General features: G+C 29.4%; 5 protein-coding genes across 11 annotated transcripts; 3 read left to right on the forward strand and 2 right to left on the reverse strand.

Moving 5' to 3' along the window:
- Nucleotides 1-4359: 4359 nt before the first annotated feature.
- LOC136977045 (uncharacterized) lies at nt 4360-15512 on the forward strand. Its single transcript, XM_067272479.1, has 8 exons — nt 4360-4511; nt 6202-6334; nt 11982-12113; nt 12186-12269; nt 13876-14021; nt 14086-14143; nt 14942-15219; nt 15293-15512. Exons 2-8 carry the CDS (start codon nt 6203-6205, stop codon nt 15471-15473), a joined length of 1011 nt encoding a protein of 336 aa, XP_067128580.1. The 5' UTR covers nt 4360-4511; nt 6202; the 3' UTR covers nt 15474-15512.
- Nucleotides 15513-18856: 3344 nt separating this feature from the next.
- Scox (Synthesis of cytochrome c oxidase) lies at nt 18857-41192 on the forward strand. The gene is made up of 7 exons (XM_067272541.1): nt 18857-19036; nt 19593-19694; nt 21846-21936; nt 24552-24749; nt 28418-28510; nt 35406-35521; nt 40929-41192. Exons 1-7 carry the CDS (start codon nt 18923-18925, stop codon nt 41073-41075), a joined length of 861 nt encoding a protein of 286 aa, XP_067128642.1. The 5' UTR covers nt 18857-18922; the 3' UTR covers nt 41076-41192.
- A 7838-nt stretch (nt 41193-49030) lies between these two features.
- Nucleotides 49031-64752, reverse strand: LOC136977028 (solute carrier family 2, facilitated glucose transporter member 1-like). Of its 5 annotated transcripts, none has more exons than XM_067272444.1 (10): nt 64495-64752; nt 52917-53015; nt 52562-52847; nt 52317-52487; nt 51673-51780; nt 51412-51599; nt 51121-51333; nt 50968-51043; nt 50702-50829; nt 49031-50622 (listed from the first exon to the last, which is right to left on the reverse strand). In XM_067272444.1, the coding sequence occupies exons 1-10, from the start codon at nt 64648-64650 to the stop codon at nt 50479-50481; spliced, it is 1569 nt and encodes a 522-aa protein (XP_067128545.1). In that variant the 5' UTR covers nt 64651-64752; the 3' UTR covers nt 49031-50478. The 5 variants fall into 5 exon arrangements, with proteins under 5 accessions (XP_067128545.1, XP_067128548.1, XP_067128546.1 ...); XM_067272447.1 differs by lacking the exon at nt 64495-64752 and adding an exon at nt 61798-61946; XM_067272445.1 differs by lacking the exon at nt 64495-64752 and adding an exon at nt 57054-57200.
- A 9340-nt stretch (nt 64753-74092) lies between these two features.
- LOC136977103 (RNA-binding protein 48) lies at nt 74093-75298 on the forward strand. The gene is made up of 2 exons (XM_067272542.1): nt 74093-74471; nt 74576-75298. Exons 1-2 carry the CDS (start codon nt 74173-74175, stop codon nt 75237-75239), a joined length of 963 nt encoding a protein of 320 aa, XP_067128643.1. The 5' UTR covers nt 74093-74172; the 3' UTR covers nt 75240-75298.
- A 7198-nt stretch (nt 75299-82496) lies between these two features.
- Nucleotides 82497-105139, reverse strand: rngo (DNA damage inducible 1 homolog rngo). 3 transcript variants are annotated; one of them, XM_067272451.1, is made up of 9 exons: nt 104711-105139; nt 92061-92105; nt 91809-91931; nt 91573-91699; nt 91289-91416; nt 91072-91200; nt 90519-90622; nt 84649-84856; nt 82497-82896 (listed from the first exon to the last, which is right to left on the reverse strand). In XM_067272451.1, the coding sequence occupies exons 1-9, from the start codon at nt 104970-104972 to the stop codon at nt 82664-82666; spliced, it is 1359 nt and encodes a 452-aa protein (XP_067128552.1). In that variant the 5' UTR covers nt 104973-105139; the 3' UTR covers nt 82497-82663. The 3 variants fall into 3 exon arrangements, with proteins under 3 accessions (XP_067128552.1, XP_067128551.1, XP_067128553.1); XM_067272450.1 differs by having other exon boundaries at nt 84643-84856; XM_067272452.1 differs by lacking the exon at nt 82497-82896 and adding an exon at nt 84381-84570.
- Nucleotides 105140-106630: the final 1491 nt, after the last annotated feature.

The following is a 106630-nucleotide window of genomic DNA, read 5'->3' on the forward strand; positions in this document are numbered from 1 at the left end:
CGCTTTGGGGAACCCTGGATCGAATCCGAACGGGTCGAAAATCCCCAAGAATTTTTGGGGGTGGTCCGTCCGGATATGTCGGGCCCCGTCCCTTACCACCTGGCTGCTCCTTTGTGACCCTGGCCGAACCCATAACGGGCTTGCTTAATAAGCCCCCTCTTAGTGCTCGCAGGGCGGAAAGAGTTTAAAAAAAAAAAACACATTTCGGGAAAGGTCGTATTGACTTCAAGAGTATTTTTCGTGTGATTATTAGTTCATCTGCTGAAAGTTTAGCCTTTATTCAGTCTGTATTGTTACTTTTTTTTTTTTGTAACTCTTTCCGCCCAGTGGGCACTAAGAGGGCCTCTTATAGCAAGTCCATTATGGGTTCGGCCAGGCCCACAATGGGGCGGCCGGGTGGTGAGGAACGGGGACCGACATATCCGGACGGACCACACCCCGAAAAATTCCTGGGGATTTCTCGACCCGTCCGGATTCGATCCCGGGTCCCCAAGGCGGTAGGCTGCTAACCTTGACCGCTCGGCCATCCGGCCTCCTGTATTGTTACTTGTACGGTAATACTAAATTAATCTCAACAGTACACATTATTGGCAAGCGCCAAATCCGACAGAGGGTGATCAAGATGGCTGCCGAAACAGGTAAGGAACCGATCATGTGTTTGTTCAATGCCTGAGCCGATTCAGTTTCCATCGGTGACGACTACTGCGATAACCAAATGGAGAACAAATCATTGAATTTATAAAGTAAATAATTAATAAAAAGTACATGGCCGGCGTTATTTACATTTAATAAATATATAAAAATATAAATAGACTATACATAGATAAAACTTTGCTTCTGTCTTTCAGAAGCAAGTTTTATCTTTGTATAGTCGTATTTATATTTTTATATATTTATTAAATACATTGAATTTATGTCAAATTCTAGACTGTATCGGCGACAGGAAACGTTGTCTTGTAGAAGGTGAAGCCGTTTTGGATGCTGGACACATCGTATTTTGTGGATTAAACTCTAACAACAACACTGAAAGTTCATGTTGTTGCTTTAGTGTTGCAATCTCAGATATTGTCGTTTTAATACATCTCAATTACGGGGAGAGTGCACGTGCAAAGCGGGGCTGTCTGGTTTTCGTAAACATGTGATAGCCGAGTATAATACTAAAATGAAAACAAAAAACGTAAATTAACTTATATTTTCAATTAAGAATATTTTTAAAAATTTGACTGGAAAGTTATCTCGACATATGTATATGAAGATAGAAAATTTACCTATTTTCTTTCCGATCTGCGTACAAAAACAATTTTTCGACAGGCATGTCCATTTACAAAAAAAAATTAGACATTTTTTTCTTTTTATGTGGACGGCTTCAGATTTTCAAAAGAATAATTTTCAAACTTGAATGGGAATATTACCGCTACGTCATGACTACATAAGAATTATTATTTAAAAATAAAATAAAAGACTATCGCGTGTAGAATTAAAACACTTCTCACCTGTTAACGTGTAACAGGTGAGAAGTGTTTAAATATTTTAAGCAGTATACACCATGTTCTAATATAAAAACATAACTATTATGATAAATAAAACTATGTTCAGTGTTGTTGTTAGAGTTTAATCCACAAAATACGATGTGTCCAGCATCCAAAACGGTTTCACCTTCTACAAGACGTTTCCTGTCGGTAAAGTGGCTAGAAAATATAGTGTCGAAAGCGCTATATCCTTCTATTATAACCGTTCGGTCCTGCGTCGAGGTTAGTGACGTCACAGAAAAGGTGGCGCTGATGTCAATCGTAGCGCTACTTTCGCTTTGTTTACATAGCATCCTTTCATACAACAACATTGAAAGCGATTAAATTTGTGTTTTTAAAGTAAATATATTCATAGGAAATGTTAATCAAATAATGGCTGAACAAGAACCAAACACCCGAAAATCAAAATCAGGTACGTGTTTTGTTCCATTGTGTAAAACAGGGTACCGATCCTGCAAAGAGAAAAAATCTCTTTTCTTGGCACCAAAAGACGACAATCGTCGAAAAGATTGGGAAAAATTAATCAGACGCAGTGACTTAACTTTGGAGCCCTGGCATAGGGTTTGTGAATTACACTTTGAGGAACATTTTATAATCAGAAATTGGAAACATATTGTGAATGGTGAAGAAGTTATTATCCCCCGTGATGTTCCAATACTGTCTGTTGATGCAGTTCCTACTAAGTTTGAAGGTTACCCAAAGTACTATAGTAATGTTTCACTGCCAAGGAAAAGATCAAACAGAAATTTAAGTAATAATACAAACAAGAAGAAGAAGGTCAACCCTCCTCTTCTCTCTTCAGAGGAACTAGATATCCAGCCAGAATTATCCTCAGCATCTTCCTCATTTTCATCCCTTCAGCTTAAAGATTTTGAAAAATTAAAAGTGCCAGATTTCTGGATAAGGTGCCCTTTAAAAAATGAATCTAATTTAATTGTGTATGCAGAAAACAAGCTAAAGTTAGAGGATAATCATGCTAGTCTAAATGCACTAAAGTTAATAACTTTTGCCCAGTATGAAGATGTATTTTCATACAAAGTATATATCAAGGGTGTTCAATTTGAAAATATTTCACCAATTTCTTCTTTGCAGCAAGCTGAGGATATTATTGAAAATACAGATAAGTTGAAAATATGCAATGGTGCTGCAACAGAGACAGAATTAGAATCAAACATTTTGTTTGGCTTTAAAAATATGAAAAATTTATTTGGCTGTATCCACAGTTCAAAATGTTTGGTTATCCACAGTTCAAAATGTATTTCAACAGTTTGTTCAAGTTGTGAAAATTGTTTTAACATATTGCTTGAGTCTGATGTTCCTAACTCTGAAAATGCACTAGCAGAATTTACAAGGAAATTTGATAAAGGTGGTCTATCATATCCCACCAAAGAACTGCAGGTCTTAATGATGAAACTAGAAGATAATTATACTTTTTCATTTAGTGTAAGAGAACTGCACAAGAATTTTGTACAAGATGTTTTGAATGATTTAATTTCAATGAAACGTATCAATTTAGTTGGCTGCAGTGAACACAGAGAAATTGTCACTAAATATATTGTAAAATTTTACTTACTTACTAGATTACATTTTCTCATAAAGGGTCTAAATAAATCTAAAGAATACAATAGAAAACAAAAATTCTACCTAAAACAGAGACAAATCACATAGCCTAATTCTGCAGTTGCAGTATGATAGCTAACAATAAATGATTTCATCCAAGTTTCTGACCTAATTTTAATTTCACTGACTTGTGTGTATTTTTAATTTATAGATTTTACTCCACTGTAATTTTTAATTCCTTTCTTTTTCTTGAAAAGGGTGAGAAATCTACATGCCTATTAATCTGTAAATTTTTTAAGAGAAATTTTTCAAGTTTTTATTCAATGTATGAGTAGTAACATGAATTTTGTACCATTTTGAGAAACAGCTGCACATTAATAAGTTTAGTTTATATGTGTGGATACTTGGCAGTAGGCTAATAATTGTTTATTTGTTACATACATAATTTTGTAATTTTATATTGGAACAATAAAGTAACATTCTGCCTTTATATTTTATATACTGTGTAGAATTTAATTGTAATTTTAATATTGCTTTATACTGTCACATAATACTGTATGAACAGTATACAGTATTATGTAACTGATAGAATAGAACTTATTAGGCAAATGCTAAGCCCTCACAGTGGAACACGTTCACAAAGCCATATAAAAGTTACATTTTATTATTAAAAGTAGGATAAATTCTATATTTTTTAGTAAATATAAATAAACCTTGTTGGTAATAACAAGAGTAGAATACTCTTGTACTCTAAATAATACTTGTTTGTACAGTACTCAACAGTTGTAATGTAAAAATAGACAATTCAGTATAGGCTATTTGATTTAAAAAAATCTTAATTAGCATTAATAAAATCTAATTCCTTTATGTATAAATGTTAATAAAATGATACTATATAATAATTGATTGCTCGTGATATGATTTATTATCGATCTAAATTCTTTTACTACTAAAAATCCAACTTAAAACCAATATAAACATAGGATGATACAGCCAACGTAGCACAACGATTGACAGCAGCGCCTCTAGCGGCAACCTCCAATAGAGGGATAGAAAATAAGCTCGATTCTGACACTATATTTTCTAGCCACTTTACTGTCGGCTCCTTACCTGTTTCGGCAGCCATTTTGAGCGCCCTCTGTCGGATTTGGCGCTTGCCAATAGAAATATATCTCAACACAGTTAATTTTTCACGTATCAAATTAAAATTGCCAATTTTTTCATAACATAATTCAATTAATCGTCAGTTTCGTGGGTCGACGAGTAGTAAATTATCTTCCCATTGTTGCTAGTAGTGTTATCTAACAGCTGGCAACAGTTTCAGAAAAACGAAGCGGTTAATTTGATAATAGATAACTTTTGTAGTTTTTAAATTATAAAATCACGCAACTATCAGTTATGTTATTTAAGAAAAAGATTTAAGTAAGGATTATTCTGTAGTTTGTATATTGAATTTCAATTGTTTTTTAATTTAGTTGCTGCCAGTTCGTTGGTGAGACGCAAATACATCTCACCAACGAACTGGCCACGTGGAGTTTTCTGTGTTCTTTTCACGTTAGTAACACCTAAATAGGTGCTAGTTTCCCGTGAAAGATCTGGGAGGCATTTCCATTGGCAAATCACTTATCTGTTGCATTGCCTTATACTGATAAATCAATCCAATATGGCATGCCTTTTGAAATTCAGAGTTAACATGTGACAATTTACTTTGATCTGTTATGAAGCAGAAAGTTTCTCGATCGTGTCTCACAATAATCAGGGCCGTGGAGAATGATCACCGACTGCGGAGCTTCGACCCCTACTAGGTTTTTGTGCTTCTCTGAGCTTCCCTTCTGCTTGGGCTGAAAAACAACAATCAGAGACTGCTTTAATGATTGCTAACTGCCAACATAACTGTCTAAGTGTTTTTCAATGGGGTTATATTGTTCCAAAGTGCAAAACTTTGTTTTAGATTAAAAAAACAGGAATGTAACACTGTCAGGCAAAAGACAATGGATCTACAGTACATGTTAGGTATGTGGCTGTCACGTGCCAAAAGTTTATCTCCTGATCTGAAAGATAGAATGTGATGTATGATGACACTGTTTATTTTTTCTCGTTGCCTATGACCCTCTGAATTATTGCTATTTTTTTAATGTCTAGTGTGTCTGTAGCTCTTCGTAGAATAAAGACATATAGAAGTTTTGTCCGTCTCCCGTTTACATCCTTGCTAACTCAGTTTATCCAACTTCACCAACAAAAACTACTAACAGTACATGTAGCAAATAACTAAATGAATACTTAATTTTAACTATGAATAATAATAAGTATAAGGTATTAAACTTTGTTACAGGATGATTTCTATAAAAAGACTGAGAAATACTAGTCTGAAAAAATTTGGGGAAAACACTTTGAGAATTGAGGAGAACGTGCAGATAACTTGTAACTAGAATGCATAGACTTTGTGGCCACTTTACAGATGTATTGAATGTAAGTTATAAATTAAGGAATTTGTATTATTTGAATATGGAAATATTTATGTTTGCTTTAAAAACTATTTCTGATTCATTTTTCAATTATATAAGACACAACGTATAAGCAGACTAGTCATATATTTTTAATCGATCATTTCGTTTAAATGTTTTGCAAAAAATTAGAGAAATGTTTTAAGACATTAAAAACATACAGAACTTTAATGGAGTGGGGAGAATTTGGATAATTTTAAGTAAGTTTCTAATTTTGTGCTTGAAATTCATTTTGGGAATTGTGGATTTGTAATTTCTATTTATCTTCCTCTCTTATTTTTTAATTTTAAATGTAACAATAATTTCTAGATAAATAAATTTTAAAGTAGTCATTCTTTTCTTTATATAATATGTTTTATTATGAAAGTTTTAGTGTTTCAAAATTGAAATATTTTTGAAAATATATGTACTGTAATTGCTTTCAAGCAACATGGACATTATTGTTTTAAACCAAGGAATCAAATTAATTGCCATTACATAAATAAATTTTAAGTTTATAAGTTATAGATATTGGTTTATATGTAAGAAATAGTCTGTTGTTTATTTTTATATATTTGTTGCTTGTATATAGCTAATTTTTATTAAATAATTTTATTTTTTAAAATTAGAATGGCAACTGAAGTAATATTTGAAAATGTTAGATATTTTTTTGAAAAAATTTTACGGAATGCTACCTTTGATAATGATTGGGATAAAGAATCCATAAAGAATGCCATACACTGGGCACAATACTGTGAAAAAGTAAGTCATTTTGAAATTAGTTTTCTAATAAATTAAAATTTCACAAACCAAATTGAAAATTCTCAAATTCTGAATAACATTTAGTATCTTGATTTTTGTATAGTTTTGACAGCAAGTATGTAAACAATTTGTTTTCTTGAGAAATTATCAGCTTGCTCTTCTGACAAGAGGTTTTGAACTTCTTAAATCCATGCATGGAAAGCTAGAGCTTCTTTAAATAAGTTTCACAAAAACCTTCTCTAGCAGTTTCTTAAGTCCATTAGATAGGAGAACAAATATTTTTGGCCATTTTAAATGGTCTCCTTCAGGTACTATAGCATTGGAACGTCAGTTAACAGATATTCGAATGACGTCATTGTTTACGAAAGGTTTCTTTCTTATGACAGAATATGTCTTTGACTTCATTTTTTATATTAATAACCATTGTTTTGTTCTGACTGAATTTTTAAATAAGTCTAAGTAGTAGTTTTATTTTTAAAATTTATCAGTTATATTATTGTGCATTATATATGTTTAAAACAAATGAACACATGACATTGTTGACATCATGTGCAAGTTTGTATTTAAATTAATATTTGCATTAAATATAATTTAATACAAATAATTTCACTAAAAATATGATCATAAGAATTTGTGTCATCAAAGCATTGTTACAAATTATAGTAAAATGAACTTTTGCTTCAATAAAAATTGTGACAAGAGGATACAGACTATTTGTTATAGCAACAAGCACTTTTTTCTTTGCATGTATAACCAGGTTTTATGCATAATTGATGTTGTAGTTTCTGCAAATAATGTAAGATCAAGATTGTTGATATTTGAATCATACTGTGCCCAAAATGCAAACTAGATTGCAATATTTGTTCGTGGTCTTAATGAATTTAGCTTTCTTTTAATCATCATAGGACAGGAAGAGCTGCATCAAGAAATCTTTCATTAATAAGTAATGAATTGTGTTAATACTGTAATATATTGATAGCTGTCCAAGCATCTGATTTATAGAACATTCCAATAAATGACAGTATCCATTATGTTGAAAAACTAAATCTCATTAAGAATTTGTAGAATTGTTTTGAACAATGTCATCAATAATATGAATCTATAAGAACTGAGTTGAGTCTAAATAAGGAATAAAATCAAGTCAGGGTATGTAATAAATGTTAATGGAAGCTATACCAAAAAGATTACTGCTGTGTTATAACTATGTCGTCATAAGAAAGAAGAAACCTTTTGTAAACAATGATGTCATTTGAATATCTGTTAACCGACATTCCAATGTTATAGTACCTGAAGGCCATTCAAAATGGCCGAAAACATTTGTTCTCCTAAGTCTAATGGACTTAAGAAACTGCTAGGGAAAAAGCGGAAGGTTTTTGTGAAACTTCATGATGGGTGTAGATAATAAGGTTGGCAGTACTGAATTGAATGTCTTTTATTCAAGTAGTCTTCCCTTCACTCATTTCAGTACAGTTTAATATTTTCTAATAAGTTATCAAATAAGCAAGGAGATCCTGATTTCTTTTTACACTCAGACCCAAATACCTTTTCATAATACTGATATTTATCATTATGAGTTTTATGTGAAAAAGTTTTTTTTTTGTCAAAAATATATTGGGAAATTTTATCTACAGAGTCCCAGACTGGCACCTCGTGATTATATTTAAGTACAGTCCTGACTAATTTCCACAACATAGATAAGTCCTGATTATTTTTGACTCCTAGATAGACTTAATTTTCCTGATTCTGTTCTAAATAGCCAAAACACTAAATACAAAATAGCCAAAGATAAATTACAGAAATATCCAATACAGCCTCTTCAACCTTTAAATTTCCAGTACACAAGATGAAAGTTAACAAACTAACGTTTTCGATTCTCCACCGAGATCTTCGAAATTTAAAGGTTGAAGAGGCTGTATTGGATTTTATATGTACCGGTAGTCACGGGTGAAGATTGTTTTCTATTACAGAAATAATTTCATATCATTTTGCTATATAGATGTTAATAAATGGATTGTATATAAATGTAACAAAATACTGTATATATATTATTTATGCATTTACAGTGTCTTTAGAAAAATTTTTAAGTGTGTCCTTTATAAATATTTTGTTTACTACTGCTAAATTAAAAATATGTAAAAATGCTTTCATTCAATTCACTTTTATTTTGTCTTCTAAACTACTATAAAAAATTCAGAATGGTTTATTAGCATCTAATATTTTCTTGATGATACTGTATATATTTTACATAAATTCAATAATTAATCTAATAATTTCTTTTCATTTCTTTTCTTAATTAATTAATCTAATAATTTCTTTTCATTTCTTTTCTTAATTAATTAATCTAATAATTTCTTTTCATTTCTTTTCTTAATTAATTAATTTAATAATTTCTTTTTATCATGTGTTAACTCTTCAATACAATATGTTTATTTGATTTCATATAATTAAATAACAATAAAAATATTCAGTATTAAAAATATATTGATGTTACAAAACTTGTCTTCACAAATTTGTCATTCACAATCACTAGTGGCAAACCAAAACCAGCAAGCAGTTATTTATTGTGCCATTGTTGCAATGTTGGGCTGCAATTTTTAATCAAATATTTAATTTAAAATATATGTTCTCCACCTCAAATTAGTACTGTAGTACTGTACATCATACTTTTCCATTAGCAATGGAATCATGCTGCGTCATCTATCTACTCCTTTCAGAGGAAATTTTTGAATTGAAATAACATGATTCGTTTGCATTGGAAGTTTGTATATAGTTAGTCGGAGCTTCCTTCCCCAAAGCTTTTTGTATCTGGTCTTTAATTTCATTTATATGACACTGTTTTTGAGATTAAGGAAAGACAGATGGATGGATGACAGTGAGTGGGAATTTATAGGTCTACAGTTTTTTCAAATTGCAGCCTGAAAACAATTTTTACTCACAGAGATAACCTGTTATTTGAGCTATGCTTCTGTAAAAAGATGCAAATGGTTAAAATATCCTCTAGTAATGATAAAAATTCTGATTTGTTGTTTCTCATTCACTATAGAATATCAAAATTTGATATTTACGTCTGCCATGTCATTAAATAGATATATTTTTAGAAATTTATGTATGAATCCTGCACACTTAAAAATATGTAGGTACAAATTTGGAAAATATTTTTTCTGATTTATGAGTTTTTCATATGAAAATATAGAGATAAAATAAAAACACTTAAGGCCGCGACTCCACTAGCCGTAAAAGGGCCGTAAAACCCCTCACCGTAAAAGCTTTTAATCACGTGACCATGATATTTTACGCCTGAGCAGGTCGTAAAACCAACGTAAAAGCGAGTTGAACACTGCTCAACTCGCTTTTATGTTGGTTTTACGACCTGCTCGGGCGTAAAAGCTTTTACGGTGAGGGGTTTTACGGCCCTTTTACGGCTAGTGGAGTCGCGGCCTAAGAGTAATCAAATTTAGATCAATAACTAGACCAATTACACAACTCCAGCCTCCAGCTCTCTGGCATTCCACAGTCTAGCTTCTCAATTATCTGGCATATTCATAGTGTAGCCTATATTCATAGCCTATGCACTATCATTTCCATGAAAACGTTATGTTACACATTGTGTTTACTCAGTTTTATTTCCATGTACCAGTACAGTATTGCATGTCAGTGTGCTGTATTATTTCCACCCTGTCTCCAAAAAGAGTCAATGCTGAAGGGCAACAAGTCACATCATTCATTCATTGCCCTTAAGCATACTTTAGACCTGTACACGCTCACTAATTCAACATTTTTGCTAATCTAGAATCTGTACAAAGAATGGCCAGATTAGCAACTAAAGCATACATATTCATACTATTGTTACTTAAATATACTACTTTTACAACAATTAATATACTATGCTTTTTACCTAAATTTTTATCTTTGCGGCAATCCAACTAACAAGGATGCAAATCCACTTGAGACTCTTGTAAGTTTTTCATGAACACTTTGGATTAGGAAAATATTCCCCATTAATTATCTACTTTGCAAATCACACCCATCATAAAGAGCAAAATTCAGCCACATACACAAACTGTATCATTGGATTATCTTATAGAATAAAAATAAAATAAAGGAAGTAATAAAAGCAGCCACTTCCTTGTCACAATAAAAGCAATTACTTCCTTGTTCTTAAAAATGGTGCACACTTTAGCATCTTAAACATGGCTGCCGGATCTGCCACATGTATATTGCTTTTGTGTTTTGTGATAAGTTCCATTTTCACCTCATTTGTTGATACTACAGTTTTCTCTTAATCTTTATTGCACTGTACTCTTCTTGGATGTCATAGTTAATAGGTAAGGATTATATATAACCAAACACACCAAAAATAAAGTGAAAAAAGCACTGAAGCACATTTTCACTGTGTGTCAAACATACAAGTGTTGTTTGAACTCCAAGTCAAATTTCTCTCATATTTAGCATTTAAATTCTGCAATGTTCAAAGTAAAAGTTGCCCAAAGTATGCAGTACCACTGTAATGGTTCACTTTTTGCTAAATTTGATTGGTTGCTTGATTACATTTGGTATTTGACTGTGAATGGTACATTAACATTACATTAGAATTAATTAGAATGAGTTAACATTAGAAAAATTTAGATATTTTGAATTATCTTTTCATGCAGAAGTTAATGACCATTTTTTGTTTAAGAACATCAGTTCCTGTTTACCTGATCAATGAAATTCTGCCTTTTGTACCATCAGATCTCATATTCTTAGCAAGCAGAAAACATACATACTGAGGATTTTCAGGTGTTGATTGTGAATCTTTGGTCCATTTACCGTGAAATGTGATTGTTCATTTATTTTTATCTTTGTTAAATGAATTTGACAAATAAGATCAGTGTGTTTCTTCTCTTTCTTCTTTAATTAAAGTAGATTTTGTCATTTTTATTCTATTTTGTTACATTTTTTTTTTCTTATTATAAGCTATTTAACATTTCATGATAAATGTGGCAGTGGTATACAAAAATAACTAAACTCTTAAAATGGTTTTAGTTTTAATGCTTGTTGTTCTTACTTTTTTCCAGACAGTGCCAGGCATATCTGCTAGTACAGGGATGGCAAACCTTTTTGAGTCTGCGTGCCATATTGTAAGCATACTTAGCTTTAAAGATGTTAATGCGTGCCAATGTCTTAGACTTCGAATAATGATATTTAAAGAAATTAAACGAATACGCTTTAATTCGAATAAATGTAAAAAATCTGATTGAAAAAAAAGATGATCAGGTAACGAACAGAAAGGACAATTGAAAAAGACAGAAATCATATGATACATTACGTGCCAGATGATTTCTCTTACGTGCCACTTTGGGCACGCGTGCCATAGGTTTGCCATCCCTGTGCTAGTACATTATAAATGTTGATTAATATTGAGTTATAAAATCAATGATTATTCCATTATTTACTGGTATTTGAAAATATTGAATATTTAATGATAAGAATGAAGATTGAATAGTTCAACAAGAGATAAAGATGGGTGGGAACAGTTTACAAGATAAATCTTATATAACATTAAAAGAGATGTTTATGTTTATTAACAAAGATTTTCATGTATAGTTCTTAATATATTTTCATCTTCTTGATAATCATTCTCAAATAAATGTCTTTAATATTTTAGCTGTATCACCAAACACAAGCAAAATCGTTTAGTAAAAAACTAAATACTTTTATGGTGAAACTCAACTCAAAAACAATTCTTTTGGCTTTAAATTTCAAAAGTCTGAGAGATGCAACTCGTATTCTCTACATGGTAAGTAAGAGCATACTGGTATTTTTGAATAGGGAATCAAAAATTTAATTGATTAATGACATACTTTTTCAGGCATTATTGCAGAATCCTTTTTTAAGTAGAGAATTAGTAAATTTCTTATTACAAGAGAATCAAATGGATGAAACTTTTGCAAAAGTAAGTAATAAACTTATTTTGTTTTATTTAGTAATTATAATAATATTTTGAATATCTACTTTTTTTATTTAATGAGATTTTATGATTACTTCTGCATACATTATAGCAATTTGACACATTTAAAATACAAGATGGAAAAACCACTATATATAATAATTGATTGTAATATAAAATAAATTTTTATATGACTATCAGTTAGAAGCAAGAAAAGGACATTAGAGAGCCCCCATTTGACTCAATAATGTCCTTATCTTTAATCATTGAATTGACACAGATATAAATATCAATAAAATAATTGTCTGATCTCATACCTTGCAGTTTCTAAATTTGGGAATGTCAAATTGAAGGTGTCTCTCAAAAATCTGCTGCTTACTTTGAAGTATTGTTAAAAATACAAAATATATTTACAACACAGTGGTTTATTTATTTATTGAATTGCACATTGGCTATGAATAAGAAAATTCCTCGTCAAATTCTTTATCTGTAATTAATTTTTCAATAATTGTGTATGCCAGAGTGACATTATTCGGCAGTCCAATGTAAAATAAAAGTTGTGCACCACATAGTTGTTTAATATTATGAATTTAGCCTCTTCATTTTTCTATTGTATATGCCAAATAATTAGATAATTTTTAACTCATTTTGTTTTTAAAGGATGATTAATAAAATTATAAAAATATTTTATATTAGTAAAACTAAAGATGGAAAATAAAAATTATAAAAAAATTTTTACTCTAAAATTGATACAAATCAACTCTGATGCTTCAACACTTGAATATTTAATTTAAGATTTATTATCAAAATATCAAAGATGCCTTTGTAATAAATAATATTATGAGAAATACCAATATAATTACCAAATGTAACTAATATTGTTTGAATATTTTTTCCTAGAATATAAATTGTTTCGACCATTGTCGTACATAATATAGATTCTATAATTTCTTGGAAAAATGTATAAAACTAATGTCAGTGTGAAGAGAAATATTTATTCTTGTGTTTATTACAGAAACCTCTACTCTCACAAGGTGAAAGTGAATGTTTGAAGCACAATATTTTAAATTGTATTTTTGGAATGTGAATCTCATTAAAATTATCAAGACTAAAGGATATATAAATAAAGAATTGCTATTAGAGATGCCTTCTTTTCAAACACAGTTTAACTTGTATTTCTGTTTGTCTGCATTCTATTTTTTCACATGTCATTCTATGGAAACTGTTTATCTGTAGATATTTTATTTAAACAAATTTGACAGTTAAAATTTTCTTATTGACAGTGATAAGCTAGAAAAATGTGCTAAGACATTCATTTGCATATCCTAGTAGGATTTTTAATTTTAATAATTTGCTCACTTAGTAAATAATATTACGGAAAGTTTTTTTACATTTGATGAGATTTGCATTTGTACTTATTTAATCTAAATTTTTTTAGTTGAAATTTTCTTATAATAATTTAGTTCTTGCACATTGAAGAATAGTTTCTTTGAGACCCAAAAATGTAGTATTTATGTTAACTGACACATTCATAATATATGTTAATTGACTTAAGAATAGAAAGGAAAATTAAATTTTGCAAAATAATAAGTTTTATTTATTTTCATTTTAGGATTTGTGTCACATAGTGCAGTTAAAATCTGAATTTCTAGCACTGGAGGAATGGGTGAAACTGAAACCAAATTTGAATGGAACAGTTGCGGAATTATATCTTGAATGTCTACGCAATAAATTTTTGGCAACTGAAGATAAATTCGAGTAAGAATATTATAAAGCAACTCTTTCTAAAACAATAATGATGATATAAGAATATTTATTACAGAAAGGAAAAATTAACACATAGTTTTTTCAATTTTTTGATGACTTCTGAAAATGAATTGGTAAGTTTACATACCATCATCTCTTGTTCCATTTAAATGGGATCAAGTTTTATTATTATAACTTTCAGTTAGAATAATACTAACAACTAGCTCCTAACATTTCTTTAGCCTATCTTTGTCTGTCTCATTTCTCCTTAAAATATGATCTAACCATCTAAATCATGCAATTTATCACCTACCACTATACCATCTCTAATTAAACTGTTCTCCATTCTCAATATTATCCATTCATGTCAGTACTGTCTTCTTATTCTACAAGATTCCGATCTATGGTATATTATGGTTAACCTAACTATCACTTTATAAAATTTCTCTTAAAAGCTAGTTAGTACAAAAACATGACAGCCAATGAGTTTCTATCATATTTGTTACTCTTAATTCTACTTCCACCTGTAAATACAAGCCTAAATATTTAGAAAATTATTTTATTCTAAATAAATCTTAAAGCCTAATCTTCTATTTTGAATCCAAACCAAAATTCAACTTCCATATTACACAGTTAGCATAATTAATTAAAAATTTTTAGCTAACATCCTACTGTGTTATAAGATTATTTATAGAGGTGTTAGAAGGAAAAAAAGGCTTTTAAGCTTTATTTAATTTTTCCTTCTAACATCTCTATTTAAAAAAAAAAAGTATAGTGTTAGTGTTTTCACAGTTACCATAGATAAATCTTTTCTTGCAATATTGGTCCATAGTTGATCTTTCTGACCAAACTATTCCTATTTTTTCTCAGAATTTTATACCTCTGTACTGCAGAAAGTATATTTATTTTCTATAAATCAATTTTCTTTACAGTTACATCTGGTAGAGATGTGGATGCTGCCGCCTTCCAATTGTGAAATGGAAGAAATCCGGAAACTATTTTTAAAAATCTTATTAAAAAAGATAAGTCCAAAAGAGCCCACATATGATGCCAATGCAACTGTAAAAGTTTGGAACTTAAGTCCGGCAATTCTCTCTGGACTTTCCTCCTCTTGTATTCCATTTCTTGAAATATATTGTGATCATCTTGTTTTCTGTGCACAAAAATTAGAATTACAATATATTGAGAATGACTTTCAATGGCTATCCAGGTAAAATTTCATACTTTATAGATTATTAAAAGATTATTTTAAAATATCATTTAATGGAACTTTAAAATTTTAGAGAGGGAGGAAGAGGATGTCTTAACTACAGTGACATTGTCACCCATTTTAAAACTCTGTGGAATAGCCAAGGTGAAGTGCGTGAATATGTTTCAAGACTTTTATTACAGCTTTCTGCTGGATCAGTCTGTTCCATTTGGGAAGATATAACAAATGAAATAAAACAATTTGTGAAGATTTAATTATTGTTATTTTTAATAATATCTTTATAAAAAATATTGAAAGACAATGCGAATACTAAGAGCTAACTCGCTCCCAAATCATCCAAAGTGTAAAAAGAATTTTTATATTATACCAAAAAAAAAAAATTCCCTAAAATTGAAGATTTTATATCCTGAGATTGCTGTTTTGCTTTGAGATTTCGGACCAATTTTATTTCAGAATCATAAATTTCTACGAATAGTAAAAACACTGAAAAATAAATTTAAAATTATATGTTAAGGGTTAATGTTACGTTAGGTAGCCAAGATGGCGGCTCGTCTCTAATTCCAGCAACGAAACAGTGGGACGCACGTTCTAACCTCACCTAACCTAACCTAACCTATTTAATAATTTGGTTGCTAATAATTATGGTAATTTATTAGAATAGGTTAGCTTAGGTTAGAACGTGCGTCCCACTGTTTCCTTGCTGGAATCAGAGACGAGCCGCCATCTTGGCTACCTAAGGTAACATTAACCGTTTTTTCTCCGTGTTTAGCCTCAGAAACTTGAAATTGTATTTACATTTTTGAAAGAAATTAAGTACGTTCGTATCCTGTTAACAAATGCACACTTAACGAATACAATTTCAATACAAAATGGCGAAATATTCTCGAAAGTTTATGAATTGTACCTAAATTCACTACACCCGTTGAAAATTTTTCCAGAAGAGAATTCGAACATCCCGCAACAATAATCTAATTATTGTTAATGAAACTACAAGAACTTTATTTTTAAAAATGTCTTAAACCTGAATAAGAATTTATTGTGATTAAACGAAATAAAATTAGAATTGTATTAATAAATCTAATTTTCTTTATTTTGATCTTTAAAAGTCATACTTCGTCCTATATGCGAGATCGTCTTATACGCGAGTAAATACGGTAAATAAAAATTTCATTTTTTTAAACCCATAAGTTTAATACTGTTAGATATTAGAGAAAATGTAAAAATAGAAGATACAATCGTAATCAAGCATATATATCGGTAAAAATATAATAATTGCATTAATTTGCTCTATGTATCCAGTGCCAAGTGACGTCATGAAACTTGATGCGCCTGGATAACAGTTAAATATGAATTATACAGTGGGTGATCGGATAACGAATACTTTCGCAAAAGATTTTTATGTTCGGATAACGCACCTCACAGAACAAACAAAAAGAAGCGACGTAAAATAATAGCGAGGTTGAGGCGAAGTTTCAAACGCGAAAACGTGTACGTCGGACGTTCAGCGCTGCTTTCCTGTGAGCCTAGAAGTTTGACGATGGCGTTTGGAACGTCAAGCGCGTTTAAAACTTCGGTCTCAACCTCACTAATGAATACCGATCGGTCTTACCTTGTCTTCAGGCAACAATTCGAAACTTTTCGGAGCGCGGAAGACTTCGACATCGACGGTCAACCCGGTATATACCGATCGGATAGTATTCCTCCGAACTTTGAAACTCTCCCTTGTAATTCCAGCCTTTTATTTTTCTGACAGAAACAATTCTTTTATAGTATTCGCGAGACTGTCGGGTGGGCACTCGTTAAGTTTTGCGTGGGTTTTTATTTTCGAAAGGTGAAAGTATAACAGCAAAGATAGAGAGTGCGAAGAAGATGTCTGATGTTACTGGGCAGTATGGCTTGAACGTGTCTACAGTAGGCCGCAGTTCACTCTTATCTAAGAAAGATACTGTATAATCAAGAAGGCTCAAGCAGATTAAGGAGTAACAAAAATCACATCTGAGAAATAAAGAACATAATGGAACCTGAAACGGATCTGGCGACAGAAGAACGCCAAGAAACTCGGCGAGATATGTTTTCTGAAAAATAGGATTAATGCCGATATCTGCTATTAAAGGTCTTTTGAAGAAGTGGATGTCAGAACAGTCTTAGAATGGCATCCAAACCAGGGTGAGGTTAATAGGCTTGGGGAGCTCTACAATTACAATGCTATTACTTCTGAAAATCCTGAAGAGAGAAAGTAATCGACATTAAACAGATTCTTTAACCCTCACAAACAAAAAAAAACATGACTAATAAAAATGCAAGACTGTGTATATATGTATTTTTATTATTACATATAAATAAACGTAGTAAGAAGTATATAGGCCTATGTTTTTTATATTTTGGAGTTTCCAGAACGAATTAATCAAATTCCCATAAAAACCAATGGTAAATCGATAATCGGTTAACGAACAATTCGGATAGCGAACAAAGTCTTGGAACGGATTATATTTGTTAACCGATCACCCACTGTATTCCCGCTTTAACGGCGAAAGACGATGTTATCCAGTTTGTTGTATAATCGATGGTAGTGATGGGTTTCCGTTTAAATTTAAAGGGAATTTATGGAAGAAACAGTTTGGTGGAAAGTGTAGTCTGCTATATAGGTTAGTGAAGTTTTTAAAAGTTATAAACTATACGCGAGAGTATGGCAGCGAGATCCGGAGCGGGTTGCTTCATTACACGTTTAATTTGCTCAACTGTGCCCAGACTGCCAGCGCCCTAAAGTAAAAATTTGTGTTTCTCTCTTTTTAAAAAGTATCGTACCCGAAGCAAAATTATTTAGCGGAACTCTATTAGTTTTAAGGTAATTTCAAGTCTGTTTAGTGGGTTTTCACGACAAAATGTTGAAAACTTTTTTCAGGGATTTAGACTGCGGAATAAGAAGTACAGTTCTTCAATATTTTGATTCTCTTCGCCATTTTTTCAGACTCAGAACGGGAGCCGGTTAGATGGCGAAGGAGGTATGGTGTTGGCCTACAGCCATGGAGACAGCGGCGTACCCAAGATCTGAACAACAGGGGAGCGACTCATATTAGTTTCGAAGAATTGGGGAGGGAGAGTGAGATTTCACGACAGATAGCTCTAGTCTAGTCACAATATTCATTATTCAAACTGATACTAAATTGATACGTCTATGCTGTATGTCTGTGTCAATTACTACACTAATTTTTCTTCTAGGGAGGGGCAGCTACCTCTCCCTGCCCCACGCTGGGTACGCCGTTGCATGGAGACCCCGAAACCTGTAGCTCTGGCGGGTGGAAAAATCCCGGGAATTTTTCGGAGGTAGTCTATTCCGGATATGTTGAGCCATTTCTTATCACCCGCCCACCTCATTGTGGGATCGGCCAGGCCCCGACATATCCAGGACAGATCGTCCATAAAAATACGCGGGATTGTCTGCCTGGGTTTTCCAGAGCGGCATGCTAATGTCTTACCGTTTTAAAGGACTGAAATTAGTAAAAAATACAAAGAGAGAATTTATAATTTTTTTTAATCTTACCCGGCAAAATAGAAAATTTTAAAATTATTATTATTATTATTATTTTGATTGACCAATTTAATACACCAGGTGGAGTTTTGTCTCGGAAGCATGTGCAAGTTTACGAAATGAAATTGATATAATATTTCATACATTGTGAATTTTTTATACTTTTTAGTAAAAATGGAAGTAACAACACGGTTATGTTTTCGCCAATTAAAGCATTTTAAACTGTTAAAATTTCAGCAGTTTACGTACAGACCAATGTTTCCTTTAGCAACGCCAATTTATTTCCAGGTAAGAGCAAAGTGTCAGTCAAGCTAAACTTTTACTTGATTTTCAAATATGATAATTTCCATTCGCAACGTATTAATTTAATCAAGTTTTAATTTTTAGTATTTCGTGAACATTATTCTCAGCTTCAAAACCTTTTATAGAATATAATTGTTCACTTTTCTTCTCTCTTGTGTACTTGTTTTGCCAGTTATACTAATTAATAAATACAAAGAAGTGCTATGAAAGTGAAGATCAGTCGGTGGCCAGGTAAAGTAATCAGAAATGCAACTGCATGGTAAGTAGGAGTTACAGATTCAAGTTCCATTCCAGACTGATTCTTTTCTTCCAGAGTACTCTAAATTAAAACTAAATTAAGCTGTTTGTTTTGGATTATTAATTAGTCTTAATACAGTCTGATAAAAATGTGGCAGATTGTTTGGTATTTCTAGCATGTATGTCTCTATTGTAAATATAATTAAGAGGGAAAAAAAGGTGTCTATTTTATAAACTTATACTGTTATTTCTAATGTATTGGGCTATTGTATGTTTTTATATGGAAAATTTTTTCCTTTGATAGAAACCAAGTATTCTGGGACCAATTAGATATGTATCAATGGAAATTCCGAAGAAGCAAATAGAAAGAGGAATGAAAAAAAATGCCGATAAAGAAAGAAAAGGAGTAATGTATAACTTTATAGCTAAACAAACTGATTTTTTAAAAATAAAAATAAATGATTTTAATTATATGTATGACATTTAACTTACTTTCTCATCAGAATATGACAATTTTATAAGCTCACGATGTAATTAAAAAGGGGTGTACTATAGATTACTCTCTATGGAATTTCAGGACTTTGATTATATATTTGAACTCAGGGAACCGAGACGAGTTCAACGGTACCCTATTTTTGGACCGGAGACGAAAAATAAAAAAGTTATCACACTTTTTAAGTTACCATACTTTTTTAATGCTCTCATGCAGACGGCACTGTAGTTGCTAGTATTGCCATCTTGCGGTAAAGTCTGCAAACCGTGACATCGGACTACGGTCATCTCCCGGAGGATACGAGAGCGGAGAGAGCGACGCGACTTCTGATCATCGCGCGATCGCCATTTTGGTTAATGTTACTTATGGCAGCGAACATGGCGGCCCGACTGACCTCTCGTACGGGCGCCACCACACGCCGCCATGTGCTAAACTAGTGATCGATTCACGGTAGTTCTTGAACAAAGTAAAAAAGGGGGGGAAATGTCTACTAAAGGCAATTTTAATGGCAAGCAACGGGACTCCCGATCGCGATAGCGAGGCCGACTTAGCGGAGAGCGACGCGACTCCCTATCATTGTGCGATCGCCGGAAAAAAGTATGATAACTTTTTTATTTTTCATCTCCGGTCCAAAAGTAGAGTATCGTTGAACTCGTCTCGGTCCACTGAGTTCAGATATATACCCAAACACACGAAATTCCATAGGGAGTAATCTATAGTGTACCCTTAAAAAGTTAGGGTTGGAACAGATGGATACATTCTGTTCCAAAATAATTCTGTGTAGAATGTGACAGTACATGGGTTGAAATGAAAGTGAACATGTGGCTTCTGCATGGAGAAATTTTAGCACTGAATCAATTTCCAAGTGAAGCACATGAACTGGCCTAATGCTGAGAGTTTCAGGCAATAAATTATCCATTTGTATGTAATGGTGCAGAATTCTGTGCTTAATTTTATACATAAAAGTGTCCATCTGTGTATTCTGGCTCTTATAATGCTTTTAAATATTCATCTTAACATCACTTTTGATTCACTTAATATAATCACAGAGATGTATAAAAAGAAGTAATGAGTTAAATAAAGTTTATCCATTAAAAAAAATGCTTGTAAGTAAATAAAATATGTCGAAATATAACAAAATTCAAGAAATTAAAAAATTAAATATCCAAACCAAAATTAAAACAAAATAATCAGTTCATAAAATAAAAGTTTTGTACTCTAAGTTTGTCTCTTAGCAAATTGCTTTTTTTGAAGAAAAGCAATTTGCTCAAAGAATTATGAAAAATAATAGACTGATATATTTAAATATACACTAAAAAAGGAGTATATGTGTATTTAAATATAAACAATATTACTATTTATTTAAACTACAATATTTAACTTATATGTGAAAACAGTTGGAAACAGTGATTACATGACAGCCATAGTTATTTTACAGTATACTCTTGATAGCTAAAAGTATTGATCAACAAGAAATGATATCATAGATCAAATATATTTTTTATTAAGATTTTGAAGAATTTAGTAAAGGAAGCATATTACTGTAACTGATAAAAATACATCAGAAATAAATACTGTATTCATGTTTTGATAATTTGGTTACTATAACTCAATTGAATAAAATTGCAGATTGATGAACTGTAGATATTTTGAAAAATTATGGAAATGTGAACATAAGGTTAAGATATTTGACATAAACTACCATCAAAATAAGATTACAATGCTATTACTTTTATTTTTTTAATTAGTATTATTATATATCGGTTAAGCATAACAAAAAATAAAAGTATTGCTTTGTTTTCTTATTTTATTATAAATATTTTAAATAAATAAATACTTTATAAGTTTGTAAAAAAGTAATTTGGATGTGATGTGATAACTTTTTTAAGTTGAAAATTTGATTTTTTAAATGTTTTAACTTTAATTTTCTAAAATTAATTTTTAGTTTCTTAGATTTTATTACTTTTTGATTTATTTTTTATTTTATTTTGTTTTGCTTTTTGGCTACTTGGAAATACTTTTAAATATTTGATATTTTTAAATTTTTGTTGTATGTTTTTTTAGCCCGTTACATGGAAAACTCTTGCCATTACACTTGGTCTTGGAACTGTTTTATTAATTGGAATGTTATATGTTAAGAAAGAAAAAGAAATAGGTAAGAATGTATATTATGTTTTAAATATTTTGAATGATGATTACATTTATTTTTTTTTAAATGATGTAATTATTAAATTATTTTAATAAGTAAATATAAAATAAAAATTTTTAAGTGCTTAAAACTAAATAACCATATAAAATGATCTTAATAAATAACACTTGATTAGAAAATATTAAAAAAATTATTGATTTATTGGGGACAGTCATAAATTATGTTTGTTTAATGTAATAGAAATGAAAAAATTACTTAATTTTTGTCATTATATTCTGAAACATGACTCTTTATATCTTTTATATTACAATAAAATTAGTTTTTCTAGTTGTAAAATTATTTCTGATTATCTTTCCAATGCAAAAATAAAAACAGTTTCATTCAAAATTGTATCATAACCGAATAACAGATTCTAGAACATAGCACATTAAGAAAATTTCAGATCTCACTTTGCTCTCCTTTATTGTTAACAAGGAGTATCCTGTGGGAGAGTGCTGCAACATAATTAAGTTCAAGTCCTTTCAAGGCACACTTCACACTCAAGATGGTTATTAAAACTTAGTTTTATTTTTCAATCAAGCACTAGGAAAAGAACTTTTTCATATACATTTTATGAAAACATCCAAAATCAACTCTCCTCCAACATGAATTATGGAGTGTCCAGAAATTGATCACCCATTGTTGGGGGTGCTTTACACTATACTTGCTTGTTTATTTAATATGCAAAACATCTAGTGTCCATAGTTATCCCATATGATGATGACACTATTAATTCTTCAGTCGTTGTTCATTTCCACATCATTTTTAAGAAGATTTTTCTAATCATTACTAAATTAATTATACATTAATTAATGTGTAAAGTATTACATTAGTATAGCAAACATAAGCAAACAATAATTAATAGCAAATTTGAGATGCTTATTAATTAATGTGACCAGGGGATCCTTACATTAAATTTTGAAGTAATTTTTCTAGAAAGATATTTAATATTCATCAAAACAGGTATGAGACCAAGAGTATTGAAGTTTGAAAGTAACATAGTTATGAAGCAATTTTTAATGTAAAATTATTGATTTTGCATTGAAGAATTGATTAATGCTATAATTGAAAAACCAGTTTGACCATACAAATTTAAAATGTAGGGATTTAATATCATAATCATTATATTTAGCTTGTTTTTTGCCAAAAACTTCAATTGATAAATATTCTTTTGAAAAGCTACCCTATATGTGACAGTTCATCACTTCTTGGTGCCACCACTTCTAATGGAAAAGAGGCATCCTTTAGAAGTGATGAACTGTCACAAAATTTTTGAATAAGTGTGTGAATTAAGGGTTTGACTATGCAGATGCATGAGCGTGAGAAAAGATGATGATGTTTCACACTCTTATCTGTGTGATCAAAATAAACAAGAGCGAGAAACAGAGAGCCTAAAATGTCATCACCTCTTCTAGCCACATATTCTTGCTCGCTCACGTCTGCATAGTTGCACTCTAAGTGAGGATAAAAAGGTTGGGCTGCCACTCCATGGGGGGGTTGAGCAAAGTGAGTGAGGTTAGGCAGAAGAGGGTTAGCTCTCACAGGGGTTGAATCATCACAATTTTTGTTACAAATAGTGTATATTGGAGTACAAGTTAAGTTGGCCAAACCCAAGAGGTGAGCAAGTGAAATAAATTATGTAACCACAAAATTCAGTGGCGTAGTGAGGGAGGTGCAAGTGTATCATGCACCAGGTGCCCCTCTGCGAGTGGCGCCCAAATGTTCTCCAAGACAAACTATATGTGTTTCTGGAGGGGGGAGGGGGCGCCAATAAAGTGTCGTGCCCCGGGCGCCAGTTATGTTCGCTACGCCCTGACAGAATTGGAACATTTTTCTGTGGTATGTTTAAAAAAACTTATGACATTTGAGTGATTTAAAAAAGTAATGTTGATTTTGTTCTGGAATCTGAAGACTTTTATGTTCAGTTTAGATGGAGAAAACCTAAACATTTTTATGTGATTTGGATAAAAACTGTTTTTCCAATTAATTTGAGTATGGCAGTGCATTTTAAAATGAATCTAAACTTAGTTTACATTATGGAATCTTCACGTAAAATTAGACAGATGAAGATGTACATATTAATGAAATTTTTGTTCTGGATAGTCTATATTTCAAACAAGTGGCTGAAGCCCATAGGATGAGTGAGCGAAATGAGCAGGGAATTAGGCTACCTATGGCAGGCTGGGGACAGGGTCTTCTAATATATAAATTTCATTTATAAATTGAAAAATTATGTATTAATATCATAATAATAAATTTATTATATAATATTAGATTAATTTTAAGCTGGCAGATTAATAATTTAGTTTGTAGTTTCTTAAAGAACATTTATTTTCAGCTTTACTCAGTTTAATCATTATCTTACTTTGATAGAATAATTTATGTTATAAATATTATTTAAAATAGTTTATAAAAATAAAATTTAATAGACGTTATTAGAATTTATTAAAATCACTAATTATGAAATAAAATTTTTATAGTTTATTTTAATATTAAATTTTATGAAATTTTTCAAATGTTTGTAGAAATTTAAAACTTTTTTCTCTTAAGACATTAATAAGTATTTAATAATGAATTTTCAGCATTGGATCGTGAAAGGAAAAGAGCTCTTGGAAAAGCTTCTATTGGAGGTTCATTTAATTTAATAGATCAGAATGGAAATCCACGTTCAAGTCGTGATTTTTTAGGACAATGGCTACTGATTTATTTTGGTTTCACACATTGTCCGGATGTCTGTCCTGATGAAATAGAAAAAATGGTGAAAACTGTTGAAATATTAGGTATGTTTATGTTATTCTAAATAACTCAATTTTAGAACTTAGTAAGCTCATTTCTTCAATGGAAATTTAAATTAAGAACTTCTTTCTTATTTTATATTTGTAGTTAAATATTAAATTAAATTTATATTTTTTAACCATAACTTTAATTTTAAAATTTAAATTAAAAAATACACAGTTATTAAAATTACTGTGTATTTTAGATAATAAAAATGTTAAGTATAAATCAATTTTTCATAATACTCTTTTTCTTAATGTAAATCTAAAGTCTATCAATTTATTCTTTAAATTGCCAGAAATAAATAATAAATCAATACAAATTTCTTTCTTTAAATATAGTTACGAATAAATAGAAATATTTAGCATTTAAAATTGTTGCAGAGTTCATTCATTTGACAACCCAAAAATAATTTCTTCTTTCATGAACACAATGTAGTGCATTTTAAGAAATATTTTAGAACAGTCTTATTTTTTCATAGGAATATGCATTACATTAGTCAATAGTCGAGAACAACTAACAGTTTAGTACAGAAGACACAGAACCGAGTGAATTGGGAAGTGGCATTGGCCAATATAGTTTGTTACCAAGGAATATAAATACTATAAAGTCAAATGTTTGTTGAATGGACTATGTTGTGTGTATGTAAGAAAAAAATTGTATAGAAACTTGGTTTCAGAAGTAGAATAACCAAAAATAATTATTAAATTTATATTTATTAATGATGACAGTGTTTGGTGAATATGTTTGTTGCACTTGAATATGTTAGAAACTCAAGTAAAGTACATTTATTTCACTTAATTATGTTGGTTACACATGAATATAAAAACAGAGAAATGAATTAAATAGAATGATGTAAAGTGATTTGTGACACTGACCTCCATTTCTAATCTCTCTTCTCAGCAGGTTACAATTAAGTATCAAAGGTCACAGTAGGGATGGTGGAATTTCAAGCCAGTAAAGTAAAATGACAATCATATATACAGTTTCAACTGCAATAGAACAAATAACAAACTGTTTGCATAAAACTTTGACATCTTAACACACAAAATTCTAATTTCTTAAAAGATAGTTTTTAGAATAAAGACATTAATTTATATTATTGAAAAATAATTTATACAAAAATCAAACTAAAAGATTTTTAAGAAAAAAACTGTATTTTCTTTACTTGAATTTTAACATTTTGTGGTTTATTATAATTCTATTTTGGATTAAAATTGCTATTATTAGATGTAATTAAGTTATATTTTAAATTAATCTGGTTGGTTTTAGTTGGTCATAAATAAATATGCGAAGTCATGATTTATTTACTTTATTTTTGATTTAGAATGTCTTATATTAAAAATACATTAATTTATTTTTGGATTTCTCATTTTTCTTAGAAAACAAAATTAACAAGAATTAAATTAATAAAATAGTTATTCAAATGATAAGTAAAATTTTTATTAAGATATTAATCAAATCAAATTTATTAACATAATATGGTTTACACCTGTTACAAGGGGGAGACATCATACAAACAACTGTTAGTCTCAATGATAATAAATTATAATTAAATTTTAATCACAAAATAATTGTTACACTTAACCAAGGGCTAATTACACTTTAATTTTATAATATTTCACAAAAGACCTGTATAAACTTAATATAAATGTGGAGCTGTCCTGAAAAATTATTTGATATAGTTCTTCCATTGATTAACATTCCTCCAGCATTGATAAATTGTATTTCTTTCTCACCTTCTCTAAATCTTTACAGTCACAAAGTAAATGGTAAATGGTGACTGATTCATTACAGCATCTGCATTTTTCATTTGCAATTTTCAAGAAATTTGATTCTACCAACACACAAAAACTATTCAGCCTCAATTGCATGTAGAAACATTTCATACTAAATGGCAAACAAGAAAATATATATACATTTGAAGGTGGAAAAGTCAAGTTATTTATGTATCAGCGATGGAATTAATATATACAACAACATTATAGACTATGAAAATTAATGAATGCAAAAAGCATTCATTAATTTTCATAGTCTATAATGTTGTTGTATATATTAGACATGAGAATGGATGTCCCAAATTTCTAATCTTGATCAGTAGAATTAAATAAAATATGGGATACCCCATACTTAGATAACCTGTAACCAAATTTAGCATACCAATTATTTGCATAAAAGCTTATCTGTGTAAATAATCGTTTAAGCTCTTCTATTCTTACCATTACTGTAGTAATTTATTTTCTTTTTCCCTCATTCTTTTATAGAATTTCAAGATTCTCAGTATTAAAAAAGGAAAAAATTGTAATCAGTTCATATCACGGCATAGCCAGGAACAGATTTATCCGAACAAAATAATTTTCTTATAAGTTTTATCTGTATAATTTCAAGATGAATAATCCAGTCAAAACCCCAAATTGGGAACGCATAGCAAGCTGAGCTCATAATAACTGAGGGAAATAATTTGAAATGGTTCTGAATTACTGTATTTACTCGCATATAGAATGAGGTGTCACTTTAAAGATCAAAATAAAGAAAATTAGATTTATTAATACAATTCTAATTTTATTTCGTTTAATTGCAAGTAAAATATCAAATGAATGTAAATGTACACATTGTCCTGTAAAAATTACTGGCATTTTAAACTTTAAGGAAAAATCTTGTAAAATCGACAACATAATTTGTTCATTGGCATCAGGAACCCTTTTATGCCAATTTTTAACAGTCGAATCTACTCTCCGTCGATTGCACTTATGTGTTTCTCCGAATTCTGATATCATATGGGAATGGATTAAAACTTATATTGGGCTGCCATGTGATTTTGGAATTTCAATCTGGAATTCAGTTCAAAAGCTTTGTTTTTTCCCTATTGCTATTCATCTTTACTCCTGACAATATACAAGAACGATTCAAACAACCCAGATAAAATACTTATATTTTTAAATACAAGAGGGTAAGCATCTGGTAAAAAATGCGAATACACGGTTCACAAAATTATTTGCAAAAACACAAAGAATCTTTCACTCATGCATATAGGACAACTTAGGAATTTGAAGCTGTGATAAATGAATAAAAACCTCGTCTTATATGTGAGTAAATACTGTAAATTAATTTTCATTTTACTCATTAAAAACGTTAGGTTATGAATTAATTTCTTGACTTTATTTTTTATGAAGCAAAAATCATCCTTAAATGATAAGTTGGGTGTGATGGTAACACTCAAACAATTTTATCAAGCAATTTTTAACTTATTATTATCTAAATAGAAATTAAAATCCTTCCTAGACATCCTACCTCCTTTTTGAAAAATCATAATATGAGTTTTATTCAGATTAACTTTCATTTCCAATTGGCTGGTAATAATAATCGTGAGTCTGGTTGATTTTCCTTTGAAGACCAATTATTTAAGATATTAAGAATAATAATAATTTTAATATTTTAAAAAACTAAAACTAAACAATAAATAAAATAAATTTTATGAATTTTTAACGATATTTAACTAATCAAAAATATGAAATTGAGAATATATTCACTAACATTAAAGAATAGCATAAAATTAATAATCTTTGAAGTTCTTTTTGATTAAATAAATGTTGATAAAAAGTATAATTAACAAATTAAGTTAAATTTTAATCATTTAATAAATATTTTATATAAATAATTTAATATTTTTCAGATGCAAATAAAGACGTACCTAATGTACAGCCAGTTTTCATTACTGTTGATCCAGAAAGAGATAATAGACATATTGTAGGAGCTTACCTTAAAGGTGATACAAATTAATATAAGTTTATAGAATAATTCAGTAATTTAATAATAGAAAATAAATTACTCTGTCATATTTACATAGTGTTGATAAATAACAATATTTTTGTCTTTTTTTTTTTATTGAATTTATTCAATACGAGCAATTATTTATTGTGACGTCGTCACAATGCCAGGCTGCAATTTTTAATTTATTTAATTTAAAATATATGCTCTCCACCTCAAATTAGTAGTGGTTTGCCCTTGTACATCATACTTTTCCTTTAACAATAGAGTCATCCCAGTCACCTATCTAACATCTTTCTGGGGAAACTTTTTGAATTGAAATAATACAACTTGTGGTTTGAATCAGAAGTTTGCATATAGTTAATCGGGGCCCATGTCTGGTCTTGTCTTTCATCTATCTAACTGTTTTCAAGATTAAGGAAAGACAGACAGATGACAACGGAATTTATAGTTTTACAATTTTTTCAAATTGCAGCCCAATAAGGCATTTTAGAAAGTTACTAAATTAGGAAATGATTTATGTGAGTTAGCAATTTCTAAATGAAAAATATAAATTTTAAAATTCCAGGGAAAACTGCAATAAATCTTGCTTTCTCATTTTACATTTGTCTTGCATTTACATTTATCAATGATTTATCATTAATAAATTAAATAAGTCTTATAATATTCAAAAGTCTACCTAATAGATCATTGCGTTATAGTAAATTCTAGTTCTTTTGAATTTCTTTATAGATAAGTCTTTGTTGAACTAATTCTCATTTCCTATTGCATTTAATAATTATTTAGTAGGTTTAATTCTTTTTAAGTCTATACTTTGTACTTTATATACCTGCATCTTCAAAACAGAACAAAAAAATCATAAAAGTTTTTGATGAATTTGTTTCTCATATTCAAACAACCCATATTTCTCATTTTATATCACTATGTATGCATTACAAAATAGCTAACATTCTAAATAATTTATCTTTATATATTTAATTTTACGTAAAAAGTTTCTTATCTAATTCATAAATAAATAAATATCTGAAATTTTAAATCATTGTCGTTATAATTTACAGCATAAGTGTTTAAAATACAATTTCTAAAAATTATTTTTTTCTTTTGAAATAGTATTAAATTTCATTGATAAAACAATTTTATTAATGATCTCGATTGTCGACCTTCTGCTCTTCTCTTAATATTGTTTCTCCAAAGTGTTAAATTAATCAAATTATTAAGGTTTTTAGGAATTTAATGAAATTAATTAAATTAAATTAAATTAAATTCTGATTATATTGATTAAAAACTTGTATATGTTGATAACATAAATCAGATAGAAAAATGAATATGAAAAACATTAAAACTCCCAGCAAAACTTTTCTACATTAGAAGTTAATCACATGGGATTTCAGTTTGCTTTCACATTTTTTGTGATATGTGAAAAAATAAACGTAATCATTGTAAATTAAATTTTTAATACTGAAAATCATTAATCATTAAAATTATTTTTAAAATTAGATTAAGATTAATTTAGATTAATTTTAAAATTATTTTTAAAATAGAACCATTATTAGGATCCAACATTTCAAATTTAAAAAACATTGAGTTTTTTTTAATGTACTGCACAAAACAGAAAATTTTGTTTAGAACAACTTCATGACACGATTGGAGAAAATTGGAATAGAATCTCAAGCAGTGGCTTGAAAAAAGATTTCAGATTGAGAAGCTTAAAAAGGGTTTTGAAGGGAAAGAAGTTTGACATTTAGATTTTAGGGTTATTTTTTTGGAAGAACAAATGTCAAAACGTCTTCAAGAGTTTTCATTTGCTTGGTTGCATGGAACAATATGGACTATGAACACATCAGTTGTACAGAATACTGAAAAATAAACTATTATTCTGTTGTCCTTTTATACAATTAATGTGTATACGTCAAAGAACAATCTGCTAATATTCATTGGAAACAGAGCATAAAGAAAGTGGTCCAGAGAAAACATTTGAAATTAAGTGCTGTAAAAATTTATAAAAGTAATAAACATTTTATATGTTTTTATCAAATTCTCATAGAACTAGAATTGTTATTTATCCAGTGATGAAAACTAAACTTCATCAGAGATTGTCAAAAAATTATTGATGAACAACATATAGAATGCAAGCAAATTTAAATTGCAATGTCTGCCACTATTACTTTTTTTAATAAACAATAAATTATACAATACAGTTATACCTCGAGTTACGTTGCTCTCGAGTTACGTCGTTTGTCAAAAAAGTATATGGAAAAATAAAAATCAAGTTTAAATCAGTTTATTCGACTTTAAATCCGTTCGCCACAAACATTGAAGTCGTAATATCACTAGAAAAGCATTGAAAGCACATAAAATCATATTAAAATATGTACATTTACAGTAAATGTTAATATAATCATCATAAATCCTAGAGAACAAAACATGAAAACATCTGTGTTTCTGTGTTGTCGTCTTATTTAGCAGTCTTTAAGTGCTCATTATTGGTGTTTCCTCCATTATTGGTGTTTAGTTACGACGTAAGTCGAAACTACGACTTACGTCGTAACTACACAAGTAAATTCGACTTACGTTGTTTTTCGACTTACGTCACCTCTCCTGGAACCAATTACCGACGTAAGACGAGGTATACCTGTAGTATGATTTACTATTTATTTATAAAAATATAAAATTATATAAAATATAATTTTGTATATTGTTTATTGAGAATGCTTGACAGAATGCTAGATAACCTCTTAATATGTATTAATTCAGTTCTTTCCAAAAAATTAAATATATTTTAACATTTTTCATATTTTTATCATTTATCATTGTTGGGCTGCAATTTTCAAAAATTGTAGACTTATAAATTTCCACTGGCATCCATCTGTCTATCCTTCCTTAATCTCAAGATAGATGAAAGTCAACACCAGGTACAGAAAGCTTAAGTGCAAGAGGCCCTAATTAACTATATAGAAACTTCTGTTTTGGACCGGAAGTAATTTTATTTTAATTCGAAAATTTTCTCCTGAATGGAGTTAGATAGATGACTGGCATGATTCCATTGTTAACAGGTAAAGTATGATGTACAGGGGCAAGGCACTGGTAAAATTAAGAGCATTGTAGTAAAAAGTTGCAACCTGGCATTGTGACAATGTCACAATAAATAATTGCTTGTTCATTATTAGTTTTCTCATTTAATTTATTAAGCTTGTTATATAATGATTTCTGTGATTAATTTTGAATTCATTATAAAGTAAGTTCTAAGAATAAAAATTAATATTTTTCATTCACATGTCATATATACTGTATATATGTATAAACAATACACTAATAACATCATTAGGAATGATACTAATTTCTATTACAATCTGGAAAACATTTATAAATTTTGAGTGCTGCAATACTCTTTCATTTTATAAAAACATTGTCTTTTTATTAAGAATTATAGCTAGATTATTTAATAACTTTTAATATAATATTGACTGTGCCATGACGGGAAGAAACTTAACATTATATACTAAAATAAATTGAATTGTTCATCTTGAAATTAATACATTCAGATTTTGGATGCCAGAAGGCTGAGAAGATTAAGGCATCAGCCTATTGTTTTGGAGGCCCAGAATCAAATATGGGCAAGTAACACTAGGAATTTTTTATTGGGTAATCTGTCCCAGATATGTCAAGCCTCATCGCTTAAAAACCTGACTGAACCCATGATGGGTATAAGTAGAAAGGTCCATTTAGTGTCCACAGAGGGGAAAGAGACAAAATTGAAAAAATAAGCATTTGGGCATTTATAAATTTAGAATTTTTATTTTAAAATATTTTTAATCTTCAGGTTTTCGCCTTTCTTTCTCTTTGGGACATTATGATCATTATTTCTCTTTAGTTATAACATATTTTTGTAGAATGGCTGGCATGCTGGTCTGTCTGGGAAGACCAGGAAATCAGATATTTCCATGTAAAAGCCAGTATGTTGGCTTATCCTGAGAAATGCTGGCATGCTGGTTTAAGTGAGGTTATACATTCCTCTCTAGAGGGCAAATTAAAAAAAAATGAAGGAGTTTTTATTCTAAAACTGTAAAACTGTCAGCATTATATCAAAAACTATGATTATATGTTTAATTTCTTCATTTTGTCTTCTTTCTAACAACACAAAATACTTGTGAAAGTCTGAAAGTACTTTTTAATGTGTATTTTACTGTTATTTGATTCAAAAATCCAAAAATAAACATATTAAATTTAAGAAACTTGCTGTAAATTATCTCAGCTTACACTGATTAACATGAAATTTGAGAGGAAGGGTGTTATTTTTAAGGTCAGGGTGTATGGTCAGTGTTACTCACACTAACTACTACTACTATTAATGTCAATAAGTTGTTAATTGTTTTATTGTCTTGTAAACAGGTCAAATTACAGTGTTATTATTTTATTGTACTGGGAAGAATGTCTTTTTTAACATTTAATTAACAACTAGTTTTGTTAGATCTGATTAATTTTATATTTTAGTTGCAGTTTAACCGGCATGCCTGTAACCCTGGGGTTTCCAGCATGCTGGTCATTCTGCAAAAATATGGTATGTATTTTAACTTTTTTAATTTAATACTTTCAAACTGTATCATATTCATTTCATAAAACTATAAAATAAAGTGATGCTGTTCAAAGCTGTTAAATTTTAAAAAATATAAATTTTTTTTAAGGTAAAACAGCCATATAGAAACCTTTGTCAATACTGACTTTAATGGAACAGACATAACTCAGAAGACAAGTTACTGTTGTTATTTATGTTACAATTATGCATTTCAGCCAGTTGACCTAGCTGGCTCTTCTTCAGACTATTTAAAAGTAAGACATTATTATTATATAACAAAAATATAAAAATTTTTTCAATGTCACTTACTCAATATACAGCATTACTGTATCCCGATATTTAAGCCACAATGTGTATTTTTTCTATTCATATAATTCTTTAAGCAAAACAAAAATTCTTTGAATTATTTCATAATATAATTATATTTTTTACGGATAATAAATAACTTACATTAGTCATACCAGTTTGTTTCTTATAACACTGCAGATTACAATGGTTAACATACTTAAATAATTTTCCTTCTAATATGACATCAAACCATCCTAGATCAATTTTCATACAATTATTTAAATTAATTAAATTTTTATTATTTATTATAAACATATATTCTTTAAATCATCTTTTAAAAAAACCTTATTTTCTTCACTTAGTATTTTTAAATTATTTCTATTTTTTGAACAATTATTTTCATTACAATGCTTAAAACACTTTCTTACTGTTGCTTTGCATTCTTTAATTCTTTGATTAAATTTTCTTCCTGTCTCTCTAATATATTTTCTCTTTCTATATTTATATTTTTTAATTCTGTGGTTCCTTCATTAATTCCTTTAACATTAATGGATACATTACATCAATGTATCCATTAACGTTAAAGGAATTTTTTAATTTTAATTCTTCACATTTTAAATACATTTTAATTCTATATGCATTTTTTTCTATTTGTATAGAAAAAAAATGTGTGTAGAATTAAAATGCGGCTTAAATTTCGGGATACAGCAGTACATATAATGACTAAGTGATATTTATTGGAATAGAAAAAAATTTTATATTTTTGTTATGTAATAATAATATCTTATTTTTTAAATAGTCTAAAAAGGGCTATTAGCCCGAAATGCATAATTTTAACATAAATGAATAAATGAAACTTGTTTGTCTTCTGAGTTATGTCTGTCCTATTAAAATCAATATTGATAAGGTTCCTACATGGTGGTTTTATCTTAAAAAAATTTTATGTTTTACATTACTGATTTAGCAACTTAAATCTTTTTTATGAAAGTTTTAGAAATATAATATTTTAGGATACTTCATTTAAATTGAAGTTGAATTGAAGAAGGTAAAGCTTGTAGTCTGCTAAGAGCTATAGAAGGCTGTGTACACGAAGATATTTCTAATCAGCACAGCAGCAATATGGTAACATGTACAATTTTAATACTTCTGTAAGTGAAGATCAGACAGACATTTGAGTAATGTACTGTAACTGCTAATACATCTTCACAGTAAGCAGTTGTAGGTCCCATTAGGAGTAGATTTTTTAATTTTTTAGAATCATCTAAATTATTTAATTAAATTTCAAAATAAATCATAAGAAAATGTAATTCTGAATAGAACAGAATATCAGAGTAATTACATTGTTATAACTACAGTGGACCCTCGATATAATGCGCATGTTGGGTGGGAAACAACACCCGCATTATACCAAGCGGCGCAGTGTAACGCAGTTCACCTCTTTACTTTAGCAATAATGTCAAGCTTTTCTTTCACACTGTAAGCTTTTCTTTTACTCATCATGCATACAATAATTAAACACTATTCAAAATACATGCAGAAATTCAATACATACACAATTACTCAATACGCAGTAACAATAAAATGCGCTACTCACTAACGCTGCACGGACCGGTATAAACGTGTTTGAGCTTATCGCATCGCAAACATTGCCTGCACTATAACCGAGTGCGCAGTATAGTGAGCAGTGCAATAACGAAGATCCATTGTATATTTTGATTATTATTAGAATAAAAACAGAATATAGTCAAATTAGTATTATTTAATCTGATTATATATATATTTTTTTTTTTCTTGTGAAGACACAATGCAGTGACAGTAGATTTAAAACACTGGGCAAATTTTCATCCTTTATTCGGTTGGGAACCGAATAAAGGATGAAAATTTGCACAGTGTTTTAAATCTACTGTCACTGCATTATGTCTTTGCAAGAAAGAAAACATAAAACACAGTTTCCTCAAGATAAAACTGATTATATATATAAATGTTATTATTCTGTGTATTGTTTAAAAACAATTATATTATGTAATTTCAGAATTTTCAGATAAGATAATTGGTTTAACTGGAACTAATGAGCAAATAAAAGAAGCTTGTAAAGCATATAGAGTGTATTACAGTGCAGGACCAACTGATACCGATAATGATTATATTGTAAGTAAATTTTAAATGAAATTAATTTTTTATAAATTATTAATTAAACAGATATAGATCATTGATTTAATTATATAGAAATTTAATTTATGAAAATATGTTATTACATTTGTCTGCATTATGTTGAAATATAATATATATTTATATATATTAAAATTAATCAAAACTGATATTCCAATATTACTTCTCTTCAAAAATTGTCTTTTTTATATTGGAACTTGGGCATAATGTGATTTATCTGGCCCAAACATGGTGTATCTTTATCAAAGTTGCAGCAACATACACTGTGTGCAGTCATTTGAGGTATTGTACTGTACATTGTAATTTTTGATGCAATCTTGATTTAGAGACATTTTCTTTTAGTTTTTATTGTGAGATTTGCATATAAGTGGTTGCATGTAGCCTCAATAAAGCAGCCAATGATAATCTTGTATTGACTGACATCATATGTGACATCATTCTTGGTTGAAGACAAAGTGAAAATAAACATGGCTGCACCCAAAGAAAAAACAATGTGACTCCCAAAAGCTAGAACAGTTTGACAAACACACCCAAATACTTTTACATTTTTGTTTATCTAACATTTACTAGGACATTGCATGACTTTGTTGTATTGCTATAGAATTGAGGCAGAGCCAGAAAGAAAGAAGTGTTCCCTGCACCCATTAAGCATAGAAGAGATGATCCTTGTATCTACTGACCGTGGAAGACATCTTTACACTTGTCGACACGGAGAGGTGATCCAAGAACAAAGCAATCGCCATCAATCGCTTTTTTCTTATATTTTGTTCATTTTCGCATCTATGTTTTGTTAGGTGCACACAATGCTGTTTTCAATTTTGACCCCTAGGCCTAAATTCCATTAGGCATGATCAATCATTTCAGGAAGCACTGATATTGCGACTTTGACTCTACTGTATATCGAAAATAAAATCTTATTTTTATATTTTAATAAACTCTCATTCCATTTTTGGATTTTCCATCACAATGCAAAATGGCAAAGTTTCATCAAAATCGTTCATCAGATTTTGAGAACGAACTCAATTCTATAAGCCTGTGGAAGACATACGACCTTTGAGCATACCTGACAAAATTGAATGATTTGATCAATATTGTTTTGTTGCACACTCATGTTATGACCTTACCTCTCAAAAACAAAGTCATGGACCCCCATTTTTTATTACGTTTTTGTATTCCCCATTGCAATTAATGGAAAATGGCAAAGTTTAATCAAAATCAATCAAGCAGATTTTGAGAACAAACACAATTTTGTGCAAGCCAAATAGAAGAGGCTTTGCTAACATGCTGCCTCAATTAAACATTGGTGCTGAAAAGGAGTACATAAGTGTCTGAATGTGTTTGAAAAAAATGATTGTTAATGAAAAAAAATGGAAACGTCTGAACATTTCAGAAAGAGACAATTTTGATGGATGTAAGTGAAGCATGAGAGCTGATGAAAAATATTTGGGACAGAATTTATTGTAAGAAAACAAAACAAATTACTGTACACTGGAAGTTATCTCCTTCAAAGTATGGCCCTTCAGGTTGTATGCAGTGATTCCAGCAATCCTTCCATTATTCCATGCATGTCTGATAGACTTGTTTGGGAATGGGCTACCACTGTCTTGTTGCATTCAGTTGTATTTTTTCCCCTTCATGATGCTTTTGAGCTTATGAATTAGGAAGAAACCATAAAGGATCAAATCTGGTGACTAAAGTAGATGGGAAACTACAAGGATGCTGTGCTTGGCCAAAAATTCTGTGACACTCAGGGTATGTGGCCCTACTATATGCCATATCATGCATCCCTGAGTTTCACAGAATTTTTGTCCATAAAGTGCCTTATATCTGGTAACTGGTTTCTGTATTGTCATGATATAGAAAACAGTTACCAAAAAACCATTTGTAAGGGCTTTTTCAACAATCTGTATCTCTAAGGTACTGCAGAATTCTGTAGACAGTATGACAATCAATAGTTTCATTATTTCATGCCATTGATCATCCTACGTATGGGTCATCATCAGTTGAACTGTGACCATTTTTGATAAGTGAGTCCTACACAAATGTTTTTGACCAACTAAGTGCTGTTTCTAAATGCTTCTTGAAACATTTCATATGTTTTGATGAGAATCTTACCAAGTTTCCAGCAAAACTTGATGCAAACACTTTGCTCATTCAACTCACCCATTTTATAGCACAACAAAGGAAAGCACAAGCCTGCATTATAGCTCATCCCATTGACAATTGAGTCATGCTGCCCCACACACTCTTCTTGCATATGACATCAAGATACTGTATATAGTCAAATATCGTCCATGTTTTCCATATTGTGCTTTTAGTAGTTTTTCTAGCTCTTATATGTTATAGGTAGTACCCAGATGTAAACAACAGGTTGTTACTGAAATGAGCAAACTAAGTCATTCTATCCTATAGTTTTTTTGTGTGATGACAAATTACGTATGTAACTTTTATCAATTTTTCATTCCAAAAATGTTCCAGCACGTTCAGGGCCTATTAAGAAACAAAAATAAAACTTTTGTATAAAATATTTTACTTGCATTGCTATGATTTATTTAAAAACATTATTTAATTTAAAGAATATTATTATTGTGAGATCCGTCGGGGATACGGAGTTTGAATTGTACTCGTTGTATCTCTTAATCAGCTAACTAATCGTTTTGATTAGCCTCTATGTCAAAGGATGGCGTAATAGAGTTTTATTATTAAAATGGGGTAATGACAATCTTGAAATTGTCTTCTTCGTTTGTCAGGCTCCCAACACCAGATAGGGATGAGAGCTCGCACCCTATCATGTGTAATTTAAAGATTGTTTCTAGGAGGGCTATTTAACAATAAATGCCTTAAAGATAAAGAATGAGTGTAACTCAAATATAATATATATAAATATTATTTATTATACTATAACAATAAAATATATACAATAGTCTACAAGTATTATGAACAGGCAAGAGTATTCTATCAAAAGGATCTAAAACTAACTTATTCTTTAAATCTAACATAGATGCTACACAAGAGAGAGAGCTTACAAAACGTTCTAAATATTATACTACCTTCACTTGAGATTTAATCTTGTTTTCGATTGTCATTACGTTTTTTATATTGAGAGAAGATCTGGAGAAGAAAGTGAATCTTGTAGCATAACTTCTATGTGCACATTATAATGTATAGTTGACCTTTGTGTCTCTTCTGGAAAACTATTATGGCCAGTTTGAGTTCCGTTGACCTCTGATGAACTGCGCTAGTTATTATGGCAAATTCTATCTTCCAAGAACTGTGAAAAAGCTGGAAATTTACCCCTTTTTATAGGGATAGGGAAAAATACAAAATTTACAATGGATGGGGCTAGAAAAATCCTTTATTCTTAGTTACACATCTGCTAAAAGGAGGTAAAATTACGTTGATTTGGGGGGGCCTGGAAAAAATCGGTTATTCCGAGAAATTCGTTGTTCTGCAATCTGTTAAAACAAGATTCTACTGTATGTTAATTAAAATTTCAGTCAGATGATTAAATGACATTACAAGATTGGAACAATGTATGTAGTTATATATCCTATATACAGTATATATATTTACTATAGCTATATATATATATAGATATATCATACATATATCCAATCCTCTTGAATCAAAAAAATATTAATATAAATTTGTTGAACAATGCATTTATTCTCATTGTCTGATCAAATGCTGAATTTCGTAGGAAGTGAAGATAAATACATAGTAATGTTTTGCTTTTGTAACATTAACACATTGATCCTTGCAAACATCTTAATTTTTTAATTATTTATCAGCTTCTTTTCTTTTGTATTCTTTAGTCGGATCTTTCAAAATAATTAACAGTTATATTTCTATGAATGACACAATATTACATTGATTCACTTCATAAATGACTTCATTGTATCATTCCATAAATGATTCGTTTCCTTTTTAAAATATTTATTATGATAAAGAATTCATATGCTGATAATTTTGAAATTGAAAATCTTATAATCTGTATCCCGTTTCTTTTTTTAGTAGAGTATTCTCTCTACTGAAAAAAGAAACAGTAGAAACATGTTTATTCATTCATTTATTCTAATGAATGAATAAACATTTACAAATATTTGAATGGTTCTACAATTGATATTACCAAAAAAAAATGTAAACATTATACATTCAAATCTTTTTAGTCATTTTATAAAATTTACTAGTATTTTATTACTTAAAAAATTCTTTGATTACTTATTATATTTATAATTTATTATACTGAATTAATTTATATTATTAGTAGACAATTATCAAAAAATTTAATGATGTGTTTACTTTTTGTTAAGAACTAATAATGTTTATAAATAATTTTATAAAATATTACTATTTATCAATATTAAATATACAATGCTGTAGAATAGATTTTTAATTTATTGATACAGATTGTATTGAGTTTAGTAGCATTATTCTATTTTTTAATCGAATGGAAGAAACAGTTAAAGAAAAACTAGTAGATATCATTGAAATCAAAATTTTTAGGGTACAGTTACATTTGAGCTTAACTATTAACTCGGATAAATTATTTTTTATTTCTTGTAGAAGTCATATGAACTCAAAAAGAATGATAAATGTATCATAATAAACTTTGTAAAAAGCAGACACAAATAAATCATGCGTAGAACACTATTTAACTTTAATCTAATAATGATAAAGATTACTTTGTTAAAATAGGTTTTCACTAGCATACTATACCATAAAATTCCAGCATAAAAACATTTAATTGCAAATGTTTTCAACCTAATTTAAAGACTGTTATTATGTTCTAATGAAAGCTGTTAACCAGTTTGATAATTCGAATCTATGTAACCCGAAGATGTGCTTTTAAAGGTCAAAAACGTGATTAAAATTTTCTTATGCTGGAATTTTATGGTGTGCTAGTGAATTTACAATGTTCTGGTTTATGACGACACTTGATTTTACTGATACATTATTAATCACACCAGTCATCAGACATCAGGAAGAATGTGTCATTCTTCCTCATGTCTGATAGATAAATATTAAAGTTATTACACTTTTAAATTCATACTTCTAAGTTAAAGTTTTATTATCAAATGCGTCTAATTATTAAATAAAATTTTGTAAACATTTATAATATTCAGTAATTTTAATAAATTAAATTATGAAATTTGGCCTAAACGTAGGTTATTCCATCGCCTTGTAGTTAAGATTAATGATTGAAAATTAATTTTGAATTTAATTAAACAATTTAGAAAATTCTAAAAGAAAAGATTGACCCCCTTTTTAGGCCAAATTCCAGAATTTGATTAATAAAACTTTAAAGTAAATGTATTCCAGAATCCAGCTGTTCAGCTCTGTGATAATTATAATATCAATAATTAAATGTATTCTATATTTTCAGGTTGATCACACCATAATAATTTATTTAGTGAATCCTGATGGAGAATTTGTTGATTATTATGGACAAACAAAGGATGCTGAACAAATTGCAAGGAGCATCATTGTTAATATGACAAAATTCAATCAAATGAAAAGTAAATTCTGGTAAAAGTAGAGTTAAATATAAATAAAAAATAGTTATTATTTGCTTCAAACTATTATTTGCTACGAATTTGTAAATTATTTTAATTACAAAAGTTATTAAAAAATAATTATTATATTTAAACGATGGCTTTTTTAATTTTAAAATAAATTTTAAAACTCGTAATATAATTTGTTCCAAATTGTTTATAATCAGAAAATTCTTTTAATAAATTTAAATATAAAATTTTATTAACTTCATATTCGATTAACAAGAGTTTTATTTTTATTAATTACCTGGGTCGAAAATAATGTAATTAAATAACTCAAATTTGTAATCCGAGTACTTTGGCATCTTAAGTGTTCTAATTCCAATATTCAAACAGGTGAAGACTTAAGACTGCAATTAATCCAGATGCTTTTATTTACTATTTAAGTATTATATTGGATACGAAACGTTAATATGCTCACATTAATAGTTAAATATACTTCATCTATATCCTTTAATATTCAGTTAAATTACACAAAGATAGGGATCAGATCTGTTCACTCCTTTCCACTGTGATTGTCTCATACTCACTTTTCTTGTTTATCTTTAAAAACAAATAATATATATTTTTATTCTACCAATATAAGTACCAAAAAAGTAATTCTATTAAATTGCTCTCAAACAATTTAATAACAGATTTTAGATGTAAACAAGCTATTTTACATACTTATTTTGGAAAAGACTTGAATGATCAGAATATAATAAAAAACAATCTTTATAATTAATTACTAGATTAAAGGTTGTTGTTGGGCTGCAATTTGAAAAAATTGTATACTTATAAATTCTCACTGTTGTTTGCTTGTCCTTTATTTACCTTGAGAACACAGTTAGATAGATGAAAGTCAAGACCAAGTATGGAAAGCTTAGGGGGCAAGAGACTCTGATTAACTATATGCTAACTTCAGAAGTCACATTATTTCAATTCAAAAATTTTTCCCAAAAGGAGTTAGATAGATGGCTGGCACAACTCTGTTGCTAACAGGAAAAGTATGATGTACAGGGGAAAGACACTACTAATTTGAGGTGGAGAGCATATATTTTTAAATAAATTTAAAAAATGATTAAAAATTGCAGCCTGGCATTGTCACAATAAATAATTGCTTGTTTACTCTACATTTGTTTTTAAAAACATAATTCCAAATGATGGCTGGATGTCCAAGGAGGTTGAAGATATCAGCCTGCTACTTTGGAGACCTGGATTCATGTCTAGGTCAGAATTCTTAGGAATTTTTCATGGGCAGTCCGTTCATATATATTGGGTCCTGTCTATCATCAAGCTGTTCCATTATGGGCCTAGCTGAATTCATGACTGTCATGGAAAAATAGAGGCCATTTACATGCTTAGAGAGCAGAAAAAGTTTAAAACTGTGTGGGACCTAAAATAAGTTTTTAATTTCTGTATCATTATCTAAATAATTATTTTGACAGTTAAATAATTTTAAATTTATAAAATTTTGCAGTTAAAAAAGTTTTTTTCTGACAAGGAACAAATATTTTAAATAGTTGTATTCATTTTGTAAAATTCAACTAACTTATTATAAAAATTGAAAATTTAGTCATCAGTGATCATATTCGAGTGTTAAAAAGTTTGTACATATCTTATTTATTTTAATTAGTAAATTAATTTATTTTAAATCTTGCATAATATTATGTATACGACCTAGTTTTACAGTGCTACAATTGACATATGACAGTAATTTCCAGTTACATCGAGTGTTTGGTCTCTGTGAAACTATATATATATATACTGTGGTATGTAGTACAATGCTATACATTCTAGTTTTTTTTATTTTCTTACTAAATAAATATGTACAGTAATTTTATATATATAATTACAAAATATACTGAAATATTTGAAATATTAGTACTCTATACTAGTCTAATTGACAAATATTGTTTTCAATTAATATTAATTTTTGGCTTATTTGTCATAAATATAAATGCAATACTGCATACAGTTTTAATTGCTTAAAATTTGAAGTTCCGAATTGTATTATTTCTAGGAGTAATTGTGGAATCAATGTAACAAAGATTATCGTTACTCTTACTTGCTATAGTGAGTAATGGTAATCCATGAGTAAAGTGTATGCTTTATCATGTAAATCATATTAATCATTAATTAATTGACTCGAAGTATTTATATATTAAAATATCCGAGTGCAAAATCTGCATTAGAATTGGATTTTATTTTATATTGACATTAATATTAAGATTACTTAGGATTAGTTTAGCAGTATTTATTATACCTGGTCCAGTAATTAATATTGAATACATAATTTATTGAAATTCTTTTAAAATAATGAGAATTCGTAAGTGAATTAGCAATTTTTAGATAAGCCATGTTTCAAAACTATAAAAATTTTTCATACATCTACATCCTTGTCATTAGTAAGAATAGATTGAATATCAACTAATTTCAGTATATTTTTAAAGGCTATAAATTTGTGACTGCTAATTGTCACAGCCAGATGGCCAAGGCAGTTAAGGCTTCAATCTATCACACTAGGAACCTGGGGCAGTCAAAAAATCCCAGGAATTTTATTATGGTAGTCTGATCTGGATGTGTCGGGTCCTGCCATAGTCACCCAGCTGCCTCTTTTGTAGGCATGGTCAAACTAATATTGGATACGAGTAAAAAACAACAAAAAAGACCGTTGATTGATGATTTTTAATAAGTGTTTATTGTAATAAATATATACGGTAAAACTTGTCCAAAACAGAACTTTAATAGGATGGAAATATGCCTAAATGGGAAAAATTCCTCGGAATGCACAGATTTTCACTGTTAAAAGAGCCTGTTTAAAATGGAAACCTGCCAAACCAGAAAAAATATTAAGTACCGTGCAAGTTCAGTTTACGCAGATATCATTGTATGTAACATATATTTTCATTTAATATGATTTTAATAACTTAGATGTTGTAATGTTTAAATAATTTATACCATTCTTATTAAATCATTCTGAATTTATAGCAAAATTATTATAATTATTATTATTTATTTTTTAAATAATGTTTTTGCATTTACATTATGACCAATTACATAAAGGATAAAACTGCTTATATATTTGATAGATAATTAATTGACATAATTATATAATGCAATAATATTCAAATGAATGAATAAGCTAAATTATAATTATTAACATTTTTGTGATAACATATGTTGTTACTATAATAACGTCATAAACATTTATCAAATGATTGCTATAAAGATTAGAAAGTGAGAACAGAAATTTTCAATCATTTCTTACTGTTATAAAAAAAAAATTTCTTGTAACCTTTTAAATTTACAGATTAAAGACTTAAAAAAACATGAATTGAGATTTTGCATTTGATAAAATAAAAAATTAACAATAATAAATTCAAAATATACAGAAAATAGTATTAAAACAATAGAATTAACATTGAATCGTATTAATAAAATTACACATGTAATGTAACACTTTTCTTACTTTTCTTTTGTGTATTGAATTATAAATATCCTTGACTGTGAATGAGTTTGGTCAGGGAAATTCAAACAATAAAACTTCCTACTTAAGTTTAATGTGTTATCTAAAGATTTGTTGAATTGTGACAATATATTCATTATATATATAAATTTTAGATGAAGTGTTTATTTTAAAATTTTTTTTTATGTTAAATATTTCATCGTTTTCTTAATCATTCATTTAGCAATCATAGATTTAAAGACCTTACAGTTTTTTCGTGTTACAGTAAATTTTTGTTTAACGGAAGTGACTTCTGTTAGTATTTTTGTGTTTTCATTTTCCAATTTCATAATCTTAATAGAAATAACATGTATTATTTAGTATCTTGATCAAAGAAATGAATAGGTTGTTGTTCGGTCTGCTAGTAGATAAACAAACAAAATACATAAGTCGACACCCGGATAACTCAACACTCGGTTACATAGTCAGTTTTCTGTGGTCCCGGCCGACTTATATAGGCAATAATGCTATTAACCTTAAAAAACTTGGTTTACTTGACATCGTTTAACTCGTCACCACTGGATAAATCAACATACTTTTTAGAATTATGATAAGTCGATTCCCCCTGAAAAATGAGTTCACACCAAACAGCTTATTGTACAGTGTGAACTCATTTTTTCAGGAGGGGAGTTGACTTATCAGATGTCTAAAAAGTGTGAAACAGAAAAAGTATGTTGATTTATCCAGTGGTGACGAGTTAAACGATGTTGAGTATACCGAGTTTTTTAACATTAATAACATTATTGCCTATATAAGTTGGCCGGGACCACAGAAAGCCGACTAATTAACCTACGGTGTCGAGTTTTCCGGGTGTCGCTGTATTCTTTGCAAAATATCGTAAACAAGAAGCAGCAGTGTAAGGCAACTAAGCAACTAGTATGTAGTTGGCTACATAAAAATGCTCATTATTTTTGATATTATAATTAAAAGCAAATTAATTTAATTATTTCTGACATTTCCATGTTTTGATTGACTTTCTTAATTTTTAATGGCTAGCAAAAGCATATTAAATTTGTTTAAATCTGTACAAGTTACATATCATTTTATGCATGATGATATGTATCATCATTGGCTCAATGTGAAGATGACACAAAAATCAAAAAATGTGGGAAAAGTTACTTCTGATAGAATGTAAAAAAGTCACAGATTTTTCCATAGACTTTTAATAGTTTTTTGGTTGGATATTTCAAAAGCAGACAGCAGTTGTAGAAACTTAGAAGCTAAGGCAAGGTCACACCTGTTTGAATCATAAACTCTTTTTGCTTTTTTTCTTGATTTTAATGCATTTGACACAATTTTCAATACAAATTTTAAACTGATGACACTACCGATCTGAGTAATCCTTTTGCCCAATAAAACTTTGCAAACTGAACATCACTTTACTTAGTTAAACATTGTGTATTGTTTTCAATGTTGACAATTAAAAATATGTAATTAGTATAATTTAATTAATAAATTTTATTTAAATGGGTTTTTACATAATCGTTGGATTTTTTAAAAAATAAATTTCATACAAATTGTTGCATTAAATACTTGACATTTCAAAAATAAAAACAATTGCACTGAATTATCTATTACTGATTTATAAGTTTTATTAACTATTTTTTCTTAATTATTTTTTAGATCCATTATCTATTTTATAAGAAAATTTTAATTATAATAAATTAGCAGGTAGTAGGCCTGGCGTTGCTCGGGCAAAAGTAACGATAACGAAGATTAAGATTATTACGTTATAGTCAATCTTACCCATTTTCACAGAATGAAAGAATTGGATCCCCCCGTTTCCAGACTAATTAGAGAATTTTTAGATGGGTCGAAAAAATATGTTCAATTTTCCGCAAAAACTGCATCTGCGTCTTGCACATCCCTTTCTCTTAACACTTCCATTGTTGATGGAAGTGTTAAGCCTTAATCCTGTCCCTCTTCTCCGTGGGGAGGAATTTCAAAAAATCCCTTCTTAGGGTACATCACGAGAATGCACACTAACTGTGTACCAAATTTCAACTTTCGACTCCTAACCATTTGGGCTCGGCGCTGATTATTATTATTATTATCAACTCGTTTCGATTATATATATATATATATATAGATTACATAGAAGCAAACTTATATATTATTAATAAAATTCAGTTAATGTTTTTACAATTTTCAAAATATGGAAATTTATTCACTTTTCAAAAGTTTACAAGGTAATCCTGCTTCAATAAAATGCTGTTGGAATTTTTTAATTCTGTTTTTGGGCTGGTGACAGAAAAGGATGAGCAAAAGAAAGATATCAAGTATCATTTGCAAGCAAAGTGTATAGGCATCAATCTGTATAGGATAGACTGGACATATCTCCCCAATATTTTTGTACCAGCAAATTTTCCCCCTCCCAACATTATTTTATACCATACTACAAAAGTTAAAAACAAATGAGTGCTGTACATGACACTCTTTTGTATATTCACCCAATATTTTATACAGATTGCCAAGCATACACCTAGACAATGGGTCAAAGAGATACTAGTTTAATAATAATTAATAATCAGAGCATCTTTCCAGCAGATATATTTTCCTTTGAATTGCTACCATCATTAATATGCTACTCAATAATCAAGATTTTTTTGACAAATACAAATGCAGAACACTTGCAAAATACACAAATTGAAGTTTATAACTCAAAAGTGGCGATAAAACCATTAGAACATACGTAAATAAAAGTTTACTACTACAGAAACAGATTTTTTGTGTATGCATAACGAATAATGTAGTGTGTTAAATTAAAACATTTTGCAAGATCGAGGTCACTCTAGGATTAGCAATTAAGATTACCAAATGATATACAAAAACAATTTCACTTAAAGAATGATCATGTTTAATAAAAGGTTTCTGAATGTAAATAAATTTATAATAAATCTAATTGAATTTCAAGGAATAAGTAATTCTATTGTTGTAATTTAATTGCTGTTAATTTCTGAATTCAGAAACTGGAACTTATTGCAATACTGTGCTAATTTCATATGATGAAATTAATTTAGATATTATTTTATATCAGATTTTTTTCTCGTTTGATAAAATTACCAATCATCAAAAGGTGTGTTTAAAACAAATTTTGATCCAAAAAAAAGTACAGAACTAAATCAGTTAAAGACATTAGAAAAATAAATTTGGTTGATAAAATTACTGTAAAAATTGCAATATTGTCCATAAAATATTTACAATAAGTCTCTCTCACTTGCAATTTATAGAATTATATAACAAGAAACAGGTGCAGGTCAAAAATACTCCTCTTCCATATATCAGTAGGGTGATATCTCCCTCAATATATAAATCTGACCAAGAAAAAATGTTTTCTTGACAAAAGATTGTTTAATTCGTTTAATCAAAATTTATCTTTTATTTACAAGGTACTTGGTTAATGATTGAATACTTTGTTTCAAGTACCACGAATATATAGTATCAATTCTTGAATACTGCACATTCAAACTAAAGCCAATCAAAAGATGTTTCTAAAAAATGCACATCTTTTTAATACTTTGTATTATAGGTATTTTTGTCAAAACAAAATGTATATCAATTGGCAAATTTTTACATTCTTAAATTTGAAGTAATTATAACTATTATTAAAAGCTATGCAAGGGGAGAAATCTAGAATACAGGAAATTAAATTAAAAAAACAACACTATCTACGTGATACAGCAAATATTAGGGGGGGGAGTGTGATCGTGCTCTCTACATTTAAAATAGAAAACTGCTATGGCAATAAATCACAATATTTAATTGGAACAACAAAATTACAGAACATGAACAACACATTTGATTTCAGTTCTAAAAATTACCGTATTTTACGGACTATAAGATGCACCCGAATTTTGGAGGCAATTTTTTGAAGAAAAAAGTGCGTCTTATAGTCCGTAAAATACGGTATGTGTTACAACAGTTAATTTGGTATTAAAGTCGGGTTAAAATGTATCTAAAAAAAAAAATTTGCTTTGGTAAGTTGGAGACAAATTTATTGCAACTATAATAATTGTTTAGATAGCCCTTGCAGCAATGACGAATTATATTATATATTTTAAGCAGGTTTAAAATTTCAAGACAAAATGCTAAATGGCAAAGTTTATACTACTACTGTTTTCAAATACACAGTGAAGATTAAGTGTTAAAATAATAATCTAGCACATTTACAAGATGTAGTGCTCCAAATTTTGGTTGTATTTTCAATGAAATAGGTGTTCAAATTTACATAATCAAGGAAAAAAAACTTGAATTACATTATTATAAATTTAGATATTCTATATCAGAATGACAGTGTCTTGATGACTAAGTATTTAGTGATCTGGGCTCAGAGCTAGTTTAAATTTAGCTAGATTTTAATGTTGCAAGAGTCATTAAAATTAGAAGGATGATCCGAATATGTTCAAGATTTACTTACCTGCTATACAAATTTATTAAATACACAGATTACTATCACCGAATATGTTCACTTTATTCTTTCAGTTTACATTATTTTTACATTCATTCTCAATTGTACGAACAGTTTCCAACAGTTTATAAAGGAAGGTAAAATTTTGGCTATTCTTATTTCTGATATTATTGAAGATAAACTAAAACAGCAAACTCCACAAGATGAAAAGAGCACTCCATATTACTATCAATGATATTTATGTTACACTATTTACAATGATGAATTACAACAGATCTAGTTGATATGAAATGGTAGCTTATTTGGCAAACACCCTTTTAGGCTTTAAAATTATAGTCTCAAATTACATTGTTTAACCAGGAAGAAAATATTGTTCATGCAGAGATTCACTAATAATTAACAAAGTTTTCTTTTTCTAATATACAATTTATGGAATGGCTAAAATGAACATATCCACAATTAACACATAATTCTAATAAGTAGTGGAATTTTTATCCCAGAATTCTCTGATTATTATTGTTCAAAGCACCAATTAAAATTCTAAATTCTATGTCATTATTAACATATTACGGATTGGACAGCGGTATATGGATCCGGACGTTCGTCCGGAATTTTGATTTTAATATAGTTATCAACAAATACTTAAATAAAAAACAGTTTACTAAACAAATATTAAACAATTTTGAAGTGATCAAATTTTCAATAAATATAAATTATAAACAATTGCATGACTAAAGCTCAAGTATAATAAACTACAAAAAATTTTAAATGATAAAAATAAATTGTATAATTCTAAATTTCAGCTGCCTAAAAATTATTATTACCAGGAATACATCAATACGCAGCAGGTATGACTTTGTATATATGTTTACACATATATATAGATTAATTTAAATATCTTATTTACAGAAATCTGCAATTTCTAAAATATAAATAGGTTTTTAAATTTAATTGTTACCCTTGTGCTTGGATTACAAAATCTCTCTAAAATTTTCTTGATATAATTTTTCTATTTTTGCAGGGTATATGCCTTTAGAAACTTTGTATAATATATACTTTTCCACTTATTTACATATTCTATATTCACACAGTGACAAGCACCCTAAACAACGTGAATGTATAAACATACAAGTCACGGGCGAGGCACAGTTTCCATTAGCGTGTCCAATACAGGACGGTATGCGCAAAGCTAATGTCACTTAAGATATGGCATATACGTATCTGGTCATACCCACAGACAGTCCTGTACCCTGTGGTATATTATGCAGCCGTTGTATGTAAAACTTGCCGATATTTGTCTTGTGGCTGCATCAAATGGAACTTATTGCATCACATTAAAAGGTAATTTGTTGAAATAATTCAAAGTCCATGGTCCATCTTAAACGATTCCCAGTTTCCCCTCCCACTATAATGTGCATTTATATATATGTTTTTTTCTATCACTATTGCTTGTTTATACACACATCACAATATTAGTTTTTATAACTCATTGATAGGCCTTTTGACGGAATAATGCAGCAATCTCTTCAGCAGTCTTATTCTTTGTTTCAGGAACTTTCTTATATGTGAAGATCAAAAACAGCACCAGAAGCGCCGAGAAGACGAGGAAGATATATTCTCCTATCAAATTCTAATAATGAAAGGAACGAATTATATCTTTAAAGTGGAATAATTATTCAAAAAATATTTTATTTTATAAAGAATAATACCTTTAATGGTAGAAAGCAAAGACCAACAATAAAATTAGCACTCCAGTTAACTGCAACAGCGATACTAGTTGCAATTGGTCTAGCTCCATGACCAAACAATTCAGTTACAAGAAACCAAGGAATCGAACCTGCAAAAATTTATATTTATTAGTTTATATACAATGCAGACTACTATTAATAGATCTTACATATATTGTGAAATAGTTTTTTAAATTTATTCCCCTCTAGATATTAAAATTTGAAATTAGATGGCAAACATTACTTACCAGGTCCAGTAGCAAACATAACCACAAATAAAATAACCAATACTATGCTGAAATATGATAACCAGTGTGCTTCATCCTAAATTTAAAAAAGTTGTATATAATGAAAAAACTTAGAAATGTATTCAGGTTAACAAAATGCAACCAGTCAGTTACCTTTAGTTTCAGGCAGAGCGTTAATAAAATAGATGACATACACATTCCTGCTAAGCCAATGAGTTGAAGTGTACGTCTTCCAGACTTTTCCACGAGAATTAACGAAACTACTGTCATCACTACATTGATACTACCCATACCTAAAGTAGCATAGAGCGCTTCATCTGCTTCCAATCCAGCATCACCAAATATTCCAGTAGAAAAGAAAATAATCTGCAAGTTTTACAGTTTTATTAGATATGAATTTAAAAACAAATTTATATTTAACTTTTACGAAATGTTTATACTTACGGCATTAATACCAGATAATTGTTGCGATAACATCACAGTAACCGATATAAAGAGTGGTGTACGAAGACTCGGGTTATGCCACATCTCGTACAGTGTTACCTTTGGAACTAATTTCATAGATTCGTATTCTGCTCTCATTTCATCCATCTCATCGTGTACTTCAATTGTACCTCTTAGCCACGTTAAAGCTAAAAGATAATTCAAAATAAATTTTATAGCAATTCTTTCAATAATTCAAAGTTTATATTACTCAATAATTACATTTTTGTGCAGCAACATCTCTTCCTTGCGTGATGAGTATATATTTTGGGGATTCGGGACAAAGTGGCATTGTGACAAGCATGAAGATTGCTGGTACTATTGTCATAGCTAGAAGGAAAAATATCCCTATTAATTCCTTAGTTAAGAAGATAATTCTCTATCTAAAGAACTGATTTAACTGATGAACATTATTGTTCAGTTAAAATTTAAATATTTAACATTTGATATGATATATAGCATGGGTATCCACAGAAGGGGGCATATGGGGTGCTTGCCCCTACCATAATTGATTAAAAAATTTCACAAATTATGGTCAAAAGTGATTGAGATGTAACCTTCTACCTTCAACCGTGCTGGGATGCAAAGTGGTATTCTATAACCTACTTAAATAATTGGTTTTTTCCCATGTTTCCGAGCTTCACATGGAAAATTTTCTGTGATGCCCACAATATATAGCATAAGATTTGTTTCATATTTTAGAATTTTTAGGTATTCTAAAATACGAGACAATATTTTAGAAATTCTAATTTTTTTATTTTAAAATATCTAAAAATATAATTGAACTAGTCATTGTAGAACATTCAAAAATAATTAGTTACAGCAGAATAACTAATCAAAATAAATAATATTTTAAAAAATGTTACCAAATAAAAATGGCCATCTATCTGCTGTTCCAAGAATCTCGGGTAATCCAAGAACCTGCGATACAAGAATTGAAATGGTAACCACTAGCTGATAAATTGTACCAACCGCACCTCTCAGATGCAAAGGAGCTATTTCTGTTAAATACATTGGAGCAAGACCGGCATTCAAACCTACGTGCAAAAATTTACATTCAAAAATTCTGTTATCTCCACTCTGAGTAAATTTTGAATTTTGAATATCATACCAGAATTAAGACCAATAAAAAAACGACCGAAAATGAGCATTTCATACGATCTGCACAACTTGGAAAATCCCATAAAAGCAGCAGCAATAAAAACAAACACATTATTTAGCAGCAAGCCCTTCTTTCTTCCAAATTTCTCTGCTATATACGCAGTCATTAGAGCACCCGCCATTCCACCCACGCAGAAAATGGAGACCACAATAGAATAAATTATTGTTATAGTTTGTTTATCTGCTATCTCTCCAAATCTTGCCGAATATGTTTCATTGATGAAGTCTTGAACCAACTAAATTATATAGAAGACTTGTTAGAAAAATTCACTAAAAACACAATATCAGATTAAAATATAACTTACTTTTTCTGGAGCATTGACAACACCTGTATTATAACCATGCTGGAATGAAGAACCCAATGCAGCAGCTGCAATGGCAAAAACTAAGTGGCTAGTCAAACCCTGAAATAGAATTTAAAAAAGTGTTAAACATCAAATATTACATGAAACTTTAAATCTAGAATATATGAAGTCAAAGTTTGATTTGAAACAATTAAACACTTTATTGACAATTTTAATCTTTTATATGCATAGGATAAATACGAAAAACACTCAAATCTAAGTTTTAAAATAATGAAAATAAGTTTTATTCCATTATCCACACTTCCACAAATGTTCCATATTTATGACAAGATAAAATACTGCCAAGTGGTACATCAAGGGACCTGTTTACTTCTAGGAAACAGTTACTTTGGCAAGATGCTTCCCTGCAATACTCTGAAGTAATGCAACATTACCATCCAAGAAGAATAAAATTATCAAATGAAAACTAGGTTAGGAAATAATGACTATAATTTCATAAAATACTTTATTATAACCGGTTTATATAACTATTGCAAACCTGAAACACATTTATCAAAATATAAAAACTATTGAAAAATTTGTAAAAGAAATTATTTAAAAGGAAAACTTTACACAAGAATTGTAAAAAAAATCTTATGGTAATGCAGATGTCATCGAGTGATAAAGCAACTTCCGACGTCCAAAAATATTCGTACAGTCGAGATCTAAATTAAGATCATATTTTTCTTTTAATCTCAATAAATCAAGTACATGTCCCGTGGTCAGAAATATATTGAGATTCTTGTAAATTCTGACATTTTATTTGGAACCACAGAAATGAATTTTAACAAGAATTAATTATTTTTAAGTATGTGAAATTTAATAAGCATTTCATTTGCTAAATAAAAGTTATTCTTTAGACAAATAAAGATGACAATAAAAATAGATTCAGTTTAATAATGTAAATAAATGTCAGATAGTTCAAATATTAAAACACTCCCATTAATTTAATGTTCTTAAGTTTAACGATCTAAAAATAAGCATTTAATTATTTAAAATTTAATGAATTCATTTCAAAGTAAGGCATTTGTATTTAAATTTTTATTACTCAACGAGACATTTAAACTGCGTTATTTAATTTATAAAAAAAAAAAATTTCCGGTTCTCCGAAGTTTCAAACTTGTTATTTTCCTTTCTCGTAGTATTTTCTGATATTCTGATACGTGGCCACGTTGGCCTATTTTTCAAGCAGAGAATTAAGTTTCAATAGTTGAAGTGGGACAGAATGCTGCTGGGCACTTCTCGGAATACTAAAATTATACCAAGAAATGTATCAACCCTGCATCTATTTACAGCGAGTGAGGAGAAGAATGCATACATTTACTACAAAGTTTTCATTTTTATTTAATTCTAGAACTTGGCATTCATTTATAAATAAAAACATTCCTATTTAGGAATATCTAGAATCAACCAGGAAGGAAGAAAATAATTAAGATTTTCATTTAGAATTTAATTATTAAAATTTCAGGTTTAGTAGGAATGGAATTACTGTTGCATTCTCTATTTAACTGATAACCTTGAGAAACTGAAAAATCATCTCTAACAATGTCTGTTATACTTGACGACGTTCGGAATGTCGTTAAAATAAGAAAAAATAACGAAGAAAATATTAAAATTTATTAAAAACACGCTTATAAAATTTCAATTTTTTATAAATAATGCTTGAAATTTGAAGTGTTTAATAGAAAATTTTGAAATAAATAAACAATGTAAATTAAACGGTTTATATATATATATATATATATATATATATTTATAAATTTAAATGTCGATAATTTAAAATAAATAAATAATTGAGACTTTTTAGAAAATTTTCGTCTACATAGAAACCATTCCGACAGCAGTTAATGTTTCACGAGCGACACACCCTAATCGATGAACCAATAGAAACGGAGGTGTGTTCGCGACATCCAATGGGATGGCTCCAACAGAGAGGCACGACCGACGGCATGGCCGTGTTAAATTAGGACGCCATTGAACCCGGTTATAATTAAACACCGCAATGAAAAGGAACTGGAGAAAAAACAATCGGAACTGGTAAAACGGGTTTCTCTCTTAAGATAATCTACTTATATATATATTTTTTTTACTTAAACTCACAGAATTACCATTAAAAACTTACAGATCTCCGTATGTAAGGCATTTTAACATATCACAGATTTATTCAGTAAGCGGTCGACTTCGAGAGCTCTCGACTCTAGACCTCACCCCCGAGGAAGCAGAAGAGTAAAACGTCGAGACGTAGCCGCACGGAAGGAATATACGTCGCTTACGTCACTAATGCCGCGTCACCGTGTCGGCTAAACTACGCATGCGTCGTAGACGATCGTTTGCTTTACTGGTTCGAGCCTCCTACGTCACTTTACTTACCTTTAACAGGTAAAAGGCGCGTAAAGGTCATAAACGTCTTAGAAAAATTATCGCAGATGACGGCAGATAAATAATACAAAACGGAAAATAAGACGACGCCGAATTAAGGAAATGGCACCCAAAAATACGTGACGCAATTTACGCCGAGGGGGGTTTAAAAAATTAATGGTCTCGAGATCTTTACTGGGAAGTAAGACGATGACGAAATCGCTTGCAACATTTTAATTCATTTTTTAAATATTTCTTTCGAGAATTATCGTATATTTTATTACATTTACGTCATCCGGCGCATTTTAACGCTCGACTTAATAAATGATAAATAAGATTTCTAACACGATTAAGTCATTTAAAATTCAAATTTCTTTATTAGATCCTATTTAATTGGTTTTTACTAAGTGATACAGCCAATAATAGGGCAATAACAATCTGAAAATTTCTCAGCTGTGACTAATGAGAAAGTAATTGCATCTACTTTCTACCAAATCTGATTTGTAAAATCAATATTTTAAGCTCTAATTTTAAATTAAAACATCCTCTAATACTAATTACAATGATTTTTAAACCCAAATCTTGCTCTATCAATCAGAATTTTCATCATAATTCAGCATTTTAATTCAAATTTTTACTATATTTCGACATCTCCAGGTTAAAAAAAAATTATCTAAATTCTTAATTATTAATCTCTTGGATTAATCAAGATTACGGATTAACATAACCCACGCTCCGAAACTCGTCTCCGGATAAAGAGAGAGAGGGAAAGAGGAAGATGTTGCATCATTCCTCTTTCTCCATCTCTATCATTAACTTACCTATAAAATTATTAAAATCGTTTATTAATTACTAAATTAATTATAATAATTATAATCGTAACAGATGTTTTCGTATATAAAACGCATTTCATTGGCATACGTTTAATTATAAACGTGTCAATTAAGTATATTAAAGTAAATATATATTATTTCTAGAACAAAAATTTATTTTTAAACTTTAAAAGGTTTCTTCTTAACAGACGTACAAAGTTTAATATCCAATTACGTTCATTGTATAGAATTAAATAGGTAACCTACTAAAAAATGAATATATATATAAATTATATAAAAATAAAATCAGTATATAGAAGAAGATTATAAACAAAAACCGGTAGCGCAATTTTATATATTTAGGGTCGAATTTTTTACATCCGAAAACAGTAGAAAGAAGAAAAAGTAGACGACACAATCGCTTCTAGTGTATGGCAACGTGCCAAGGTACATTCCTCGTCAAGGTGACCTTCAAACCACACACACCTCCAACGACGAACACACCCACGGTGTACTTGCACGCAACCCTCTTTGATCAATAGAGTCTGACTGGTGCGTCATTTTTGGCTACTGTCCGACAAACCTCCGAGATGTGTCTGAGGTCACGTAGTTTCTGCTCTGGTTTGTTTATCCATCCAAATTATATATATATATATACATACATATAACCTCGTGTTAAAAAACAGCTCGGAATCGATTAAGAAAACAATCATCTTTAATATTTTATCGTATAAATTTGTCCGTTTTAGAAAAGAAAGAGGACTTAAAACGTCAATTTATATTTTCCTATAACATATTTCCATCACCTGCTGCTTCCAGATGGGAAAATCGACCCCTTTGACATTTGCTGGAGGTAGCCATGTTTTATGTATATTAAAACCCATTATTATAGGTTTATATTCATACATTTGATACTTATTTGGCTTACTTGAGGTGGATTTTTGATTTTTCTACTCGTTTTTCCAGCATCCTCCCTTTCTTCGTCCATATCTCGATTCATTTATACGTTTATTTATTTATTTAAAAATAAGAATAATGATTTTTTTTTTTAATTTTCGAATGCTCTGACGTGGTTTTAGAACTATTTTAAAAAGATAGAATTTAAAAAAATAACAATAATAAACACAGAAACTAGACAGAAATATATCAAAGAAGCGACGATTAGGCGCTTTTACAACACAACGAATCACGTCCAAAATGCTAAATATAACCAGAAATAGGAGTAAATATAGGACTGCCTTGTCTGCCATGTTAGATTGATTCCTTCCAACTCCAGAAGAGTTTCTGTTAATAAAAAAATTAAAACAAACTCGGCCACAACGGTTTAATGCGAAAAATTCGTCTTACTCCTTCTTAGAAAACTGGTTATAATCTAGTTTACCAAGCTATCGATTATAACGTTAAACGAAGTAAAACTGTACTCATTTTAGTTTAATATTACATATTAATTAAATTGTTCTATAAATATATTGGAAGGAAACGATATTTCACATCGTATTTCTTGTTAGAATTAATATACTTAAATTAATTTCATTTTCGAGCGAGTTTTTAGAATAGACACCATTGATATGCGCGTATAATTGTATATATAAGTAAGACGATTGGTTTAACTCGGTTTCGGCTGTTTTCGCAAAAACAGTCGGTGGGTTTTGTAACAAAATAGCAATTGTAGAAAGTTAATTTTAGTTTTCGTAGAAATATACGTAATCGTATTTATTTGACGAAATAAATATTTTCGAAAGAGTTAAAACAATTTTTCCATTAGTAAATAACATTTTATCGGTATTAAAAATGACTTACCATTTCTTAAAAATTAATTAAACTTTGGCATTTAAAAATATCAAACGATATTTTTTATTAATACAAATATTTATATCTTAAATTGAAATTAAATAATTAATATAAATAAAAAAAATTCACATTAAAATTTATTCAAACATACGTAATTACGTACATGCAATTTTTCTTTACTCTGATTGGTTATAATTGCAATTTTTTTTTTTAAATTTATCTTTTAAGTGTGTTGAATATTTTTAAAAAATAAATAATTAAATTTTAATCCTTAATTTTATTTGTCGTTACGTAAAATAAATTTCGTAATTATTCTACTTGTTGACGTTACCGGATTTAGACCAATCGCGCGCGCGACAAAAGTAAAAACGTAAATCGTCATTTTAATCAACAACGCATATTAATTTAAATTTTAAATAAATTTCATTAAATAAATACAATTAATTTTAGGTTTGTAAACACGCTTAATGCCATCTGGAAGCATTTCTGTTCACGTGATCCCCTCTAGACTTCATCTCATTGACCTCTGACGTCATTAGGTTTTTATGATGTCAACAACATTTTCCCTCTTTCTTCATAACGCGATTTTTTTCCCTACAAATTGTTATTGTTATGAAATTATTTTTATAAATATTTAAAAAATTAATTATCATTTTAAAAAAAGTAGACGTATAGGCTAATTATTTCTTTAATTTATTTTCGTAATTGATTAAAATGTAGTTTTTAAGACGTAGGTTTTTCCCTAAAGACCTTAACATTGATCTTTATGTCCTTGAAAAATGTTCGAATTCATCCTTTGCGCATGTCTTTCTGCGCATTTCATCAACTGAATCGATTTGACTTCATAATGGCCTCAGTAATACGTCACAATTTTTGAATTTTAAATGACACAAGGAAAATAAATAAAAACGCCATTTATTTATTCTAATTTACACAAGACAAGTGTTTGTATACGAAAGATAGACTTTAAATTGTTAACAAAAGGGCAATTTCCTGGTTTATTGTAGAAAATTATTCTTAATTTTTTAAAAATTTTTTCCTTCTACACAGGAAATCTTTTTGTTATTTTATTTCAAAGTAAATAAAATCAATACAATAATAGTTTTAAAGTCTGTTTCTTGTATAATTTCAATAATAAACCCGAAAACTAGGCCGGGATTTAAACTTGTTGCACCCAAGCTAAAATGTATAATAGGCTTTCTCTCTTCGAAATAAATCAATTTTAAAGAGTAAAATTCTAAACCGTTGCTTCGTAATGGAGGCCCTAAGCTGTATCCTTATACCGTGAAGCTCTAAGCTTTCATTTCGTGTAATGAGGCCTTGTAGAGTGAGGCTCTAAACTTTAGTCTTGTACAGGAGGGCCCTAACTACAGTCTTATAGAGTGAGAACTAAACTAAGAATAAGGCTCTAAGTTAAGGCCTTAAATGCATCTGTTTAGCTTACGTGTAAATCAGATTCCGTGTAATTTAAATGATAATTTTAGCAAATTATTTAGCGTATTAAACGAGGAATTTAAAGAGAATTTTACTATAATACAGGAGGCAGAGAAGCAGTAAATTTAACAAGGACAGGTACACACAGTCACTCTTGTGAAATTTATACTGTGTTGTAACCTAATTTAGTAATTATTTCAAAAAAAAAAAAAAAAAAAAAAAAGGAAAAACGCAATTTTTGAGATTTTAATCGTTGAAATTACTAAAATAAAACCGAAAAAATACCATTTATTGAGTCAGACTCGTTCCATTGATTAGGAGGTAATATTATCGCATCCCGGATGAAGGATGTTGAGGTTCTTTATAAAAAAATTTAAATATTTTTTTTGGTAGGAGAGAGAAATTAAGCAAGGAATTTATTATTTAGCATAAAATAATTATTTCAAATATGTATATAATATTTAAAACGGGCCAAGGACGGGCAGGTTCGAGCATATATGGACAAGCACACGAACCAGTTCTTAAAACCCGAAGGACATATTTTTTAATTTATTTTATTATTATTTTTTTAAAAGTCGGGAATACAACTATTGAATTGTAGAAATCTCGTTACTATTTTTGCAAATTCATCCACTAACTGAAACTTTCCTGTTTCTATACATCTACACTTATATAAATTATTTTATCGACGTAACAACTAAGGATTTCTACATAAATCTGGCAAAAAATTATCGACTTTATCAACTGTAAAACTCTCTTTATTCTATCTAAACGTCAGAAATATTCAATCTTGCTTATCTTCAATGGAATTTAATTCATATATATATACATTTTAAAGGATAATTTGATGAAAATTAGATGGAACATTATAAAATTTTGCTTACACTGTAAGAAAATTAAGAATTGTGGACGTCTGCCAAAATCACCCCCCACCTAACTCCATGTATTGATGCAAACATTTATATATATAATTATTAAATTATCACACATGATAATCTATAAGAAAAACATGTTTTTCTTATATTTAACACTGTTAAAACTGAGGAGAGATTGGAAACATTAACTTTCCCACAACATTAGTTTATATATAAGGAAAATTTGTATATATAAGGCAAGATAAGATATAAATGGAATTTATTCTAAGTAAGAACTGTATAAACATGACTAAGCAACAGTTTTGTAATATATTATAACATTTACACACGTAAAGAAACGAGATATTTATTGATTTTAAACAAGTTTACCTTAAAAATAAGAATTATTAGGGTGTAAAACTTGTACTTTTTAGGCTGGAAAACACACGTTTATTCATTTTACACAACAGAAATCATGTGAAAAGGGGTCTTAGACAGTAAAAGAAATCAATTTTTTTAAATGTATTTACTGTCTTTTATTGCCATTTAAGTAAATGAAACGGCGGTACGATTGCTATTTTCGTGGCATTTTTCACTTTCGAACGACTTTTATCGATTAAAAAAATAAATACTTTACTCTTATTTTCTTAAACTTAGAAGCAGAATTGTGTGATTTAACATTACATCATCTTTAAAAAATGCATTAAAAATAAATTTCTAATAATATTTAGGTCAGAATATAACTCGCAACACGTTATTTCCGACGTTAAAAGGTCAGCAAAATATCAAAAACAGTGGAAGAAAAAATCGTAATAAACGTAGTAAACATTTTAATTAAACAAAAAATTCAAATTCCCTGACGTCACACAGGATTCAAGTAGTCGATCGCTGACGTCATCAAAGATCAAAAATTTTTGTCAAGGATAAGCATTGGAATAGAATTACAGGATATAGGACGTATTAAATGGTTAACATCCTGCAAAATGAGGCCACAAATGTTAGGGAATATTTCGAATTAATTGTGTTTTAACATATTTTTTACAGACAATAGATCATTGTCAATAAATAGATAAATGAAATAATGGCATTTTTCTATTATTCTTATTAATTGAAATGGTTTTCCTAAGTGATTTATGTGACGAAATCGCTTCGAATTACATAATACATTAATTCTGAGGTTTGGCCTTCGTCCATTTTATATAATTTCTTATTAAGTTCGGAAATTTCGATATAAACAAAGCGTTAAAATCGTCTTAAAATACGTAAAACACGATTGAAAAGTTGGATAAAGAGGTGCTATTTCCTACAAAATGGCTTCCTGTTCTGTTTAAAGGAGTGTTTTTTAAATAAAGGAAGCTTTATGAGATGTTTGCACTCTTTCAGGATATTGAAAAACAGTCAGGAAATAGGTGAAATGTAGATAAACAGTACACAAACGTACACATAAAAACTTGTATAATAAACAGCTGCCATTGTAGTAAATTGATACTCTAACAACTACGATCTGATACCATTATGAAAAATATAAATAAAAGTTTTAAAAAGTAATAATAATTAAAGTTTTAATGCAATTTAAACCTTAATTGAACTCACCTTCTTAAACTTTTTAAATAAGCTCTCGTCGGTGGCCATTTCGATATTTCGGTAGCAGGTCTTATCGCGACGGTTTTTAAACAGCAAATAACGACTTTCATTCACATAATTTGACCCTCAACCTAACATTTGACCTCCCACACGAGATTATTCTTCCTGATTTCGTAAGAAAATTCTACCAATCAACATCAACTTTGTTACTTATTATCCTCAGCTAATCTGTTACGCTGACGTATATGAGGGTATAGATGCTCTATTTGTTAAGGAATTACCCAATAGGAAAGCTAATTTGTTTTATTTTACAATCTAGTACAAGTCTTTAATTGTTATTATTATGTTTTTTTCTTATTAAATCCATTAAAAAAACTAAAAAGAAATGAGTCAAGTTTCCTGATTTTTTCAAAGGTTGATGCTTGCCTTTTATATTTAAATAATTAAAAAACTGTGATGTATCTTGTTTTAAATAGAAGAAAAATAATAATAGTAACAATTATTCTATTTATTTACATCATATCTTTCCTCCCTAATTAGAAATGAGACTATTCCTATATATATATTAAGCAGTCGATTTTTATTCAGCACACGCTTTGAACTGTTTCCTGACTCAAATGGATTATTATAACTCAGCTAGTCTAATAAAATCTTTAAAAAATCTATAAATGTCCTTATTCCTTTAATTAAAATTAAATTCTAATAATTATTCTTACTTTTAACACTATTTAAACTGTTAAAAAGTTCATTCTTGCTTAGCTTTATCAATTGATTCCATATATCATAAGCTCCATTTGAATACGTTAAAACACTAATATATGTTCTATAATAATTATTTAATTCCTTTATATATCCTCTAACAGTCCTATTATCTTGTTAAGTTCTTGTTTAAAAATCTAGCAAATAAATTGTTGTAACTAAGAGTGAAGAACATTGAGGTTTATTATGATGAACTTAAGGATATAAACTGGTTTTGCCTCATTTAATTACATTAAATATAACTTTATATTAATTCTAACATCATTAATATATAAAGTACATTCAACTCTCCTTCCTAAACTCTCAACAAACAATAAGAAAATTGTTCTCTTTAAGTTAATTAACATTAAAACTAATATCTACATTATAATATGATTATATTTCTGTTACTTTTCATTCTAATTTATAAAAAATTTAATGTTAAAGTGTTGTTTATACGTTTATTATAGACTATAATTAAATGATTATGTGTAAATTTGATATAATATTAATTATGTAAGATAAAACAACACATAATGTTTGATATTAAGCTAAAAAAATTCATATTTATCACTCTCAATATTGATTATTTGATTCATGATATCTGGTGCATTATAGGGGAATATGATCAATAAATTGTTAAATTGAACATATTTTAATGTCATTTTTTGATAAATTGTAATTAAAATATCAAATAAATGCTTAAAAATTATCCAAAAATATAAAATTAAGCATGATATCAAGCTTAATTTTATAAATTCTCAAATATATCTATGTATTTATACATACAGAAATGGAGTATCAAGAGACAGAAGGCAGCTTAATAATCATATTAAACTGGTATAAAATATAAATTATTTATTTAATTTATAGAATAACTTTTATAAATTTAAAATAATTCTATAATTTATAATAAATTCAAATAAATTGTTGGGAGATTTAAGTTGAAAGTGGTTAATTTAATGTCGGATCTATAAAAAGAACTTGATATCTATTGATGAATCGATTTAAAAATGAATAAATATTTTTAAAAAATGAAGTGTTTTTTTTTAATGGGTTTACAAGTGTACAAAGATATTTTTGTACTAACCAAAATAGCTAAGAGGGATCCATGAAAATATTTATTCTGTACAGAGAATTGTTTAAGTGTGAGTCCATTCACAGTTACTAAATATACAAATCACCTGTTTAAGCGTTGACAGATTTAATTGTCACCTTCAACTTAGAAAGATGACGTCACACGAGAGCATTTAAAATGTCAAACTGCTATATTGAAACATTGTATAATTGTCCCAAAAATGGCTGGCGTGAGACCTTTTAATATCTCCATTGCTTCGACATAAGAGAAATTCCATCAACTAAATCCTAAAAATCGAGACTTTCGGTAGTGACGTCGATAGCACACCTTCCAGTGTCACAGTCACGTGAGACAACCCCATATCGTTATTGGGTGTGACGCAATTGATGTGAATGGCTGTATGTTGGCATTGAAAAAAAAAAGGCGAAATCGACGTTTTTAAATTATAAATATATTAAAATTATTACCATTTTCGTAAATAATTAAATAGTAATTAATATTTAATTAATTCTTGTTAAATCGTTTTAAATTAATTACGATATTCGGAACGTTAAAACTTCTAATGGCAGCTTAACCTTTAGGCATTACTGTCATGAGGAGAAGACGCATTTGAAGGGGAAATCACAAAAAAATCCATAAATCACCGAAATCGGAGCGAAAACGATTTAAAAAATGGATTAAAAAACGTGTAGGAGATTGTAATCTTTTGAATTACTTAAATAAAACACGATTAAAACAAATTAACGCGTTTAAATGGAGTAAAAACTTAAATAAAATTAAATACGCATTAAAATAAGCTGGTTCCTTTCGTTATCCAGTAAAACGTAAGAACGGGGTGAAGATTTAAAGAAGGTAAAAGTCGAATGAAAAAATATCAATTTGCCACTTACATATTCGTCCTTTCTATGTCCTCTACCAGTTATAGGTAGCATGGATATGTCGGTAGCAGAGGATGCTAGAGAATCCGCAGGTGAGGGACTCTTCGAACGATCCCTGTCTGGTACATTAAGATGAGCTACCTCGCTCAGTTTTAATCGGTCATCCATAGTGTTTACTGTACAAGTGTACCCAGCCTCCGAAAAATCACTGTTGTAGTGTTATTTGTATATAGGCTGGCTCGCTACTGCGAATTCAACTCATACGATCGATTATTTTACTGCGCATGAATGCTGTGACGTCAGAAAAGAATGCACATCTTCTCCTTTCCGATCTAGAAATATCTTATTTTGGAGGTGGGCCAAAATCAAAAAATTCGACTTCTCTTAAATAACGTTATAGTGCAAAGGTTATTTTTGTTACCGTCTGTTACGTTGACTTTAACTAAGTTCGTCTTACAGATAATTAATTATTTATATTTACAATTTAATTTTTTTTAAATGTTTTGTTTATTGTTCACGTTTTACACACAAAAAAGGGGGGAAATTATTTAGTGTTTTCGGCAAGAAACGTCTTTCAAAGTTCGTTAGTCTCTATGCTCCTCCCATGCTTAATCTATGTTAAGAAGCTAGAAATGTGCTGTAATTCGTAATTATAATTCCCTTAATTAATTTAATTTCGTTTTCTAAATAATTATGATTTTTTTAAAAGCTATTTAAAGATTGTTTAAACTATACTTTCGCGTGTGTATCTGTCAAAGGAGTTAAGCTTTGGTTAATTGTAATTTACTTGTAAAAATCGATGAGTGGATTTGTGTACGGTTTTAAGATTCAATTATTAAATTTAATTACACGTTAAATACAGAAAAAGTTTCATTTATGAGTCTAAATTCGTGTTTAGAAGTTCGAGTAATGAGTTGTTCCCACTGACAAAACACTATAAGGATGCTTTATAGCATTCTTATAAAAGTAGTGAATTAAATATAAATTTCTAGAGTTTTTTTTTATTATTTTTTAAAAAATAAAAGTGTAAATTATGATTCTTCTACGGAATTTTATAGAAAATTCACGTGAAATTCTCTTGTAATCATTCATCATTACGAGCATCTCCATCTTCATCTCCGTCTTATCACTAAAGGCATCTTCATCTTTCTCTTTATCCCCTACTTCATCGCTAAGAGCATTTTTAATCTTCATCTTCATCACGAAGAGCTTTTATTATTAAGGGCGTCTTTAGTTTTCTGGATAATTTCTGGTTCAAAGACCAAAAAATTTATGAGCACACGTGCGAAACATATTTAACAGTCCGGTTGCGTGATGGATTGTAAATCGTTGGCTACCGAATCGAGAGTTTAGAATGTAGAATTCTGGTGTTATTGAATCGTTTTTGAGGTAGATACATTGTCCGAAGCGCTACTACAGTAATCAATGTTGGTCATACATCTTTCCACAACAACGATGATTCCTGCAAGCGACAATCTCTACACAAGATAACATTCCTCGTAGGTTATAAAAGTTTTGGCCTTCAGTAAAACTTCTTTAAAATCGATATTTTTTATTATTTTTCCGTAAATCTCGGATCTAGTTTCGGAATTAATTCAATTTTGAGAGCAATTTTGCTTAGTTTTGAGTGGGTCTTCTCCATCCAAAACTATGCAAAATTGCTCTTAAGAGACAGGCCAATTCCGCTAGCATTTAATAGTGTTCCTACGAAGACTTCAAATTACTTGTGTGTTTGCCTTTATAACTTGTAAACAAATGAATTAACGACATTGTAAGTATCAATTGAATTAACATAAAAAAAACAATAATCGGTACGCATTATTTAACTTAATTAATTATAATTCTAATTGTTTTTAGACAATATTTTCTATACGGTAGCATTTTACAATTATAAAGTGTCGAGTATAATATCACTAACGACTACAATTTCGAGAAGATAATCACAGGAAATAAAATAAAGAGGTACTCGTGGAGATAATTGCCTTTTTGATATAGGTTAACATCACAAGATTTTAATTAAGTTAGATAATAGCAGAATAAACAAACAAGACGATTCTTATCTTCGATTTCCATTGTGTACACAGAAAATATTGCTGATTAGACAGTAGTTTTACAGTTTATGAGGCCTCATTTTCGAGGCCTTTCTCTTTTAGAAGCATTTAAAATCGTTCTAAATTTTGGTTTTTGTTTATTCCCTGCGCTCTGGGCTTGCAGACTAGACCCAGGACCTCGAAGACCCTAGGCATTTCGCCTAACTTTAGAGCCACTACCGAGTTTTAAAGGAGCTAAATAAATTTTATATTCGATAAAGATATTAAAAATTTATATATTAAAATTCGGTGGTTAACCTTACGAAACGTATATCGTGCTCGATAAATTTGAGAGCGTCTGTCTGTCTACACGTTTCTGTATAAAACGTATTCTTATTAATTCATCATCATTTTATTTTCGATAGAGAAATTGGCAGATGCTTCTACTTCTAAGAGATTATGATCAATAAACTATTCTGTAACGTCAAAAAACAATATTATTATCTGCATTTAGCATTTATAACGACCGTATTAAAGTTATCTTTATATATATACACACACATATATATACGGTATATGTATAAGAATTCACGATGATGTTTAGAATACACATCTGTGTAGAAGTCCTATGTAAAAACATACTACCATAACATACAATGTGATCTTAGTAGGGAATTTTCAGTCGAATTTGGACTTGAAGGTTGGAATCTTTGGAAATATTCTTGTTCTTTGGCTAGAATACGGATTTGTGAGCGTGTTTTCACTCACACGTCACAGACAAGCATACACATTTCTATTGCCTATCTTAATCTGGTTTTATGGTATAATTTCATTTTATAGTTTCGTACTGTAGCTTTATGCTGTAGTTTCATGATATAGTTTCATGCTGCTAATTTTTAGTATGCCAAAATTGTAGTTTTACACGTTTTTTTCAACTGTATAGTTTGCTTAAATCATCCGAAGAAGAACAACGATGCTCTTTTCAACATTTCCAAAGATGTTTCTTCTCATACGGATGCTCTCGAGCATCTTTCCACTTTCTTCTTTTCTCAAAGAAGGAATTGAAAATTTCAACTATCTAATTAAATTTTTTTAGAAATTTTCTCATAAAATATAATATATATATTTATAAAGACTTGTATGAAAATTTCAAAATTTATTTTAAAATTACAGTTCCTATGTTTAAACGAAGGATTGTAGAAAATGACGAAAATATTAGTTAAACAGCATACAAATTGCAAATTTAGTAAATATATTTTAAAAATTGTATTTAAGAAAATATAAATATAATATATTAATCTATAAATATGCATAAATATAACTAAAAATATATAAATAAGTAATTTACTGTACCGTAAATGCAGCAAATTTCTTGTAGCGAGCGAGGAATTTGTACTAGATCAGTGGATAAAACTTAAAAATTTCGTTATATTCAGCTAAAATTTATATAAAACAGTGGTTATAAATATATATATAGATGATAAGTAAACAGAAGTCAGATTCATGAATTAAATATGTAGCAAATTGAATTTCTTTCTATCAACAGGTGTAATCAAAACAAGGGTGTAACCAGATTCTCTTTAATGGAGATTTATATGACACAGATTTAAAGAGAAAGAGCGAGAAGTGTGAAATATTAATCTCAGCTTGATATTTATCTTTGATATTTATTAAATTAATGCAATATTTTGCAAGAAATGCTTCAAATTCCCAGACAATTTCTCAGATTTTTGAACATCAAACTCCTTCGGCACGATACTTTTGTACCATTTTAACAATATTTTTTTGGTATATTAAGTGGATATTATTTATTAATCTTCTCGTTGATCGAATTTTAAAAATCATCGGCATTTTCTTGGCCCCTATCCAAAATTATCCTTGATAAGACAATAGATCGAGACCTCCGCTTCTTCTCCTTCTTCCTTCTCCGTCTTTCTTTTTTCGAAGCCTTTATTTTTAAGAAATTTATATTAAAACAAATATATAATACACATTTTTATGAATATTTTAAATTAATTAACTAATTAATTAATGTATAAATCTTGTTTCCCGAAATAACGGCAACCTGTACACAGCGGCCATTTCTTCGGGAACTTTTTTAAGTTAAAAAATGCATACGAAATAACCTCCAAACGGTGACCACCTCCGAACAACGGCCATTTTTTTTTAATGTTTCCATCAATGGCCGCTGAACAGAGGTCTGTATAACAGAAATTTGATACAGAAAACTGATCTGCAATAGACTCAATTCTTGAATAGCCTCACCTCCGGTGTTTACCAATTGTGCAACGTAAAACAGCATAAAAAATATTATAAAAATAAACTATTTTGCGGGGTTTTCGCTAGAATATTTTCTTATTTTTGTCTACAAATTAATATATTAATAAATATTTAAATATTTTACTTATACATTTTTAAACTAAATTAAATTCGGTTGTATTACCGTTATGTAATGGTTGAATTTTCCTTTTGTTACGGCTTATTTATGTAATTATGTTACTTAATCAATTATAAATTATGTTATTACATTACTTAATTGACTATATTTGTGTCAGAAGAGAAATTATTTAAACAAATTTTAATTAAAATCTTAAAGCACAAATCTAGATCCAAGCATTTTTTTAATAGGATACAAATAGGCAAATAATGAATTAAAATTAAAGAAATTATCTTAAAAAATAAGGTTTTTCTTGATTAAATTAATACATTTATTCGTTTATAACATTGTAAAAATATTTGCGAAATTTTCTAGAGATTAATTAAGTGATAAAGGGGACATTTATTATGTAAAGCGGGAGGCTCGCTTTACGACGTAATTAGTTCCGGAAAACCGTCGTTAAGCAAGCCTCCTATTTTATATAAGTTCACTGTCTTAAACTGAAGTTATGCCCCACTTTATCACCTAATTAGTTGCCGAAAAATCGTCGTTAAACGAGCCTCCCTTTTTCAGTAAAATCAGTGTTTTAAATTAAGATTATACCCCGCTTTAAGACCTAATTAGTTCCGGAAAACCGTCGTAGAAAACAATTTTAACTATATAATACCAGAAAACAGATGGTCAACCAAAAATACTAATGGTATATTCTTTTCTAGTTATTATATTGTAAATTTTTCAAGAACGTAATCTCAACTTAAAACACAGAACTTATGGGAAGTAGAAGGTTCGCTTTACGACGGTTTTCTATAAATGTAAAGCTGGTTTCCATTATAAATATGGGGTGAAAATTTAAAAGATAAATAAATAATCGATCCACCAGGAAGTTGACTTTAATTATTAATAAAATAAAATTATTTGAAGAATATCTAATTCCTTCATCAACAAATCATTCGATACAGGATATGTTGTGTGTGTAAATGACATAATACTGTAACTATCAATTCGCTGCATAAATAGACGCCATTTTGTTACCGCTTTTCTTTTAATTCTCTTTTAAAATATCTCAGGAATAGTAATATATTTATAATTTTAAATATTCTATTATGCCCTCTTCGAAAAAAACGGATGCATCGTGCAAACAGGAGCTAGATTAGGGCCTCCAGAAGGAACTGTACTCTCGTAGCCCCAAGCTAGGAGAGTACAGTTCTTACATAATATACAGCAAAAGCCATCTATCAATATCAAATTACAACAAATTTAGAGGCCCTAAACTTAACTTAATGCTGCAGCCAAGTGTTTGGATATAATATTTTCTTATAAGAGTGGTTTGAGGGCAATTTGTTAGTAGGGCCCTAAGCAATTTCCCTTTTTGCCCATAGGATAACACGCATTAAGCCGAAGTCAGGCCTTGACCATATTTGCGTACAAGTAAACAAGCTGTACCTTAGGCCCTCGAGTTATGACTCGAGGGCCTTAGGTACAGCTTGTAAGATACATGTAAACATGCGATGGCCTTAAGACCTCGCATGTTTACATGTATCGTTATTTGGGAGGGGCCCGTTATATGTTATAGCTTAGGGCCCTACTGGAGATATGTTTATCGAAATCCATTCTTTGTTAAAGGTGATGCAAATTATTCTCATTTTTAAACTACATTAACAATTTTAATTACAGCAATTAAAAATAATTAATAAAGATAATCTTAATTATAATGAGAAATAAAAGTAATTATTATCATATATTAAAAGAAGAAGCAAAACTGTAAATCTTGATAAATTGTAAAGAACACCTGTAAAGAGGTGTTCTCTACATCACACACCTGTTTGGATGAGAATCAAAGTTCTTTTTATTTATTTATTTATTATATTTAGAAGATGTATACAGAAAAATAAACAGGATCTAATTAAAATTTATACTAGAACAACCGAAGAAATAATTGACTTAATTGTGGCAAAGTGGGCTAACCATTCAGAAATTAAGCTAGTAATTAGACAGAAAGAGAGAACTATTACGTTTTATCAAGGTCAAAGGTTAAGAAAGTGATAATTTTGGTTCTTACTTCCTTCCGGCATAGATGTGGTAAATAATTCCTAGAATTTCTTCGCTTCAAAGGAAAGAACATACCCCTCGAGGTGAAGAAATTCTAGAGACATCTTAGATGTGGACTGAAATACCACTCCATATTTGGGCTGTCCGTAAATTACGTAACGCAGATAACGGGGGTGGGTACGCGGGTAATCGTTACGATGCGTTACAAGCGGGTGGGGATATATACAGATGCGTAATCTCGCGGCTCTTGGGTAAGAAAATGATTCATTTTTCCCATGGAATGTTGCATACTGTTTATGTCTCCTTCAAGATTTTTATATTTTTGAACTCGGGAACCTTGAAACGTCGAGAAATACGAGAAATTCGGGTGTATTTTCTGTAAGTGTGTGGGGGGGACATGAATTTGTTCACCCTGTTTGGTGCTTAATAACTCCTGTGCTTTTTGTCGAAATTTTCTGAAATTTTGTAGGGAAGTTTGCGTATTAGGGGATTGATGCTATTAAATTTTGGTGGAATCTTTTAATTCTGTAGGTTCTACAATGATGATTCCATATACTGTATTTCTAATGCTTTTCTTGATTGTTTCTTGCAAGATGAAATTACTGTTAACTAGGAATAACGAGTCATACGGTATAAACTTTAGTTTTTAATTCTTTAAAATATTTACCAACATTTCTCACTGATTATTTGTGTTTTAGAGACAATTTGAAAGTGGTTGCATGCAATTTTTGCGGATTATACTCCGGTTGCCGTATATATGAAAGAAATTACAATATTTTAATCAATACAGTGATGGCTGGATAGTCGAGGTGGCAGCTTACCACTTTTGGGAACCGGATTCGAATCCGCATAAGCAGTCTCCAGTAACGTTTTGTCCCCAATGTGTCGGGCCCCGTCTCTCACTACTAAATCTTCAGCATTGTAGACCCGGCCAAACCCCACAATGTGTGGGAAAAAACTCTCTTAGCAGGGTCGTCGAGAACTTATATGGGACCCGGGATAAAACGTATCTCTTTTGTTCCTTAGCGGACCTTTTTTGTCTTTTTTTTTAACTTATAAAAATTATTTTTGTTAGTAAAAAAAAGCATTCATTTACAGGGATAAAAAGCACTATGGGCTCATAAGTTTTCTCCTGGCTAGGGAAAAATCCCAGCTCTCCATTTCGACGACTCTACCACTCAATACTGTACCTGTAGGGAGGAAGAAGTTTAAAAAATTACGTTTATACGAATTTTGTAAATAAGTGCACCCAACAACGCGTTTCACAAATTATAGAAATCTTTGCCTAACACTGTAGTTATACAACACGACTTAGATACAAGAATTCATATGAAATCATCTGTTTATCTTATTCTAATAAATGCTCTTTCAGTTAAGTTACTACAACATTCTTCGCTAATGTAGATTGTGCAATTTTCCGTTATATGACGAAAGCTTTTCTCTGTAATGACGAAAGTTCTTTTTATATTTTCAATGGCAATCTTGTTAGAAAAATGTAAAATATTCTTCTATGCTAACAAGTATGTAATTTTATATACCAGGCCCTCCAGTAGTCGAGTGTATAAAACCATTGAACGTGGTTTCCGTCAAGTCACGTAGAGTTTTCTGAGTTTTCTTCACGTTACTAACACCAAAATAAGGGTCATTTTCCCATAGAAAGTCCTCTTGAATATTTTCGGTAGGGAAAAATATTGCCACCAATCAGAAACGCGGATTTCTTGACGTAAGAGAGAAGGAATTTCAAGATGGCAGCGATAAAGTTTGGACGTTCAATCCACGACGTTGAAACATTTTTTAAGAGAATGAATGTAAATTCTTAAATAAATGAAAGAAATTAACATTTCTATCTAACCAGCGGAATAGTGGCGTTCGAATAAGAAAATTACTAAATACAAAGTTACCGCCGAGCTAAAGGTATGTTTTCGGGAGTTTTTGAGGGCGCGGAGCTCAAATATTCGGTCTTAAATTTCATTAGTTGGCCGATTACCATTTCGTATTCGTCTGTGAATGGTACGTTAGAGTTGTAACACCAGAAGAATTTGCGCCATTTCGTATCGCATTCTTACAAGCACAAAACAGAGAGGCCTACTCGAGAGTTTTTCGGGGTGCAGAGCGTGAATCTTTGGTCCGTTTGCCCCAAAATCTAATTGTTCATTGGCCTGCAATTTAAAAAAATTGCACACCTGTAAATTTCCACTGTCGTTTGTCCGTCTGTCTTCTCTTAATCTCGAGAACGGAGTTATATAGATAAAATATGAGACCAGATATGAAAACCATAGGGGCAGGAGGTCCCAATTAACTATATACGAGCTTCCGAGACAAACCGGAAGTAAGAATTTAGATAGAATAATGATAGATGACCGGCACGACTCCATTGCTAACGGGAAAGAATGATGTACAGTACAAGCGCAAAACACTGCTAATTTGAGCTGGAGAGCATATATTTTAAATTAAATAAATTAAAAATGTGATTAAAAATTGTAACAATGTCACAACATATAATTGCTCGTTTAAATATTAATTAATATAAAAAATTTCCCGGAAGATGTCAGGTAACTTTGCTAGCAAAATAAAAACACGAAAACGACCCGAATCAAAACCGAATAAATTCTGAATTTTGTAATTCAGAGCAAGCGTGAACTAAAGACTGTTACTAACTTTTTATTTTTATATGTACAAAATACGAATAAAAATAAAATTAAGGCAATAATCTGTTGTTTCCAATTTTTAAACTTTCTATTGTTTCTAATTTTGTGTAATTTTAATGAGAAATGATTCATCCGATTGGTTCACCGACGTCTTTAATTAACAGCGGGCTACAAGATCGGGTTCGAAGATCGCTTCTTTACAAAAGAAATGTAAACCCATCGTAATAGGCCCGTGGCTACACGCCGGTTCTACTAGTCTCTACAATAAGTTTCGTTCCCTCCTTTTAAGAAATTTTAATTCCGTGCCAGAATTTCTGTAAAACCAATCGATGATTTGATGGCAGCGGCGACTTAAAATATTTAAAAAATTTTATTTTTAACATAATATAATTTAATTAAATTATAAATTTTTAAAATATATTTATAAAAATATATAAACAAATAAAATATTAAAAATAGCATTTAAAATATTTAACGAATTTTTGGCTATTTTTTGATCATAAAAAAACCCAATTTGTTTACAATCCGACATTTAAACATGGCCGCCTCCTTGAAGTAAGTATTACAGTCTAAAAGTACATAAAAAATGTCGATTTCAACTAAAAACGTGAATAAATTATCTCATCACGAGAAAAAGGAAATATGTTCTACAAGGGCAAAGTATAGAGAAGGAAGAAGAGATACTTCCGTACGAGTTTATACGGTTAATCAAGAGTCGTGTTACCTTCTTATACAAAATGTCCCTTCTGTGGGAAATAGAGAAGAATTAAAAGAATTCTGCGAACAATATGGCTTCATTGACGATATTTATCCGTTGGATGATTATCCTAGCGAGGAATTTACCGACGTTTACCTTGTTAAATACTCAAATTTTTCAGCATCCAGGTTAGTTACTTGTATTCATTTAAAAGTATGGCATTTATGCAATTTTACATAGAATAATGCTCTTATATGTATGTATGTATATATATATATATTTTTTTTTTCAGGGCAGCAAAGAAGCAACTGGACAATCGTTCTTTTTTCGGTGGGGTATTGCATGTATGCTATGCACCAGAATTTGAAACAGTAGAAGAAACCAGAAGCAAATTAGCAGACAGAAGAAGATATATTGTTTCCAGGACCAAATCGAATTTCCGGCAGAATGAGGGGAATTTTTCTGAAGGAAATAAGAGGAAGTCGGCTGGTAAATCTTTTGCAGGTGAATCGAAGACACCCAAAGTCGAACCGGTCCAATATATGACTTATGTTTGGGCCGGAAAAGAATATACCGTTCCCATGTCGTCATCGTCGTCGTCTAAGGAGGAAGCAATTAATTATGATGTCCAGCAAGCTTCCAAAAATAAGGAATTGACAAATGTACCGTTGTCGTCGAATCGAGATTCCGGATGCGATGTCGAAGTTTCTGAAAAACGTGAAAAACCGAATAAGAATAATTCTCAATTTTTTGTTCCTCGACAACTTAAGGCGAAGGGCGAAAGTTCGTCTTTAAGCATTGATGTTTCTAATTCGGAAGTTAAAAAAGATGATTCGAATTCGGTCCGTACGGATGCCGGATATTCGTACGATCGGACCACGGAAAAGATTCGTCAGAAGTTATCTTCGTTTTCGTCTGCAAATTTAGCTGTTAATCTGAAAGGAAAAAAGTCATAAAGTTTTACTTTATGTTTCATTATGTAAAATATGTTTTTAATAAAGATATATATTCCACATCCAAGAATGTTTTAATTAATAATCAAATATTTTCATAACATCATTTTGCTCAAAGTTTTGATTTAAACTAAATATTAACAGAAAGTAGTTTTATACATATATAACACAGTTAAAATTACTAAATGAATTTTAATAAATGTTAAATCCATTGTTATTTGAATGATGAATGTGATATTACAATGCATATTAATTTTTATTCATATGTAGAGTATATATACATGGTATATTTTTTTGGTTTTAATTTTGAAAAATCTTATATAAAATATAATAGAATCATTTTGATTATAGAAAATATATTGTGAAATATGTTTATGAACTATTGAATTAGATTTGTAAGGAATATTTCAAAATTAATTTAGAAATTCCAAAACTTAAATAATTGACATTTCTAAATTACCAATATCCTACGTAGGATGTAACTCCATTCTATTAATAATGTCATTTCCTATTTACATTTTTTTGAAGGACATTATACAACAGATTAAGACTTTACTATCACAAATTTCAATTATTTTCAACCTAACTTTTGTTGAAAAGTACTTCAGGATAGTGTTTTAAAATACCATTTTAACAAATTTGGTCTGTCTGAAATAAGTATTCAGTGAAATTCGAAATGTAAAAAATTCACTTAGTTTTTATTGGAAACAATTTCATAAAAACATAATTTTTAAAAATTCATTTTCATTAGATATAAAATTAAGGCTTTTATAAGTATTGGTTTATAAAGATAAAACATGAATATATAAATAATGTGTACAATGCATTAAGACATTATACAAGGTGATTAAATGAAAACTTGAAAAAAGTAGTACAAGGAGTTGTGACACTGACAGTCAAGACTTGGCAATGCTATGCAATAAGCACAGCCAGCTCACTGGGTCATGAAATCTGACTTCATGACCCAGTGAGCTGGTCCCTATGCCATTTCTTGTGTGTATTCATTTGATCACTTGCTATAATACACATGCAGCAGATTCAAATGTGTAAAATAATAGTTATATGGAAAAAACCATCAGAATCTTAACTTGTTTTCTAATTCTGGATTCATTAATTCAGAAAAATGCATTACATAAATACTTTTATGAATTTGAAAATGGTTAAAGAAATTTTGTATTTTATTAGTTTCTTTATTGAAGTGCAAACAATCCAAAATATTTAAATGTTTCAGTTAATTTAATGCAAAATAAGTCATTTATTTATATATAAAAAACATTTATAAATTAGAAGAGGGAACATATGTTCCTCTTTCTTATAATATTGTTTAATTTTAAATTAAACTAAAATTCTCCGTAAATTAAAAATTGGAGATTTACAATCATCATCATATTAAAATTTATATAATGAATTTCTAACGTAGCTAATTGTTGATTTATTGCATATTTTATGCATACTTTATATTACCAATACTGAATTGTATCAGACTTTATATCTGGATGATATATATGTTGTTCTTTTCAACTGGAGAATGAGATTAAATAATTTGGCTGTCATATTAACTATTAAAGAACAAGAAGACCCTTATGGAAAATATCTGAATTTTCTCAATTTAAGTATATAAGAAGAGCAAACTTATAATGCTGCAAATATATTGAAAATTAATTTATCATTTCTGCAACATATGCACAAAGTTTACTGGTTAACTGTTAATTAATGCATATGTATATGAAATTCCTTATTTCCTTTAATATAAAGCTTCATTGTCTTAACATAACTAAGTAAAAGAATATATTTATAAAATCATTTAGTTGTAATTTAGTATGTTAATATATATTTGCATTATTAGATATTCAAAAAGTCTCTCTGAATTGCAACACTTTTTGAATAAACTCAGATGGTAACTGTTTGCCATGAAGAATTCTTAAAGACAATTATTGCTTAAATGTTTTAACCATTAGAAAGAAAAATTCAGATTACAAAATGACAGTTGAATTAATTATAAATGAAGAAACAACAAAGTTTTTTTTTATTTTCTGTGTTAAGAACAAAATTGATAGTTAGCTGACTTTGTGAACTATTTCTAAGTATCTAGCCTAAACACCATGACAATGGCATTGTAGCTTGCTTTCAGTCCAAATTTTGAAATTATCAAAAAGTCAGTCATAATTTAGTCCAAATTATAACCAAAGATAAGCATTAATTTAAGATTTAGGCTTAAGACTTTGATTTGTATTTGTATTAACGTGTGTGTACTTAGGACGACAATTCAATCTTCGAATAATATCTATTCTTGAATAGCAACTGCATCTCACCCTTAAAGCTTGAAATAATAGTCATGGATACTGTTAGAGGATTTCTGAAGATTTAGGAAGGCAACTAAAATTAATAATTTCTGTGAATTATGGTAGGTAGGTAGATACCATACTTATTTAAAGAACAAACTATAATGGAAAATGAAATGGGTAAAATCCACAATATACAGTAGGTGTATTTTCTAACTTTTTCAGAAGTATTATCATTACAAAGATATCAATTGCCATTTCAAGTATAATTTATTATGAAAGTTTGATTTCCAAAACAAATACTTGATGTCTGTTATTAATAAAGTATTTAAATGTGTGTGCAGAGAAAATATGTAGCTTAAAATAATAGCCATGATTATTATTTGAATAAAACAGATCATAATGTAAATTAATTATTTGGTAAGTTTGTTTTAGATTTGATATGTTGAGGAATATATAAAAACTTTTCTTTATACAAAAAAACCATTGAAAGACGAGCTTTAGTTTATTGATAGCTAGTTTAAAAACTATTAGAAAATAAATTTTTTATTAATTGGGCTGCAAATTGAAAAAACTGTACACACAAATTCCCACTGTCATTCGTCTGCCTGCCCGTCTTTCCTTCATCTCGAGAACGGTGTGACACGGTTTCAAGTCATTAAATGGTGTGATAGATAAAAGACGAGACCAGATATGGAAACCATAGGGGCAGAGGGCCCCAATTAACTATATATGAGCTCGTGCAAACCGGAAGTCACATTATTTCAATTAAAAACTTTTCTCCCAAAAAGAGTTAGATAGATAACCGGCACGACTCCATAGCTAATGGAAAAGTACGACGTACAGGGCAAAACACTACAGTACTAATTTTAGGCGGAGAGCATATATTTTAAAAATAAACAAACTAAAAATACGATTAAAAATTGCAGCCTGGCATTGTGATGTCATAAATAATTGTTCACCATACATAAAATTTAGTAATTGTCACGAAATGTACTGACAATCGGCATTTGTATGAAACCACTTTAATATTACAAGCATGTATAATAACTTTTGAAATAAAAAAGAAACAGTTTTGGCTGTAAATACAAATTAATAAAAAAAATCTCAAAGTAATGCATAAATACATGATCCTTTTGTATTTTCTTTAATGTAATTCATTGACTGGAAATGTTCCTCCTTTACATGTGGAGTAAAATATCCTGTAGGATGATTTTTTTTAAATAATTCCATTGTCTACGGGATGGAATTTTGAATTGATCTTTTCGTTTCCTTCAAGGACATCACATGGCTGCATAGTTTGTATAGAATTCAGATATAAGGCCATTAATATAATTCTGGGTTTGCAACTAAAATCACTTAAGTACTGTACATATTTAAATAAATCCCATTTAACAAAGTAGTGTTTTAATACATGCCACTAATAGCAATTTATGGAGTGGTTGTCATATTTTCTAGTAATTGCTATCTATTAATACAATTAAAACAAAATTTCATTTAAACTTTAGGTTAATGTAAATTCACAGTATCATTAATTTCATACAGAACCTTTCTGTAAGAGAGTTCTTCTAGAATACTGTACAAGTTTGATCAACTTGCCTTATTCTCAACTGTAATATTTCATCTATTAATTGATATATCAAAAATAAAAATCACATGAAAGAATTATTGCAAAAGAGCACATTAATTTAATCCTCTAACAGATGATGCAGTTGGACAGTTTTCTCATTTAAATATTGCTTTAAAATTTTTAATTAAGTGGTAATAACTGGTACAGAGTCTCTACCATTATAAAACAAGATCATAAATACTATACTGTAGTTTCTCTTTGCAAACATAAAAATCATGATACTGTGCTTGGAAATAGTATGATGTGATATCATTAATTCCAGTATCACATTCTTTTTGATTGTCTGCAGCAAAACTAATTATATATTAGGCAATTTTTGTCTATAATTTTGAAATGAGTCATTTTATCCTTAAGATGCAGTACTGTTTATTTAACTACTAATTTTATAATAGCTTAAGATAAGGGGAATTCAGATTGTTTAATTTCAAATTTTGCATCTAGGTTTATTAGATTGATAATTATTTAATATAACACACTGATAAGCAAATATAAATTACAAAATGAATTCGAGTCAGAATATATTATATATATATATTTTGAAATAACAGTATTTTATATATTAATACATGTAGTTTCTCAAGCAAATCTTTAAAAAGAACAAGTTTATATCATAATTTTTATTGACAATAAATATTGCTGAAAATACGTTAGAGACATTGACAGACAAAATTTTTTTTTATAAATATATTAAATAAAACAAGATTTAATGTTTTTTTAAATATTATTATTGCATTGTTCTTATCTGCATTAACAAATTTTCTTCACTAGTATCAAGACATATCGTGATAAATGTAAGTAGTTACATCTGACTCAAGTTTATCATCATTTTTTAAAAAATATAGCAGAAAATATGTAATTGTGTATACAATATATCCTCACTTTTATTATCAAATTGATTTTTAGAAAGACTTGGTGAAGCAAGTTATTTAATTTTCCATGAACTGTCATTCATAGCTGTAATAGAAAATTTGTACCACTTATAAAAATGGAAGGCTGTAAAATGATTAAGTAAAGTCTACTATAATTCATCATCTAAAAATACACTGAATGACAACAGTTATGCATCCAGATTACATACCTGTTTGCCAAGTTTTGTAGTAAATGATTACAGTGCAATCCAGTTGCATACCAGGTAATGACAGAATTAATAGCTACTATCCTATGGAAAAGGCTCATAGAAGCTTAGTGTTCAGAATTTTCAGTATACCTGTTAAATGTCAAGCATGCCTGGACATTACACAGTGAAGTTTGAAAAAGGTTACATCATTGGGCTGAGGAAAGCAGGATGACTGTTTCATCTGAGCAATTTGACCCGACAGATGTTGGGACTATGGATATGTCAAGGCACATGTATAATATATGATAGGTAGGTGGTAGACATGCCAGACAGACCACCAGGAGTTATAATCATAGATTGCAAAACAAGCACAAATTGTAGCTGCAGCATCTTTGTCCATAATCTCGAGATAGGTAGAAGCCTTGCAACAGAACCCTCTCTTTTCTGTATCATTAGCAGGTGAATAGCAGAGGAAAATTTACATGTACATTGATCTCTACACATCCTGCCATCAGCAGCAGCTTCATTGCAGTGGTATCGTGATAAAAAAGCATGGACTGCTACGAACTGGCAGCATATCATCTTTACCGACAAATTCCAATTCCATTTGGGAACAAAGACAATTACTGTGTTAGTTTGTGAAGTCCGCCAATTGTCATTTCACCTGTCTTAATTGTTGAGCATCACAGTTATCTCCATTGCTAGGCAAGCTGGTTTGGGAAGCCATCTTCTATGACAGTTGGTCATTCCTAATAGTGGTATAAGGAGGCACTGGCAGTACAGTTGTACAGTCAGGCAATAAAATGAGCATATGATTTCCTTTCTTGATATGGCTACAAATGGCCTTTTTCATCAAGATAATGCTCGACCACCCACAACCTAAGGTTTCCCAGGAATGACTGATATGTTTCACACTTCCTTGGCCTGCCTGTATCCAGATTTGTTACTAGCTTCAGCCATCTACAAATACAAAGAATCTAAAGTGTCAGTTTCAACAACTGCAAAAATTCTGTTGCAGGATAGCATATTGTACCTGTATGCCTCCATTCCTGACCATATCATCATAGGTATCCAGGCAAGAGGAGATACTACAAGGTACTACAGGTTCTTTTAAATTGTACTGTTATTCTACAGAAAATTGTCCCTTTGCTACAATATTGTAATCACTTATTATTATTAGTGCATGCAACTGTAATGATGAAGTATCACTCCATTCCAACACCTTTTTGTTTTGTAACTTTCATGTCAATGAGTATATTTATTAATTTTGAAACTACCTTCTAAAATGAATGCATATGTAATTGAAAGTATAACAAAAATTAAAATCTATTTAAAAAACTTAGATTTTTTGATATTGTAGCACAAGAAGTGAATGAATTTCATTCTGTATCAAATTACATGGTAAGAGAAACATATTAACTTGTAAATCTACTCTGCAATATTTTAAATAAAATATAAAGCAACATTAAACCTATTTCAAGAAATCAAAAACTGTTCGGAATAAAATGCTTTCAAGATTCACCCTATCATCAGTGTTTTTCATGTTCTAAAAAAGTGGAATTTTGTATTCCTTAGGCTCAAAGTTCTGTCGAGTGTGAGAGGACGATGAGTCCCAAAAATGTTTTAGTTTCAAGGTGATGACGACGATCTAAAGTTCAATACGAAGTCATTTTGTACCATTGAAGATAATTGAAAGTTTTAATTTTAGAAAAATACTTTAATGAAACAAGCCAATTTTATTATAAATTTTATTTGTAAAAGATATAGACATAATCTTATCATCAGATCATATTTATCTTTGTAAAATTCTAAAATGTTTGAATGGAAATAGTTTCTTGAAAAATTTAGTTTCTAATTTTATATTCACAGCATTTATACTAATTATCCAAAATGAAATCAAGTAGTAAACTATTTCCATGCAAAAAATTTAAACTTAAAAAAATTAATTGTGACACTATGATTCCATGTCGATATAACCATAATGATCACATGAACACATGCATGCAAACTTCAAAATGATTTTAGTTTAGCATGTCTATTACCTAATTACAGCTTGATATAAGAAATTTTTATAATATAGTCTTTGTTTTTAGTTTGCAATTACCCTGCAATAAAAGTTGTATTATGAAAAACAAAACATTCCCATAGAAATTTATATATAAAAAATCATCTTTGAGAATGTAATATAAAATAGTTTTGCAGTTGTAAGAGATAAATTGAGAATCGATGATAGTAAAAGTATACGAAGTAACATATGCAAACACGTATAAAAAAAGCACCCTTTTTACCTATGACTATTAAAACGATTCGTGTTTTAGAGATGCCTTTAAAATTTCCAAGCCTTACAGATAATGCGATGTGCCGACGATTTAGCGATAATACCGACTACAGAAAGTGTACGAGATTCGTGGTCACATTTCACATAGTCACTATTTCACAGACTACGGTGCAACGAAAATCAAGGTAGTTTTAACGATTTTGCAAATAGGGATGCCATCGCTTGCGTCGTGTCTCCGTTAAAGTTCCTCAATTCTTCTACGACCTGTTGTCGAGGAAAGCCGAGATTCACCAAACTTTGCACGTCATTATCCGTGAAGTTATCGGCCGGCTGGGACCCAGGACAGGAAGAGCTAGTGGCTTTGTGCTCGAGAGAAATCCTTTGCGATTTTACGGTCGAAGGTGAAGGTGAAGCTAATAAAATTAAAAACAAAAAACATAAAAAGCTAACTACATAAATTGTTAAAAATTATAATAAAAAAAAATCTACATATAATTACATAGAATACACATTAAAAAATTTACAGTTAGTAATATCTAATAAGGGATAGGAATTTGTTATTTTTCAAAACAAAAGAATTTAATTGAAAAACAAAAATAATTATAATAATAAATATTTTAGATTTACACAATATAATTAATGAAAATAAATAAGAAATATAATTGAAAAGAAACTATTTTATGAAAAAATGGAATAAAATTACATCAGTTGCATAAATTTTAAATCTTTTCATAGATTTCTTATACTGTACATTATTTATAAAATAAATATTAAGAAATACCACATTTCTTATATTGTAATCTTTGCAATTTATAAGTTAGATTAACTTGGGATTATATGCAAGCTTAGATTAACAATTGAAATCAATAAATTACTATAAATTTATAAACAACACGTCTGTTTAAAAAATGACAGCCAGATGCAATACTTGCTTAATCTGATTGTAAAAAAATTAATAGAAATTAAGTAATATGATCGACAACTTTGTCATATTTTAATGTATTAATACATATTATTAATGTTTTTATTATTACATTGGTCTTTGTAGTGCTTTATATTTACAAATTTTGCAAAAAAATTATATGTAATTACTATTGCATACTAAAACCATTCTTTTAGCAGATAGAAAGCATTCATAGTGGACTGTATGCAAAACAATAGTTATTTCGAACTGATGTGAGAAAGCACAAGAACATACAGTACTTGACCTATATGATCTAGCATGTAAGGAAGCATTCTGTGAACAATATTACATGTATTGCATCTAGTAAAAATTGCAATATCAATAAAATTATTAAAATAACGATTGTATATATATATATAATGTCTCAGAGAAAACATTTTTAAAAAAATTCTTGAAGTTAATTATATAAAAATCTAATCAGTCAAATTCTTATTCTGTACAGAGACTTCTCTTAGACAAAAGAAAAGTAGCTTCAAATAATAAAGTTACTTTTCTATTTTTTTAACAGTTCACTGAAAGATTTTTCCCTATAATCTGTTTTAGTAATTTTATCAATATTTCATTTTCTGTAATAGGTAAAATACATATTGCACTGTTTAATAATAATTATAGAAATCATATTTACACAAAGCTTAAATAAATTAAAATACACGATTTTATCGTTATCATATATTTTACATATTAGAAAATTAAAGCTTTTGAATGTCACAGAATGTTAAGTAAATGGAGTTCATTGGCATGTGAATCATTCAGTTAATGCTGAAAAAAGTGAAATTTCAGTGATCTTTATCTATATGATCAGTGATAAATATCACAAAAATGATATGAAAAGTGCATATCTAAATTCTATTTGAAATCTACAAATTTATTTATAATGCTTAAAATTACTATCTTGATTATTTGTGTTTATGTATCAACTTGTTTATTACAATATTTTCTGAAAGCAAAAAAATTTATTTCTTCAAGAAAAGTATGTACAGAAATTACAAAATAAAATATCACAGCATAATATACTGAGAGCAAAATAAATACATAAAGAATTTGATGATGGGAAAAAGTGTAATGCTTGTGAATAATTATTTTCTTTTAGTAAATTTCATTTTCTTTGATTTTCCAGATTTTTCTGCACCAAAAAGAAATAGTTCTTCAATAACGATCAAGTTTTAAGAATGTCGTAATATTTACGAGACGTTACAATTACCATTTTGCACGTTGCCGTCTTCGGCAGACCTAGCCAGTGCCTCAGCTAATTGTCTGTCTTCTTGCTCTTGTAGAGAATTTGCTGGTACATTTAGAATTTGAGGAATTTGTAACCGTGCACATTCTGGTAGCTCATTTTCCGACAGAAATGGTGTCTCTGTTCCAGTAGTGCCAATTACCAATTTATTCTTTTTTAGATCAATGGAACACTAGGAAAAAAAAATTTTTTTTAATCAAACAAATGCTAAAGTATTATAAATACATTATTAACTTAAGTATATTTAAAATATTTACAATGCATGACAAGTGGAGGGTTTTTTTAAATATTATATAATAAAAATTTAATAATAATAAAAGGTATTTTCAGAAAATTTGTACAGAAGGATGACCAGACAAATCTTTATTTTAAAGAATTTTAAATAAACATTAATATTAAGCTTAATATTGATTAGTTTAAATTACAAAATTTTTGTTTCTCTTTCAGTTTTAGAAAGCTGAATTAACCTAAAAACAACCAAAGGGTCGTGGTGATAAAGTCTGGCACCTTTATTATTAGTGGCCATTTGGTCCCACTCTAGGAATCTGGCATAAGTCCAGATCAGAACCCCAGGAACTTTCAGGGATGATGCCACCTTAATAAATTGGACCATCCAGCATCTGTTTAAATCCACAACAAATGTAAAAACAAAGTCAGCTTATAATTGCAAAGTGCTTAAAAATAAAAAATAATCTTAAGAAAAGCAGGTGTATCATATTGAGAGCTTCAATGATGCTGAAAATAATTATTATATTAAAGAAGTGGCCAAGTAGATATGCTTCTAGATCTACATTTAAGGAGTCAAATATGGATAAGAGCAGTGTGTTATAATGTGGTAACACAGCCAGCTGCCAATGCAGCTAAACATCCTATTTCCCCAAAGAATCAAAGATCAAATCTGGGTGGGTCAAAAATCCCCAGAAAATTTTGAGGATGGTCTACCCTGAATATGTCAGGCCTGTCACTCATCACCTATTGTATGTCTGAAAAAAGTCCTATTAGTGTCCACAGGGCTGAAAGAATAAAAAAAAATCTAGCAATATGTTGCTTAACCTTCCCGGCAACATTTAAAACTGTGTGCATGTGGTGCCATCTCTTATATTTTATTATTAAAAACTTACATTTTTAACTATTATAAAATGGCAAAAAGCTTAATTTTGAGGGTAGTGATGGATTTTATATAAAACTGTAAATGCTAATAATGAGTAAAATCTTCATTAAGTTCAACCCTATTTGAGATATGACAAATAGGCACCCTTTTATCTTCCCACTCCCTTGACCTTTAACCACCAAAATTTAATATAGCATCAACCCCCAATATAGAAATCTCTCTGTAAAATCTCAGAAAATTTTCAACAAAAAGCACAGGAATTATTAAGCTTCACAACAGATGAATAAAATCATGCAGTGCTACATCTTGGTTGTCAGTCAGATTAATGTTGTTTACTATATAGATTGTTGACACATGATTATTCTTTTTAAAATAATACTTTTATCATTTTTGAAAGACTATAATGATGCTGTCAAGACTTTCAGAATCTCTGAATAGTCAGATATATGACAATCCAAACTGCTGATATTCAATAGCTTTTGCACAGCTTATGAAAGTCTTTGGCACATTGTGGCCATCACTATTACAGTTAATAAGTTTGCGTATCTGTATATATAATATAGTTAATGATAAATCAAAAAATCTGTAAAACAATCTTACTGACAACAAAATGAAAGAACATTTCAATATTTACATTTAATGAAAAAATACTTAATGAATAAAATTTAAAAATACAGTTGAACCTGTCTATATCAAAATTTATTTTTCCCTTGCATTTTCAGCCTAAATTCAATATATTTTCCATGTTTATCTCAAATAATTTTCTTCCAAAACACCTATATCTCAAATTATGGATTGAAGTGTCAATTACAAAATTCAAAACTCTGCAACTACATGTTAACAGCATAAATTGTATTATATTGTAAGAGATTTACAATACAATACATAGTTGCAATTTTCTCCAATTGGTTTGTGTCTTATTGGTTGAAAAAAGTCAAACATTTTACATCAGTCAGGAATCAAACTATTGACAAACTATTTCTGTTTAGATATGTCAATAATGTTTTACTTATACTTAATACTGTACTTGCTGTTGTATTAATAAAATACCGTAACTCCAATCAAACCTATTACTGTTTACTGTGTAGGAAACCCTATATCTTGAAACCTGTGTCTATCTCAAAATGTTTTTCCCCATTCCCAAGAAATTTGAGATAAATATATATACACTGTTGAACCTGTCTAATAATTTATATTACTACTCATCATAAAATGAATTACCATATTTATGCATATATAGGCTGCATGTGTGTAATCCACACCCTAATTTTCAGAAAAGAAAATTTGAAAAATTATTCAAGCCTCAAGCTTCAATTTTGCCTTGAATGCAACAAGGCAAAATTGAAATACAGTCAACTTGCCTTAAAACAAACAATGATAAACTGAATTCTCACATTAAAGTGAATTTTGCCGTTGCCATGGCAAAACACTATTGTCACAACATTAATTTTCAAGTGATAAAAAGTGAATAAAAATTTTATCAGATTTATTAAACCGAACTGTAAATTACCTTCACAACCCTCAAGAAATAATCTTATTCCAATTATGGTTGCTTTTTTATACTCTACTACTATTTCAAAGTGATTAATAGAAAGTGGTACTGTACCAAATGTTCCATTTTAAGTAGAAGAAAATCTATTCTACTTAAAATGGAACATTTAGTACAATTAAGGAGTAAGAAGAAATTACTAGAGGGAATTTTGGTATGAATTAAAGGAAACAGCTGGATATCACAACTCTTCCAAGACTGATTATGGTCAGTTTGGTTTTAGCTAGGGCTGTGGAGTCAGAGTTGTAAAAAATCTGCCAACTCTGGATATGTGTGGGGGTATGATTTAGTACCACCAGTTTAAAGCTTAATAACTCCTGTGTTAAATCATCCAACTCCAATTCAAAAACCATAGAAATTATTAAGCTTCAAACAGGGTGAACAAAATCATGCCCCATACACACATTCTAACATCCATACATACAGGAAAAAAACCCCAAATCTTTTGCACATCTCAACATTTCAAGATGTCCTGAGCCCAAAAATGTAAAAATTTGGGGGGGATCATTTTTTGACCAATCACTACACTTTCCCTGTTATATATAACAGTCAGGAAAGTAAAAATTATTGAATACATATTTATATATTGACTATGTCGTTACTTAGATGAGTCTTTTAGCTTTGGAATAAAAAAGTTTCTATGTTCTATCTTTATTATAACTTTATTTATTGAAGCTTTTATTCTGAGGTCATGTGATGACATCAGAATTTCCAGGCCTATAAGTCCACCCCTGATCAGATTCAGAGTCAGCAGATTTTTAAACAACTCCACAGCTCTGATTTTAGCAAACTCAGGAACACTTTTACATAAATGTTCTATGTTGATGATTGACAGTTTCCAAGAACATTTCGAGAACTGAAGAAGAAAGTGTGACATTGTGGTAATACAAGGAAAACCAACTGGTATATTGCAATCTCTTAATGTGCTTTAAAAAAACAACTGTTCTTAAAACTGTTCTTTTAAAGCACATTTGAAATGGCCATATCACAAATGAAGGTGCAATTCTTCAGAAACAACACCTACCAACACCAATGCCTGAAGAAAACATTATTGTGTTAAATGTGAGAGTGGATTGTGTCTGCATAGGTGTCAATACTCCCAGAAATGGTGTCCAAACATTTTGAAATAACATCAATATCTAAATGTGATGGATAGAAATGGAGATAATGCCGTATAGTGCAAATCATCTTCAAACAATTACTATATCAATAATAATAAACAATGCTTTTAGCCCACGACTTTAATTTAGATAGAGTTAGATAGCCCAATAAAAAGGATTACCTTAGTACATTATTGTTAAAGTGGTTAGAAACAAGTAAAAGTGAAAATGTCACATTAAATAGACAACCGGGAGTTGTTTAGACATTGTATCTTAAAATAGAATATGTTTTCGGTGTTTTTGAAAAATTAAAAAATTTAGTTATTATTTTAGTACCAAATCATATAAGAATCATAGCAAAAATGATTAACAGTAAATATAAAAATAATGAACATAATGATTTAGAAAGAGATAATGTAGTTTATTCATTGGATTGCAGTTGTTCACATAAAAAAAGATACATTAGTGAAACCAGAAGAAAATTAAAGACAAGAATTAAAGAACATATATATGCAATCAAAAACAATTTAATATCATCATCAGTGGCACAACATTGCAATATCAAAGGTTGTGAAATTTTAAAAGATAGTGTCAAGAGTATTCTGACAGAAAACAAATCAATTAAAAAGAAGACTACAGGAACACACAAAAATTCTGAAAATACAGGAAGACATTAGAATTAATAACAACATGGGACTGAAGCTATATGAAGGTGGAATTACATCGTTTTTACATAACCTTGAAACAGATGCTGAACAGATGTGGGAGTAAAGTCACATCACATTGTAAAATGAATTGTAACAAGGCAGTTGGCTTTACACCAGTCTTATGGATTTGGTGTATTTGTTTTGTTTAAGGTCTGGAAACCAATTATTTTAATAATAGTAAGTTCATTGTTAATATCCCTCTCTTTTTAATTTTTAATATACTTAACAAAATTTCATTATTAATAGTGTGGAACAGTCTACCAGAATTCGGAAAATGTGAGAGAAAAGACATTTACTGGTTCCAAATAATGTGATATATCACATTATTATATTAAAAAAAAATTTATGCTGTATAGTATTTAGTTCTTTAATATATTGGTTGTATTAAATATTGTAAATACTGTGCACTGTATATATCAAAAATTCTTTTGTATTGGTTAATTAACTATTAGTGTTATAATTATGTGTGTGCTAAGTTGGTACTTTGTAAGCTGATGAGGAGTCCTTGTGCCTGAAATGCATCCTTTCCTAAATTTGAAGGTGATTATTAAAGACTAAATTTTTTGTAAAAGATCTGGTCTATTTTTTGGTCAGCTTTGGTGTGATAAAGCCTCCAAATTCTTAAAATCCTATTTATTAGGTTATCTAACTATCTAAATTAAATGACTATATCATTATCGTAAAGGAGTTTAGTGACAATTACCAATAATTACTCATTACCAAAGGAACAGTTGCACTTCTTACACTTATATAACAACAAATTGTTTTAAAATTATAACAATTTATTTATGCTGAGTATAGACTGCACACCAATATTTGGCTAATATTTTCAAGGGGCACAAACATATATATAATAATGCAAAAATATTTAATATGAATTAGTTCTCTTTTCATCATAGAGTTCATATAAAAAAAAGGATCAAAAGAAAAGAGATCTCTTAAATTTATTATTATATTTTTGATTCCTTCACTTATATTTAATTGCAGGTTTTTATTTAAAATTTTATTTTATCTCACTGGATAAATATTAGATTTTAATTATAAATTATAAAAACTTGAATCTATTATTTCAATTAAAGTTATCGTAACTGTATGTATATTACAGTAATCGTGTGGTTGTGCTCAAACACAAGATTACTGTAAATTTAACTATTACAAATTTAGAAAATTAAAGAAAAAATATTCTAATTTTAAATTCAATTTATAGAGTAAGGAGAGATAATTTAATGCACTTTAATTTCTGTTATTTTATTCTTGTCAATTATATTCAAAAAAAAGGCAAAACAAACTTATTTTTTTTTTAGTGTTTCACTGCAATTAAATATTTTATCAAAAAATAAAAAATGTATTAAAAACAATTAGCATACTTGATGACGTTTTAACATATCCAGACCCAACAGCATATCCATTGGTTGATCTTCCAAAATTGAAAAGGATGAAGTCAAAAAGTCATTTTCTATCTGGATCTGAACTGTTTAATAAAAGCTTTTTAGTAAGATTTCACAAAATATCACTCAAAAATAAATATTATTTTAAATAGAGAATAAATAGAATTGATTTAAAAAATGTTTTATGTAAAACTTCTTTGATGGCCATATTCATAACCAAGTTTCAAGAATTAGAATCAGACGTTAACCAATTACCATTTTCTTTACTTTTAGTATATGAACTCTTATTAGTTAACTTCTAATTCTTGATCCTGTGTCGTAAATATAGTCATTAATCTGTTAAATTTGTAATTTATAAAGAAGGATGTTTTCAATTAAACTTCACTAAAAACTTGACACATTAAAATATACATTTATATAATTTTCCATAAATGATTAAAAAGTTTTAAAAATTATCTTACTAACTTTGATATTTGATTAATTAATCATTATATTTATATTTTAATAATTTAAATTTGTTTGCAGTTCCTACCCAAGTGAACTCTTCCAATAATTTTTTGAGTTCCCACTCCTTTAGCTACTCCAGCCCATCTGTTATCTACTAATCTCATAATGCTGCATCTCTCAGCGCAAGCTTGACTCATTATTGTTGTCTGAGCTCCTGCAAAAAAAAAAAAAAAAAAAAAAAAAACAACAAAATAATCAGTTATAATTAATGAAAATATGTTTTAATACAAACATTTACTTACCTGAATCAATGAAGGCTTTTACTGGATGTCCATTAACTTTACAATTGACATATAACATAATAACTTGACCAAAACTTTCAGGATGATATTCCATTGCAGCTTCCATATTAGAATCAACATTTTGTTGCCTTAAATGAATTATGAAAAACTCTTAAAGGTTCATCATAATTAATTTAATTTCTTAAAACAGATTATTACTTGTCATTGTTTTAAACTACAACATGATAAAATATTAATTTTATAAATTCTATGCAAAATTGCTTAAAGATATTTTTAAAATATACCTGATTTCTTCTGCAATCATACGTTGGGCCTCCGGATCAAATGGATCTGCATTCATTATTCTAATACGTTGTCTGTCTTTCTCGGCTCGATCTTTCTGTTGTTCTCGAAGTACCGACGTAAAGCGTTCTTTAACAAAATGATAATTATATTAAATATCTAAAATAGCTTATTTGACTCTTTTTAGATATTTATGACATTATAAATGATTTAAAAAATTTTAAGACCAAAAATTTACCTATGTCACCACTAAGCAGAGCATCAGCTAATCTTGGATTATTGTGTTTCAGAAGAGCAAGTTGTTCAGGATGACTCAATAACATTTCTTTAAGATAAACTGGATCGTCTTCTGGTCGGGATGCTAAGAAAATAAAATTACATAAAATATACATATAGAATGGATTACTGAAATAGTTCAGTTTCATATATAGTATATTAAATTTATAATTTTAGTATGTTTTCATTTAATTTAAGAAGAAAAAAAACTTACTCTGTGGAAGCTGAAGTCCACTAAAATCCAATTGAAGGGGAAGACCTGTGACAGAAATTATTACTTTTATTCAAGCCATGATTAGAAGCTTAAGTATTACTTTAGTTTCTACAGGGTGATTCAAAAATAACTCTACAAGTTTAAGAGTATATTGAATTTTAATCAGAAGACTTACAGAATCAGTTCAAATGTTAATTTATAGCAAAACACATCAAATTTTATCTCAAATAGAAATCTTGGTTCCAAGAGTGCACCACTGGTGATATGATAGACAACCCACCTGAATTCAATTCTTGCCAACTAGATGCAATATATCTGTTGTTATTTCAGAAACTGATAGTGATTTGAATTTTGAGCTCTGAGATTTGCAGGCTATAGTAGAATAAAGACTTGTTTTTTCTTTGAAGTTTCATAAAGATCTAATCAACTCTGGGAGATGGAGATGACCATGCTATTGGCCCTGTTCAACCAATCCACTGACCTAGGAAGCATTTATTGAAGAAATCTTGAATGTCTGTAAGATGGTGGGTGGTGCACCATCTCGTTAAAAGTAACAATGGCATTCTTCTGCGTCATTGTTGCTTAATTGTGGAATAAGAAAATTTTCCAGTATACACTTTCCCTTTAATGAGAGTACAACATTCACTTTTGGACTGTGACAAACATGTTCCACAGTTGCTTGCAAATTTTTGAAGGTCCAAATCCTGCATTTATGAATGGTCACTACCATAAAGATAAAATGTTGATTCATTGCTAAAGATAATGTTGCCAGGAATGTCTCAACCTCCTCAATCCAATGCAATATTTCCACATTACGTGAAACAAACTTAACATGTTCTTTATTAACTAATGCCTCAATCAATTTTGTAAGACTTCTCAGTAAAATTTTATTTTCTTTCAAAATTGTACAGTCCTTTTTGAATCGCCTTGTATATCAACAAAACACAAATGATTATTTTACGTAATAGCTATTAATATAAATAAATAATTTTAATAGTATTAAACAGTTTACTTTTCTAAGATAAATCTAATCTCCAATATATAAATTCAATGATTTCGCAACAAAAAGAAAAGAAACGGGAAACACAAGGAAATAAGAACAGAACATGAAAATTAAACCTTAAAATCTGAAACCTTCAGGGAGAACGTATTTTAAGCATTAAATGGTGTCAAAATTGAACTCTCAACTTCTTGTAGAACTTTACAACATCTGAATGGTAACTTTAAAAATAGACAATAAATAGATTTTAAATATTATCTATTATTAATTTACTCTTCATTATATTAAATTACATTTTTTTTGGTCTTACCACATATTAAATCATCATATATAAAACTAAATATTGTTTGTAAAGAATTATTATAAATTTCAATGTAGATATGATGAGCCTCGTGATGGTCAGGTGTCATGGTTAGAGCTGAAGCCCCCCTATATAGTTATAAACTTTTTTCATAAAAGGTAAACATTACTTTCCATACTTAATTCTGCTTCATTATTATCTATTCCTGCAAATCACATCAGGTTCACAAACACAAATTAAGCAGTTCTCTGAGATTTTAGCATTAATCCGTGTTAAAGGCTCTGAAAGCTAAAGTTGCTTAATACCATTAAAATTTTTTTGATTATCCTGATGATATTTATCTGTTCTACAAATTACAGACCCCCTGAAAAAGTGAGTTGAAACACAGAAAAAGTGAATAAAAAGTGAGTGCAATAGTGATAAAACAAAGTGAAAACACAGAAGGAAAACTCGGCAAAATAGCAGTAAAAATTGTTATTTTATTTTTACTGCTATTTCGGAAGAGGTAGATTTTAGCAAATAATGGAAATATGGCGTGAGTACATAACTTTACTCAACACTGGCTTCTGAATTTGTAATGAGAGGGATTTTTTAAGTGCATAAAGGATTTTTTTTTTACATATATGAAATAAATTTTTGTTTCCTATAACCTAACAACACTAAGCGGCAGTTGCAATTTTGAGACCCGCTCAGGGCCACGTGTTTTCTTCCAGAAAATTCTATTCCAATAGTCTGATAATTCGGCTGATTGTTTGGCTTTAAAATTATTTTTGATTTGTCCCACATCTTAATTAGGCACGTGAAAATGACCTAAAAAGTGAGGATACTTCAGAAAAGTGAGTACAAGTGAGAAAAATGAGACTCCGAGGCCTGAAATTATAACAATATTATTGTAATTAATATTATAAACTTTTTGACTCTCAATAAAATACATTTTTAAAATTATTTCTGATGGGTGAAGGAAACTTCATTATATTCCTACTATATTAATGTTTTTGTACAAATACTTTTCCTGTCAAATGCATGTATATTCTAGTAAACACCGGAAATAATATAAAATAACATTGATTATAGATTTGTAAGAAACCTTTTTAAATTTTATAAGTTATGAAAAGATGAATATAATTACAGTATTTATATACACATGTATAATTTTTATTATTTTACGTAAATTATGTAAATATAGTTTAAAATAAAACTTATTTTCAATTTTAACATACAATGTTAGCTAATTAACTCTTCAATATTTAATTTAATAATGCCAAATAAAAATGATGTTAGTTGATATCGCTACTAATTAGGAATCTGCTTCACTTGATGTGATTATTTTTGATTTGTTCAGTTTAACTAGTTATATTTTTATAAATTACTAAACTCAAACGTATCTTCATTAAAAAAAAGTTCAGACATAAAAATTAAGCTAGAATAAAGCATCTAATTCAGCACAGCTTTCAATCTTTTTCTTTAAAATTGATATCCTAATTGGCTTATTTTAGCATATATAACACACCTAACATTCAATAAATTTACTTACTTTAAATTAACCATTAGTTATTGGTATCTTGAAGACTCCTTTAGAAGCTTGTTGCGACATCACGGCTGTCAAAGAACCAGCTAAAAACTAGTGATCGAGTACCATCGAATGACCTTGGAAACAGTTTCCAAGCTCATTTGAATGTGTACTTGATAGGAATCTTTTCCTCAAAATAAAACAAAATTTTACAACTTATTGGAAAAAGCATTTCAAATTGGCACTATATAAAAATTATAAACTAAAATCTTTTCCACATTAGATTAAAAAAAATTTAATTATTAGAGATCATTATCCACTTAATTAATTACAATCGCAACCTTTATATGAGAAAAATAAAAAAGATAATGAGTATGGAATAAATCAATTATCAAAGCTAAAATAATAGTAAAGAGTACAGAACTACCTAATAACAGTCATCTATTGTATTGATAGAAATGTCAAGATTAATCAATAGAACTTTAAATGATAAAATTGCACACAATATCAAAATTTAGTTCTTTTTTTTCCTACTAAAATTAATTGTATTAATTTAATTTATAATTGAAATATTTTTAATTCTTGCCAAATTACAAATATATATGAGAAAATATTAAAAATTACTTAAAAACAAATAGACCCAAAACCTTAAAATTCATCAAGAATGATGCATGTAACAAACATTCTTAGCTTTTTAAAACTGTATACTTCTATATAATAATCAGAATGGAATTATACATATATGTAACATGACATTTCTAAAAAGAAATAAAATTTGGAACTTTTTATTTTATTAAACACTAGAGCCAGTTAAAGACAAGTTTAATAATAAAATCAAAAAAATATTAATCCTATTAAATACAATTTTTCTTTAATACTGAAATAACCAATAAATGCATAAATTTGTAGTTTACATTTACGTATTTTAAAATTTAGAACTGTTTCATTAAAAAAAAGCTTATCATAAAACTAAGTTAAACTGACAACCAATTAATAACAGAACAGAAACAATAATCACTTTGGAATTAACCTATACTGGTAACAATAACCAAGTAATTACAATATGTGATGAAAAGAATCACAATTAGTGGAATTTCTAGTGTAAATTCTAGTTTTAATGAATCAAGGAATTTAAAACATGTTAAAACAACTAAAAATGTTTAATGAACTCTTAATAATTAAATTTATTTTTAATTATAATAATTACTAGTAGATTAACCGGTGTTATTTCCAAATAGTTTTTTGGCAACATTTCACTATTAAAAAAATGTTCATATTCATAGTGTTTTTGAAACTGAACACACCTGTAATGTATGTCACAATGGATTTAAGAGTTTCTCGCATCTGAACATTTGTTGGAAGATCTAAACCTATCTTCATGTAGATTTTCTTCAATTTCATTAGATAATTCTCCAAAATCTAATTTAATTTTGGCATATTTCTGATGATATCATAACAGACACCAAATTTCCTTTCTAACTTCTCAATTCAAATGCCAATTTTTAAACCTTTCTTTTGACACATCTTCTGGAGTGTTCTTTATGATCTCTCAAACAGACATTACTTCATTTTCACATGCCTATGTGCTGATTTTTAAAAATTCTAAATGGTCCTCTCAGACATTTGAACCTGTAACATTGCCAAAGGATGTAGTGAATCAAATAGAAAAATTCTATTAGCAATACAAGTTAAACATCAGTTTGTATTTGACTCTCATCATCATCTCCTTATCCATTCTCATATCCATTTCACTTCTGTAGTATGCCTTTAAGTTCAATATAACTCCTCAGTTGCATGGCTGAATAAGTGATGATGTATTCACAGTAAAGATTATTTTAATAATTTTTAATAACACTAGTTTAACACATGAATGTGTTGTACAACAAAAACAATCCTTTATTTGAAGTTTACATTCCATTTAACTAAACAATTATTAAAAATGTCAGTTGTAATATAGGCATTTACATTTGAACAGTAATCCTTTGATATATATTTCATGTCTTTAAAATATCCAGGATTTTTACTTTTTCAATCTTTAGAAATCTTTGTTTCTGGCCTTGCATATTAGCAGAGCAAAACAACTATAGTATATTCTTTCTGTGATTTAATTAACAGCATCTTTTACAACATTCATAGTTTAAACATAAGTATGATCAAGCATTGCATAAAAATAAAATGTTTTGTCTGTATTGTAGCTATTCCTCAGTGGATATTCAGCAATAATTTTTGGCTATTTTGTTTTTTAACAACAGTTCAACTGATGCAAAACCAGAACTTTTCTCCTCGCCATGAATGCATCTGTATATCTTGTTCTCTTGATTTCTCCATCAGTTACAATAAAATCTTTCTCCCCCATATTTTTAGCTAACTCTTCTGCTTTATGATGCATTAGTAACCCATAAACAAGTGCATTTTTGACATAAACATTATTAAAACAAAGCTTCAAAGTTAATCAACTTCACTATCTTTTCCAGTTTGATTTTTCTTATAAATCAAGTTCTCATTTTTTCTTGCTGACATTTCAATTTTCACTCTGAAATTTATTATAACATTCTAAAATTTCAAGTTTATCTTTGAGGGACAAATCTCTGTATTTTTTATTTGCTTCTTCCATTATGCAAAGGAGTTACAGTACAGTACTGTACTTTAATTAAACAGTAATGAATATTACAGTCTTCAATAGTAGCAAACAGTTAGCATATAAATGAAGTAACAAGTGTTAGAAATTGAAATTTAAACTTGTAGGACAATGAATATCTAGTCCTAACCACAGACTTCAGTCAAAGTGGTGCAACAAAGCAGCTGAGGCTCAACTTCTACATCTCTAGCCTGTATTCAATTCCCACTGATCTTTTTTTCTACTTTTTTTAATGAACAGCAAATTACTTGTTGTTTGCTTCATATCTAGTAGAATTTGTTGACATCCATCCACTTTTACCTGGATTTATCATAATGGTTGACTTAATAGACAATTCAGACATCTTATTATAAAGATGGTAAAAGTTGATCGTGGATCCCCCAAAGATGTCAGCAAATTATTATTTTTTATTATTATAATTACCAATAATAATAATATGATTTCAATATCAATAATTTAATAATATAATATTGACAATTTCAAGTAGTAAATAATATTCATTACTTGTTAATTGAAATATAGTAATGGTAGTATAAAACAAGTTCTTATAGAAGGTTATAGAATATTTTATAGAATTCTTATAGAATATTTAAAAATTATTTCCTAACAATAACAATGGCTGAGAATTGAGACCATCACTAAGAAAGTTAATGTTGAAACTATTGTTACCACCCATCCGGTTTTCACCCGGACAGTCTGGGAACTATTAATTTTGTCCGGGGATTTCGTAGAAATTGTGAAATTACAATGAAACAAAGTTCTTGCAAATATTGTTATAAATTTACACCATTTAAACAACAAAAGACCTCACACTCACTGAAACTCATCTGCCATTCCGCCATGTTACTCTGTTTATGCTGACGTGTGACGCGCAACCTGCCTCTCGACCTTTTTTTTTATTTTTTATTTTATTTTATTATTTTTATTTTTTTGCTTGTATGTTACTCCTACATAAGTCCCTAGTCCCTAACTGTAACCGATTTAGAACCAGCATGAACGTTATTCTTTGCATTGTAAAATGACATTGTGCATGCATCAGAAACTTCTGTTCGAACAAATCTGACCTGCCGTCCGAGTCAGCGATTTTGTAAAGGCGGCAACACTAGTTGAAACTATGGAAGAAATTTCATTTGCAAATGAGACTTTTAAAAAGGTACATTCACCAATGCTCTCTTATGTGTATCCCAAATATGAAAGACAATTTATTAACCAAACAGCCTCATGAACAAATTAGTTCTGTCTCTATGACTATGGCAGACAGGTTTTTCCAACACTATTATTGACATTATTTTACTTATGTTATTTGAGTTATGTAGTGGCAGATGAAAAATTTTTATATGATGACAGCAACAATGAAGGATCGAATGACAAAATATGTTGTATTTTTGTTACTATTTCTTCCTTTCATACTTTTTTAATTATAAGTAGCTGAAGATTATATGTTATTTGTTGATAGCGCAAAGACAATCCAACAACAATGAGGACTGTAATACAAGCAGTTACACAAAACCTACTCCACAACACATTCCCACAAAGCAAAAATTGTTGCTCTTGCTGTAGCACATTCATATTAAAATTTTAAGACAGTGAAAAAATTGGGTGAAAGTTGCATAAAAAGAAAAGATTACTATTTGATACAGTGAAAGAAAGATGTAAAAATGGACAGAATAAGATTCAATAAACTTCAAGTAGTCATATCTCAAAATATGAAGAACATAATCAATTGTTTCACACAATAAAATATTTATAAATTACAACAAAACCTTGCAAGAATGGGCATTGGTAGCTGCTGTCCCTATCCAGTCAGCACAGATCAAACAGGTGTAATTATCAGACAAAATAAAACAGATCATTCAAGGAATGAAGATAGCGTTCATAAAGAAATATAATTTGAATAAATTTACCCATTCTTATATGGTACAAAACAGCCTAACTGCATCAGGAAAGTTGTTCCCTCTCATGTATTTGTGCATCCAGAGGTCAACAAATAAATTTGCCCCACAGTATTAAAACTGACTGACAAATTAACTGCAGAATTTAAAAATGTTATCATCACTTGTTCCAAATTGGATAAACTTATAAAAGATTTATACAAAGACTTTACAAACAACATTGAAACAAAGATGATAAAATTCTTTTAATGATTGATTCTGTGACCACAGGGTCGGCACCTCTTTAGTGCCTTGTCAGGACCGACACCACCGTGTCTTGTTGACATGGAAGCCAAGACGGCATTAATGATTTGGATTAGAACGTAGGTCATGAAAGCGGCTTTGTACATGGGCGATCAGATTCTGGTTGGAGGACAGAGAGACAGTACAACGAAAGTACTACATGCAGACTCTAGGATTAACAACAAATAACCATGTAATAATCACAAAAAACAAGGTTACAGGATACATATCGTAATATCAGATTTACCAACCTATTTAACAGAGTGGTCACGCAAGAGAGAGTTTACATTTGAATCGCATGTTGAGATAAATACCTGAGATTATACAGTTGTTGCGTTCCAATTGCAAAAGTTCGTATTTGATGGTAGGGTTGTGGTGCGGATAGTTTGATGATCAGAACAGTTCAAAAATGGGTGATATCTTGTGACAGAGATTTGGCAACATCGATTAATGGGCAAGATAATATCCTAATCTAGGTATCTCATTGCTGGAGGAGTCTTTGCACAGAGAATGGGCATGGTATTCGTAAAGGTGATATAGGAGGTCCTGAACTAACATTAAAGGCACTGATGACAACTAACCTTGGAGACCAAGTAGCGACTTCTGACCTCTGGAAAAACTAAACTGTGACTGACTCTTCGGCTGTCAATTACGCTATTAGCATGATATCACCTGACCAAGAGGTAAGCAGGTTACGGAAATGCGTCGTTTTTGCCGTCGAGAAAGTGTAAGTGGAGATTCTCTCAGGTAGTAGATGACAACAAGTATTGAATAAGCATTATGACATCGACGACCAATTTTTGCTAAAGTTTGGATTCTCACAATTCTTGGGGAAAATAAACTGATGCTCCTTTGCATAATAAAATTTCCATCAACACTGGAAATGTAACTTATTACCTCAAAGTAATACCTGCAAAATTTACCCTATTAGTCAACCTTGCAGTCAGGTCTATCGAGAGGGAAAAGCTAATGATTTTTATCCAGGCCAGGAGAACTTACAGGCCCATAACTGTTCCTACCTCTAAGATTAATGTTATTTTTTAATAACAGAAAATAAAATCTTTCTGCTTATAATTAATAAACATTCTACATATTTCACTTGTTCAAAAAACTATATAGCAAAAGCCTGCTCTACCCAGTCTCCATATAGCTCTCAACAGTCCTGCTTGCAATGTTTACTTTTATCAACAGAAGAATTTGATAAAAGTTTCAACAAAATGGAGTGGAATTTTACAGCATCTTCACAAGATATCATAAAAACCACTTCATAGTTTATCATCCCACCAATTAAGCACTCCTTATTTCAAAAAAACGACTAACTATGCCTGGTATTTTCGTTTCTACTAATTTTCCAGCATATTTTTTTCAAATCAGAAAACAATGTCATTGACAATGACTGCGAAGTAAAAGTGTTACTGTAAGGTTTGCTTCATAAAAAGTTCCTGGTGTCAATATGTTTTTGTCCTCTTTCATTCAGATTCATTTTCCAGTCCTTGCACCCTCTCCCTCTCCTTGTAAGATGAACATTTAATGTATAAAAAGTAACTTTTTATCTGACTGAATGATTTAATTTAAATTGATTCTAATCATTGAAACAACAAAGCTTTCAACTGTTGTTATCTGTTTTTTCAGTTGGTTACTATTAACTAAAATCAAATTATCATTAAGTTACTAATCATAAGTGAAGCTCTAATTACAATAATGTTTTGTAATATTATTTAATTTGTTTTGGAACTTGATTCTGATAATATTTAGACTACTGATAACAATATCCCCAATTATAAAAACACAAGCACTTATTGTGTGTGTATATATATATATATATATACATACAGGTATACCTCGTCTTACGTCGGTAATTGGTTCCAGGAGAGGCGACGTAAGTCGAATTTACTTGTGTAGTTACGACGTAAGTCGTAGTTTCGACTTATGTCGTAACTAAACGCCAATAATGGAGGAAACGTCAATAATGAGCACTTAAAGACCGCTAAATAAGACGATAACACAGAAACAGAGATGTTTTCATGGTTCGTTTCCTAGGATTTATGATGATTATATTAACATTTACTGTAAATGTGCATATTTTAATATGATTTTATGCGCTTTCGACGCTTTTCTAGTGATATTACGTCTTCAATGTTTATGGCGGACGGATTTAAAGTCGAATAAACTGACTTAAACTTGATTTTTATTTTTCCATATACTTTTTTGACAAACGACGTAAAATCGGGAACGACATAACTCGAGGTATACCTGTATATATAATTGATATTAAAAAATTTAACTAATTTTTAATTTTAAGATATAGTTTAATCAGATAAAAAAAAAATTAACAATAAGAAAAATACCATTACACAACTACATAAAAAATCCTAAACAGTAAAATACAATAATTTAATCTACATGTACAATACAGTTATTTAAGAATTGATGATGAATAGTGAACATTACAATAATAAAACAAATTCTGATGTACTTTCTTTTGTCAAAAATAACTTTTTAATCTTGTAAAAAGAATTTTATTTAAATGTTAAAAAAAAATCAATATTTATAAAAATACACACATTAGTTATTATAATTTTTTTGACTTATTATAATACAATGATGGATATATTACTACTCATAGAATGTATCAATTTAAATTATATTTGAAATCACAAATTAGTTATTTAAAATTCTCTCAATTGTACTTTTCTAGTTGTAAGCATTTTTATACATAAAATAATGTATTTTGTATATATTTGTATATAGCTCAACAAATGTACAGAATTTATACTGTTTTACACAAGACATAACCTTTAAAAAATTCTTTTAATTCAAAAAATAATTTAATTAGTCAGTTTTTATTCGGACTAACAATTTGCTCTACATGAAGATAGAAAAAAAATAAAGCTAAATCTGACTATCACATTCTGTGTGTTTGATCAAACAAGTTACAGTAATCGCAAAGTAATTCTTTTTGTTTTCTTATGTATGGGTACATATTTTAATACGTCGTAATGCTTTAAATAATTTTAAAATAATTCAACAGTTACTAGAGACGTTTTACATAAATTTCGTGTCATCAAAAATCTATAAAATGAGATCAAAAGTAATACATTTTGCTTAAACAAAGCAAATTGTATATTTTTAAAAATCTCTGATAAATACAAAAATATTTACCATTCAAAACATCACCTTCATGTCTAAATTTAAAATACGTAGTGACGTTTTCAAATATTCTCTTTGTTTAATAGAAAGGTCTTTCTATAAGAACAAAATCCAGTTGGCACTATCGCTAGTTTTTTGACCCAGTATTACAGTAACTGGAATAAGTTCACTCTCCTGACAAGATTTACTTTTTTTCTTTTGGCGATAAGCCAAATGTAATTAAAATGTCTAATGGAAGGTGAATACGTAAAATTCGATGTTTTGTTCATTTTCATTAGCAATTTTAAAATTAATTCTGTAACAACAATTTTAGTATCAGTAAAACGTATGTTCGATCAAAAATTAGAATAATAATTTTTATTTGACTGAAATAGTTTTTTTAATTTTATTAAATACTTGCATTAAGAACCGAAATTCATGCAAAACTTTTCTTCAAAGTCCATTAACATAAATATTTATTGATTTAACCATTTAATATTCATTTCTGTCATCTTAGTTTCATGGAAAATGCTGCAAGTACATTAAAATTTTTATATTAAGCCTATCATTTATGAACTTTTAGATAATTGTTAATACTGCTTTTATCAGATATTTTCTTATCAATTTATTATATAACACATTTATTAAAAAAGAAAAGATAAAGCAAATAATTATAAATATATTTTTTACGTCTGTGGTTATATATAATTACAATAACGTCGTCATTTTCTTTCTTCAAATATCCTTTTTTTTTGCAATTTTATCTTATTGTTTTTGTCATTGACTAAATATTCTAATATTCAACTAACCAGTTATCACTTGAAAAAAAATCTGTAAATTAAGACTGTCATTACACTACATTATTATAATGTCTCCTATAACAATAAATTTTATGAAATATTAAATAATATTTTCTAACGTTAACATTTTATTGACGAAAATAAAATTTACTCGATATTCTGTTAAACTATTAGAAAATATCGATCCTAATTTAAGCATAAAAGAACTTATTTTTATACATTTTTATTAATCCTATTTGTTTTATTATCTGAACAAACATACATTACTGATTTAATTTAATAAAATGGATATGTGTTTAGAAATTTATATAAAAAAAAGTTCTTAAATAATTTGAAAAGTTCATGTCAATGACATTAGAATTCTTGATAGATTTATTAAAATTTTCACAATTATTCAGTAAAGTATAAATTTTTTGATTTCTTCATAATTTACATTTGAATAATCTAATGAAAGTTAATATAAAATAAAAGAGCAACATTTACAAATAAAAAAAAACTAATATGAAAGTATTTAAATTAATAAAATATGTATTTCCTTTAATAACAATAATCCATAACGATTTCTTTTTTTATTATATAACTTACTATTAACAATAAATGTATTTTTGCCCAAGATATTTACCATTTATTTTTAGGTTCTCCCACTTTATTGATGCTTATTTTTATGTCACCCAAGGCAAACATCCTTTCTTACTTACGTAAACACATCAGTCTTTCTTTAACTTATAATTTTAACTAATAAAATACTTTCAGTACACAACAGAGATTGCACTAAAAGTATTTTTATCATAAGGTTTCCTCTCAGACATTCACAAATGTTACACATGCACACTAAAAAAACTATTCAGTTTCAATTTTTTTTTTCATCTGTATATAGGCAATTAATGGTTACTAACACAAATACTTCTCATTAGTATATATTTTAACGTTCAACTTGTATTTATTATCTAAACAACAATGTAGAAATTTATGTAAGTAGGTTAATAATTCAAAAATGTTTACCAAACAATACGAAATATTCATAGAAAACAAAGTATGTTACGGGTTAACGAATTAAAAGCGTAAACAACATTGGAAACATTTAATTTTGAATCTCACCAGGCTGCTGATTAACGGAATCCTGTGACATTCTTTGTTGCACAATCTGTTGTATCAGTAATACGTCGCCTTCCTTGATGCCATAAGTTTTTAGATCTTTCTTATCGTCCAACAGGGGTCTTCCCTCGTGCATGACGACGATTTCTTGACTTCCAATTCCGGATTCGTATTCACACAGAGCTTTTAAATCGACCAATTCCATGTCGTCACTAACATCCAAAGTGAAGATGTCATCCGACAATGTGGTTACCGTGACTTTCATCTTTCGCAATTTAACGGGCGTATATCACTGTTTAAAACTAATCTATGCGCGTTTCTGTTGACTCGTTTAAAATCGGTGGAAAATGTGATAAAATTACGTTCGGCTAGACAATTCCTCTATTCTGTACTTATTCTCCAACATGCTTACCGTCATCCAACAGCGCTCACTAGCGGTAGAAAATTGTTGATAAAACCACTGCGTACTTCGTACGAAAAATAGTAAACGATATAAATAACGCTTTTTATTTATAATGACAATTTATTAATAAAAATTAATTTACAAATTAAATTTTATTGTTTGTAATGGAATTTATAATATTCGATTTAATTTTTTAAGTATTTTTATATGGCAAGTAAACAAGTGGCAGGCTGACTATCCGGGAATTTTTCATATGAAGTCTGTCCCGAATATGTTGGGTCTCATCTCTCACTACCCGGTAGCGCCCAATTTGAGTCTGGCTAAAGCCAAGATGGGCCAGGGAAAAACGTGCTTCTTAGTGCCCACAGGGCAGAAAGAGGCAAAAATAGAAAAAAAAAATGTAAGAAAACCAATTATATTTGTTTTACAATGTCACTGCTTTGCTTATTCTGAGACAGTACTAGTTTTGACGGCCGGATGGCCGAGCGGTAAAGGTGGCAGCCTACCGCTCTGGGGGACCCGGGATCGAATCCGAACGGGTCGAATAATCCCCAGGAATTTTTCGGGGGGTGGTCCGTTCGGATATGTTCGGGCCCCGTCCCTCACCACCCGGTCTCCCCATTGTGGGCCTGGCCGAACCCATAATAGGCCTACTAAAAGAGGCCCTCTTAGTGCCCACAGGGCGGAAAGAGTTAAAAAAAAAAAAAAAAGAGACAGTACTATATTTGAGTTGGCAAAGCAAACGGGAAGTATTCATGGAAAGCATTCATTATTATTAAAAAAATGTAATTGGTTATTGTTTTATACTTTTTCATACCGCAGGTAATTTTTTTTTTACTCTTTCCGTTTTGTGGGCACTCAGGGCATCTTTTATCATGCCCATGGATTCCGCCAAGCTTGCAATGAGAAGAACTGAGTGATGAGGGCTGGGACTTGACATATCCGATACAGATCCTTCATAAAAGATTTCTAGATTGTTTACCCGAATTCGATCCCAGGTCATTCAGAGAGATAGGCTGGTGCCTCAACTGTCACCTCCGTCGTATCGTAAATGACGGTTCAGGCACCAGCTTACCTTACGTAACTCAGTTTCGTCACGGTTTAAGTCAGGTCCACAGTAGGATGGCTTGGTAATCAGAGACGGCGCCTGATATATTCGGACCAAATCACTCATTAATTAAATTCTCGAGGATTCGATCCGTATTAGAAACCGGTTCCCTCAGAGAGCCGGTTTCAAATACGGAACGAGTAAGGTCTTTAGTCTCCTTGGCCATTCGTTTGTCTTAATTATTTAACTAAAGGTAATGCACTAAAGAGCTCTTTAGTTATCCTTAAACCAGAGATATAAGTAGGTGCATTATCTTGGAAAAAGAAAGTATAGTTTCGTTCAAGTAGAGAGCGAAAAGCGTTCTTCCCGATTAACGTCTTCAATATGGAGCTATAATATTGGAGCGGCAGCCCCTGGAATCAAGTAAAGCCAGTATATGCGAGCACATGGTAGAAGCCGCCATTTTGAGCGT

The sequence above is a fragment of the Centruroides vittatus genome, unplaced genomic scaffold (assembly GCF_030686945.1).
Source record: "Centruroides vittatus isolate TY-2023 unplaced genomic scaffold, ASM3068694v2 contig_439, whole genome shotgun sequence".
NCBI lineage: Eukaryota > Metazoa > Arthropoda > Arachnida > Scorpiones > Buthidae > Centruroides > Centruroides vittatus.

Bases quoted from the DNA above. Each gene is read 5' to 3' on its own strand.
- LOC136977028 (XM_067272444.1), bottom strand. From the start codon at position 64,650: ATGGATGACCGATTAAAACTGAGCGAGGTAGCTCATCTTAATGTACCA. The intron at 51,044-51,120 runs GTAACTGACTGG...TTTTAAATTTAG, and splicing joins CGCTCTGCCTGAAACTAAAG to GATGAAGCACACTGGTTATC. The intron at 50,623-50,701 runs GTATTATTCTTT...TTTCATTATTAG, and splicing joins TTTGCTTTCTACCATTAAAG to AATTTGATAGGAGAATATAT.
- LOC136977103 (XM_067272542.1), top strand. From the start codon at position 74,173: ATGTCGATTTCAACTAAAAACGTGAATAAATTATCTCATCACGAGAAA. The intron at 74,472-74,575 runs GTTAGTTACTTG...TTTTTTTTTCAG, and splicing joins TCAAATTTTTCAGCATCCAG to GGCAGCAAAGAAGCAACTGG.
- LOC136977045 (XM_067272479.1), top strand. From the start codon at position 6,203: ATGGCAACTGAAGTAATATTTGAAAATGTTAGATATTTTTTTGAAAAA. The intron at 6,335-11,981 runs GTAAGTCATTTT...TTAATATTTTAG, and splicing joins GGGCACAATACTGTGAAAAA to CTGTATCACCAAACACAAGC. The intron at 12,270-13,875 runs GTAAGTAATAAA...TTTTCATTTTAG, and splicing joins TGGATGAAACTTTTGCAAAA to GATTTGTGTCACATAGTGCA.
- Scox (XM_067272541.1), top strand. From the start codon at position 18,923: ATGGAAGTAACAACACGGTTATGTTTTCGCCAATTAAAGCATTTTAAA. The intron at 19,037-19,592 runs GTAAGAGCAAAG...TTCCTTTGATAG, and splicing joins CAACGCCAATTTATTTCCAG to AAACCAAGTATTCTGGGACC. The intron at 24,750-28,417 runs GTATGTTTATGT...AATATTTTTCAG, and splicing joins GAAAACTGTTGAAATATTAG to ATGCAAATAAAGACGTACCT.
- rngo (XM_067272450.1), bottom strand. From the start codon at position 104,972: ATGAAAGTCACGGTAACCACATTGTCGGATGACATCTTCACTTTGGAT. The intron at 91,417-91,572 runs GTATATTTTAAA...AATTCATTTAAG, and splicing joins ATGATTGCAGAAGAAATCAG to GCAACAAAATGTTGATTCTA. The intron at 91,201-91,288 runs GTAAGTAAATGT...TTTTTTTTGCAG, and splicing joins AAAAGCCTTCATTGATTCAG to GAGCTCAGACAACAATAATG.